This window comes from Lepeophtheirus salmonis, chromosome 5 (assembly GCF_016086655.4).
Source record: "Lepeophtheirus salmonis chromosome 5, UVic_Lsal_1.4, whole genome shotgun sequence".
Classification (NCBI taxonomy): domain Eukaryota; kingdom Metazoa; phylum Arthropoda; class Copepoda; order Siphonostomatoida; family Caligidae; genus Lepeophtheirus; species Lepeophtheirus salmonis.
The window spans coordinates 8,134,023-8,278,201 of record NC_052135.2 but is presented as its reverse complement, the minus strand read 5'-3'; the positions used below and the strand labels follow the sequence as shown (position 1 = coordinate 8,278,201).

General features: G+C 32.0%; 1 protein-coding gene across 2 annotated transcripts; it reads right to left on the bottom strand.

Moving 5' to 3' along the window:
* Positions 1–60,857: 60,857 nt before the first annotated feature.
* LOC121117304 (uncharacterized) lies at positions 60,858–129,209 on the bottom strand. 2 transcript variants are annotated; one of them, XM_071888205.1, is made up of 10 exons: positions 128,462–129,209; positions 127,944–127,978; positions 102,761–102,881; positions 93,729–93,838; positions 79,424–79,565; positions 79,054–79,355; positions 78,333–78,470; positions 75,838–75,936; positions 62,102–62,268; positions 60,858–61,264 (listed from the first exon to the last, which is right to left on the bottom strand). In XM_071888205.1, exons 1-10 carry the CDS (start codon positions 128,718–128,720, stop codon positions 61,096–61,098), a joined length of 1,542 nt encoding a protein of 513 aa, XP_071744306.1. In that variant the 5' UTR covers positions 128,721–129,209; the 3' UTR covers positions 60,858–61,095. The 2 variants fall into 2 exon arrangements, with proteins under 2 accessions (XP_071744306.1, XP_071744307.1); XM_071888206.1 differs by lacking the exons at positions 60,858–61,264; positions 62,102–62,268 and adding an exon at positions 74,913–75,048.
* Positions 129,210–144,179: the final 14,970 nt, after the last annotated feature.

Below are 144,179 nucleotides of genomic sequence, written 5' to 3'. Positions count from 1 at the left end.
AGCACACATTTAAAGTTAAAGTTTTACACAGTTTTGAAAATCAAATCGGATAGTGGACGTCACCGTCTATACACTAAACTATCCCCTAGCCAACAGACCTAGTGGATTTTTTTTTTTTTATCTATGTACTATGTAGGGAAACCCCTATGGCCTATACAATACTGTTTTTTCCAATCAGAAACAAGAACACAGGATATTCCTACTGATTTGAACCAAAAAGTGTCTTTATATGTGGTATTTAAAGATACAGTATTACGTAGACAAATAAGCTAGATACAAGACATCCTGCACTGTTTTTCTACTAGCCACGAATTAGGGTGTCTGTCGAGCCCTCCTTATAAATGGCAAGAGATTAAGTACTTTTTTTCTTCTCAAAGTGTGATTTTTGTGATAACTATAACAATTCCTCAAAAGCAATATTCCAGTGGTTCCTTGTCCCTTTAGTTTCAGCGCCACTGTAAAAGGCCATGTCTCGTGTTAATGTGCTGGACGTGGGCAGGACCGATTTTCATTTTAGCTACTATCCTTGTCAATCAATAGCAGTGTTTTTAAATCGGTTCCGGTACCAAAATTGGTATTGGGATTTCTATACAGGGAGCGGGGATCAGATTGTCGACTACTTTAAACCTTGATAACCTGAAGACGACATTATCAAATAAAAAACCGGTTACCAAATAGGAAAGCTATTCTTGTCATCTGACGATACGTAGTTGAGTTAGCATCATGCCGTCATCATATGAGGAGATAAAGAGCTATAAGTGGAACGAGGAGCTTTCGAGATCCGCCGTAGTCATGGTATTGGTTAATAATGGAGGTGAAATCTCCATTTCAACGATTGCTTCAACCTTAGGAGTGAATTTACGGACTGTTCAACGTATCCGTAAGAAGCTAGTAGACACCTGGGATGTTGATGCCACCATAAAGAGGGCACCCTAGGAGGAGGGCTTAAGTATTATTATAATTTATCTGATATGCATCAATACTTCAAACACTAATTTAGTACATGGATGATATAGCATCATCAAAGCAAGAATAGGCCTAACGCCTACATCCCATTATGCCTTTGCACGTTTAAACGACTGTATTGACGAAGATTATACACTTATTTTGGAACATACACCTAAACATATGTAGGTATATATGTCCTAACAAGACGTCACATCTATTTTTAAATATCTTTTGATAATTCCCTAATTTCCTTTATTGTTTATCACTTTTTATTTATAGAATATTTCTCACATTTCATTCTCTTTACTTGCATATTACATATATACATATTAATTCTGCCTACATATAAGTCAATGAGCCACAAAGGAGGATGGAGGTGCTGTTTAAGTATTGCATTTGAAAATGCATGGGTTAATTGTCAATATTAATTAAAATGAGGAGTAGGTTTGAGAATATACAGAGTGGTCCAGATAAATTGGAAAAATCTTTAAAGGCTTCTGGCGCTGTGTGGCCAAGATTTTCAAGAGAAGCGATTTCCTTATGAATAATTGAATTTCATTAAATGTAGCTTTCAAACAATAAAAAAAAATGGTTTTATGTACCCCATCTAGTTTGTTCATTATAAAGCCTTTAAATATTTTCTCAATTTATCTGGACATCCCTGTACAATGTACACATTAGTAGTTTATTTACTCAAGCTATTATTTTACACGTGTTCCCTCAAGTTTGTTGACAATGATTTATTTTTTATTTTTTCTTCAAGAAAAAAATAATCGGATTATTGATGTCTTACCTCTTATAATCTACAAGCGTTAGATTAATTCACCTGGTGTATTGACCATTGAGTACAACCAAGCGGTGGTGGATTTGCTACGACGATTAATTGACTTTTGATAAATTTAACACTAGTAGCTAATAGTTACAATTAGTGTTCGGTGTAGGACTGAAGACGTCAGTCTCGTCCAGTTCAGTATCGTTCTGGTCCAGCTCAGTCTTGCATATTAGTCCTAAAACTGATAAAGTTCGGTACTTGATGACGTTTTCAACTATATTTCTTTTTTTTTTTAATCAGTTAATGAGTACTGATGGTCTTAAGGACCCAAGGACTGATAGGATTGGTCCTAAGGCTGGGCAGTAGCAAATATATAAGGACTCACACACCACTTGGTACTATACGTAGTGGTACCCCGGTACTGACACATTTAAAACCAGATTGATCTTGAAATTGATGCTAGGACACGTCGTTACATTTATTGTATCACACAACCTTTCCTTCAAAAAGACAGAAAAAGGCTATCATTGTCATATTATTTCTCCACAATCTTTAAAATGAATCACACATAGATTTATATATGTAACAATATTAAACTCCTACATAGCATTTCATTCTGTATTATAATATTGCTTAGTAATATTTTATGAAAAGCGTAGCTATGCATTTGCATTTCTATATGATCGCCAAAGTTTTTAGAAAACAAAATGTCCAATATATATACTAGCAATGAAATACCCAGCTTTGCTCAGGCCTGATTGTTTTTTAAAAATACATTTATCAATTATATATACTGCCGTGGATCAACTTTATATATTCGATTAATAAAAAAGTAATTTATACTACAGGGTCTATGCCACAGGTGGATTATGAGTGGTATGCCCCCTCACTTCTCTGCAATATATATAGTAACGCAAATTTAACCATGCATAGATGCGTTGATGTTTTTTTCAAAATTGTGAACATCTCTCATAGCGTCATATGAAGTTAAATGTGTTACATAAATCATATTTGTATAACTCATACATCAGAATAGGGAAGATGATAGAAAATCGATTTGAGAACAATTGAATTTTGGTCTATGATCTGAGTTCGCGGTTTGGATAGAAATATCGGTCAAAATCGGGTGAAAATTGTTTAAGAGTCAACTTAAAAAAATAAATATGTCATGGACTGATCCTCAGCATTAGTAATCACTTAAAACTTATGGCCTATAAAATTGTTTTATGAAACAAAGCAAGAATGAAAATGAACTGTCATAAGGTCAACAAATATTTTACTATGTCAATCAAGCTTAACGAAATTTTTGTTTTATACTTTTGTCAAAATTATAGAAATCCAAATACCAATTTTGGTACCGGAAACGATTTAAAAATACTGCTATTGATTGACAAGGATAGTAGCTAATATGAAAATCGGTCCTGCCCACGTCCAGCACATTAACAGGAAACACGGCCTTTTATAGTGGCGCTGAAACTAAGGGGAAAAGGAGCCACTGGAATATTTCTTTTGAGGAATTGTTATAGTTATCACAATAATCACACTTTGAGAAGAAAAAAAATCAATTTCCCCTTTTTCTGAAAAATTCAAAATATATTTTGTCTATCTCTTTTTAAAAAAATGTTGTCAAATTTGACATTTGTAAAAACTAACTAAAAACTTCTCAGTTAAAATAGTCAAAAGGTGCGCATCCCTACCCCCAAAAAAAAAAAAAATAATCATACAGACGTCCCTGATGACGTTACCATTATACATTTCCCCCGGTGTCCGGTAATATCGTTGCGTAGTAAAATGATGGTGTACACTATCATTGTGAGACAAAATTGTTATGGGAAATATCATCGTGAAACAGCATCATTGCAAACAATATGATTGTGAGTAATATAATTGCTCTATACTATTATCATGTGCAATTCGAATATATATATTCGGGCAATTAGTCCAAATGAAAGAAAAAGTAAGTAAAAAATGGATTATTTTTGAAGGCAGTCATGAAGAGAAGGAGGAAGGGAAAATTAAATTCCGATGATGTGCTCTGAATTATACATGCTGATACATAAATATATAATATAGAAAATCCAACATTATAATAAAGGAGATTATTTAAAAAGAGAGAGAAAGGCGAATTAATATTCAATCAAAATCAATCTTAATAGTTAATCATTGAATATGATAATGAGATTTTACCCTTCTTTTTTCCATAGAGAAGTAGAAGAAGAGAAAATTATATTCTTTCTTACAATAAAGATTATAAGCATATGTAATTGTAACAACAGGATAAAGGAAGGAAGAATAATTTATAATTTGATTTTTCAAATAAGAGCAAATTCACCGATTTATTTTAAGGGGAAGTTGTATTACCTTTTCATGTACAACGTAGGGATTTAAAATCTGGAACAATTTTAGATCTCAATATCTTGGCAACCCTGAGATTCATGCTGATAAAAGTTTGCTCATCAGATTCAACTGACAAAACTATGCAATAAAAAATATTTAAGATGTCCTCCAAATACCAACGCTGTGTCGACATTATTTTGTGCTGGGTGTACGTGCAAGGATTCAAATAACTCCGTTTACAATGATGCTAGAGAGATTAAAGAATATATAACAGATCCGGTGTAATGTTAAAAATTCCCGTGTAATGTTAATAGATCCGGTGTAATGTTAATAGATCCGGTGTAATGTTAACAGTATATTTAAATATTAATTGTTGAAGTTTGTCCAAATCAAATAATAGGAACCGGATGTATTCCGGAAAACCAACATTGTAAAGAACTTTATGTTTCGGCAAATGAAATGTAGCATCCTGATCTACCAAGATTTGAACCCCTTGGACTACACTTCGTGGGGTTTCTTGGAGAGAAAGTGCACTAAACAGGCACAAAACACCATTGACTACTTGCAGGCTTCCATTTTGAGTTAATGGCAAAATGAGTTTCTCATTAAGGCCTGTACCAGGTTCAGGGACAGGTTGGAGGCTGTGGTCGAAGCTGGAGGTGGTTGGTTTGAGCGATTTACTTCGCTATGGACCCCGTCATGCAAGAGAAAAATATTTGTAAATTACTGAATTAATTTTGAGAAATAAATTTTAATATACATTAAAAGGTTTTTGCAAAGTTCTAATCAATTTTTTCCATTTATATCAGCTGAAGCTGGATCTCTTTGTTAACAAAAAAGTGGTGTAATATTCTTATATGTTAATTATTAATACAAATGGATGCAAATAGGTTAAAGATTACCACATTGGTCTGCACCGGCCTTAGTAACTCTGACATTGTTAAGTATTGCCATATATCCAATAGACTTTTAAGAAGTCTTGTAAAAAATCCTGGTAATTCCGACAGGATGTTGCACCTACAGCACATAGAGTAAAAATGGTTCAAACCTTGATGAGAAAAAACATGAATTTCTGGCCAAAAAGTTCCCTGATCTGAATCTATTGAACTTTTCTGTATCGTGACATATTGAGTCCAAAGCCTGTAAAGTCAATCACAGCAAGAACACTAACCTCTAAGCCTCTGAGGAGTCCCATTAGAGGAGGATACCCAGGACTTAGATTGCTTGAGGCATTAATTGAAGCTTGTTAAAATCAAATTCATCAATAATAATCTTCATAATGTATAAATAAAAAAGTATTTTTTAGATTTTCCTGTAAACCTCATTCTGATCAGTATCGCATGGTTATTTGTGTACATAATCAAAGTGGTCAAAAACTTTTTAAACACTCGGTAGCTATATAACACATAAGGGTATAATCATCATCATACATAGATAAGAATAATATTTAAAAGACAGACAGTAGTTGTTGCACTGTCCGTCCGAGAGACGGTCAAGTCGTTCAGATGATGAGGGTGATTATAAAGCATGTATGTTTCTACACTTTCGGTCAAGGTTAATAACAAAACCAGGCAACATGGAATGGTAGGGGAACAAAAATGGTTAATGAAGAATGAGAAAAGATTTTGAAGAGAGATTGAGACATAAATCATGGGTAGAGTGTTCATGAAATACATAATAATATTGTTATGTGAAGACTAGTAAGGGTCTGAGGAGGGGATAGCTCTTCAAACAGTATGTACATAGGAGAATTAATAGGATAATTGAAGTAGGTATGTAGTCGATAGATATATAGATAAATAGATATGACTACGTATAATTAAATCACAAAAACAGTATGGATGGATGATAAAGAGCCATACTTGTTTTATTAGAGATCCTTGATAGATAAGAATTTGAAAGGTCAATAATCCTTTACATGTGAGTAACGTACTCACATGTACAATATTGAGCCTGTTTTAAAGTCGGTTGAAATTCATTCTGTACAACATATTCACGTATGTTGCTTTTCGGTCTGAAAAGTATTGAATTTAATCGAACGAACTAATTCGGTCTTTAAACCCAAGAGGAATTGATATATTTTTTAAATCCAGTTCAATGTTTTGGGAGTACAAGTTCTAACAAATAACATTTATATAATTTTTTAAATTAAGCATAACTGAGATAATATATAGGAAATATGCCAGTCCTGATATCAGAGAGACATCATATCAGCTGGCGATATTTGAATTTTTGAAGAAGGGGAGCACGGTGTTAGCTCGCTAGCACACTATGTATTTTTTTATCAGTTGTTGATTCCTTCGTCTCACTTGATACGTCATGGCTATTTCATAGTATATTCTTTTAGATAAATAAACGAAGTAATAAGTTAGTATATACTTATAGTCTGAAAGCCTGCCACGGAAGATTTCCCCCCATATGGTACAGAAAGTTTGAGCCCCTGAAATTACTTATATCACCTAGAACATTGATTTTTTTTCATCAATCTGTCCCCTACTGCTGGGTCTGGCCACCAGACACATCTGAAAATACCCTCTGTATCTTCGGGTTTTTTAACCTTAAAGTACATGGACAAAACTTGCATTTGTATATAGGCCCATGTCAGGTCATCATAAATAAGCAAGACTGACAAAAAAATTCGGTCGGAAACTTGAGGTCAGACCCCAACAAAGTCCCTAAAAATCTTAAAATTTAAATTTCCACGATTTTTGGTTCACGGACAAAACTTGCATCAATGTATCTCAGGGCATCATAAAAAACCAAGACTGATAAGAAATTTCCGTCCGGGAAAATTAAGTCTGACAATATGTTGATAATTCATTATTAGTACCTTATAACAATTCCAATCTCAGCGATATATAAACATAACTCAGATGCATGTACCACACTTGGTGATACATTCTGAAAATCACTGTCTAACCTATCATACCGTCACGGGCTGTGACTATACATCATCATTCAATGGAAAGTGGAAAATGGTATGACCAATTAAGCTCCTCTAGAAAACAAAGAAGTACAGTCAGTTTTTAGGCAGCTTGCGTCAGATGGAGTCAGCATCCACTATTGCCCCAGTTGAAAAGTGGTTGAGTGAGAGTTACACCAAGAAGAAATTGATATCTCTAAATGAAGTGCGGTTCCAGTTGTTTTTGGACTAGTACAAACCAAATGAATCACATGTGTACAGAAGTTAAATAGCAGGTATTTACTACCATGTTCAAAATCACTTCTACAAAAGATACGTCACTCTCCTTTACTCGCAAAATGGTGGCTTACTCCAACTAAATCGATCCAAACAGAATTATCTCCAGAAGAGTATGGATGGAAGGATGTAAATGGTTGCTAGTAGGTGGTGTGGTTTGAGGGCGATTCTTCCCCAAAATCATTAGATGTTGTTCGCATTGAGGAAGATCTCTTCCTGTAAGATAGTGCAGAAGGTAAGTTACGAATGGCATGTTTGCCTAATAAAATTTTATGGGTACAACATTTTTCAAGAAAAAACTGTAAGTGTTAGAAACTGAAATAGTGTACAAAATCCCCTCCCCCCCCATAAATGACTAAAAGAAACAAAACTGTTCACATATTGGTTAAAAAGGCTCAATTCAGTTTAAAAAATGAAAATTATCATGCCTGAATTTTGTTCAACTAAATTCCCAACTAATGCCACATACATCAAAATTACATTTTATCTCAATTTTATAACTGGTAAATAGATAAAATTGTTTAGAAAATGATGTTAATGAAATTCTATTTCTTTTGTGTTTTTTCTTTAAGTGCATGTTGGCCAATGTCATTTTCATTTAAATATGTATCTATAAAGTTTATAATACAATGTGTAAATGAACATATGTTGAGATTGGGATAGTTATAATGTCCCAATAAAACATTATCAACATACTTTTTGGGTGTCAAACTTAATTTTCCCAGACGGAAATTTGTTGTCAGTTTGGATTTTTTATGATGTCCTGAGATAGTACTATCTATTGATGCAAGTTTTGTCCATGTATGTAATATATGGCGTGAAATAAACCGTAAATTCAACGTTTTTTAAGGTCACTTTTTTTTGGGGGGGTCTGACCGTACTTTTCCGACGGAATTTTATGTTCATTCTTGGTTTTTTATGATGTTCTTACATATTACCTTATGGGGTAAAAATTTTAAATTTACGGTTTTTGAGGTTTGGTCAGACTGACAAAAAAAACCCAAATAAATTTCTTGTTTATCCCTTGTCATATTAATATACCTATATATTGACCAATTTGTTATTTCTATGAATAAACTTTGTGTATCATATACAAATACAAATTTAAAGCTACTATTTTAATAAAATATTACTAAGCAAGATTATAATACAGTTTCGAATAAAATACTATTTTGGATTTTAATATTATGAAATACATATATATATCTATACATTTAATTCATTTTAAAAACTGTGGTGTGATTAAATGACAATGATAGTATTCGAGGACTTAAGAGATAAATAGCAGTTGATATACTTGTCTTATTTGGCTGACTACCGGATGATTTCGAGTCTTTTTTCTCTCTATTTTTGGTGAAAAGGTTGGGTCATAGAATAATGGTAACGACGTGGGAGGAGTCATCAATTATCATCAAGTTGCTGCAAGAGAGATATTGAGATCGAAGACCCGTCCTGATAGTTGCTCAATACGCTTATTACATTGACAAGGTTATGAATTAATCTGTAAAAATTAAAAAGGACGTAGCTTGATATCTCATTCTTTTCAGATGAGATATCGTGTCTGCCACAAAAAAAAAAGTAGCCATGAATAACGAGTTATATCTTTTAAAATACTCTAAGGAGTTAAAAAAGCTTGAAAATGTTTGACATTCCTTCCACCCAACACGATATTTATGCAATAGTTTAGAAGCAGCGATGTGCAAATATTAAAATATATTTTTTAGGAAGGTAAACTTCGTTAGACCCATCTTCCAAAATAATTATTCAAGAATATTTACTTAGATCAGAGTTCTACTAACGAGACTATGCAGGTTGAAATTCCTTTCACTGATTCAAATATAAATAGATTATCATCAGCCACATGCAAATATCTCAAGTAATTTTAGCAACGCAAATTTTCTTAGATTCGTCAGCTCCCAACACTCCCCAACATAATTACTCTAGAATATTAGATTACAGTTCAAAAATGTCCGTGTAAAATAGAATTGATGTTGAATCAATCTCCTGCATTTTTGGTCAATAATATTTTGGTAATTTTTGGTTATTTTGGTTTCGTAAAGTTCTCCCCGAAATAGTTGTTTAAATTACTATTAAAAGGAATCCGGTTGGTAAACCTGCTACTTTGCAAACAAATAATTACCCTAATTATCAATGGAATAAATCTACAGTATCTAATGATTATATACCATATTTTCAATTATGTAAATACTTTATTCCCAAGCCTCAATGTACTTTTAAAAAGGAATTACCAAAATATCCCTTGATCTCACTCTACAAAATCGTTTAACATGGAAAACTCAATATATGGACGTTAAATTAATTTGTTTCTTCAATCACCACCCCCAACAATCCCTGTTCTATGACAAATCATCGCAGGAAACCCTGTTTTACAGTCAGCTCATCAATAATTATTAAACTTTGTAATTTTTATTTAAAAATATCCTTATCTATTAAAATAAATTATAAATTAAAAACATCATATCTATCAATTGCGAGTTTACTTCTCGGAATATCTTCATTACAAAATAAAATAACTTTTGGCGGTCGAAATAACTCATCGTTACTTTATATTTAGTTGATGAGAACATTCCATTTTTAAGGGATTTCATAAACTTCCATGGCCATTATTCCGCTTTATTAGATCTGAAATATTTCTATATCTGCTTTGATATCATATACTGTCATCAAATCAGCTGATTTTCCTCTTTGACAACATCCAGCATTCTTATGAACAAGCAACTATTTTGCCAAACTACTTTTCCCTTTATTTACATTTTTATCCGCCATAAACAATATCTTTCGGTCATTTTGCCTTTCTAATTTACTTAGCACTTCAGTTAGCCCATCCTGTAGTTGAGTTATGGTTGTTCGTCCGTAGTTGCTCCCATAATGTTGAATTATAATTTTAATTTGTAACTTATATTTTTTTGCTATTTCAGTATAGTTATTTAAAATATATAAACTATCCCAATTCTACGTTAAAAAACCAGAAATAATTACTGCCCAATCATTATCCTTCTTTATTGGTTGTTTCTCCCCCAGTCCTGATAAATTTCTCCTTTACTACACTAATCTCCATTGTCATCATCTGATCCTCTGGTGTCTTCTATATGTGCCCTCCCTACCCGGAACATTTCTCCAGAATCTCAATTTTCCGTTATTGGCCTTCAAAAAGGCCAGTATCAAACGAATATATCCTTGTAAATGATCAATCAAGAGAAAGGTAAGAACCCCCATCGATCAATTAGATATAGAAGGTTGCGTTATCGGTGATCTAAGGAATATCTTACGTCTATTAATAGAATGTTGCTCGAACCACTCATTAATTTGGAACCAAGAGATACACCAGAGAATATTTCATTCTAGCCTAAGGATAATCAAAGGTGGAATCTTTAAATTACATAAGTGCTTCTGGGACAGGATTATTTCTTAGTTCAAGAGATCATTTCAGCTCTGTATCTCAATTTGTTCAAAAATGATAGTCCATATTGTGTTTTGAACTTTTATGTAACTTTGAACTTATATATTGACCTTGGATTTTTTTAACTATATGAAGCATCTTTACTAAGCCTACATAATGAAACCAATTTGAGCCCTGTACCTCAATATGTTCCAAAGTTATGTCTAATAATTTTTTTTTTCTTTTTTTGCACCCTTGATCTCTCAAAATTTTATGGGCTTTTACTGTGTCCATATATAATCTTTGTAACAAGTTATATCAAAACAGATTCGTAACCTTGGCTGTAAATTTCTGAACAGAAGCAAAAACATAACCTTCGTTCAAATATATATGCAAAGGTAAAATTGTCGTTATCAGTGCTTAAAGAGTCGCTGCAGATTTTTGTTTGGGAGGGGGTGGAGGCTGGCTCAGAAATTTTAGGACTTTTTTTATAAAAGAAAATTTTATTTCTCGCTAATTTTTTAAAGTATAATTTTGTTTCTTTAAATTATAAAATAATTAAATGTGATATTTTCCGGCAAAATATGTATATTTTCATAGGAATTTTTTCGTAAATGTAAACAAGAGTGTGTGAAGGTGGTTGGGTCGACGGGGTGTAGCCCCCCCCCCATTTTAAGAATTTCCCCTTTTTTTTTTTACTAAAAAAACTAATATTTGAAATTTAAATTTTATGTCACTGATTTTTTGAAATTTTTCTCCAAAACATTAATATCTGAATTTTTTTTTTACAAAAAATTCATTTTTGGAGGAAACAACTGTGGATCTTTGAGATTTTTTCCCGAAAAATTTAATATTTTTGAATAGCAGTTGATTTTTGAAATTTTTACAAAATAATTTAATATTTAAAATTTATTAAAATTTAATTTAATTTTATCTCCGACACAACCTATTTAAATACGAATGGATATATGCATAGATAATAAATATGTAAAGTTGTCTTTTAAATATCTTGAATTAGCTCTAAAGACACAAAAAGATCAATAAATAAGACGGGATTTAACAAAAATGAGTGTATAGAGAGATAAAAAAAAGAAGGGAAAAAATATGTCAGACTTGAATATACTTATTATTATTAAGTATAAAAATGGGCCGTTAGAATTCTTAATTTAGATTTTGATAACACCATCATCCACTTCCACACCACCCTACTTCATGTTTCATCTGACTTTCTGGTAACGCCCTTTCAAAGAAGATAATATTAAAATAATAATGATACAGGTAGGCATCTTATAATTTTTATTTAAAAAAGTGTGTTAAGAATAGAAAAAAAATGAAGAGATTTGAATAAATGTATGTTTTTATACATACATTAAATACACAGTAGGGTTTCCTTTCCGGAAGGTCGTTTTACCGGGATTTGTTGTGTATTTTACAATTATACAATCCCCAGCTCCTTCAAAAAATTTCCTCCTTACTCATTTACTATTAAGTTTGTTTTGTGTTTGATCGGGTAACGGATTTAAAAAAACGGGACAGTATTACTGATAATACTACACATGAAGAAGATTAGAGTTGAAAATTGCTTAAAATTCATTATTTCTTCTTAAGGTATACAAATAAATACGTATATTTTATTTGAATAATACCATATGTCTCGATCCTGGCCTTCTCCTCACACTAGATATTCATTAGAGATCACTATGTACAGTGCACCTGTTATTTTAATCTCCTGTGGCTGAAAAGTCCCGTGCTTCACACATAGATGGCGTTCTATTTTTTTTTAGCTCACCTCATTTTCAGTGTGTAACAACCTTCAAAAGACAGCTGTCAACATTTCATGACAATCTGTTTGTTTGGTTTGTGAGTTATTGTGCAGAGTGTGACGTTACTTTTATTCTTTCTAAAACAATGGATCAAAAACTATTTTGTATTTCAATTTTACGCTGCTTCTTGATGGGACAAATATTGGTCAAGCTAAGCATTGGCTTGAAAAGTCCCATTGGTACTCTGCTCCATAAAACCAATTAAAAAAAAATAGTAATACATGCATTCAAATAAATTTTGCTTTATTACAAACCGGATAGAGTATTTTATAAAAAAATATATACCGGTATCCTTCTCAACGACGATTTCCCGGGAAATGCGAAGTACTAATACACAGCACACACAAGGCACATTGTGTTTGATATAACCCATTGTTTGTGTAGAAACATCCAGACAATAAGACGGAAGGAATATCATGAAACCAAAAAGTTATGTTGTTGTTCCTACATATATACAATATATAAATGAGTATATATTTAAAACAAATTTGGCAAAAAGTGAAAACATTTCCGTCAAAAGGCAAAGGAATATGTAGAAGTGGAAAGAATTGTAAAATAAACATCTTTAAAAAAGGAGAAAAAAAAGCTACGTAATACATACATATGTATAAGAAATGAGTTAAAAAACCGAAGTTATTCATGAATGCATAAAGTGCTAAAGAAATGCATCATTGACTGAGGTGTATGACGATGCATTCAACACACGTATATATGCATACATGTAAAGGGGGCATATTAACAATATCAAAAACAAAAGTGTCGAATTGTTACCAATGTTACTCATGTACAAAATATGACGGATTCATATACATTAATATAACAAGTGTATGATTTCATTAATTACTTTATTGTTCTTTTTCTTTAAAATTTACATCAAAGCGTAATTTACGGTATACATATTACATACAGTGTACGACGTCAAATTGTGGATTTTTTGATAAGAAACAAATAGATTAAACTTTTGCAAGAATGAAAAGGAGTACAACATCGAGGCTTTATCAAGGTACTTTTTTATTGATGTATCAGTCTATTTTTCAAAAGATTTCCTTTCACTCATACCATGGCCTCCAATCTGGGCTTAAAAGCATGGCAGCACTTCTTAATGAAGATCTTGGACATGGCCACCCAATGCTGTTCAACAGATATCTTGAAGGATAGTCGAGGGGAACAGTCTGGGGAGGAGTGTGGCCAAATCAAAACTAGTAAGAAAGGCCCATCCTGTTTCTAGTGCGTACGCATTTTAACTTACATATTTCTAGAAAAGTTATATTGTCTACAATAAGATACGAAACTTTTCTTATGTGTAGTGATTCCTAACTTTTTCATTATTACGGAACCCTATACGTATTTTTTTAGGGGAATGAAGGGGTTAATTTGGGCTGAATATTGAGTCTTGAATATTCTTAAAACATTTTTTTTTTTTTTTTTTTTTTTTTTTCAGAAAATACATTTCTTGATGACCTTGCTAAAATCGCAGAGCCCTAGACGATACACTGTAGAGTCATGGGTGGTATTTAATGCTTAGTGTGTACAATCAAAAATATGGACTATTAATATTTAGAACCGAATCGGGCTTAACCTCAAAATTTTAGATCCGATACATAGCTAGTACGTAGTGATGTATTAATATCAGTACGAAAAACAAGCTAAATCCTATGCACAAAGCAATCTACATTGTATCTAACAACCTTTCCTATAGAACAGAAAGAAAAAGGGCTCAAAATCAGTTGGTGGTCATTAGCTAATTCTTCCAAGGTATGGAATTATTAATCAATAATTGTCGGAAATTAAAAAGTATTGTGGATAGGCTTTGATTTCCTTCAAAGACTTTTGGAAGGTCAAGACTAGTGATGTCCAAGTTATGTAAATAAGATTTATTTGCATTTTCGGCTTTTATTTAATTATTATTATTTTTTATCATTTTCGACCTTTATTTGCAATTTTAAGTTGAAAATGTGTATTAATAGTATTATCCCTTATTACACCCTCTCTTAGTTTTTCTCTCCGAAAAAAAGAAAACTCTGTCTCTTAGGTTCCTCACCCCCTTTGTTTATTATATCTATCTTGCCGGCAGTGCTATTGAGGGTTTTATAATCCATTTTTCTTATATAAATATTAAGTTCATCCATTTTTCTTTTCATAACCGATATTTAACTCTACTGGAAAACACTTTTTTGGATTTTTATTTGAATATTTAGCTCCATTTTTATGCATTATTTGGACAAGACTAGTCATGATATTCTATTGGTTCAGGAGAGGAATAAAAAATGCCTCCGGGGTGGGTTAGTATTTTTCTAGAAAAAACTAGCAACTTAATAGGTCGTACGATTGAAGAGATGGGAAGTAAAGGCCCAAACTGAATAATTGATAGTTTGAGGGAAATAATGATAGAATAATATGCACCAGTCAAATGTAAGGGAAGGCCTATCTGCCTAGCTAAAACGTTGATTAAGAACAAAAGAGGAAGACACTGGGGAAGTCTAATGAAATGTCAAAATTTAATCCTTGTAAAAGACTTGAGAGGTGAAGAGTTTTGGCGGAGGAAAATAAAAAAAAAGATAATATTGACCTAGAAATTGTTCCGTTTGTTTTATCAGAAGAACGGAAAATAGATATTTGAGTCGGGTTTTGGTGTAAAAGACTAGTAAAACAGTGTTTTTGGACCACGTGTATAGAAAGATTGATAGAGAGGACATGAAAATCACTGCCACACAATTATTTAGGAGTCTTGGGAGTTGTTTGACGGATTTATATATATACTGATCTAAGTACAGGATCATTACCAGCACTCTTTCTCTTGGAAGTATTTACAGTAAGACTTATGAACAGTGAATCTGCTTTTCTGGGCATGGGAACTAGAGACTTCAAAAAAATTTCTATATGAATGCAGAGACTGGGAAAGTATGGGATATGGGAATTAATTAATTTTATAAAGTTAAGATTTCATAAAGAATATTTTTTCAGATATTTTAGTTATAAAAATGAAGAAAATGATTAATGTTTTGTTGGATTCTAATAATAATATGAAGTAAGTGAAATACGTAGGCTGCTATATATATTTCTGGCCTAGGCTACACTATGTATTGCCAGGTCCAATTTGACATTTCGTTCTGTAAGTTTGACATTTTTGTAGGGCAATCGTACTCAGAATGTTTTGACGTACGACAATCATTTGTGTTGTTTACAGTGAGTTGAAAAAATTAATTTGGCAAAAAAATGGAATTTAGCCGTGATCATTTTTCGCATCTTTAGACGTGGATTATCACGACAACAGTGCATTGATATTTGTATGGCGATGAATCACCATCCTATAGCACTGTGAAAAACTGGTTTAATGAATTCAATCGTGGCCGACGCTCGCTCAAAGACGAATTCTGTGAAGGTCCCCCAAAAATGGCTGTTGTGCCAGAGAACATTGATTCTGTGCCTGAAGTGATAATGCAGGATCGTCATGTGACATACCGTGAGATAGAGGGATCGTCGGGCATTTCTTCCACTAGCATACATGCGATATTGCATGTATACCTGGCCGTAAAAAAGATTTGTTCTCGTTGGATCCTGCACAATTTGACAATCGCTCAAAAGAAGGCTCGTGTCAATTGGTGCAAAGAAATGTTGAAAAAATACACTCGCAGTACTTCAAAAGACGCTTATAAGATCGTCACAGGGTATAAATCATGGATATATGCGAATGAGTCCTAAACAAAACAACAATCAACTGTGTGGGTCTTCGAAAACGAGCCAAATCCAACGGAAGTTGTTCTTCGAAGAATTACTTCGAAGCAAATGGTCGCCTGTTTCTTCGGTCAATGTGTCAATGGGTCAACTGGTCATGTGGCAACTGTTCCAAATTGAGCATCGTAGGACGGTCAATTCTGAGTGGTACAGCACAATTTGTTTCCCTGAATTTTCGGAGAAATTTGAAAAACGAACAGGAGAAGATGAATCATTGTTCACCATGACAATGCAAGCTCTCACACAGCGGCTTAAACCAGCGCTTTTTTGACCGGCGAATACGTTGAATTGATGAATATTCGTGCCTACAGCCCTGACTTGGTATCCAATAACTTCTTTTTATTCCTGCACATCAAGAAAAAAATGCTTGGTCAATGATTTTCGTCGCCAGAGGATGCTGTTGAAGCATTTAAAAACCAGATTTTCGTCGCCAGAGGATGCTGTTGAAGCCATTTTTGATGATAAATATTCGCATTTTCATTATTAGGGCAGAAATATATATAGCAGCCTACGTATATACAAAAAAAAAAATGTTTGGGAATTGGTATCATCCTTAACAAAAGCTAATTCGAATTCTATCAATCAACATTCAGACACTGATATGGAGGAACATAGCAAAGACATTAACAGCAGACAGCAAAATATCAATAAGTTTCTTGTTCAACCAATCAATGTTCACGACACCAATAAGGACATCCAGTCTCACCAACATAAAAATTTAAACTGTATTTTGTTGTCTGTAGTTGATATTTCTGCTTTTTTTCTTTGGAATTGCTCTCTATGTTGATTGATTGAATCCGAAATAGCTCTTGTTAAGATTATAATAATTCCCAACAATGACTGAATAATAATTTCATTGTTGGGAAGAATGGTGAATTAAAAAAAGAAATAGCAAATGTAACTAGTACCATCTAATTTTCTTGTCTTTTGCTGTTTCTTTTTTGGAGGAAAGGTCGTGGTATACAATAAAGATAAAGACGTGTTAGAACAGAAGAAAATACAGAGAGCTAATAAACAAAACATAAAAGTTGTTGATTTTATGAGTATACCAATGTGTGAAGACTCAAACACCATTCTACATAGGCATATGATCAAAACCGAATCAATTTACATAAATTAGTACTTTACTTTTACTTATTATGATTTACTAGTCATTCGTATCCCACATCATAAGTTAGGGTTCACTTAAGTATAATTTTATGCATAATTATTAATGCCAGTGAGCCTTCATTCCATTTCTTCTACAAAAATACAAAAAGTATATGTAAATGAAATCTAAAACGATTATATAGTAATAATTCAGATTGAATAATGATAATATTCAATTTACTTTGATTAAGAGGAGAAATATACCACCAATTATTTTTTTCTTTTGAGACCAACACTTAAGTCTCCGCCGATACCGTACTAGAAATTGGATCGTGGTCCTTAATCCCGAGGACCATAACAATATTCATTGTATCTCTACACCTTTTCTCTATAAAGAGATGGAAAACAGCCTAAAGTTATATGGTAGTTTGTTCTAAGGCTCTTACTTCGTAAAACTACAACAACCATTAGATAGGGAAGACTTGATTGGTCCACTATATCTCGGCAGTTGATGACTTAATTAAGTAGAAAGGCCCAATACACAATACTTTGCACAGACCTTAATGGAAAAGTGATCCACCAAGACTCAAGGATTCAAATCCCTTAATATATTTTGCCTGTGCCTCTCTAACGAAAGAGCCGGAATCATATGAGTTTGCTTTTATGTTAAAATATTTACTGATACTTTTTGAATCACCTAATTAGTAATTACAAATGGATTCGAACACAAAAGTAACATAGCCCTACAACTGCTTCTAACAACTATAACTTACATTTATGACTTTGGGCCTTTATAGTTTACTAGCTGTACTTGACAATAATAATGGTAGGGGGGAGGGGTGTAGGGTTCTTGGGGAAAATGGCTTGGGGAATAAAATACAATAGTGCAATAGTATGGAGAGTCCTCTTCCCATGGTATTTAGCCAATGTCCAACTGTTTTTCTATTTCATTGTGAGGATTTGTTTACATATTATTCACTCTCACTAGACACAATGACAATGATAGCAGTTCTGGTTTTGGAGGGAGTAATTGGGGGCACTTGTCCAAGTCCGTACGCCAAATTATTTTCTTTAAAAGAAACTGAGGTAAATAATGAATAATATTATAAATTTTAAATTTATCAAAGGGACTAGTATATTCAATCGTATAATTAACCCTGGATAATGAACTAGTAACAGCAAAGAGATGACAGAAAAGTATAATTGGAATTGAAGTTGTACCGGGTGATCCATTGAAATCTGAATACTTACTAATTCAATAATAAATGAAGGTGGAGTGATTTAAATTAACTCATATATCGATATATTAAAACATAAACAATTAGTTACAAAACAAAATAAATTTGATCTCTCTAGCCTTCATAACAGTCGAGAAAGTGACACTTGAACGTGATCAACGAAAGACAACTAACAAAAAGTGTGTGTAGAGGCAACTTTTGGCACCACCAATAAAAGAAACCCATCTTCTCTATTGCAAGACTCTTTTTAACACTTTTGCCCCCCTACAGCTCTGATGCCTTAACTACACCTTTCGGCTGCATGTCGAGGGGAAGACCTGTAGTGTTCGTCATCAAAACACCGAGGCCCTCAAAGCTACTGTCAGCTAGCACTGGAACGCCATGACAGAGGCTAAGGCAATTACATTAATTATTAGAGAGCTCAGACAACATCTATTTATTGTATTAATTTTGTTGAAATTCTATTGTTAATTAATAAATGATATCTTGTTGAAGTTTAAAATTTAAAAGTGTTTAGATTTTAATGGACCACTTGGTATCATTGACAAATTAGGAGTGAAAAAATTATATTTATTGCCATATGTACCACCTACTATGGGATTATGTTAGTCCCATTGCAATTAATTTTGATACATACAACATAAGTAATATCCCATTCAAATGAATACATAAATAAAAAACAGTTAGTAATATAGTAGAAGAACAGAAGATCATCAAATACCTCTTGCCATAATTGGAGTAGATATTTTTCATTTAAATGAGAATTCCTTCATTTTTGCCTAAGTTCTTGAAGAAGTAATAACGGAAAACAAAAACAGGAAAAAAAGTGAAAATTTCCACCAACAATTCTCATCAAAATGCTAAATATACCTATATATATATTACCTATATCTGCGTTCCACACGTTTGAAAATCTACTGTGAGTATGAATAAATTTCTAGGTCGCTAAGGTCAAGTGAAAAGAACAATAAAGATATATGTATATATTTATAGATAGTTGCCTGACTTTGCAGTAAGTATGATTCTACTTATTGAATTGCGATTCACATAAAAAAAGGTATTTATCCAAAAGAAAGAACGAAATAACAATAATAATAAAAAAACGATCAAAGCCCCTCCCCTCCTCCTTCCCCATTGAGTTGCCCTTAAAAAGCCAACAACATTAGTGTGAGTTTCCAACTTTTTGTTTCTCATCGGAAAATAGTCTACCTAGCCTCTGGCTAAGATTATGTACATACATACATGTATAATAAAATAAGTAAGTAAGCAAAGTTGTAGGTATACAGCCCTCTAATCTCACCCTGTTTGGTATTTAACTACATATATATTGTACATACATAATATCTTGAACAAACAGTTTGGAATGAAACAAAAGAATGCCATAAGTAGGAAATGAGGCCTTTTATTCCATGAATAGTTTATTTCTTCTCAGAGTGGGGACCCAATGCTATACTACGAAAAAAGTCATTCATATGGAATCAAGAAAAAACAACTCAAAACCAATGAGTGATATGTTTAATTACTGCAGTTAGCTATATTTTTATTCACTTTAAAACAGCCTTGATACACCGGCGAATAGATTGACAATTCTTGATATTGAAGGCCGTATCCATAGTGTACCATTCTGTCATGAGGGCAGTCCGGAACAGATCCAAATTGGCATGATATGTGCGAGCTACATTTTTCTCGAAGACACTCTAAACTGCAAAGTCCAGGGAGTTGATGTCAAGGCTAGAGGAGGATCACTTGGAAAAGGAAGCCAGCCATATAATTGTTGCAGAAGTTTTGGTTCTTTTTAGCTCTATGGGGATGTAATTGACTGCTTAATATAGTTGGCAGTCCGGATGGAGATGCCAACGGTCTCTGCAGCCTTCTCTTAGACTGGCGTAAAGTAGAGGGTACACGTGTTGTCATTTTTGTAGTATCTCCAACATTTTTACACTTAGAGACATGTGATCAAAACAAAACTTGTTTGATTCTGTTTCAACTGTCGTTTGGCTATGTAATGACACCTCATTATTAAAAATAATGAGGATATACTTTGGATCCCCACTCTGTATGTACCTAAACTCTACAACTGAATACAATACGTATATATACAGGGAGCGGGGATTAAATTGTCGCCTACTTTAAACCTTGATAACTTGAAGACGACATTATCAAATAAAAAAACCGGTTACCCAATAGGAAAGCTATTCTTGTCAGCTGACGATACGTAGTTCAGTTAGCATCATGCCGTCATCATATGAGGAGATAAAGAGCTATAAGTGGAACGAGGAGCTTTCGAGGTCCGTCGTAGTCATGGCATTGGTTAATAGTGGAGGTGAAATCTCCAATTCAACGATTGCTTCAACCTTAGGAGTGAATTTACGGACTGTTCAGCGTATCCGTAAGAAGCTAGAGGACACCTGGGATGTTGATGCCACCATAAAGAGGGCACCCAAGGAGGAGGGAGCCGACAGGAAGGTCAGGGACACCGACTTTGTCGACAAGGTGAAAAAGATGGTTGAGGATGACCCTACCAGGCCCATGAAGGCCGGAGACAGGCCCTGGGTGTGGCAACAGGACTCAGCACCCTGCCATGTGTCCAAAATCTCCATGCAGTGGTTAACCGAGAACTGTTATGACGTCGTAACCAAGGATTTATGGCCTCCTAACTCTCCCGACCTTAATCCTTTGGACTATTTTGTCTGGGGCTATGTCGTGAGACATACCAACAGACATCCCCATAGCACCAAGGCCAGCCTGATGGACTCCATCAAGGAGGTATTCGGCAACATGGACAATGAGATGGTCAGAAGAGCCTGCGGCCGGTTCAGAGGCCGTATTGAGGCCGCTATTGATGCCAACGTGATTATATCGAATGAATGGCTACTCTATACCTATATGCTCGTCATAATTTTGATTTTTAATAAAAAAGTTAAAAAATGTACATTTTGTGTTGTTTTTTGTAGAAAAGTATTTTGGCGACAATTTGATCCCCGCTCCCTTTATATATATTTATATATTGCTTAGAAAATAAAGGTGGCAAATTTTATTTTTTTCTCTTTGAAGGTCAATCCAACAGATGTCTGAGCCCTAGAGGCTCACTAAATATATTTGAGAATATTTATATATAAATAGGTTAAAATTCCTTTCGTCCGTCCATGTTTTTACATATTATCTAGTTTTCAAGTCGTCACATGCAAAGATATTTAGCTGCACAAATGATTTTAAATTTATATACTAACTAACTTTTCCCATTCCTAGCCTTAATAATAATAAAAAACTGATATTTTCAAAATTTAACGTAGAATGCGTTCGAGTCTTGTGGCAATTGTAACGTGAACAGTGCTTTATAATTTTCAAAGTTGTTTTTTGTTTCTTAAGTACTGTAAGTAGAACATTTAAGTAAAATGTTTTTCATTAAAAGCGCTTCAACTGTTTTTAATAAATAAAACACAAACGGTTAAAGATTTTGCTAAATTAATTTTTTTACTACAAATTATAAACATATACATTTACATTAATATACAAAAATCGATTTCTCTAGCATGACCACCACGAGCATATGAGACTATGAGTGCAATTTTGGTGCTGCATAACAAGGGAATTTTCCCCTTATGATTTAAAATTTACAACATTTATGACATCCAGAAAAAAGTACAATTTGTAGGTCGGAAAATTCGGACACAAGGAATTTCTACCCTTTTCAAAATTTACACAATTCTAAATTCTTTTAAAAGTGGTCCCCTTTTTGCAACTACAAACAAACTACCGCAAATTAAAAATACCTCAGGGTTTAACCAGAAGGAAGTTTCTTAGCAATGTGTCTCCCTTTAAAGTCAAAGATAGGGAGATATGGAAGCTGAAAGATGGAGAAATGAATATAGGTATAGTAATTCTCAAAGAAGGCAAGACCCAAAAGAAGATCCTTGGGTCAAAGCAATCACCCCGATTGCTTTGACCCTGCATTTGATTGTAAATATAGGAGACTCGTACATTATATATTTTTTAAATAGAATTATTGTAAAGAAAAAGTCATCATTCGTTTCCTAAGAAAAAACAAATATTTAACAAAGAAAGACAATGGTTCCGTACATTTGCTGCAGACCCCGTTTTAGATCAAACTGGTCTTCCCAGGAGACAATGAACAAACAGGAAAAAATTGGTGTAATTTGTATAGACTCACTGCATTTTGAAGAATATTGTCAACAGGATCCGTATCTTTAAAATTTATTTTAAAAACTTATTCAGATGTATGGCATTTTCATCAATAGCAAAAAAGTTTCACTCCTGGTTATTTATAATAGCATTAACTCTTGTTTTCTTCAATGGAACAGGATGTTCCATTAAGGGAATGAGTACATTTCAGTATGTAATTATGTGATACAATTGGAGTATTCAGGTAGTTTATGCATTTTGACTAAATTGAGGGGAATATATGTCCTTTTGCAAAAAATCTTGCTAATTGTCGCGAAAAAGTCTTCAAAAAGGAACAATAATAAAACTTAAGCGTCATCTAGCGAATAAAAAAAGTATATTCTTGAATAAAATATATCATGCTCATATACATATTTTTGATCTTTGAAACAGCGATGCATTAATATATTTTGAAGGGGTTTTGCATGTAGTGCTCCCTGATTTATATAATATACATATTTTTGATCAAAAAAATATTAATATAGTCATATTAATGAAATATTGTCGACGTTTTGCATGTAGCATTGAGCGTGTGTTGCTACGACTCAGCCAGGTAGCATTCTAGAGACTAACGTACTCCTTGGCTCATCAGTCATAAGGTCATATTAACTTTTTTTTGTTTTCAACTATTATTATTCCTTCATTCTTGAGGAAAAAACATCTAAGTATAGAGTAACTACGCATGAGTCTACACATAAAACACGATGAGTAACACCAATGATTTGTTGGATATTTTTTTTAAATTTTTTTTATCAAAGTTTGTCTGTTAGACGACGCCTAATAACTCTGGCAATGGTAGGATACAACTGTATTTTTAAATACATTTATTTACTCACATGTGATTTTTAGCATAATCATGAATTACATTTGATTACAAAGTTATCAAATATATTTCATTTTGAAGGAAGTAACTGACATAATTCCATTAAAAAAATGAAACCATAAACTATGTATATGGAATGTCAAATAAACTTTATCATACATGACAGACAAAGATTTAGAATGTTCTCAAAGTCATCAAAAGTGAGTTCAACAATGATTTTCACTTCCACAAGAGGGATGAGAAATTCCAAATTACATACTGTTTATTTACAGTAGTCATGCTCTAATTTAAAGAAGAAGAGAAACCATGATTTCTCGAGAAAGGTCGGGATGTCTTCCTGACCTTTGGTTTCATATCCGCAATCGAAAATATAGTATCTAAAACAATTATACATCAGTGTATGAAAATGAGTTCAAATCAAGTGAATAATGATTTCAAAACTGCGGAAACAAAGAGAGTTGTGTAGTAAAACATGTACTTCGGAGGTTGCTTAAGAAATACTTGAATAATTTGCTATTTTCAAACATAACAAATCTTTTTTTTTTGTATCAAAACTTGTGTAGAAGGGGGCTTTGTAGACTTGGTCACTTAATATGCCCACCTTCAGCATCAACCACAGCCTTTCCACTTCCCAGAAGGCCTTACAGTAGTTGATGACAAACTCCTCAGATAAGCTGTCCCACGTAGTCACTATGGAGGCCTTCAGAGAGCCCATAATTGGGGTTGGAGTTTCGTTGATATCCGTCTCGAAAGTGCGCCACACAGCAAATTCTTCCTTGATATTTTCCAAGCTAGACAAGAACTCCAAATCCCTCTTTAAATGGTGTCCTCCTCTACTAAATGTCTTCTCTATCATTTTCCATCTTGTCCAACTCGAAAATCAGGCTCCCGGAGGACTTTAAAATGTCCATAATCCTCATCACCTCAACTTCAACATCAATGAGAGGTGCTGCCTTTTTTCATTTTACTCAGTCATGATGAGGAAAAAATAATCACTAAACTTTTCTATAGTAATGAGGAAATTAAAATTTATTAACAATCCACGTTTTTCTGCCCAAGCCTCTTCGTAGCATAGTAGATGAAAATTAATCTTTGAATAATGTTATATTCATTAACAAAGATTTGCTTTTAAAAGCATCTCTTTAGAATCGATAAGAAATGCATTTCATCGATTTGCAAAATAAAAAACAATTATAGTAATAATCAACAACAACAACTATAACAAAAATATAAAGAAACACAATATTGTGCAGGTAAGAAAAAGAAATTTTTTTTTATCAAGGAATGAAATATTTAGTTTTTCTTCTTCATTTTTTTTTTTTTTTACTCCTTCTGACTATTTTTGTTTCTTCTATTTTGTGAAGCCACACTAATGAATAATTTTTACATTTGCAAATATATTATACGTACATATTAATACTGTATTTTAAAAGAAATACAATTTATCTACGTGTTGAAATGTGAAGGCCTTATTTAGAAAATCGTCAACACATTTAGTTGGGTATATAAAAAAAAGTATCACGTTCATCTAATTTAATTTAATGAAGCCCTTTGATTGTTGTTTGCAAAAAGTTTTTGTGGAATTTTTAGATTTTTTCTTTCAAATCAAACGATGTTTTTGCTTTTAGTGATGAACCCCTTTTTTTTCTTTTTGGATAACCAAAGAGAAAGGGAATCCTGTTGAGTTAAGACATTGATTTTTTATGAAGTATCAGATAAAATAAAATAATAATATATTAAATACCAAAATAAAATGAGTGAAACAAAGAAAATATTAGCTAAATCCTACGCGATAAAATATACAAATTCATCCAAAATGTGGTAATCTTTCTCTCGTCTATTCGTACACATGGCCATTCTGCTCCTCCCACGTCATACAACACTCACTTAAACCGTATATTATATAGAATATAGGCACTCACATATCTACACATCCTCTTCAAATACTCTCCTGATATCTTTGTCTGATTACATTCCAAAAATATTTAATTACTAACTTGGAACAATCAAAAACTTATAGATACATATATTATGTATACATCAAGGATATCTAAATAAGTATTTAACTGTTGTAGGTCGAGACACAGAGTTGGACTTACTTAATTTAATTTATACGACGACATCTTTGAGATAACGATCATTCTCTGTTCGTACGTCAGGGTAGAAATACCCATATTATTCATCTAGGGATGTGATCCTTATTGTATTGTCCGATTTTACTAAGGAAGAAGGTGTGAGAGGCCCAAAATCAGTTGATAGTTTGTCAATCCTTCCCTACTATGACGCTATTCCTCATTTAATGGTTGGAAGCTGTGAACAGATTAACAAAAGGTAATTAGAATTCCACCAATTCATAAATATACAAGAATAAGCGCTCAGTAGATCGTAAAAACTCACCCTAAAATCAAACTAAGTTATCTATCTCAATTTTTTCCAAATTAAAGGTCAATTATGCATTTTTTACATTTTGTATCTAAATCGATCCGTCCCGGTCATAATCCTAGTGACTAACAAATAAACGGGGTAAAAACATAACCTTCATTCAACGTCGTTGGCGGAGGTAATATATATGTCGATTATTTTACTAGTTGTAAAGAGGTAATTAATACTTTAGACATGTTAAATTTATCAGAATAGTAATATGTTTCATGTCCAATGTATTTGATTAGTATTTATTGATTAAATGTAAGGAACCTAATTGACTTATTTATGTTTGATTTTTCAACTTTTCTTGCCTCTAAAATATTCATTACGGCTTACCATTAGTCAATCAATTGACTTAATTATATTTAATTTAGAAAAAAATTTTAAGCAACCTTATATTACTTATTTATTAAATATTCTATTCTTAAATTAAAAGGACAAAAAAAAAAATTAGTCGTGAATTTGTAATATTATGTGAGACATTTTGTGACCATGGGATACAATTTGAATATTCAGTAAATTGATACAATTTGACTGAATTGAGTGAAATATCTGTTCTTTTACAAAAAATCTTGCTAATTGTTGTAAAAAAACCTTTAAAAAGTAACATTTATTCTTCTTAAGAGCCATCTAGGGCGTAAAAAATAATGGATGAATGTCTGTATGTAAAGAAGTCATATGATGGTGCACTGTATATAGTGATCTCAGATATATATCATATACCATTTAAGTATAAAGAAAAGAGAGAGTGTAATAATATACAGGGAGCAGCACGGTATGAAATGAATTAAAAGTCGTAAGCGTTTAGTTCTACACATATTAAAAGAGGGAAGTACATTATATAAAATGTGACTCATGATTCCCAAAGAGCTAAAGTGCTCCTTGGGTCATCATATCATATTATAATTGTTTCTGAAGGTGTTATTATTTTTATTCTGTAAGAGAGAACGTGTATGGTAAGTATTACGTGTGAGCCTGCTTAAGGAAAAAGGAGAGTAACTCGAAAGATTTGGCTGGGAGTTATCTCCTATATTATTAAAGCAAAATTTGTTGTTGGTCTACCCCTAATAACTCCGGGAAATGCAGAATTAAATGATTTAATGTGAGATTTCCAGAGAATACTTTTTATTGGGGAATTATTATTAAGTTAATTTTTAATTAATCGGAAATTTATTCGTCGATTGTCTACAAACTTATTGAAAGATAGGTTTTGTGAATCAAGATTCCGTATGTCAAGATTCGATCCAATTAAAAACAAAACAAAGAAGAACGAGTAAAATGGAGTAACAAAGGAGTAAAATTTTGAAGCTTCTTCTACGAAGCATGTTCCTCATGTCCATATCTAAGGAGTTTGGATGCAGCTTCCGTAAGACATGTCTTTATAACAAAAATCCAGGTGGAATCATGGTCTTGGGCGTTGTCGGGCGAAGTCTGCCCTCCCAATTTGTGTATAGTGAGATGCAGCTGAGTACAGATACTTATATCAAACTTCTGGATAATTTAAATGCTGCCTTGGGCAAGAGAAAATTTCAGGTACAACTTTATTTTCACTCATGAGGGAGCTCTTTGTCATCGCGTATCTGAGGTCCAGGCCTTCCTAATGGACAACTTTCATGACTTTTGGGCCCTTAACATGCGGCCACCCTCCTCCTTTAGATGTAAGCCTACTCTATCTAGTCGTGAGAGGTTGTGTGCTACTCATCACAGGAGTGTCCAGTCTAAAAGCTTCCATTTAGAAGAAGAAGTCTGACTACATAGTCGAGGCCTGCAAGAGATTGAGGTCTCGAATTGAGACAATTATTCGAGCTGTGGGCTCACATACGGAATAAAAGTTGTACAGAGCACTATTGTCAAATGATTTTGTAAAATAAATGTCCTCATAATAAAAGTTATCGTTTAAATTATACTCTTGAAAATAATAAAATGTGAACCACTAGATAAGATCTAGTATTTATGAGCTTCATTTAACTAGGGAAAGCACTACAGCATTAAGATGTAGCCTAGAGGTTTTTTATCAATGATTTATGAATAAATTTGTAAAATATGAGAAGATTGACTTCCCCCCCAGGATTGATTATTATCAAAACATTAGCAATCATTTTCACAAAACAAAAAATAAATGTGGGGAAAAAATCACGAAGAAATCTGAAATTTTTGCAAATCATCATTAGATATGAAATATAATTATTTTGTATAATTGTAATAATAATAATAAAACCTTTGAAACTCCGTCAGATCTTTATCCACAAAAAGATCTAAGAATAGAAAAAATAGGAATGTTTACAAAAGGATAAAAGAGAGGGAATCTCTAGAAGAGGAATGAGGAAACAATGAAGGAAGATAATAATCGTCTTGACTACATATGTACTATCCTGTGTGCGTACAAGCTAAACATAACATAAAACTATGTACGCCAAATTTTATTTTGGCTCCAAGCAGCCCTTAAAAAAACCCGTTTAGTCTTCTTCAACTCACTTGACCGTAATAACAAATAACTAATTGCCTTCAACAGAGGGACCTTTGTGCAGTAGATAGTACTTTTCATAGTATAATAAATTAAACTTTTAAAAGATGTTTTAACATGCACCATCCATTTACGACACTTCCAAGATCTACATAATACATATGATGTACAGTTCTGTAAGATGGCTCCTATAAAATAAGAGGAGCACTGTCTGAGACAACAGTACATTAACCCAACCAACATAAACATTATGTATATAATATATAAAAGTGTTGGGCTTTGGCCTGAGACCGTTAATTTATTCATTTAAACAAGTTCGGTCAAGGCCAATATTATAGATACAATTATTTTTTAATTTCCAAATTTGGAAAATCGGTACAATGACGTCAAATGAAGTTAAACATATTTAATATATGTAAACAGAGTCGGTTTCGGGGTAGGGAAACTTGCTTCAGGCCCCACGCTATATATAATTTTTTTTTTAAATTCAAAATATATAAATTAAGAAGAAATTAAGATAATTATAGATAAAGATTGGAACTTATAAAAAAGGTTATTTTAAAAATAGAAAACAAAAATTACTTTTGAAAAAACGCCATTCAATAAAAGATAAACACAAAAGGTCATAAAAAGGTTTGGCCTTCTCTAAAAAAAAGTATTTCTATAAATAAAATCAAGTATACTTAAAAAAATAATAAAAAAGGTCTTAAAATAAAGCCTATCCAAAAATCGTTTAAAATAATCGAATTTCAAACTAGTTAAGGAAGAAAAGGGCCCAGCACTTGCATATATCTCAGACCCAAGCTCTGCTTCCTTAAACCGTCCCTGTGTTTATAGCTTGTAAAACCAGTACCATTTCAATATGATTAAATTCTGTCCAGAGACTGTTACTTCGGTCTGGATCGAATATCGGTCCAAATCAATTCATAGGGGCGTCTGCAGCGAGGGGGAGGGGTAAATTTTGTATTTATAATGGAAAAATAATCGCTTTATCAAAAAAAAATTGGATTTTTTTTTCCTTAAAGGTTATTTAACTTTAAATTTTTTATTAAAAATTACTACGGACTTCCCTGGTGTACAAAATAATTACTTAAGAGGGGGGGGGGAATTTAAAAAATACAACCTCGGACCGAGTTTCAACACAATATTATATATATTGAATTGTATGTATAATTTCTTCAGAATGTCATCCATCACTTTTAACAAGCTGAATTTACCCAGTGTCACTCATGTCCAATGGCAATGATGAAGCTATTAACACCCTCTTTTTCCCTCCAACTTATTATTATTGTCTTGTTATTTAAATACACACACGTGAAGAAAACAACATAAACAATTGTCAAAGTGCCACTCTGTCTACCCTACTCAATATGACAGATAAGTATTTGAGTGCATCTATAAATATATTTTTACTACTTCGTTTCTTGAAGGTCAAGAAGCGTACGCTGTACACTTTAAAGACACAACTCCCAAAAATAATTATCAATTCAACGATATTGTGTATTTAAAAAAATCCTACGCATTGGATAAAAATATTAGTAATTAAATATGAACTCTAATAATAGGGTAATTAGAGTTCATTTAAACCCCAACCTCATGGGATGATTTAATTAATTAACAACCATAGCGCTCTCTACCTACATACATGGAAATCCCCCCCCCAAAACTGATATTAGGAGTATAGACCGGGTTGTAACTATGATTTTTGTTTGTTATTAAGGACATTTCATTTTTTCTCCATTTATTAAATATACAGAGAGGGTACCCAAAACTTGAAGTAGCATTTAATTATCCTTTTATAACCTTTATTTTTAATTAATAGGTTTCATTACACAGCCAAACGACAGCTGGAACAAAAATAAAAAAGTTTTGTTTTTGTCCTATGACTCTAAGTGTAAAAATGTTGGACCAACAACAAAAAAAGGCAACGCGTGTTCGATCCCCTCCTTCCGGTTTCAATGACGTGAAGTCTTCAAAGACTGTTGCTATCTCCATCTGTGCAACATACAACCAGGAATTCCATTACATCCTCATGCAGACAAAAAGAACCAAAACTTGTGCAGCAGCAACCATATGACCCTCCTGCAGCCCGGATCTCAACCCCCTGTAGTTTGGCTGTATTGGAGAAAAATGCTTACTACACCTCTCATCCCAATTGGAATTCACTCTGAGCTACCATCATGATAGCGTGTTACGCCATGGACATGATCTACATCGTCAAGAGCTGCCAATCTGTTTGAAGGCGTGTGTAGGCGGGTATTCCTTGTGGATATTGAAAAAAAATATTTAGAAATATCACAGATTAAGTGCTTGGTAATTTAGTCCTAAATTATTTTGCCTCAGGATATTTCACCTTAATATATAAATAAACGAGGTTAATGCTTTTTTATTGTTTATTTTTGGTGGAAATTGATGTTTCCTTTGTATTTTCTAAATTAAAATATGTACTCTTTATTAATATAAAATGTTTTTAATGTTTTTTTCTGTTGGAATAATGATGGAGTTATACTATAGCCTCATATTATGCTTGCTCGCCAATCTATGAGTCTTTTCTATTATGAATTATCCATAATGTCTAATGATAATTACTAATAGAAAAGTGATTAACAATTCTTCTATTCTAATGGTAACCGTGTTTATATACATATATTTTCTTTTCTTATTATAATAATTTCATTACTTACTTTGTTTCTGGTTCAAATTCAGTACAAATTGAAATTTTGTTGGTGTATGCATTACAATTTTGAGCGTGATTCCATTATTTTTCTAACGGAAAACAAACATTCAGTACGTTTTATGATAATATAAATTACATATTTTGATTAAAAAATTCGAAAAGAACATCAATTTTAAGCAAAAATAACAAGATGAACTATAATTCTAATTTATTTGTATTTTAAGCCGAAATATGGTTTTTAATGGGAAATATAGTTTTTAAGGCAAAATGTTCTAAAGCAAAATGGTTTAAGGAAAAATTACCTTGTGCCCACAAATTGGTTTTGGGTTGTCTTTTCTTGATTGCATAGACATCACGTTTTTGTAATCTATTCCGGTTTGTCTAAGGAGAATTCGGGAATAGGATAACACTCAATGGAACGACGTAGCTCAATTTACACCCTGCTTTGGATAATTTATTCTCTTGAACTCAATGTGCGCCGCAGTCACTCCTAGAGAAGGAAATATACATAAAAGGGGAACAATTAGGGAAGGGGGGGGGGGATTGCACAAATGAATTGAAGACAATAATCAAAGTTATCTATGAGTGCAGATTCCAAAACTGATCTCTGTTTTTCTTTCAGTCATCTGAATTCTGAAATATCAGGGATTATAGTAATTCGAGAGACATTTCACCCTAAATTCCTAGATCAGATGGAATACTTATACTGAATCAGTGCAACGCCATCTGACCAATTAAAGGAACATTAAAAAAAATTGTGTAACATTCTAGAGAGAAAACAATTGCATGTGCAACTTTCTACTCATTTAGTACTAGCTACGAACTGCAACTTTAATTATATTCATTAATCTCAATGAATAATAATTAATTGATGAGTAAGTAAATTGATTATGCTAATTGAAAAACCAATCAAATGAATAAATTAATGCTTTGAATTTAATTGAAACTGACTCCATTAACACAGTTTAATATTACTCATTAATTATATGTAATGCAAATATCATATGTATTGTTTAGGTACATATCCCATCTCAAACGTGTTTAAAATGACTGTTGACGTATAATATTTTGTAAAGTCATGTTATTGTATAGTTATTAATAAAGTATTAAAACAATTTTTGCAAAGAAAGTTACCCAATGCGTCCTGTAATTATATTTATTTTAATACCCTGGTGTTTTTTTCTCTAGATACATAAATATAAATTGATACATATGCTAAAGGCTCAAGGCTAAGTCTTTTCTCTCTCTAATGTCTTAATCGTTGTCCAGAAACTAAAATTATAAATGATTATTAGTAACCACTTTTTTAGAGACGTTTCCAAAAAGGAGATCAAGGAGATCCCATCTAACTAATAGGTTGAATAAGGGACCCTTATATTACTCCACAATTTAGGCTTGGACTAAGGTGTGAGCAGGGCCTGGAGAAAAGTTGAAGGGGCAGTGCCCTGTTTTTTTCTTTGAAAATGAAAAAAAATATATATATATTCTCATTTAAAAAAAAATAAAATGATGTATCATTTTCTTTTTTTGCAAAAAAATAAATAAATATGTTCAATTTTATTTTAAATTACCTTTTTTTAGAAAAGGTTATGCGTCCTTTGGACTTTTTAATGTTCATATTTCACTACCTTTGCAAAAAAGTTGAACAAAGCTTATGTTTTGTCTCTGTTTGTTTTTTTATTTCTAGGATTATGGCAAAAGTTACAAATCAATTTATATCAAACTTAGTTTCGAAGATGATATATGGTAACAGTAAAAGACGATTAAATTTCTGAGAGGTCAAGGTAACTCAAAACGTAACTTTGGAACAAATCGAGATACATTTCTATTTTAGGGGTAGCTCTAACGAGAGCGCATTCTAGTTTGTTTATGTTTTTATTGGAAAATTTCTTTTTATTTTAAGACAACCTTTCTTATAAAAAGAAGTCAATCCCATTTTTATTTTGTTTTTAGTTTTTTTTGTTTCACATGGGCTGAAAAGTACCGGGATTAACAAATAAAACGCGTTTATTTTTCGCTCAAAATTGGCTTTTTTAATATGATTATTATATATTTTTTTATTCGCTTTATGAGCAGAGTCACTCTAACACTTTTCAAGACATTGTTTAGCTTGAACGATATTTTTTCCCATCAAGAAGTATGTAGTGTATAAAAACATGAAATGGGTTTTGATATCTTGTTTTGGAAATAAAAAAAGTAGAGTCACACTTAACAGAATAACTCACAAACTAAAGAACAGATTGTTATCAAATATTGACTGCCATCTTTTGAAGGTTGATGCTAACTGAAAATGAGGTGAAAAACAAAAAAAAAAACACCATTCTATGTATGAAGCCCGGGACTTTTCAACCCATATGTTATGTTTACATAATCACTCTCTTTTTTCTTTTAAAAGGTCATCTTGCCAACATTACTAAACTGGAATCAAATTGATAACACAAATATTTTTTGTTCAAATAAATTTGTCTCTCACAAATCAGCCTTTTCGATCAAGTAAGGCATTAACCAACAAAATAAATATTTTATCCTTAGGATTGAATCGAAACAAAGCAAATGTGACTTGTGTTGTGTCAGTCCTTACATATTTAGTCCAGTACAGCCCTTTCATGGGAACAGTTCAATCAGTCCTTGGGAACGGTCCTTAAGACCGTCGGTTCTACGTACTATAATTACTAGAACTTGAAATACAAGCTTGAAATCTAAAAATTCCAATGGCGTTATTAAATTAAAAAGTATTGACTCTTTTAGATGTAAAAAGTTAATCACTTAAGCCCTGAAATTTTTTTCTAACAGCCCCCCTGTACCTATGTAGTAGATAGCATTTGATATAACTTTATTCCAACTATTTTAATTCCTTGGAATTATTATGTACGATATACAATATGTACAATAGTACATTATGATATCCTTTTCAACAGGTGGAATTATATCATTAAGATACAGGGGGAGTTGAAGAGCCAAAGATTCTTTGTGTTTTGAAGTGTATTTTTCTCATATATAATTTTTTGGTTTTTTGCCAGAAGTTAATGTACTCCACAAAAGTTTTTGCGTATCTGATAAATAGCTATTGGTCTTGTGATTTGTCCCAAGAAGGACTTTTTTCGGACACTGTCTCAAATTAAAATTGTACTGGGAAATGTTCTTATAAAAAAATGTCACACATAAAAATGACGTGGGACGTGGATCAAGATGGATTATTTTTATTGTTAACTAAATTATACCACGAGACTCCTTCAAACCAAATATAGACTCAATTAGTTAAGATTCTAGGGGACTGGTCGTAGATTTTCGGGCCGAACCCCAACACTAATAGCTACATAATTGAAAAGTTGGAGAGAGATATAGGTATACATACGTTGTGGCATGAATGATTTTGGTAGGGGATTTTAATATGTGAGATATACGTACATAATATGTGCACTCAGTTTTTCTTTGTCTACATTTGATTGATAGTGTGAAAAAAGGTAGAGCAGACAACAACTATGGAATGCATTGGATTTCTATCAAAATATATCCCAAGTGTACAACTATTGCTGTAGACTTGTGGTATGTATTTGACATTACAGCTGGTTGGATAGTATTAAGATAAAGCAAAAAACAACACACGCACAAAAACATTAAACAAGCCAAGAAGAAGGAAGTTGTCTCCATAAAATGAATCACGAGATAATTCAGGACTTTCTAACTGGATGTGGTAATGTGAGTACTATATATGTTATACGTACGTATATTTACCATCATAATTACTCAGACCTCTATCTCCTCCCCCCCTAAAAAATATTCAGATGTACTCACTGAAACAATAGACCATGAGTAAACTAAAAAGAAATGGTTGTCCAGTACTATTCCCTTAAACAATTTTGCCTCAAGACATTTTTGCTTAAACCATTTCCTTCAAGGACATTTTGCTTTAAATGATAAGTAAATAAAGTTTATACTTCGTTATTGTTTATTTTTGCTTGAAATTGATGCTACCCTCCAATTTTTAATCAAAATATTAGGTTGCAAAATAAGTCATTTCATATTTTTTGCTTTATTCCAATGCTTTAGAAAAAGTGTTGCAATAATCGGATTTAAGCCAAATATACCTTCTTCTGCTAACAGGAATCCAACTTCATAATGCCCTTTTCGTAGAAGTTCTTGTCCTAATTGGCAAAAAAACTCGGAGAACCAATATTCACATGCCTCTATTGAGGACAAATTTGCCCCCCTCCGCGAGTGCGTTGGCCATAGACAGAAACAGGGGGTAGTGACTATGTGCCAAGTTTGGACTGTAGGATGGATGCATAAGAACATCCGATCCTAGCTCCTGGAGCTTCTGGGGCGTCATCAAAGATGTGTGCAGCCTCGTGTGGTCCTGATGATGTCTTGTTGTCTCTTATTAACCAACACTGGCCGCTTCGGTTCAATCTCCAGCTTCAAACGGTCGAATTGTTCACTGTAGAGGGTAGAAGTGAGATAAAAAAAATTGCTCGAACCAAAAGTCTATCGGCTCGTATTTATCGCAAATTTTCTTGGTCACTTTTGATATGTTTTTCCTTTTCAGTTAATAAAATGTAAAATATGGCGTATTTCTTCCTTTAAGAACTCCGTTCTTGATGCACAATAATTCACAACTGAACTGGCCAAACACAATACGATGTGACTAAAAAGAACAAGATATACTTAGTTAAATAAAAGAGGTAGGGAATCGAAATTATATTTGGATCTTGCATCGGCGCCCCTTCAGAAGCCCCTAGGACACGGATAATTTTCTTGGAACATCTTTATTATTTAGAAAAGAATTTATTCTTGTTTATTTTTATACGATACATTTAACTTCTACTTTTATCCATTTTATATATTAATAGCAGGGGAGGGACATGGTTCTTGTGCACCCACTTGCCATCTTGCTTCTGGCAGAATGATCTGAATGCCCCGCTCTTTTTATTCATCATGTTTAGTGAGATATTGAGTCTTTTGTGCAATAAGGTTAGGGAACTATATTGATATAAAAGTTTAAAAAAAACAAACAGAGTGAATGGAAAGAACACGTGATTAAAGCCACTTAAAACTTTATAATTAGGATTTATTTATCAATCATGACACTTTTAAATCAAAATATCATTTTTCCTTTCCCCACATTTTTTCTTTTCTTGGCCTGATATCAGTGCAACTTTAGGTTTCACTTATTTCATAGCTAAGTATCGTCTTCTTATATTGTTATACCTCTCACCTCCATGCTTTCAATGACTCTAGTGTACATATCTTGGTCAATCTTATTCCCTATAACATTTACAGATAGTCAAAGTATCCTATTCCTAGACATATATAACGTGTGTGAGATACCCTCCGTGCCGGTGTCAGTGCCAAGAAGGCTGACCGTTGGCATGCCCATCCGAAATGCCTTTAACATCAAGAAGTCCATTACAACCAAGAGGAATCAAAAATTATGCAGCAACAATATAGCTGACTTCTGCCCTACCTTAATGTGCCCCTCTTCCAGCCATGACCTCAAACCCCCCCCCCTGGATATAATATAAAACTCAGTTTATTATTTAAACATATCACAAATTGCTTTGGACTTTTTTTTTTGTGATTACATAAAAATCACGTTTTTGTAATTAAGTCATGCCACTTCATGTTTTGAGTACGACTGATGTTTGACTTCCACCACGCTTTTTAATATTGATGTCATAGTGTATGAGTGTTTGCATGTTTTGTCAAAATCTGTTTTTCTTGCAGAGCAGTTAGTACGATACTTTAAATTGAAAATCCTAGTAATAATGACGTCATAGACTATGAAGGCTTGCGTGTTTTGTCAAAATCTGGCTATCTTGCCGAGGAGCTGGTACGATGCATCAAATTGAAAATTCTAACAAGCTCGATTAATTGATCGTCTAACCTTGTATTTCTCTTAACCTTGCAACGTCATTGCATTTTTTAACAATGTTTCAAAAGAACCTTTTTCTCTCTCTTGGAAACAAGGAGGATTTCCATTTTCCATTCATACAATTTTTAAATTCATTATTAATATGATTTAAACACTTACAAGTCATTTTCTAATAACATAATATTCAAGTATTTGTGCAGTTGTAGTAGCTAGTAGTTTGCTCTCTTCTAACTGAAACAAAAAAACATAATTTAATTGAAAAATTGGAATTTGATTTGATCACCACAACAATAATCATATCATAATAGTAATAATAATAATAAGTGAGTAAGTTTTGTTTTATTCCCGCCCCCTTCGTTAACATACTATTATGTACATAAATACATATATGGGTACGATATATGTATATACATAGATTAGGGTTGTTTGTTTCCCAACTTTTTTCGAATTTCGATCACGACAACATTTGCGGAAAAGTTGGCATGTTGGGTATAAAATAACCTATGCTAGACATGCTTCTAACTCACAACAAATATATATAGAGTTTTTTTGTCTCTAAAAGTCATTCAAGGAGGGAAAAGGGAGAATAACGAAAGGATATTTTGAGCATATAAGTTATAGTAACAAGAAATCCATTGTTTTTACTTGAAATTGAAGGCTTTATTTAGCATAGTTAAAATGATCCGATTTAAGTCAAATATGCACTGTTTTGTTGGATAATTTGTTGTCATTTCGAAGGTAATTACATTATTCTTCCTTAAAATTATTCCTTATCTTGCACATCTCCAAAGTTCTTGAAGCTTCTGGGGAGCCACTGTCGATGTAAAACTTCGGACTGAGAAAATGATTACACGTCCAATCATTTCAATTTGTAGCAAATAATATTTACACATTTTATCTTTTTAAAGTTTGTGTAACACGAATGGGAATCAGTCTTGCATGGGATTGCAGCATGAATCATATTCAAATATATTTATTATTATTTTTATCGACAATGTGTCAATTCGGCAACGTGTCCGTTCGGCAAAAGGGCTTTCGGAAAAGTGAAATTCTGAAAATACAAAGAAAATAAGGATAAACGCTGGGGCGGTTACTATTTTTTTGAAGATTTAGCAATTGAAGCCCTTTAATTTTGAGGAACAATTATTTGTAAATGTCATAATGGATGTATATTTTTTTAAGCATATGAAAAAACTTTTTCACTTTCCCGAGATTTTAAAATTCTTTTTTGATAACACTCATTTCATTTTCCTTTACTTAGAACAAGGATTTTCTAAGGCAGTCTGGTTGGTGTTAGTTGACTCAGCTGACGTAGTGACGTCACTGTTGCGACAGTTCAGATGATTTCATTGAAGTGAAGTGCACTAATTTGAATCTGTTAAGCAAAAATGCCCTCATCTCGAGGTTCAAAGCGTGCCATGCCCTGCTGTCCCAATCCACGGGATGCCCAGTATTTTGCATTTCCTCAGGAAAATTTGATACTCCAGCGTCAATTTGGATCTCAGTCTGCAGGAGAAAAGATCCAATTAATATTAGGAATACGAAGATTTGTGATAGGCATTTTTCATCCAATGATTTTGAGCGGAATCTTCAGGCTGAGTTTCTAGGCTTAAAGGCCAGGAATAAATTAAAAAGTGATGCAGTCCACTAACTCCATATTCCCTTTGCTTCTCTCAGTTCAGATGAAACCAAATCCTCCAGAGATATTCGTAAGGAAACTCGTTAAAGGAAATAGCTTGTGAAACAACTAGGGGAAGTAAGTAAGGTCCAGGAAACCAGTATGGACTCCGAAATAGAGACTGATAATGAAGGGCTCATGGAAATTTGTAGCAGGATCACTGATTCCCAACAAGAGCCTTTGACCAAGATACAATGCATTCAGATTTACGTTTACAAATTCGAAAAAGGAGTCCAGTGTGAGGAAGCAAATGGGCCTTTGTTTTGGGAGGGCAAATGCAAAAAATTGCAAAAAGAACTTTCTTTGACAAAAAGGGAATTGTGTCGGTACAAAACCAAGTGCAAACTCAGAGAAGTTTAAACAAAATTTAATAAAGACCACCCTAGAAAAGAGCCACTCCAAAATCCTAGTAAGACGAATTATAAATCCTTTAAAGAATTTCAATCGAGGATACTCAAAAGAGGATGTAACCCTGCCCTCATCATCCGAAGCATTAGTTCTCGATCCTTTGAATATTTACGTTTCAGGAAACTTCTTCCATTGCCCAGTCGCCAGACTCAACAAATCTTTTTACATGATTTTAAGTGTGAACCTGGCTTCCTCTCTGAAAAAATATACAGGTGAATATCAAGAGCGTTTGGTGGTTCTTTGTTTCGATGAGATGGGAGTTAGAAGGACGTTTGAAATTTCTTCTAAGCTTAAGCCAATATTTGGACCTTGGAAAAAATTGCAGGTTGCAATGGTGAGAGGGCCTTTTCATGCACAGAAGCAACCAATATTTGTGAAATTCGATATTTGTTGTTATCCATCATTGAAATGTATTATTCAAAGTATCAAGGATAATGGAATGAAATTCATTTTAACCACTCATCTAAATCAAGATTGTTTCGAGAATGTATTCTCACAGATTTGTACCATTACAGGAAACAATAATCATCCAACCCCAGTAGAATCCCTTAGAAGACTAAAAGTAATTTTAATCGGAAAAAATCATGAACTTGTCTTCCAAAATCCAGCTCTTGAAGAGGAGTTAAATGATGAGGAATTTGGCGAAATTTTTTGTCAAATATACAAAAAAAAAAAATGAGCATGATGAAGATGCAATTGAATCATAGGAAACTTTCTAAGATTCTTGGCTTCTTGAAGCTCTTGAAGCCGAAAAAGTAATTACAGTAGATACAAAAGAATCATCTCAAGTTTCCAACGATTGTTCAGATCAGGGTCTGGCTTATATTGTAAGATTTTTGGCAAAATAATTTAAAGACATTTATCCAAATCTAAGGAAAAAGTCATATGGCTTCGGATTTCATGAAGAAACGTCTAGCCTTTGTATTGAATTGGTCTCTAAAGGAAGCCTTACAATCCCCTCGTGTGAGTTTTTAAAATTTTGTTCTTTTTTGGAAAAACATTTCAATGTTTTTCATTGTAACTATGAAGACGTAATTGACAAAAATCCAAACGTATTTTAAAGGTTGTATAATCCTCTAAATGAATTATATCCTAACTGGCCTAAAGAAGTCATCATATCCTTTGTGAAAACAAGAATGAATTAAAGTAAATAACCTTAATAAAAAGCTCAGACTGAAGAACGCAAGTGCTAATCTGAGAAAAATTAGACAGATTGGTCAATTTACAAATTAATATTTATTATTCATACATGTATGTAAAAAAATATGTATGCTATAATTTTTACTTATTGATATTCTTTTATTCACCACTCTTATATTATGTAATAAAATGGGAAATTAGATAATATACATAAAGCATATTAATATAATCTTACATAGAGATAGTTCATTATTATTAATATGCAAGAAGTCTTTTTAAATAGTTAGTTCTGAAATAGATTTTGTTATTCTATAAAGTATCAAGCAGAGATATCGTCAAGTTTCATAACAATCGAAATAAGTATTAGAAAAGATTTACTTTTATAGATATCAATATAAGTCAAATATTTTTGCTTTTTATACTTTTTGTACAATAAATGAATTTTAATTATATTTATTTACTTAATTTGATTTGTCTTATAATGAATTAAGTATGGATTTTAAAATTATTACTTTCAATTATATAGAACAGAGTGCATTGCCTCAACAGTGACGTCATTAAATTTTGCTTCTTCTCTTGGGTAATGAAAAAAACAGAAACGTAGAATTTCCTTGCTGCCTCGCCTTTATTTACAGTCACCTTGTATAATTTAGTATAATTAAACAGCTTTATTCTTTAATGGAAGTCAGTATACCGTTTTAATATCTTTGTAAAGTGTGTATTTATCAAAAAAATATAATTAGTTTTGCGCAATCCATGGAAAATTTCTAAAAATTTTATTCGTCAATTTGGAAAAAAGTCTTCCTCCTTTTTTGTATCCAAAAAGGGACCTTAATATTACATGGACTTTCAAATCTTGGTTTGTCCCAACAAAGTTTCAAATTTTGAAACTTTATTTTTTAAATCAACATTGAAAAGAAACAACAGGATGGAACCAAAATTATGACTAAAAATAAATAATTGTTTTGAAATGAAATTCTTGATTTCTCTCTGTCTAGGGCTCTTATTCGGGAATAAACTCAACCTTTTTATTGACTGTTGTCTTAAGAACAAAAAAAAAAAATTCAATAATCACTATTTCCATAATTCAATGTTAGCCACATAAATTGAGAATGAAAATGCTTAGAAGATTAAGAATTCTGCCAGAGGAAGAAATTTCCTTATGTTATTATCCATTTTTACTACGTAGAAGAACTTAAAAATAACCTGTATTTATATTTTTGCATGTCTATCAAAGTTGTGTTATAAAAATGTTTAAGTAATATGTCTGTTTTTAATCTTAATTGACGGAATAAATTATTTTTTTTTTCAAACTTTATCGAGATGTACTAACTAAAAGTGACAATCTATAACAATCAAATTATGTATAGCTGGTATTTTTTTTTACAATGTGACAACTTTTCCAGCCCTGTCTGTAATCAAAATATGAAAAAAGTTGAAGCACAACCCACCCTAACGTACTCGTATAAGAGGACAATTGAAGAATATGAAAAATAATCATTCTCATATATTATTTTATATTATGAATTAAGTTTGATTTAACAAAGATTTTTTGGATCCTCATAAGTATGATTATAATATATTATTTAAGAATGAAGGAGACGATTAATATTTTCTTCCTCCTCTTCTTCTTCAAATGAGTCATATAATATTATGTACTTAAATAATACGCTATAATATTATAACGCTAATCCCTTCTGTAAATATGTAAGATATTCCTTTCTGTCGTGTTGTTGCCAATGTAGTTGTAAGTACGTACTTACTTAAAAGTTGAGGCCCTTAAATCTTTCGATATAGATATAGTATGTACATGTTATATATGTATATCTCCAGGGGGCGCAAGCTATATATAGCGCAACTTTGGCGCTCTCCTTGACAAAAGCACGCACTTAGGCAGCTAACTTTTTTTGTCGTATAGCTTGTTCAGGCCTGCACCAGTTGGAAACATTGAATCAATTGATGAATTTGTTATCTCAAATATTTAGAAAAAGCAAGGGACCCTCTTGAAATGACTCAAAGACAATTTTGACGACTTCATATCTCCAGACTTTTTATCCAGATATGAATCCGATAGATATTTTTGTATGGGACACTATCGAACGACATACTTACAAAATCCACTACAAACCCGAAGACAAATTTAACAGTCGGATCAAGAATGAATTCCAGGATTTGCAAAGGGACCAAGTGGGGAAGGTCAGCTCACTCTTGTCGCTTCGTAAAGAAGCTGTAATTCATACTGGAGACAATTTTATTAAATAAATCAAGCTCTCATAATCTGGTTTTATTTTTATAATCTGATAACTAGTTAGAGAGAAAATTGCGTTTGAAAATAATCGTTTTTGCGGCATAAATAGCTTGCACACCCTGTATAGAATAAACCCATTACACTCATGCATTAAAAACAAAACAAAACATGAGTCATGATTATTATATAGCCATTTATATTTGAAAGATAGAGAGAGAGAGAGAGAAAGAGCAATGTCGTTATGGGTTACAAAACATAAATTCACATATGTCGGCTGTCAATACAAAAACAGGCTAGAATGTTTTTCTCAAAGTTAAGTCTGCATTAGAGGTGGAGCAAAATATGAGAATCTATACAAAAAAAAAAGTTATTCTAATACATCCTCATAAGAGCTAAATATATTTAAACATCACTATGTAATAACTAATAAATGGAGTCAAATACCACACAATCAAATTTCATAATAAGGCATTAATTTTGAAGCTTGTCATATTGATCAACTTATTTCCATGTTATTTTGATCTTACAAACACACCTATTTTTCAATTTCTAATATTGGAGATTGGTTGATTATGCATTTTAGGTGGTTAATCTATGTCAGTACGCTAACATTAATAAAAATACGATGAAGATGGACAAATGTGGCTGGTATTGACAAATATATCCTAGAAAGTTGAAAAATTAGAGGAAATCTTGTTATTCCTTCGTATAGCCACCACTGTAGAGGATTTTAAGTGGTTGGCTGTTGTGGAATATCGAAGTAATCTTTAATATCAATTTTGGGATGAGAGGATTTTGAAATTTGTTCTCCCTCCTAGAAGTTAATTTCTCCGTCAAAACAAGCTCACAACCTCCAAGATTCATATGAATTATTTGAGACAGGGATTTTTTTTTTTTGTAATTTGGAAACTTTATTTTCATACAGTTTGATCAATTCTGAACTTCATTCTTCCACAGCTCTTCGTCCCGAATAATTTGTCTTCAAACCTTGGATTAAGGAGAATGTAAATAGCTAAAACATTTAAGTATTATTCACTTATTATTCATAAGCTGTCAAATCAAGGATAACGTCATCGAATAGTTGTAAATAAATTATTTTATGTTAGAAATAAATGTGGGGCTTGAAATTTCGGGCCACGGGATTTTTGGGCTTGGCAAAGTTAGGTTTGGACGGCTAGCGTTCGAGCTCGAGACTAGACCAAACCCAGTTCTGTTTGGATTACATTTATACTCTTCAACGAATTATCCTCCATTTCTATCGGCCAAGTACATATTATTATTATTACTATTTTATAAACGTTCTTTGATTAAAAAATGGAGTTACACTGATTAAGTATAAGTAAATATTATAGTATTACATTTACTCCATATGACCTAGAAATATGCCTTTGAAGTCCAAATACATGAAATTTTTTTCATCCTCTAGGAACGACCGGGCGCGAACCTACGCACATTAGGTTCAAGAGAATAATTTCTCTAAACTTTGAAAATCATGACTTATTGAACAAAAAATAATAAAAATGTCTATAACTCATTTAGATATAGGATTATGATTACAATTTTGATAAATTTAGAACTCTGAAACTAATTAAATTCAATAAAAAGAAACATATTCTATGGACATTTTTTAGAAACTATTTCTGCTTAAAAAGTACTATGAGTACAAATACTCTAGCCTGAACTCTTGAGTTACTATAAAATTTATATACATAATCAACATTGCACAGTAGGAAGATGCCAAGGTTTGAGAAATTACATTTTATAATTTTTTTATTATAATTATGAAAATAAAACCTAAATTATTTGTCTGGGCAGACCTTGGATGTTCTTGAAGTTATTATTTTATTCTTGCATTAAATTAATGATTATAAATTAGTATACTTTAAAAAATCCTGAAGGTGACATGTTTTGAAATTATCTTAGGCATAAGACACAAAAGATGTAAGGATGAAAGGGGAAAGAAAACTTAGAAATAACTGTCAAGGATTAAATAGCATTAAAAAAATTGTTTTCGTTAAATTTAAAAGATTGATTTTGTTTTTAGGGGAAAATATATTGCTAACAATCGGCGAGTAATGGCCAAAATTAATAGGGATTTAACTGAATTTTTCTATATGTAGATCGTTTTTTTAATTTCGGTCTCATGAGATTTTTTCAATGCGGGTTTTGACAGATATTACGGTCCAAACTGTGATTTGAGACCGTAGACGAAAATTTAATTGTTTTCAAATTGTAAACAAATTTTTTAGGTATCAATCAATGGACCAAATCTCTACCAGTATGAGAGTACAAATATAATTTCAGAAATACATGTAATTTAATACTAACAATTATGTTAATGTACCAATGTTTACAAATTTTAAAACGCAAATGACGTAATCAGTAATTCATCTATAGAATCGGTCAAAGGCAAGTTTTAAGTCACACCAAAAAAAAATTGAGATCTATCTAGACAAAAAAAATCAGTCCGGAGCGAACTTCTTTAAATGAACGAATTATTTCAATCCACTAAAAATCATAACCTTGTCAGACCGGTCCAGGATTTTTAGAGGGAACCCCAAAACTAATTTAAATATACATTGTATGTATTACTCACATTCATTTTTTTAAATTATTTATAATTTACTTCCATTTTTTTTCTTTTTTAATATGAGTTGAACTAAACGCCTGAGAGATTTTATTCATTTTAAACATTGCTCCCTGTATATTATACTCCTTTTTTATCTTTATAGTGTATTGGTAAATGTTATACATCAGGGAGGACTATACACAGTGCACCCTGTGACTATTGTTGTATTGGTTTAATTTGTCCAGTTCAGTCCTAGGACCATTGGTCCTTGGGACCGATCCTTGGAATTTCCCTAAAACAGTCAATGGATTATAAAACCAAATAAGATACATTTTAAGATCATTGCACAATGCAAATATCTTACAAAAAATATTCCTATTTTCACTATAATGTGATATGAAACGACATAATATATTATATCATTGATATAAAATTAAAAAAACGGAAAAACAGCCTCAATGACATCATGAGAGAACGATTTTACCTTCTTCAAGGACAGACAAGGGGGAATTGACTGAATTAAAGCATTGAAATAAAGTAACCAAAGGTGATTGTTAGCTAGAGGAAATAGAATGGTGCAGTATTATAATATTTTTTCGCAAAATGTCGCTTTTCCTATAACGACACTCAGTTATTTTTGTCACTGACATAGATCATTCATTATTAATTTATTCTTATAAAACTATTTCTTTGTAACCTGAATAAAAAGTGGATTTTACCCGGATTTAGATATTGCCTACGCAATTTACATTTAAGAGTTTTACATCTTGTACTTAGTATACAGATTCTTCATGCGGATTATCTCTGATAGCGATGATAATATCTTCTCATAATGAATGACTGATACAGCAATACAGTATGTTCTAAGTTTGTCTTCAGTAAGGCATAAGACTAATAATAAGTATGAGAAAGTTCATCAATCTCAAAATATAAGAAAAGCTAAAGAGTAATTTTTTTTTTTTTGATACAGTGAAGCTCATTTTTACCACGAAACGCTAAATTTTTTGAGGTATACTTCAACTTAAGCTACTTAAAAATTAAGTTAAGAGTTCTCATTCATCTCATAGAGTCCAAATTACGTTTGCATTTCCGTCTTCCTGACCTCGAATCAGCATCTTCTAAAAAGTAAAATATATTGGATGACATCATAACTCCTAATTATCTCTCCAAATAGTTACTAAACAGTGCCTATAGCGTACAAAAAAATAAGTTTATGTGCAACAAATCATTTTTCAGCTATTCCTCAAGTGGGTCCTCACTACATGTGATTGTTTTTAGATATACAGATTAACTTCGCTTTATTAATAAAGATATAATGACAGAAAAAATGACTCTTCTGAGAAAGAGAAAAATACCGTCCATATTCCAAGTATTTAGAGTTCCATGGCAAAGCAAATAGCAAAATTTAACTCTATCGAGGAATTTCAGAAACAATTATTCCATGTTTGTTATCTATAACTAGGAATAAAAACATACAGGGATATTAAGAGTAAAAAGGCGAAGGATAATAGCTCATAAAATATAGATGGATAGATAGATATTATAAGTACCAAAATACAAACCATAAACACAAGGCATCCCCCTCTCTTCCTCTATCGTTTATCTATTCATCTTTAGGATTCTTAATAATAATCAATAGATTTACGAAGGAAAAAAACAATAATAATTATAGATCCTATATATATATATATTTATTTATAATTACCGTTCACCCCCTTCGGGACTCCGTGCAGTTCTTCTCAACCCCCTTTTTCCAATGGAAAATAGTATTATTATTTATAATAATGGATAGTGATGAAACGCAGAGTGTTTGAGACACATCTCTTCGTCAGTTAATAGGAAGAGTGAAACTGAATTTTTTTATTAGTGGCGATGAAAAAGTACATTTTTTTTATTCGTTCTTTAAAAAAAATCATCTATGAAAATTTAAAAAGTTTCGTAAGATTTTTTTTTTTTTTGTAAAAGAAAGAAGGCTGGCGTTTTAGTCCGCGGGGGTCACAACAATATCTGAACATACTCTCAATCAACAACAAGACGAAACGACTTGAAGATAAAGATAACATTGAGGGCAAATTTTGAAGTGGTAGACCAACCAAACTCACTCCAAAAGCTGACCGAGAGGCCTTTGAAGCCAATCCATGAATGAAAAGGACTAAGCTGGCCATGAAAAAACCTATTATTTAGCCGTTAATAAAGCTGGTGGGAAGCTTTAGAAGCAACCTATACTTAGTCAGATAAAAAAAATAAAAAAAAACAGTCACTAGCGCTTTAAACGCATCCAGAATGATATTAAACATCATGAAAACAGGGTCATTTCTTCACAGATGATAAAATATTCACTGTTGATCCTGTTATGAACAGGCAAAATGATAGATATAAAACTCGTAAGAAATCCTGGGAAAACGGAATCCAGAGAGAGAAACCTGTTTCCTGACCCTCCAGACCATCTGATTGTTGACTAAGAGTATATTAAATTTAATTTAAACGGCAACTTCCTTTCTTCTATTTTCCACTGAAGAGTATTTAATCTTACCTTAACAAACTTACTCCCTTCTAAAACTATTGAGCAAAAAATTTGAACCGGGTTTGAACACCCGTTATAGTACGTAGCCAACTAAATTTAGACAAAAATTGAGCATGTGGTTGTAGTTTCTCTACTTGATTTTAGCTTTGGTCCTGGAATAAAAGATGTATTTGGAGAACAATAAAAAAAAAACGAAAAAAAAGAAGGTTTTTGCCCTTTAATCGTTCAATTTTATCACGTTCGGGCACTTAAAATTGAACGGAGAGCATCATTTTCCGTTCTTCTCCCAGCTTCATCTTTTTCTATCATCAATCTTACTTTAGACAAATGACATAATATTATAAAATACACTTACGTGCAAAAATACACGTTGATCTCTTCTTACCAACCCATTTACACGAGTATTTTATTCATTTTTTTTTTTTTTTAGCATTAAGAAAAAATACGAGTTTTAATGGTAAACAAACCAAAAAAGGAAAAATAAAATGCAGTTTTGATTTGTAGACGAGATATAATAATGCATTATCTACTCCTAGAGAGAGAAAGAGAGATATTTTAATTGCCTTATTACGAAGATAATACCCTAACTAAAGAATAGTCAAAATCCTTTTTTTTCCATTGATCCATCAACTCTCACTCCAATTAATTGCCTACAAGAAACCATTTTGAGGGTTTTTACATTGCATCCTCCAGGACTTGTTTCCCATGTACTCTTCCTTCCCATTAATATTAAAGATATGAATATATATGTATATATGTAAGTATAATTATTTGAAAGAACGCTTTAGGTTATGCCTTGTTATTTTTAGTATTGATTAACATTCCCTTAATGTTTCTAGTGTTTCATTTTAGTCATGGAATTTGAGTCCCATGAACTATTTTTTCTCTTTAATTATTTATTGTTGATTTTGAATGGTTTTGTTTGCCTGGATGCTCTCATTAAGATGAGGGAATCTATTCCTTTTATTGTTCAAATGATATTGAATTCAACCAATATTATGTACATATGTATACAAGACTGCAAATTAGGGAATAAAAAGAGAAAGCGCGGATTTATTTTTAGCATTTTTACATACTAAAACATGTATTTTAATAGTTAAGGATATCAATTATCATAACTTTATTCATTTATAAAAGTGTTAAAATAACAAACTTTATTAGAAAAGTCTTTAAGCCGAGATCCTTTTGAAAAGTCTACATATTATTATGGACTTTTTATGTAGGGTTGATAGTATCAAGTGGTACACATTTGATTATCTCTAATTTTTCAAGAGTAAAATTTAAACGAGAGGTTTTGTGAGGACATTTATTTAACAAAATCAAATCTGAAAATTTTTTTCGTCACACATTTTATTCCAAATTTTAGCACTTAGCCATAGTAATTGCCAAAATGCATGCTTTAAATCCGTTGCAGGCATTATTGATTATGTGGGCAGAATATAGCATGGTCAACTTATTCTTGCTGGAGGCCTTTAGGGAACAGGGGTTAAATTAGGGGTAAAATTGGGTAATTTAGAATGCTACTTCCTACTAACATTACATTAATTAAAAAAGTGGACATAATGCCACTACTTTGGAGTAAGTTAATTTTACTACAAGTTTTTTTAGGGTAACGCTAAAAAAATTACCCGACCCCTGCTCTAGAGACTTCTGTGAGGAGTAGCACACACCCTCTCCTCCAGATACGTCTAGACATAGTAGTCAAAGGGGCTTGTATCTGGAGGGGAGGGCATTCCCATATTGAGGTCCCAAAAATATCTGGAATGGTGTATTTTAGGAAGGCCTGGGTTAAAACCCAGCACGATGACACTGAGCTCCGGCTTGAGTGAAAAAACAATTGTACCCAAACTTTTCTCTTACCCACTGTAGCAATTTCTTATGCATAATTTTAATATAATCATCTGGATTGAGCCGCTCCTTCCTTTCTACATATGTAAATGAGAGGGCAGACTTCGTCTATGATGGACACAACGCAAAATAACCATGGTTACGCTGAATAAGTCCTTGGCACAATAAAAAGTGCTACGGCTGCACCTGATATCCTTGGATATGGCCATGGAGTACATGCTGCGTGAGAGAAGCTTGACAATTTCACCACTTTCTTGCTCCATTTTATTCCTTCTCGTTTGTTTTGTTTTTAATTGAGTCGAAACTTTACATCTCATTTTTTGGATGCAACTGGTACAAAATCCATATTTAAATACCCCATATACTTCCAACCTACCTTGTTCATTATAAAAAAATTACTAGACAATAACGACAGCGGAATCCAGAAGGATATTATGTAGATATAATCACTTTTAATTTCAATATACATACTCCGGGTAGATGTCTGTCATGGAGGAACGTATTATATATATTATTCAGAATGGTTGTTACTTTTGCCTTAAGAACATAATAATTATTATTTTCCGTTAACAGAGACTTTAATTACATATATACCTACATAATATGTATATATAGGGTTGTAAATCTTGAGCATTTTTAAGCATGCGATTTTTTGTTGTTGGCATTCTGAACAATGTTGTTTTAGTTCCAAAAATAGTTATCATTATTATTTCATTCTTAGGGAGAGAACAAATAAGTGAAAAGTGTAACAACGAGTATTTGGCCTCATGAATGACGCAGACTAACCAGGGGTATCAGAAGGATCATATTTATATATATATATATTTTTTTTTTTTTTTGGGGGGCTTTTGGAAGTTTTTGAAAAAATTTCAAAAACTAAAAATAATGCTCTGCAGCATAGTTTGCCTGAATGACATTTAAAAAATCCATAAAAAAAGTTCTTCGCTCCTGTTTTCATTTAAAAAATTTTCAGCCTACCAAATAATTTTTTTTAAATAAAACAAAAATTAACTCGTTTAAGAGGTGGAGGGCCTACTTTCACTCCAGCTCCCCCCTCCCCAGCAAACACTGAGGATTTTCTTTAAAAGTATAAGTGTAAGTCATTGTGGGACTTGGAGTAGACTTCAGGATGAATATCAGAATAATTACTGCTAATGTCATTGCTAGATTCGGAGTTGGACTTGTGTTTATTTTCTAGATTTCAATGCTACTCATATATCATCTAATAAAACCTGATACCAAATAAGCTTCTCTCCTCTAAAACATTATTCAAGTGGTCAGGTTTACCATGTTGACTTTAGTTTTTTTTATTATTCTATGCATGTCCAAAATGCTCACAATTTACAGTTCTAGTTATAAGTCTAAGTCCCTTTTGGACTCTGGGTAGAAGTGAGGATCAAAAACTGAGTAGTTACTCTCCTAGAGTGGTACTTGTATTTATTTCATTTATTTTACAGGTGCTCAGAGCTAATTTAATGAAACGTCATGAAACCGAGACTTTTTGTAGTTGCAACCTGAAAAGGGTTTTTTATCTTATAAAGCTGTTATCACTATAGCTTAATTCATAAGGATGAATCATTTATCATAAAGTGAGTGAGACATGGATAATGAAGAGTAACACTGAGGATTTGTTGGAGAGTTAAAGGGTTAGTCCTCGTTGGAATAACTAAGAGTAGAATTGAGGAGATACATAGGAGTAATCCTTGCCTATGGTTCTTGCTAGATACAGAGTCTGCTCCCAGCTAATTAAATAAAACCTCATGACAGCTAAGCCAAAACAATCTTCAAATTGTGAGTGTTACCTTGACATTTTTCGGTTTCTTTTATTTTTTCATACTAACAGTATACAATTTATACATCACTGGTTATTATGTACATACGTTTATGGACTTCAAAGAAAATTCTTACTTCAGATGGAGTAATTGTAATACTATAATGTATAATTATATTCAATCAGTGCAACTTCATCTGACCAATTAAACGAAATTAAAAAGATAAAAAAATTGTAAACACATTTACTAAGGAACTTCTTTTTATTATTTCCATCTTGCATTAAGATATATAAATCCTTTTTAATATCAACAAAAGTAAAACTGACATGATTTATATATATATATATATATGAAGCTCTAAGCGTTGTTCTTTCCTACATCAAGTAGTCACACTTCCTTTTCTACTACATACAACACATCATTGATGAATACGAAACTATATTGAACATTTGCTTGCGCTCATAAAAGAGGAAGAGTAACCTTGAGGATTTGTTGTGGAGTCATAATTGTTGGACTCCGACAAGAATCGAGGATCGAAACAGTTTTTACCAATGTTCTTATTTATTTATTTATTCGCCGCCTCCTCCCTTGTCACAGCTGATTGCAGCTGATGTAACAAACGGCCGAACAAATCAGTCTGAAATTTAAAAAGTAAATATACAATCAAAAATGTTTCAATGATACTTTTTTGGGCCTCCCATGTCATTAAGATCCAGTTTTGAGCGATATTTCTATTCTCTTTTTATATCTCTCCTTTTTTCTGTTTCTTTTCTTCTACCTTCATTATTTGTTTCTATTTATTTATATGATTAATTATATAACGTTGATTGACAACACTATTTATGTATATATATAATGAGTATGATGTTATGTATTCGTAACACATTACGTCAAACTTATATCTTCAATGCAGTATTCGGTAGGTTTATACTGTACATATACTCATAAAGATATCAATAACTTGAATGACTGGGAATGACGTGTAAAATACATTGTGTACAAGCCATTGATAAGAATATTTACATGGTAATAAAGTAATATGGACCTTTGACATATTCATATTAGTTATAAATAGTGTGCTAATTAATTATTTCTGCAAAAATATGTACATACACATGATAAGAAAGTTTAAACATTCGACTTTTGAGTTGTTATCAAAATGCTCCAGCTCCCATCATTATATATGTATGTGTGTGTCAACAAATTGTACCGCGCCAATTAGAGGTCTATAGATAGTAATGAAGATTGTGGTTATTTTGGCCATGTTAAAATAGAAAACGAAACGAAAATCAACATGGTAAACTCTGACAAGGGAAGAGAGAGAGAGAAAATAAAATAAAAAAGGACATTTGCAAGAATTACTCCAATATCGATCCCCAATTCTACTCTGAGTCCAACACGGACTTGCAATTATAACTCCGCAACAAATCATCAAGGTTACTCCTGTCTTTTATGAGGGCTCACCAATGCTCAGTTAGGTTTAGAATATAATTGAATGAAGTAGGAAAGGAAGTTCACTACTCAGGAGTTAAATAATAATGACAACTGTGAAGGAAAAGAAAATTATCTCTTCAGTTTGACAACTCCAAAAAAACGGGCGATCTAGAATTTTTTTTAAATTTATCATCTTTCATACACTGTATTATTGGTTGCAAATCGTCAACAAAGAGCGACAATAGAGACAACAAGGCAAGGAATTGCAGATCTTCTCCGCGCCCATTACTCTGTAAAGGAGGTCACATACATTGAGAATTGCTCGGTTGAGCTTGTCTGTTAGGTCAACAGGCTCATTAACAGCGGCGAGAGAGCCTCTCCATGAACACAAGAAGTGGAAGATACAGAAAGATTATAATTGAAGACTTCTTAGCCAGTGTAGCCTTTGAAATTGAAGTACCAAGAGTACCAGGATGTTGTGTAAATCCTGGTTTGATCCAACCATCCTGGAAGGGAATACTGTTATCAAAAAATACAGAATGTGGTCATAAGGCCTGCAAAGCTGAAGTTTTGTGCAATGAAATCTCAAAATTTCAGACCCGGACTGGAGCTAATGGTAACTGTAGAAGGAGAGCATTTTGATAAATAATTGTTGATGTTATAAAGCATAATTATAATGAATAAATACATGTTGTTCTTAATGAATCTTACTTTAAACAAACGGTACGATTTTCTTATGCGCAATTTATATAAATAAAATGATGACATGCTCATTAGTTGAGAGTGAAAGTTTGAATGTAGGTATCTACTCGTATTTGCTTCCCAAATGCACTTCGATCCATCACACTTGATGTCACAATAATATGAGGGAAATATTCCATCCGCATACACTATTGTATGTATATGTACCATACGATCCATTTTACTTTGGTATTTATCTAACATTGGTTCATGGTATACAAAGATATATGTATAAAAGATGATAATTTGCAATTTTCAATAGGGCATGAGCAAATAACAAAATGTATATTATCCGCTAGATGGTGTCGGCGCCTTGTTGTTCAAATTAATTAATATTGAGAGGAATCTTTGCAGCGCCCTCTATGTGAGTAATGTTTATCTATATTTATATTAAAACATATTATCATTCAAAGAGTTGTGTTATTTTACCACAAGATGTCGGCACTCTATGTCGCTTTCTTTGGAAACTAATACACATTTGTAAAATGAATAAAAGAAAATTTGTATTGAGAATAAAATATAAATATACATTAAAAATAATTTGCTCTTTAGACCTCTAAAATCTTACAGATATAACAATTATACAAAAGAAAAAAAACACACCCCAACAGAAATCAGAAAAAAAAGTACCTAACATAAACAATAATAAAATGACAGTTAAAAGGCCTCATAGTTAGACAAAATATTAAAACAACAAATCTCAACTTGTCAGCCTTCAATGTTCTTACAGTGTCTGTTGTAAACATTGTTAAGAACCATCATCTTTTAATATATCATTGAAGATGATAGCTAATATTTTAAAAATCCGAAGCGTTATTCCAGGAAGTTCATGCAGCTGAGGAATCTTCAAAGAAAAAATTGCATATCTAGCAGCAGCATAAATTAATATAGCCCTCAATCATTTTATCCTCAGTTATAGGTTGAGCTTTGAAAGCTCTACAGTTTCCAAAAGCAGCACTGATGGTTTTTTCTCCTTCCGACCGACGCGACGTGTGAGCAAGAATACCAAACAGAAAAAGAGCCTTTGCAAAGTTTTCTTGTTTCTTGTAAGAGTGTTGGCGAATAATGTCTACAGTACTATTAGAGTCAAACAAAGGTATTTTAGTCCATATTATTTTATGAGCAGCTGCCCATTCACTATAAAAAATCATAATTGCATCATTTGATAGACCTGAACCGAATAATAAAAATTTTATAAACAAGAGACCTAGTAATTACATTCCTCCATTCTAAAAGTGATTCAGCCACCATGATCAAGCAACAGCTTCAACCATGTTTCCTCTTCCCTTAACACTTTTTCAGCTATAGAAAGGATGGTTGTATAATTTCGTATTATATTCCATTATACTGAAAATATGAATATATTTTGCAAAATATGTAGAATCCTCTTAATACATATCTCATATATCTTATTTGTCTTAATAACCCATAAGAAATATTCAAAGCACCGAGAGTTAAGAAGCGTCCCAAGGAATCTTCCGGTCACCATTTATGACTCATATGTATGTTTTCTAGTAGACTTTAATAAACTCTGAATTCTAATAGACGACGTCTACCTAGATGTACTTCTACAAATGATTTGCCAAATTCTACAAGTAAAAATATGTCTGACCTAGAAATTCTATTCAATTGAAATTAAATACATGTTAATAGCATTTTCTGTACTATTAAACACGGGGTCATTTCTATTCAAATTACTTTTTGACCTCAAGTAATTGGATTATTATTTTTGCTCTATTGTTGTAATGTTTTATTGGTGGGAAGACGTTTTTGCAAATTATTTCCTGGAATTTGAAGGTTCTAAAAATATCTTTATATGTATTTAAAGGACCATATATGTAAATGAGTGAAGGACAGATTAAGTTGTTAACAATAAGATGTAGATTATGGTGCTTAATGGATCAGTCATTTAGCATCATGTTTCCCTTTTTGGACGTGAGGCTTAATTAAATACAACATTAAAACTTATACTATATATAGGTTGAACATGCTTAGAAGGAAGTAATTAAGGCCATTATTCTTTATTTTCTAAGACACATCAAATCAAACTCATTATTCATGGGCCATGAACTGCATTATATAAAAGAACTGTTATCATCATCAATACGCGTCATGAAAAGAGTTAAAGAAGACGCAAAGGAGAAGAATGGAGAATAATTGGACAATATAATATGTAAATGGAATCACTCGTCTCTATTCAGGATATCATCACCGTCTTCCTAATCAAGGTCTAACATCCTAAGCAAACATAAAGGTGCGTTAAAAGTAAGGTATCAACATTTTAACATCCCGTCGGAATTAGACACAAAAAAAATAAGAAGTATATCTGTTAAATGACGTGATCATATATATCAGCCAGTTACGTCATCATTCATCCATGTAAAGTGCTGTATAAAACATGTCCTAGAAAGCGCGTGCAGCTGTTTCTTGATGAAAATCTGAATATAATTTGTTATTTACCAAAGCTGTTGTCATTATTACTGAATAATGAACATCTAAGTATAAAGTAATTATGAAGGTTTGCTCCTTGGGAGTTATAAGTGTAAGACTTTCTTGAACTCGGAGTAGAATTGAGGATCGACATCAAAGTAATTCCACACTGTGTTTTCTTACTTCTTGCTATTTATGGAAAAAGATCTTAGAGATAAAGTAAATGAAGTGAGGAAGTAGGTATGTTACAAAGTCTAAAAAAAGTCAATATATGAATTTGAAAAGGAGCTCTTACGTTGTGTATGGAGTGTCTCTTCCCATAAATACCACAATTATTAACATCTATTGGCTATTCACGGAGAAATCCAGAGATTTTTGGTCGAAAATTAAATCCGTATTCTCTTTGAATCGAAAATACAAAGAACTGGTTTCTTAAGACTGGCGTATTAAATATGACGCACGGAGCTTGTTATTATTATCTCACTCAAATTATGTCCTTCTATATTTAGGACTGTTGTTGTTTAAATCACGAAACCTACAGTTTCCTAGATGTAAATTTTTCGAGGTTAAGTGACTGGAAAGGAATGAGTATAACACAAACATGGCCCTACTCTCATAATTTATTAGCAACTACAAACTATTTCATCTAATAAAAACTGATTCTCTATATCAATTTTTCCCTAATGAATAGAAAATTTTCGAAGCTTCTTTACGTTTAAAAAAAAGGTCTATTAATTAGAAGTATCATTTTTGGACCATAACGTCGAAGCCAATTTAAAGATAAATAAATAGTCCTATTAATTATTAGTGACAACAAACTTCTTAATCTCATAAAAACCATCAATTCGTTTTTATATTTTCTTCACCAATGAATAGAAAAAGATTCCATCTTCCATAGATGTTTTTAAATTTCAACTGAAGGTGGTGATTTTTGGCCTCAAATTAAGATACAAATCTGCAGTTCATTAATCCTCTATTCATTGGCAACTACAAACTATTTCATCTCATAAAAACTGATTCCCTGAATCAATTTATATATTTTTTTCACAAATGAATAGAAATATGTTTTAGTTTCCTTATTAAAAAAAAAAAATTCTATTAATTAAAATGGTCATCATTGGTCCAAAACGTCGAAACCAATTTGGAGATCATTTTAAGTTATTCAACAAAGCTGTATATTGTGACTTTTTTTAATTTTTGCAATGCCAATGTAGTTTAAACCCTCTAGAACATTATTGGTGTAAATTTTTTGTAATGGCTTATATAAAAAGTTATCAAATTTATGATTTAAAAGATGTACACATTTATGGCGTTCTATGCGTCACGAAACTTCTTATCGATCAGCTGTTTGAGCAACTTAATAGGTGTGGGGGGAGAAATCACTCCCCCTTTTGTAGCATACATAGATGATGGGAAATAGTAGACACCGTCAAAAAAGAGGAAACAGGAGATCAAAACATTGTAATTGTAATAGTTTGGTATGTTAAAAACATAGATGACGCTTCTAATACTTTTATTTTTTTAATACTTATCGTAATAAAAATAATGTATTAGCATAATTATATAAATTTAGAGATAGCAATAGGTTAATAAAGTATTTTTGAACAGATTATTTCATAAAGTATACTAAATTTTATTACAATTTTAAAATTTAAATATAATTATGTTTAGCCTTTGAAACAAAGGCTGATAATGAAGGGCTTATGGAAATTTGTAGTAGGGTCATTGAGTCTTAAAAAGAGCCTTTGATCAAGACACAAAGCCCTCAGATTCCCGTTTACAAATTCAATAAAGGAGTCCAGTCTGAGGAAGCAAATGGGCCTCTGTTGAAAGGCTGCATAATCATCTAATTGAATTGTATCCTAACTGGCCTAAAGAAGTCATTATATCCTTTGTGAAAACAAGAACAAGAATTAAAGTAAATAACCTTAATAAAAAGCTCAAATTGAAGAACGCAAGTGGTAATCTGAGAAAAATTAGACAGATTGGTCAATTTATAAATTGTTCATGTATGTATGTGAAAAAATGTGTATGCTATAATTTTTACTTATTGCTATTCTTTTATTCACCACTCTTATATTATGTAATAAAATGGGAAATTAGATAATATACATAAAGCATATTAATATAAGCTTACATACAGATTTTTTTGCTTTTTAAACTTTTTGGTATGGTCCTAAGTTTACCATTTTGTACTGTAAATGAATTTTAAGTATATTTATTTACTTAATTTGATTTGCCCTATAATTAATTAAGTCTGGATTTTAAAATTATTACTTGCAATTATATAGAACAGAGTGCTATGTGCCTCAACAGTGACGTCATTAAATTTTGCTTATTCTCTTGATAATGAAAAAAACACAAGCGCAGAGTTTCTTTGCTGCCTCACCTTTATATGTAGTCACCTTGCTCCCAAGGTTTCTGTCATGCCTGAAGAGAACCGTGACTGCTGATCCATCCTGGACAATACTGGCTAGGAGGAAGGGTTTGGCTCGCACCACCATCCAAAAAGCAGTGGGGGAGCTTGGTATGCCCTCCTAGAAGTTATCTGTGGGCCATCTGTTGGCTGAGAAACAAAAGGAGGGCAGGTTGACCACTGCAAGACTCTTCTCTGTAGTCTCAAGAAGGTCAATGCAAGTCACGCCATCATTTTCTCAGATGAGAAAATATTCACTAAGGAACGCAAAAGGAACTCTCAAAATGACAGATGCCTCATTTTCATCCAAGGTCATTGTCCCCTATACTTACAAGTCCAAGAAATCCAGCTCCATCATGGTCTTGGCATCATCACCAGCACAGGGAAGATCATGGCACCATTCTTCTTCAAGAAGGGAGAAAAGATCAATTCTACTGTTTATGTGGAGTGCTGGAGATCCGGACCAACTTTTATAATTTATGGCCCCCAAGACAAGGCCCTCCAACTCTCCCGATTGCAATCCGTTGGATTATTTCTTCTAGGGAAAGTTGGAGAGGGAGGTCTGTTCAAAGCACCACAACAGTGTGTACAATCTGAAGGTAACCAAAAAAAAAGAGTTGGTGAGAATCTCGGATGCATATATGGAGAATGCTTGCAACAGCTTCAGGGCCAGGATCGAGAAAGTGATTGGCGCTGATGGGAGTCACATTGAATAAAATAATACATTTCCTATTGAATTTAAACACTTCAATCCAAAAAGTTATCTACAAAATATAAATTATAAGTACTATTTATTAAACATATATATGTTTAATAAATAAACTTCTTGGGGATGTGTAAAATATAATGAACGCTTAAGTACTAAAGTACTCTCTAAATAGGACGTAGAATTGGACCGACTTTAAGCTATATATTAAGGGGTGTTATATACATTGTTGAAATTCTAACATGATTTTTATTGATGTAAATCGTGTGTAAATTTTTGCTGGCCCCCTTTTTTTAATTCAATATATGAATAATAATTTTTTTCCTTAGCAGTTGTCATTATTATTTAACTCCTGAGTAGTTAACTTCCTTTCCTATATTCAAAAATTGATTGAACCATTTGTGGTTATAAAAGACGAAGAAGAACCACCCCGAGAAATTGTTGCAGAGTTATAATTGTACGTTCTTGTTGGACTCAGAATAGGAATGACGATCGACTTCTGAGTAATTCTTGCCAATGTCTTTCTTTTTTCCTTCTCTCATCCTACTTCGTTGCAGTAGATTGTAGTGCCTCTAATTAAACGTAATGGCAGCTAACATGCTCCCCTCCAAAACATTCTTTAAATTGTTAGGATTACCATATTAATTTTTGTTTTTTCTTTTTTTGACGTAGTTAAAATACACAAAATTTTAAAAACTAATAAATCTCCAAAAGCAGTGGTGCTAAAACTGTTTCACGTTTAGCTTTGAGTTCAAAGGGAGAATTTTAATGTAAAAATAGTCATCTAAAAATATGGTTTCAACAATGAAAAAAGTCAGCAAAATATATTCCCTCAAACTTTTAAATTTATTAAATAATGGTGGTAATGTATGTAGGTCTCGATATTTTCCCAAGTGGACCACAATGTAAAACGTTTGAGTAATCAGCCCTAGGGAAATCATTAATAACAATTTATTATACTATATTTGTAAAGAAGTGCAGTAAACAAGAGGGTCAAACCATAAATCTTCATTTCACGCATCATATCCTTGAAGCACCACTAAATAATACTCGTACATACCCCAGACAGATTGTAAATAGAAGACAGGTTTTGGTAAGGAGGACAGTTGGTCATCCTAACGTAATACCTAACTGTTAAGACTTGATTCAACATATTATTTTTTCCCCACTTTGGTCTTAAAATTATTTTTTCTAGATTGATTTGGACATGACGTCATCAACAATTTATCTATGGAATCGGTGATGACCGAATTTTGAATGAAGCCGATCTAGAGTTACTTTTTGTAGACCCGATCCAGTCTAATTTTTTCTACTGACTGAACTTCTTTAAATGACCGAGTAGGATTGTTGCACTAAAAATCATAATGGTCTCAGACAGAAACTCAGCATTATTACTAACATGATTGAGTGTTGTTTATTTATATATGTTTGTTTGGAAACAAAGCGATTGAGAGTGGCAACGTCTTGACATAACATACTACAACTCCATTAATGATAATATTATTTAATATAAGAATGGGCACTCGGCAGAGTGCAAAACCTCCCCTTAAAATCAAATTGAGTTATGTATCTCAATTTGTTCCAAAATTATAATAAACTATGTATTTATTACGTTTTGTGTTACCTTGACCTCTCAAAATTTAATGACATCTTACTGTGACCATATAAATATAATCTTCGTACTTAGTTTGATCAATATTGATACGTAATTTTTGCCGTAATCCTGGTGACTATCAGACAAACAAAGACAGAAACATAACCTCCGTTCAACTTTGTTAGCGGAAGTTATAAAAAAAGTTGTATTTTAATTACACAGAGGGCGCTCTGAGAATTCTTCTTAGCATGCCCCATTTTTTGAAATAATAAGCTACAGACTGTCTCAAAACCTTGTAGAAAATAAATTTCTCTTGTTTTGCTCATGCCTTATTCGTAACACTCTAAAAGAATAAAAACAGTCATATTTAAAAACTAACTCATAAAACTTTATTTTGAATGGTAATAGATATTTATAATTGTATAGGTATAGTACATAAAATATAATAAAAAAGAATAAAGAAAGAAAGGTATTGTGTCTTTTTGATGAACATGTTTGGATAAAAAATATGTAATGCAAAAAAATATCTTCCATAAAAATCTAATTAATTCATAGTAAAAAAAAAAAATAATAATAATAATGATTGATTAAACGTAATTTATTTTTAGTAAAGCTCTTCTTTTCCAGAATAATTTGGACTAAGATTTAGATAAAATGACTTTGACATTTCAACCCTCCTTGCGGTTTGCTGTGTCCGTATCACTTGGAGAACCATTTCGCGGCAGTCCGTACAAATTAATAATTTGGAGTGCTTTTTCAATTGATTTGCTCGTCTGGAAATTATTAATAAAAAATAATATATTAATACTTTGGATAAATATATTGCTTCGTGGAGCAGCTATTAAATAGTTTGATATCAGCTGATGTAGGGGGAATTTTTTGATATAGATATGCAATGTATATATAAACATAAAAACCTGACAATATTACAAAAGTTGAAAAAAAAGCTATAGTATACGTTCACCCAGCAACAGATGATTTAATGTAGTACAATATCAGCCCCACTTCATATATGTATTATCTATGGTCAATACGTACAAAAGAGTTAATCTAAAATAAACTGACATTTCATACATCCCTTGATATACAAGGGTGGTCTTAAAAGTTTCCGACTGATGAAAGATGCAAGACATTTTTTCTGAATTTCTAGCATTTTTTTTCCAACAAGGCTCCTTGTAACTCTCCCAGGGATGCTTCCACCTCTCTAACCCGTCCAAATAGTACTTGCAGTTTTATATTCTGTAAAATAATTCTTCAAACATTTTTTTTTTTTTTTGGCCCAATACCTTCGAGTTGGATTGACTTAGACGCGTCAAATTTTAACATATCAAGTCTTTATATATGTCTTTTATTGTTTGAATCTATTTAAAGGTTACACTTTTAACCCTCGCTTAAAAACTTTACAATATTAAAAGAGTTAAAAAAAAAAAAGATATAGCATACATTCGTTCAGCAGCAGATGACATGAAATCATGGAATAACAGCCCCACTTTATATATTATCAATGATCAATACATACAAAGGCGTTGATGTACAATAAACTGGCATTTCATACATCCCTTGATAACCAACCATTGATATCTAACACAATATAGAAATATGATACTTACAAAATCGAGGAAGTTAAACTGGAGGATGACTTGGAATATTCGTATTCTTCATCAGAAGAGCACCCTCCTGGAGAAGCCTTATTGTTATTAGTGGTATTATTTTTTCTACTGGAGGAGGAGTTTGAAGAGTGTGGGGAATAGGAAAAATGCTCTAATGGGATATTCATCTGGAAAGATAAAAGGCGATTAGGAGTAGTCTTAATATGGTTTTAAAAAAGAACATTCTGATGATAAACAATCAATGCAAAGTATTTTAATAATGTCAATCTTGAAAAGAATAATATCTGCCTATGAAAAATCCAGACATACCCCCCACTACAAATAATAATAATAATTACACTTCATCATCTGTATAGAATCATTTTAACTGCATCGGAGTGGAAAACTATGTTAATTGCTTTTTTCTTTATTCTAATTCTTCTCTTTACAGAGCTGAACAAGAAAATGCAATCGTCGTCCAAACCTAGATACAAATCAATCTGTTATGGATAGAAATGCGCCATCCTGACCTCAAAATTCCGTGGAAACAGTGATAATTTATATCGTTCTCCATCAAACATATGAGTAGTTCAAAATTTCACATACCTACAGTCTATATGTATTTTGCTGGTAAAAAAGAAGCCATGGATGAACAAAGGTCATATTACTTGCGGGGCATTTTTAAAGGGAGCCCCAAAGTTTTTTAAACTTTTTCAACCATTAAAGTAGTGAATAATTTAGTCATGTACATAAAGGCTGGTTTGCTTTTCGACTTTTTTCGAATTTCGATTAAGTTGGGATTTGGTAAGGAAATAATCTATGCCAAATGTCATTTTTCTACGATATTATCTTTAGGAAGCACATCTAGTTCAAAGTCTGAAAGGAGACAAAAGTTCTTTATTCCGTCAATTAAGATTAAAATAGTGAATTAATCATTATTTTACATTAATTAATGATGGGGGACATTGTTCTAACCTATAAAAAATATTAATGTAGGGTTTTTTTTTCTAAAGCTACCCTATGGAGTAAAAAGAGAGAATACCTTAGAAAAATTTGATCTTTCCTTTCTGAAAATGTAAAAAAAGGATGCACAATATACCCGGATCATCGAACTTTTTTGTATTTTTTTTTCTCAATAAGACAATTTAAGAAGAAAACTTTAATGATACTTTTTATAGGTTAGAAAAATATCTATCAAAACCATTTGATGCAAAATAACTAAAAATCGTATTTTTAGTAAAATGTATTGAGTAATTTTGAATTATAATGCAAAATTCTGTTTTAATTTTGCATTATAATTATAATCCAACTGAGAGTTGTGATCTCGATTGGTTTTGAAATTAAGTACATGCTATGATTAGTGTTGTGGTGATCCTTATTTAGTAATAAAGACTGCAGTCCACCCTCACCCAGTTTAATCTCAGTTCGATACAATTCAGCCCTTAATCTGATAAAATTCGGTCTTTCATGACGTCAGTCAACTTTTTTCTTAATTTTTAAATCAGTTCTTGTACTGACAGGACCGACGTCACAAGGATTAGTCCTAAGACTGAGCTGGACCAAATAAATAAGGCCTTAAACAACGCTAGTTATCATCCCTCTATTAAAGACCAATTTAATATCCAGGCAGAATATTTAGGAGAGTGAGCAAGCATGTCGGTCAGCCCATTCATAATAAAGTTCGGTTGAATCAACAGTTTTTTAAATAATTTTGCCCTCTCTAAATCTTTATATTGTTTTGATCAGAATCTCACCCCTCAATTCTTAGTCTTGGGTGAAGCCGCTATCACTGGAACTAACTATTTGAGTAATTATGGTGTTAATAATATGTAACGTCATGTTTATCAAACTGACCCCACTTATGAATTGGTTCACACGCGCCTCAGGGTGAGGTGATTTAGAAAAAATAGATCATAATTGTTTATCAGATGCAAAGTTCATTAAAGAATGAACTATTAAGTAATGGATCAGAGCCTGTTTGTTGAAAGAGCTTTAAGCACCTATATACATTTCATAGTCATACTTATATAGTTATATACCTATAAGACTTTGAAGGCCTTATACACATTTTTTGCTTGCTCAATGGGGCTGGAAAGCGCAATGACACTGCTGCTCTATAAAAAAATATTTTATTTCTTCTTTGTCTACACAACAATATGTAGTTACTGATGTTTGTGTGTTTAACTCCTACAGCTACCTCCACCTTTTCCCAAGGAGAGATGATATCAGATCTGTGAATCATGACCTTGTGTTCCTCAATGCAACTTTTTATAATAAACATTTAACATACATTAATAAAAAAAGTTCATACAATTTATAGGTTGACTCTCTACATATATAGTAGATAAAAATAAAAGAAACTGGACATAAATATTACGTACATAGATACTAGTCTTGGGTTTCGGTCCGTAAATCATAGACCAGTCTGAGAGAGACTCTTATAATTATAAGTAATTCGGTACAACTTGGGTTTGGACCAAAATATCCGCCCTGATTGCTCTAGAAAACTCATATAACATCAGACAGGGGAGTCTTGACACTGGTACCACCTACACTCATACGAGTGTATGCTTGTAATTCCTAAGCATTTTCTAGAGTGTTCGTTTTTTGTTTTTGGGAGCTGGAACATTATTTATTAAATTTTCTAAGCACTTCTCATTATATCGATTCTGTGCACTCATGAATGACTGAGAGTAATATTGAGGATTTGTTGGGGAGTATTAAGTACTGATTCATAATTAGGCATGTGAGAATTGTCCAAATCCTTGTGAGCATACACCTAAAAAAACTATAAGTTGATAATATGCAAGATATTAGTGGGTCATTTTCTCCACATGTACGTAAGATAAAGAGCTCAGATTTGTTTTATTTTGTAACTAATTGTTTATGCTTTAATATATCAAAATATGAATTAATGTCAATCACTCGACCTTCATTAATCATTGAATAAGTAAGTCTTCAGATTTCAATAGACAACCTGGTATGGTTGATCGCTCCACTTGAGTGTTTTTTGAAATAAATAAAAAACTGCTCAAATCGAGAATTCAAAGTACCATGTACCAAATATGATATGTCATGGAAAGTAATCTATGGACAGTGATGCTACACAGAAGCATTTTTGGTATTTTAACAAAAAGAAACTGAAAATCAACATGGTACCCCTGAAAATTTGAAAAATGTTTTGAAAGAGAGCAGCTTATCTCTCATGATGTTTTATTGGATTAGCTTCAATTACCTTTGACAATGGAGAAGGGAGAAAAGGAAATAAACAAGGACATGCCCAGAATCACTCCGATATCGATCCTCAATTCTACTCTGAGTACAGCAAGGACTTACAATTATAACTCTACAATAAATCTTCAGGATTACTCTCCGTCTTTTATGAGAAGACATAAATGTTCAATCCGCTTTCGTATACATCAAAATTATGATGTATTTTACTCTTCTGTTTGCCAACTCCAAAAAACGGGCAAGATAAAAAAATACAGCCAATTTTCATCATTAGTTATAAGAGTAAGTCCTTCTTGGAGTAGAAGAGAAGATCGAAAACGGAGTAATTCTAGAATAATCATTACTAGATACGGATTGGGTCTGTGTATATTTCATTCCTCTCGCAAATGATTACAGCTGATCTAATGAAACGTTATGACAGCTAAATTGCTCTCCTCTCTAAAGTACCGGGCCGTGCAAAATTATTTACCGATGATGTAAATATACTTTTTAAGAGGTTTGGCGGCAACCAATCTGATTGTTTCGTATTGTTACTGTTAAAATAAACATAAATCCTTCCTGTGAGAGCGTAACAACTTCCACACGTGAGACCATGTCCAATCAGGAAACAAAGAGGATCGAAATTGCAGCCCTCTTCCGAGCGGGAGTGCCTCATAACAACATTAAGAAACAGGGTGTGGGCCTCTTTGAAGATAATTTACAACGTTTCCAAGCCCTTGGAGGCTGGGGGTGATCTCAAGCATTCCCCTGGGGCTGGCAGGAAGCCCACTGTCTCAACAAGGCAAGTAAAGGCAGTGTTCAAGAGGACTCCCAACAGGTCCATTGCCGACATGGCCAGAAAGATGGGAACGTCGAGATCAACTGTTTCAAGGGCATTGAAAAGGGCTGGAGGAAAGTCCCCGAGGCGTACTGAACGCCCTCTGCTAACTGAACGTCAGTGAGAAGTCAGACTTGAGCGTGCCAAGAAATTCTTAAAATTGGGAAGATTACCATGTTCATTTTGGGTCTCTTATTTGATATAATAAAAATGCCTAAGATTTAAATCCCTACTCATATGCTCCCTCCTCTATTAACCAGAGTCCCTCTCCTCTTTTTCTGAATGCATCATCATTCGTAGGTATTTATGGGATCACCGTGATCTAAGTAATTTATATTTTTAATTGAAAAGAGAAAGAAAGAAAGAAAAGAGGTACAACAGAGTTCAATTAGACATTAATATTATACAAGATATGAATTTACATTTCAGACCCAAGGGCATCCGTGATCTAATAAATGCATTGATGCAAATCATCCATTTTTTTTATTCTTTTATAATATATATTATGTACATACTTTAATATATGGGCACACAATTTATTCTTTGAGCTCCTATGTACACATTTTTAAATAAAGAATGGAAAAAAAAAATGGCTTGCAAGAATTACTTCATCACAGAAAAGAGACATACTTGACATTGAAAAAGGTTTTTTTAATCTTTTTTCTTTTTGGATTGCCTTCGCTTCTTTATCGATAACTCACGATTCTGCGACTAAATGAATGCTCGAGCTATAAGAAAAGAGTCAAAGAAGATGGAACTCCCTTTTAAGATTGCAAATATACGTACACTTATTGTGAATAATTAAATATAATATATTTAATTTTGTCAACTCCCTGCAGATGTCATCCTCTGATAAGGGAGTACAATTTGACAAAATGCCCTTCTACATAGAGGAAATCATCCATCCAAGGTTTCTTAAGAGTGCATAGATAGTGTTGTGTTCCAGAAGGATTACCTTATGTAAGGACAAGACTTTGAAAGATCGAGACAATGTCGGTTTCTTTTCATTCTGTACAAATAGTGTTGTGTGGGTCTTTATTTAGAACTGAAAACTGAAGTCCCGTCTAGTTCAGTCTCGGTCTGGTTCAGTTCAGTACTGTATATCAGTCCTAAAACTTATAAAGTTCGATTCTTGAGGATATCACTCAACTTTTTATATTTTTTAATCATTTCCAGTACTAACAGTCTGAAGGACCGGTCCTAAAAGTAGACTGGACCGAATAAATAAAGAAACTAGGTGCAAGAAATAATCAAATTTAAAGTCAAACTTGGGTTTAAACATGTGATGGCATTGTTTCCCTTATTTAAGATTCGGGTAATTTCGGTTCTTTAAAAATATATATTTAGGTAATTTACATAATTTTGTGTCTCTGGGTGCTTGAACCGGGAAAATTCATGTTTTTATTAATATTCGCGGTTATATTCTAAGGTCTCTTAACAAATTGACTCATGTCAAAGATTAATAAAATAACTAGGACTAAATTTGAGGGTCTTTTATATAATGATAGATTTCGAATCCTAATCATAGATTCAGGTAATTTTGGTCCTTTTTTGAAATTATTTGAGCAATTTGTTAATTTTTCAATTCTCAGTGACAAAATCGAACATTGTAAAACCGAGAAAAATAGTTTTTTTTTTTTTTTTAAATTTTCGGTTATATTCCTGTGTCCTCTTTTCAAATTTACTTGTGTAAAAGATAAAACCATTGACTAAAATTAAACTTGACGTTGTTTTTTTATGACTCACCTTGGAAACTTCACATTGACTCTAGACTCGATACAGTGTTTTGATTTTTTTTAAATACGGTTGTTACATTTTTTCGGATTTAGATCAGATTATATCTGGTATTTCGTATCTAAATGACAGTTCTGAACCGAAGTTTTAGTCTTTTTACAGATATTCTTAATTATGTAGGACCAGAACCAATTTTCTAATTCTCCTGTATACCCCAGATAATATTATGTACATTGGTGGATCCTAAATTAATTTTCTACAAAAATAATAATAATAATAAATAGGTGCAATTTACTATTTTTTAACATTTTAAACACATGGTGTTTACATTTTTGCTTTTTACTTGTCTATAGTAACACCCCCTAAGTCCCTGCACACACACATAAAAACAGGTCCTGTAGTCAAGATTGAACAAAGACTAAAAGAGAAAAAAATGTTTTTGTTTTTTAAAAGGAAAATTATAATCTTGCTGCTTTGGACTTGACAAAGAGATCTGGACTATAAAGGGGTTGAGACTAACTAGACACTCTAGTACCATATTTTGATAACAAAAAAGAAGACACGCGGTCCAATGGGGCATGAGCGTTTTTACATATATTAGTTTGTAAAGAACGACAGAGAGTGGCGCCATCTTGTGGCAAAGTAATACAACTCCCTGAATAATAATATCATTTAATATAAAATAATGTGAATGTTACTCACATGTCTAACATTCTTCTCAGCATGCGCCATTTAAAAAAAAAAAAAAAAAAAACTACTAACTGTCACACTATCTTGCAAATGATATATTCCTTTCAGTTTGATTATGTAATATTATTGTTGGCTTTCGCAATTAATAAATTGTGATTTTTTTCTTTTTACAAAAACATTTTGATATTGGTGGAAGTCAATGTTCTACTTTTGTTCTACAAAAAAACTGAACATTTCATTAATATATATTTTTAAAATTCTTGGACCCGTCTATAACTTGTAAAAAAAAAAGGTAGGTTCGGATGAAAGGAGTGCAATTTGTCCCCCTCACAATACCTACATATAAATAATATATAATAATATGGGTGACCATATATATTTTGAGTTTTAAATACCGCATGTTGGGCGTCAAAATTGTCAAAAAAAAAAAAAAAGTTTTGCAACGGAGAATATGGGTTCCTTTCATTGCTGGTGTCAAAAGTGGTCTCTCCACCTTCACAAGGCTCTTTCCCCCACTTTTTTATAGCTCTCTGTACAATCCGGTGTGAAACTCCGAGATCTCTTTCGTGGGCCCTCATAGACTTGAGGAGATTAGCTGGGCTGTTTTATTTAACTCCCCCCGGCTCAGTTCGCCCTTCTTACAGAGATCTTCCTTCTATGCAATGTTCCTGATTTGCTGCCGGCGTAGACGGTGGTCCTGGAGACGTCCAACTGTTTTGAGTGCACCAATGGAAATTCGTCAATTACGTTCATGTGTCATTTTTCAACTTGTAGATTAGCTAGAGACCTCAGATTTGTTTTGCCTTGTAACTAATTGTTCATGCTTTAATATATCGAAGTATGAATTAATTTTAACCTTCAACCTTAATTAATTATTGCATTAGTAAGTGTTCAGAATTTAATTAACTACCGGGTAAGAGGACATAGAAAAGGACAGCTGTTTGAGACGGATCCAAAGTACCCAGGTACGATATAAATCAACTTTGTATTACACATAAAGATCCCAAATATAAACCAGCATCGGGTTTACGATCTTTTACGGATTATTTTAAAAGATCCGAGAGATCTCATATGGGGGATTGTAAATCATTTCAAATTAATAAAATATGAATACAATTACATATATGTATTCTTGTTGATTGCTTAAACTTTACGTCAGTTCTAGAACTGATTTAAAAAAGACGAAATAACGTGAGTGACGTCATCAAGGATCGAACTGTATAAGGTTTTAGGACTGATATGGAGGACTGAACTGAACTGGACCAAGAGTGAACTGGACGGGCGGCATTCCTAAACTAGGACTGATACAACACTACACATGCCTATGTAATATGAGGCTTTCTGGAGAGCAGGACCTGCAAAGTCCCACACCGCAATGTTGGAGAGGTGATATGTCAAATATTACATCATCAACGTGTTCAAGGTTTCAGGCCTAGACTGGAGGCCATGGTGGCTTCAGAATGAGGACATTTTGAGAAATAATTGGTGATATCATAAGGTATAATTACAATACAAAAAACTCCATATACTAAGTAAATGTTGTTCTTGACGAAGTTGATCTAAATCTGACTATCAAAATCGATGAATTCATGCCTCATGAGTGTGATCATCCCAATTCTCAAGTGTTTGTCATTGCCTTCTTTTTCATTTCCCCCTCCTCCTTCTTCTTCTCTAATTTCAGACGCAAAATACATTTACTTAATCAAGAGATCTTGATTAAAAAGGAAGATAAACAAGTCAGGTTCTTTTTTTTCTTTCTGTCTTATTGTTATTCGTGGGAATATAACTTTTTAAAAGCATGGATTTCAAAAGGAAAATTAAGTAAATACATACATAGCTTTAAAGTATATATGTATGTAATCACAGAATTATGTCTATTCTTTGTATATCTATTTATGTATGCTTATATTTATATATATATATTCAACCCCTCTTTGATGAAATGTTAATAAAACAAAAGCCAAACACTCTTTGAAGAAGAAAAGGGGAAGACGAAACGAAGTGGGGGGAAGGAACACATCTCAAATTTCAAAATCAATTATACACACTCCACTAAAAGCTTTGAATAATGAGGTTGAAGAGAGAGAAAAAGTCGAAACCTAGGAAAATGAATTATGTAGGTACATATTGTTGAATAGTATGAACAATGCATTTGTATTCCAAGCAACAAAAAATAGCATGTTCTACATATTGTAAAATGTTCCTACATAAATAACAAACAAAATGAATGAATGTCGATCTACCTATCTACTTAGGTATTTAAATAATAGTGATGGGTGGGTTTGAGTCTGAAAATAATAGACACCGCTGGGAGACAATTTAATTTATGTAAGACCACAAATATTCAGTCCAACTTTGGTCTGGACCGTTCTCGTAGTGACTGAATCATTTTTTATTCGGATGAGAAACAATGACTGTCGACAGATCCCATTATATGGTACTTTAAAACTAAGTTTTCGAGCAGCATCATGACCCTCATTCTCTTTTTACAAGGTCCACAAGACTAAAAATTTGTTGAAAGAAGAGAAGGTATCATTCCTCGATATGAATCCCATGGATTACTTCTTAGATAGAGAGGAAAGGCCTCTTCCAATTCATATAACAACATCCACTACTTGAAAGCCTCCATCATCAATTACTGAGCAAAGTCTCCCCCGCGGAAGTGGTAAAGGCCTCGTATCGAGCGAATGATTGGAGAAAATGGGGAACACACAAAAGTATTTTTTTCTTTTTGTATAACTAGAACTTGTAAATAAAATTTGAAACATCTACTTCCTTCCCTTATTAATCAGGATACATTAAAAAGTAATCTGGATTTATCTTAACAACCCTGTACTAGTCCCGGCTGAGACACAATATAATTTGTGTAAGACCAAACACATTGGGTCCAAGTTTGGTCAGGACGTATCTCGCATTAAAATTCGCTATTGACGGGCCTCGTAGTAAAGTACGGCCTACTCAAAAAATTGATATTGATTGCAACAAGGCCGATTTTAGGGCGGTACAGGAGGGGAATCTGTAAGGGCGGAGCTGGAGGGGCTCAAGTACCCTCCCAAGTCAAGGGAGTTTTGTTGTTAAGAACTAGAAATAATCCCTTTGTGGGGAAAAATTAAAATGGCGAAACGGCCAAAAAACATAATTGAAGTTTCCTTTTCTAACAAGAAAAAAAAAAAAAAAAATGGTCAAATTCAGACCTCACAAAAAAAAATATATATTTATAAAAAATAAATTACTTTAAACTTTATAGAACTCAATGGAAAATGCGCTCAGGGGACATTATTCTCTTTTTAACTAAATGTGTGTAGGTTTGCGTCTCAGTCGTTCCTAGAGCAGAAAATATACTTTATATAAATGGATTTCACCAAAAGATTCATTGGTTACATGGAGTAAATGGAATGCTATAATGTTTACTTATACTTAATGAGTGTAGCTTTATCTGGCCAATTAAAGGAACATTAAAAAAACAGTGTTGGGTGGCCTTGTATATGAAAATACACTTATAATTTTTGTAAGACCAAACACATTCAGAATAAGTTTAGTCTAGAGGGTCCGCTAGTAAAATGTGCACTGTTTCGTACACTTTTCGGTCTAAATACACCGATGGCGGAAAAAATTTGAAAGCGAGGGGTAAACAGATCTTCTACCGCACGACAAGGAAAAAAAAATTGAATAAATAAACACAGACACTCGAATTTGTATTTCTTCCCTAGAGTAGAAGATGTCTTTGGTTAGGGGGGCCTAACTTATATAATAGTGACGTCATTAGGGCTGTGCGCATATATATATACAATACAGATTCCCCACAAGGGCCAATGACATTTATAGCTCCGGGACCACTGTCCAGATAATTATTGAAAAAAATCCCTTAAGACCGAACCGGAAAATACTTCGGACTCAGACCGAGTCTAAACACCTGAATAAATAAACTCACTTTGATCACAAATATCCAATACTTATATTGTACATAAATCATTATTTAATGAATACATCAGATATTAAAAATACTTAAAAGAAACAATTCACATTGTCTTTTGGAAGTTTAAAGCGTGAACAACACTCGGCAGAGACACACGTATAATACATTTGGAACGGAATGAAAGGAAAAACCTTAATAATCTCCATTCTCACATCGATCCTTCTTTCTCTTCCTCCCATTCAGGGATCAGAATTGATTGACCTAGCCGACACCCTCATAAGGTATTTAGACAATATCCCAAATGAAGAGATTGGAAGGGGATTTGTGGACTTCATCGAGGAATTCCTGGATAATGAGTCGGATGGTTGCGCAATGATAGCTTCCACATTTCTGAAGGGATTTCAAGATTATACAGACCCACGTTTCTTTAGAGAAGTCCCTAAAAAAGAGCCAGAAGCCTGGATTAAACTACAAAAGTTCTCCCTCAAGTCCTTTGAAAAACTTCCGAAAACGATTTACTGTAATGAAGCCAGTGAGGTTTTCATGCATTATAGATCTGAAAATATAGATACGGCCATCTTTAAAGCAGGACTGTCCTACTTGGACCGATTGGTCAAGGATCCATGTACTTCCGCTTTTAGAACCTTTTTGAGCACTATGGCGGATCATAATGAGATCTATGATGCTTTGCATATGGCTATTTTAACCTATACTGCAGAAGAAAAGTTGATATTTAATCCTGATAGCTGTAAAGGGCCTGTGGACAATTTCATACAGAAGCATGGAAAGGAATTGAGGAATATCTTCGGAAGGAATGAGTTATAAGTATTGATGTTCCTACATACATACACGTATTTATCAAAATCTGTTTGGATCATAATTGCCCATAAATCTTTATAGAATTTTCCCTTTTCCATGATTGTTTATTGCGGAGTAAGTATGCTCTTACATCTTTCCCTCCTCTCTAGATATTATACCAATGTATGGATGTTTCTTTTCCTTTTTGATTGTAAATTTGTGTATAATTACAGACCACGATTTTGGAGAAAATATATGTATAACGTATACAAAAAAAAAAGAGATAAAGTTACTCACAGATAATCAGTTTTCTTCTTTTTAATATTGGGTGTATTTTACACAAGCAATAAATATAATAATCATTATAATAATGATGATAATACGAGATGAATGATGGGAGTAAGAGGAAGGAATGAGGATAGAAAGTATGGAGCTTCAAAGAGTCACCAGACCTACTATTGTATGTAGACACCAATGATAGGGACTACAGACTCTTTTCTTCCTCTCTATGATAAAAATTGGTTTTGTAGTAGCAGTAAGAACGTATATGATTATAAAAATTGTATGTGATGTGTCAACATCAAAGTAATCTTGAAGAAAGATAAAAAATCCCAATTTACTTATTTTTTACTTCATAAACACCCCAATATTTCATTGACAATATTCATTTAATTATGTTTGATAAAACCTTTCCATCATTTTCTTTAAATGTAACCCATTATTTTTGCAACCATTTAATACAATTATCAAAAGGAATTATCATCATATTATATTAATAGTAATAGAAGATAATCACTTTTAGTTGAAGGATACAAATGTACAATTTTGATGAGAAAAATAATACCAGTTTGTTTCTGTGCAGCTGGGCATATTTCAAGTAGCTACGTAAAAAACACGAAGAAGTTGAATGAAGTCCTTTCGAAGAAGTATTTGATTCATAATTATCTTCCAATTGTTCTACAAAAACACACCAGTAGAACTGATTGTTAGCTATCTGTAAACATCATAATTGTTTGATTTCCCCTAAAAATGTAGGAATAATACGAAAAACGAATTGGGATTTATGCAAGGCTTCGCACTGGATGGCCTAGCATTCTAGGCTCCCCACGAGAATAATCAGTAGATGGTGGACGAAAATTATTTAGTCCTGAAGCTAGACTCTTTCAGCATATCTTAAGGCCAGTCCCAGGAGATCTTTAAGATAAACTTCAGATTAACTCAGAAAACTTAGATTCAGGACAAAATAACTAGTCTCACCATAAGAACAATGATTAGATGGTAGCAAGAATTATTTAGTTCTGAGACTAGGCTTTCTGAGCTTATCTAAACGTCGTCCTGGGATGGGCCTTAAGATACAAAAGCCTAGTTTCAAGACAAATTGACTATAGACACCATTTACTGCACTTTTCAAGCTACATGGCGTAAGAGGCTTGTGAAAAGTCTCACAACAATTTGGACGGCCTTAGAAATTATTTCGCAAAAGTGGGGAAGACCAATGGCCCATATGGTTAGAGCACCACTGATCCCATGTACATTCAAAAAGCAAAAGCTTCCTACTTTGTTTGCCACATAGTAGGTATGTTACAAAATGCCGATTTTCGGAGAGGTAAAATTTTGCAGGAGGGGTGCACGGAAGTCTAGAGGTGTTTTTTCTCTGAAGCAATTTTTATTACTTAAATTGGGGAAATCAATTTGACATCATTTAAATTTAATGTAGATAAATTCTTAAACTTTCACCGAGTTTTTTTTTCAATCCGTTGCTTCGTTTAATCAAACCATTCGCTGGAAAATAAATAATCTGAAGATAGGCTTTAGAATCAGTAATAAAACGTAATGGACCAAATAAAAGTTATAAAAGACTTTCAAACATTTATTTATCTAGTATTTTGTAGCGTTTTCAAAAAATCTGTTTATGCGACATACATCAATTTCAACCCCACATCAGGACTTTCAATCTTTATTACTGCACAATATGAAAGTACTTTATCTTAATTTTTAACCTCTCCCTTTTTTCAATAACTATCATTAATTGTGTGCAGAGCGTGGGAAGATATTCATATACTCAAATTTCATATCATATAATTCAATTGCAGGTATTTAAAAAAATCATCTTTTTTATGTAATTCATGAAAATTTCATTTAATTCTCTTAATGTTTAAGAAAGTTTTTTTTATATATTAAAATATCATATTTTATTAGATCACATATTTTGATGTAAGTTAAAACATAAACACTATGAAAAAAAGGTATAAAATTTCGATGATAAATGGGTCATAATTTCCTTAATATTGAAACTAGAGAAATGAGTTTAGTATCAAAATGTATTTTTACTATTATTTATTAGATAAAACCGGTTAAAAAGGATTTTTTTTGTAACATACCTACACATAGGTTACAATGGTGGTAACATTGACTTAAATGTGCTTTCCATAATATCAAAGTTGATATTAATTATTATAGAAAATATTTTCATATATAAATATTCAATTCTTTGACCTTCATTTATTGTTACTTTGACTTAAAAATCTTACAATAATTAAGCAACACTATGTATGTATATGTATATATTACCTTTGAAGAGCACTTGTTACATACAAATTGTTGACACATTTGACACTTATGACTCCATGTAAAGATACCAAAGCGGGTTCGCATACATAGGAAGCATACCTACATTAAGTATAAATAGTTATTAATTAAATAAGCTAATAAAGTAGAGCTGTAAAAAATAAAAGAAATTGAAAAATGAGATTATAATCCTTACAATTACAAGAATGTTTCGTAGAAAAACATTTTAGATGTCATGACGTTAAATTAGATTAGAATTCGAACCTCAATTATACTCTCTGAGCCCAACAGGGACTTACAATTAGTGCTGTGTGGGTCCTTATTTATTTGGTTCAAGTAGTCCTTGTTTCCAGTTATTGGATTTCTTCTTAAAAATGTCAATGGTTATTTCAGCAAAATATGAGATATATATATATTAAAAGTATAGCTCATATCTTGCAAAAATTATTCATGTTTTCGTTATAATGAATTTTAAAAAACATGTTATATCAGGGGCGCCCACAGGGGAGGGCTGGAGGGACTGTAGCCCCCCCCCAAATTAAGGAATTTTATATTCTGACTAGAAAATTTAATATTTGATATTTATTTTCAAAAAATTAATATTTGAAATTTAATGAACTTTTTCAATTTTGTTTACAAAAAATTTAATTGTCTCTAAACATCTCTGGATTTTTGAAATTTTTGCTCCAAAAATTTCAAATATTAAATTAAATTTTTTAAAATAGCAATAGATTTTGAAATTTTTTTCCACAAAATCTATTTTTTGTGAATAACTGTGGATATTTTAATTTTTTTTACCAAAAAAATAATGTTCGAAATTTTTTTACAAAAAATTTAATTTTTCTATTTTTTTTCAAAAAGTTGTAACTTTAGGATTTTTTTTTTTTTTTAATTCCAAAAACCAAAATACAAAATACATACTACACAAAATATAATCTTACAGATGGTCCTGTTTATTTTTACATCGTTATATAATTTATGCTACTATATAACATAATAATTAAAAGATGAAAAAAACACCCTCAAAGACTTCATGAGGGATCAATTTTTCCTTCTTTAAGGACCCACAAGTGGGACTGGAATGCTGTGCTATATAAGAACCGATACAACACTATTTACACTAATGATTGCCCAACAAATCATCAGTGTTACTTTCCGTCTTTCATGAGCACACCCACTACTTAACTAGATGTTCTCTCTTCAAAAACGACACTCTTCAGGTTGACAACAATAATAATAAAAGCCTCCCATATTAAAAAATACTTTGGATTTACAGCCCTACCAATAGCTATAGTTTGAATTTATAAAAGAGGACAATTATAGAATAAAGCATTAATTTTAAGAAAATATAATTTGAATATAGTTTTTTTAATATTAATTTTGCCTTTCCTTATTTTGATTATTACTTTAATTTTAAGTCGTTTTTTAATAAGTGCTAATGATCTTATATTACGTCGTTACTTTTACTGCATCATGGAACCTTTCCTCTAAAAAGACACTTGAAAGAGGGCCGAAATCATCTGATAGTTAGCCAAATAAGTCATTCATACCAACTGCTATTTATTTCTTGCGCACTCTAAAACTATCCTTGTCATATTATTAATCCAACATTTTAAAATGAATTATTTAAATGATAATTTACTTTTTATAATATTAAAATCATATATCCTACTTTATTCGATACTGTACTATAATATTACTTAATAATATTGTATTAAAAGCATATACCTTTGTATTGCAATATAATTGCCAAAATTTCTTCATAGAAGTAATGAGATGGCCAATATATTTGAGTATACCTATACGTATACGAGAAGCGATCAACAAGGAATTCATGTCCTTTTGGAAACGAAGCATAAAGTTAAAACAACTTACTACTTACGGGGGGGTGTCAACAGTATTATATATATATATATTTTTTTTTGGGGGGTGAAAAAATAAAAAAATTAGATATTGTGGGGAAAAAATTGGAAACTTCTTAGCTATTCACAAGATTTTTTTTTTTTTTGAGATCAGATTCCAAAAATTAATTTTCAAATATTAAATTTTATATAAAGAATTTCAAAAATCCATAGGTATTCACAAAGAAATTAAATTTTTTTGTAAAAAAATTCAAATATTACATTTTTTTGGTCTGCTATATAATTTGCCTGATTGACGAAAATAATTTATAGTAAAAAGTCATTAATTTGAGGGTGGACTATACATTTCTCGTCTGCCCACCCCCTACAAACATCCCTGACTTCATTTATTTGTCAAAAATAATAAATTATGAAATAGCCATGACGACGTATCAAGTGAGATGAGTGAATCGACAGCTGATAATAAAAAATACATTGTGTATTTTTGTGTTAGCAAGGTAAGGCCGAGATATAAAACCAAACTATTCATGAATTTTATAAATTCTTCGGGCAAGATGCAAAAGGAATTGAGCAGGTTTGGGTCACCCTATACAGTATAAAGAGTATTTCTGATCCGGTCTTGGATCATAGTTTTACCTTTCCTTTTTCGACATCCTCTTTAAAAGTTCCATCCAAGGGTAGTCCCTCCATCTCGGCTTTGGTTAAAACGGATCGGATATGTACGACCTCCTCAAATGATAGATGAAGAGTTTGCAAGGCAGTTTCCCATTGTTCCTGGAAAATTAAGAGGTGATGGAATGTTAGGAATGACATTAGGTGGTGAGGAAAGATGATGTCTCTAGGGACGGATCAAAGAATTGACCAAATGTCCGTAGGTACAAAAAAACATTGATACTCAAAAAAAAAAAAAAAGTACGTTAGAATATATTATATTATGTGTTTTGTAGGTATATAATATTTGAAATTCATCCTCAACCCTAGGGCTCTATTATTACTTCTTATTCTTCTTATTATTAATAACCTTGACTAAGGTAAAAATTACATATATAATATGTAGTTAAAGTGTCCCTTCTTTTCTAAGGATATTTTTTTATTGCTAGATTCCCCCCTATTAAATGTTTGGTATTTTTTTTAACAAAAAAATTGTATAATTTGTTTTCAAAATTGTTTCCAAAGTAAGAGAGAGAGAGAGAGAGAGCAAACATGGATGCCATCATCCATTTTCTATGTCCGACTCTTATTCTTCAAATATACTTACACACTCCATACGTCATATATAAATTTACACTGAAGAATAAACTTGAATATGACCGGCATGGGGTACATATACTCAAGTGATCAATACACATTTACTTACAGAGCTAAGAAACTCGGATTGAAGGCTTGCATGCATTTGAGAGGTATTCAGAGAGCACTCAATGGAGTCATCAAAATCAAAAGAACCTGAATCAAAATTCGGACTTCCCGGAAGGGACTCTGCCTCTGGAGTACTTATTGGACTAGATGATGTATCTGTGAGTGCAGAAAAATGTGTATCAATGAATAGTTTGCGTCGAGGACGAGATCTGGATCTTTTATTCTTATAAGTGGAGTTCCCACAAAAGGACTGGGTCCGGCGACAAGGATTGTTTTTGACAATGGAGGCCAGGTTTAGGGAATCTAAGTGGGAGGAGAAATAATGATGATTTTTAGATGGATTAGATGTACATATGTATTAAAATACTTACTCTCCACCATGGATCGTCGATTGTTCTTCTTGGTGTTCTTCACATCATCATCTTCAAAATTCAATATCTCGGATTTTAAGCTCTCGTCCACTTTGATTACCTTTTTTTTGACTATCTCCATCAGGGGATTGATTTGATAATTCTGTAAAATATTTCTCTGTCATTATGTAAATAAGTATTGTATAAATAATGGAATTAACAAATGAAATGAGTAAAATCTTTTAACTTGGAGTCCACCTACAAAATATGGGACTACGATATAAATGGTTCTATGTAATTTTTCCGCAAAAATTTTCATCGCTGGTGAATTTGCCTCGGGGAGATTTTTCTGCATGATGTATTCGCTCTCTTTTTATGTTCTTATATTTCCAGTTCAAACTTTAATGTTCTATCTTGATCAGATTAAAACTAGGAAAATTCTATCAATATAATTAACTTATCATTTATCAACTATTGATTAATGAATTTTATAGTCAACCTTGTTCTTCTTTTATTTTGATCAGTCTATTCATTTTCCCCCCCCAATATTATCCCAAAGTGGAAGAGTTGCTTAAAATACCACGTGATGTTCATATAAAATTACAACTACGACAAATACTATAGGTTTATAAAAATTGTACAAAATTCATATGAGTTAACCAACAGGAATTTATCATCGGAAAGGGATGTTTTTCACCAATAAAGGTTCCATGATTGGAGTTTGATCTCTTCAAATAGTATTAGAACTCATTAATATTATTATTTCATCATTATTGTCCTTTTTTCTTCTTCCACCAAATATATAATTAATCTCATCGAGATACAACATTTAAGTTCGAACCAATGATATAAAAACATCAAATGCGGTGAATATGTCATGCAGCAAAATGACCGGTCACGGATATAAATATGTAAAACGTACATTCATATGAGGCAATTGAGCAAGAATGTAAAGTAGAGGTTAAAACAAAATGACGTGTATATCATTTTATTTATAGTATATGAAATTTAAGACAGTCTTTTTTTTTTTTTTGCAAATACAAGGCATAATCTCCTTAGAATAATATTATACAATAAGGATATTAAAAAAACTATCTTTTATAGGGCTTCGTTTTTTTTTTGTTTTAAATAATATAACGTAGTAGATGTGTATAATATATATATAAAAAAAAATTGGGCCACTTATCCTTTGACAATGAAGTTCTACAGTTTCACTTGCATTTTAGGAGGGGGAGGGGGGGAGAGGCAATGTAAGGGTGAATACATTGAGATAAGACTTAGTTCTTCAGTTTTGTTAGAGTATATAGATTTTCCTCAAGTGTACTATACATAGTAGGAAATAATTGATTTATTCCACAGACGTAGTTAGATAATAATTAATGTGTGCAAATAATTAGTGATATACCCCCTGAAAACCCAGATATCTAAAGTTTGTATTATAACCAACTATACTTTTTTTTAAACCCTTGAAAAACCAGGTGTGGCCAAGATGTCCAATATTTGAAAGTTCTTTCATTAAATCCTTTTGACCCTGGCAATCAATATAATCTTACATACATATATATATATGACATCATTTTGGACAGTTTGAACATTTATTGTCAAAATACTAAAAACTTTCATCAAATCCAAGCCATGGCCACGCTAGCAATTATGATTTAAAATAGAAATACCTTAGTGCCAGGAAGAAGCATTGTTAGTCTCCTTTTTTTTTGGGTAGGGGGGGAGTGAAGAGGGGTCTTAAGCCACACTAAAGTTTTTGAAGCCCCTCATTTAAAAAAAAGTTGTATCGTATAACACATGGGATGAAAAGTCCACGGATGAACAAAGAAAAAAACGTTTTTTTCGTTCAAAATTGATTTAAAAAAAATATTATCAGCCCTATAGATTGGAGTATTCACTTTTCAAGCCATTAAAAAGTGGCATTGAACCCTACTTTTCCCCGTCAAGAAACAATGTAAAATTAAAACACACTTAGCACAATAATTCACAAACTAAAGAACAGATTCTCTTAAAATTTTGAACACATTAATTTGAAGGTTAGTACTTACTGGAAATGAGGTGAATAAAAAATAATGTCATCTATATGGGAAGCAGGGGACTTTTCAGCCCATACCTTATACGTAAAATAAACCCATTTATAAAAGTAATTATACAACGGGGTTGATAATTTTTGCAGCTAACCTTCCCCTAAAAAAATGAAAGCTACTGATGCCCCTGGTGCCAGGGCGGGGTTTATCATAAGAAGGCTTTGTGCAAATACAAATGCAATATTTTTTGATAGAAATTAATTTCGAATCCTTGGTTTAAAAAAACAATTAATTTATGAATAATCTACACTTTTGTGGCTTTATCTTTTATATTTCCATGTACAGTGCTGAGACAAATGAATTCAATACCTCTCTCCCTTAAAATCCGCATTATTGTTCTATACAACAATTAACCTACAGTTTAAATATTATTTAAAGCATATCTTGAGAAATTAGCTTCTGATGATGATGACAATTATAATGACATACAATGGTTGCACACTACATACTTGCTCCGTTCTATTATGTTTACTGAGTTTTCAAGAATTAAGTTCGAATAAAAAAAAAAAAAAAGAAGAGAGTTATAAGTTTCAAGTTTTTGAATAATTGGTGTCGCTCCCAAAAATGCCTATCTTTCCCAATACACAACCTTATTAAGTAAAATTTGAATTAAAATGTATTGATGATTATAAATAGATACACACAATTAATTAATTATGATTTCCATACGAAAAATGGTAGCAGATCATTATTTAGAGAGAGAGAAGAGGGGGAGAACATTAACTAAGATAATTAAGATGACAATTCATTATTATTATTATTATGTACATAAAATACGTCAGGAGGCACATACAGAACAAACTTGATCCAAGAAGAGGTAGGTGTATGACGTATGCAGATAAGGTGGTCAAAGTTTTATATTATCGGCAGGGGCGGGTTGAAGCCACCTTCCCCAAATATCAAATAAAATTAATTTTTCATTTTTTTTGCAAAAAATGTAATTTTCTGTGAATAGCTATATAATCTTGCAGACTCCTCTGATCAAACTCAATAAACAACCACGCAACCTTTCGTTTTGTGACCAATTTAATTTCTCATTTTCTGTTCGTATTTTTCTATTCTTAGCAGGGGTTGACTGAGGGGCTGTAGCCTCCCCCCAAATATACTTATTTCCCCAAAAAATAATTCTTCAGTTGTTGTTTTTTTTAAATTAATATTTGATTCTTTTTTTTAATTTAGTATTTATAATTTAATATTTGAAACTTTTTGTGAGAAGGTATGGATTTTTTAAGTTTTACTTATATTCTGTCCGGGATGTTGTTTGTGCTCTTTTCAATTTAAGTTTGTACATTTGTTTCAATAATGCTACATTATTCATCGTTACATTGAAAAATGCATCACCGATTTTGGGCACAAATAAAGAAAAACAATGACTAATTGAATTGTAAATCGTGCCACTGGACCGAGTTTTTAAGCTATCAAAGGATAAGTCTTATAAAGGAAACTCTAGCAAACTTAGTTAAGAGGAGGATCCACGTCTTGGACGCCTCGTTAATGAAAATGTTATCTAGAGAAATGGTTCCACTAAAGGATGGTGATCTCTTTATTTTTTAACAATAAATTTATGAAAGAGATGAAAACTTGCTCCTTCTGTGGCTTGGAGGAAGAAACCTCTTCTCATTGATATTTTATAAAATTAAGCCACGTGTTAAACATGCCTGTGATCCTCTTGGAGGCTTTGTTTCAAGCATGGATCTCCAAGACTGATTGGCTGGTGAACTAATTATTACTAAAGTACAACTTGTTCTCCTTTCGCATGTTAAAATAAGTCCAGGATTCAATAGGCCTCAATAAATGGGTTAGGAAATAACTTAATCTTTTGGAGAGGTTTTGGAGAAAGGGAATCTTTGTTTTGTTTACATACTGCATAGTCCTCACTCCTGCTTAGGGTCGGATTTATCAGCTAGTTTTTATAAATTATCTACAGCTAGTCAAGTTAACATTTACATATATATAGATATATATATATTTAAAGAAACGATGATTAGTCGTGTTTTCGTTATGTTCAAGGATATGCCATTTTAGAAGTGTTGAAATAAGTAATTATCGATTTAAAAAAAAAACAATGGCTAGATTTGCAAGTCCTGGATAATATTTCAAAGGACAGGGCATAGAAATATAATCTAAAGATATACCTAAAAAATTTTGAGGGAAGGATGGACTTGATAACAAATATGTCTAGAGATTGTTTTGTTTTACAAACTGCTTAAGCAAGCAGACAAGATGAACTGAATCATAAGCATACATGCAGTGGCATGCAGTTGTAAAATCAAACCAGGGGTGGTCAGCAATGGATTTTGATTATTGGGGGTTCGGAGGACATCCTCTAATAACTCTACTCTCCTACAACTTGATTACTGGGTACATGAGGCCTCTTCTAGTAATAATATAAATGGTTAGAAATTCAAGGAAGGTAAATCCAATTTCTTCAGTTACTCATGCATCCAGAGGAACTCCAGCCAAGAGCAAGATAGAAATAATGTTGAATCTATCTCCCCCCACCCTTGGTTAGAGAAAATTCCCTGCATATTCCTCAAGTACCCACTACGCACAATGTAGACACAAGATAATACATATGTCCATATTATCTTGAAGGAAGATCAAAATACCCTCATTAGATGATAAGAAGCCAATCATCATCATCATTTATGGATAGAAAACTTTCATTTTCTTATGTGGAATTAACTCCTCTCTCCACCTCGAAAGAAGGGGTCCATCATATTATGATAATTAAATATCCATAGATATAAATAACTAGGCTCTCTAATTTGCTTCATCCTAATAAGAGATTTGAATTAAAGGTAGGTAGAGGAATTGAGGGAGGAATAAAGTAAGTGCCCTCATATGTATGAAGGTATTAGACGATCCTTATCTACCGGGTAATATACCTACTCATAAGGGGGTTGCCCTTCCTTACCCATAAAGTGTTTCGTATACTTACATGTAGTGCGTTATATTATTTATACATAACTTGCGTGATCATCATCCATGAAAAGTGATGAAAACAAAACGTAATAAATAACTGCTAGACAAATATAATTATTCATAATAATTCATGTAGCTATGTTTGAATCAACCCGGCTTTGGGGATGGATAAGTATATACGTTAATGTACATATTTAACCATTTTATATACAGCCGGCACTGTTTATTGCCACCCCCATAATTATTTTCAAAATAATCCTTTGGGCCCTAGTCTAAACAAAAAGTTATATGTATGTAAATCAGTGGTTCTTAACCTTTATACCCCCAATAACTAATTTCGGAATCTCAATATAGAAATTATGTTTACCTTTTTTATAGAAAATATATTAATATTAGTGTTGAGAATCTGTACAAGATATTTTTTTTTTGTTTCCGTCATTAGGGATTTTTTCTAGATCTATTTAAACATATATTTCGGTCCAGAGCACGATCTTAGACCGTAGAATGAAATTTACTGGATGCTACCTTGAAATCTGAATAATCAATACTTAAAACTTTAATGAAAAATATTTCAGTACCCACTGGACATGTACAAAAAATATATGTAGATGTGCTGTAACACTATATTTTCTCCTAAGATCTTTTTCTCTTGCGTCCACAATAAGCCAAAGACGCCTCATAAAGGATTGGAGCGTCTTTCTTATATATTCTTTGTACATATCGGCTAGTGGAAAACCTCTGGAGTAACACTGAGGGATTCGTTCCAAAGTTATTATTGGATTATAAGTAGAATTGATGATCAAAATCGGAGTAATTCCTGCCTACAATTTCATTGCTAGATACGGAGTGGAGTGTTTTGTTTATTTCCTTCATCTCATAGGTGCGGAGCTGATCTAATGAAACGTCATGACACCTAAGCTACTCTCCTCGCAAACATTCTGCAAATTGTCTGGATTACCATGTTGGATTCTCGGTTACATTGTTTTAATTCAGGATCCGACAATTAAGGACTGGCCCCAAGGACTGTCTGTCCTAAGGACAGATAAGACCGGTCTTAAGACCCACACAACACTAATGACAGCTAATCTGCAACAGCATTGCGTGATATGTGCAATAATACATATATCTTATTTGGCTTTACAAACCATTGACATTTTTTGCAAAAATTTGAATGACAGAATGTTAAGGACCGGTCTTAAAACTGACAAGTTCTGAGGACCTGTCTTTGGAGTGGTCCTAAGATTTGACTGGACCAAATAAATAAGGACCGACACAATAATGGTGACAACTCAGCTGCTATACTCTAAAATATTCTTCAAATTGTTAGGGTTTCCTTGTTGATTTTCGGTTTCTATATTTACTGACAGGACATATTTTGTACAAATCTAGTCAGACATACTATGTATGTATGCAAGACAGAAAAAGTTGAAAAAGAGGACAACTCATCATTTTAGGGATTAATTATAGGTACACTCTACCCATCTACAACTCTCTTCATTAACATTTTAAATGCATAATGTAAAAAAATTAAAAATAAAACCGAGAGGAGACGGCAATAACTGAAAGAGGCTTTTATTTTTCAGACAACTTCTGCAATAACAATAAAAAAAGAGTTAAAATAATAGTACTTCTACTCTACGAATAGGAATTGAAAATCAAACATCCATGGACTTGACCTACAAACCATTAAAGTAAAACAATAAAAATAAAAACTTCATCTCTAATTCACTTCAATATACCAACATGAGTACTCTGCCTCCTCCCCCCTCCAATTTGTAAGCTACTACTAGAGACCGTCTGTACTCCTATGCAGTCCCTACTCTCATTTTCAACTTTTTAAATATTTAATTAGGGAACGAAAAGTATTCCACCAAAATAAATCGTTAAATAAGGTCATTTATTAACGATTTCCAGTCATGGTCTGTTCTTAAAGACATGGAATTCCTCTCCTACCTACATATACCTATATGAATCTACTACATACCTATGGCTTGAACAGCATGATAGTTACCTATAAAGTAGAAACACTCATACAATGACCTAACAAATATACATTTAAATAATAAATATATGTTACTTTTTGACATATTTTTCATCAAATAAATGGTAAATGTCTCAAATCCAATTTAATAAGGAGTCCTATTCCCTATAACATATATTATTATAGAGAACTGATTCTCTTCACACTTGTCCTATGTGGTATGCTGTACTAATGACAGACCGTAACAAAACGATTTGACAGACATCAATCCGGGTATTTCATTTCCCTCAACACCTCCCTTCAATTTCCTGTTGTTTTCTTCGCGATAACAGCTCCAAGGAACAGAAAATATACAAATATATATATATATGTTTGTTAACAATGGGTAATAACTATTTGTCGAAAATAGGGAGTCAAAAGTAAAGGGAATAAACAAAACAGTATTCGACTACAACACCCCAGTAATAGCCAGCTAGTCACCATGCAAAAAAACTATAAAAAAAAAAAAGAATAACGTGCAATGAACTCACTTGAGTGTTTTTTATCAGCTGAATTAAATAAACAAGGAGATTGGGGTTCTTTTGGTCCATTGGTTTTCCGAAGAGACTTTCTTACATCCGTATTTCGTATGGACTCCATAAGGAGCTCTGCTGGAGTAGATTCCCTTCGACAGGGCGGGAGAGTTCTTCGACTCGCAGGTTTGAGTGGAGGTCGACTTCGAATAAACTCCAATATTATTTCATGGGCATCCTGCTTTGCTGTCAGTGAGAGGGAACTCGTGCGAGGAGGTGGAACTTTATTTAATTTATAGTTCTTCGATCGAATATCATCCATTAGGATTTCATAGGGAGTTAACTCAAACTCGATTGGAGTCTTGGTGTAACTTATCTTTTTCAATTTAACTCCAAGTCTCATATCCCTCATGATTTGACACCAGAGTCGTGCCTAAAAAATGAAAATAATCATAATGAGTGGCATACACAATTATTATTAGTAGTAGTACAAACCCAGTCTGTGAGTCCAAGTGCTTGAAGTTCTTCTTGTGTTTCAGTTTCTTTTAGCGTAATTTTATTAAGGAATTCAGATATTTCTAGGGACTCTGAGACGAGAGCCCGACAAACAGCCTTATAATGGACATCCGCTTCGCTCCCTAGCGCTAAGTGAGACGCACATACCTAAGAAGTGTTGTATTGGAATTAAAGCATAGTAATAGTACTGGGTTTGAGTCCCAATTTATTAAGACTCATCAGCATCAACAACAATAAAAATAATAACACATTTAATTTATAGGTAAAAGGAAGGAACGAAGGTACTAATCAGTACGTTAACATCTCTTTTCATTCTCCTTTTTTCCCAATACAAGTAGGTATGTACAATCAAAGCAAGTAACCAACATGACTGTAATTACATACATACAACATACACACAGAGGGAGGAAAGGAGAAAGACAGATAATTTTGCACAAGTAATCATTAAAAAGTAATCATAGCCTATAGAGTTGCCAATTATTTTTATTATTACTATTCCAAATAAAAATATGTATTGAAAATGTCAAAATAAGAATTTTCCATCAATTAGTGTTGAGAAAGAGTCCAAAATTAGTGTTGTGTCAGTCCTTATATATTCGGTCTAGTACAGTCCAGTCTTAGGACATATCAGTACTAGAACTGATTTAAAAAAAGGAGAAATATAGTTGAGTGATGTCATCAAGGGTCGAACTCGAAGTTTTTAGGACTGATACGTAGGACTGAAGTGAGCCGAACCAAGACTGAACTTCAGTCTTCATTCCTAAATAAGGACTTACACAACACTATCCGAAATTGAGTTTTTATCCGTTTAGGTCTACAGTGATTTTTTCTAGACCAATCTGCACAGATATTTGTACCAATTTGTTTCTCTTTTAAAATATGTACCAATCCCCCCCCACTACCAACGTACCACTCGATCCACCCACTTCCCGTCCCAATATACCATTTGTACAATAGGTTGATGTGTTTATCAAGTTTCTTCGAATTTCGATTACAGCTAGTTTAGAAAAAGTTGGGATGTGGTAAGAAAAGTGCCAAAGCCAAATTTCATTTTCCTACGATGTCATCTATAGTTAGCAGATGTATTTTAGTTTGAAAGGAGACAAAAGTTATTTTTTTCGTCCATTAAGTTTAAAGTACAGCATTAATCATTACTTTGCATTATTTTAGCCTATAAAAAACATAAATAAAGTGTTTTTTCTAAAGCTACCTTGTGCCAAATTTGGGTACATTTGGAAAATTACTTATCAGTCAAATAACTGTGGATGCATTTGTTAGAAACTTATCATACCGGTTAAGTACACGTTTACAACAACACTGATACTATGCATTGCGCTAAAACACGCAAGGTATTTCAGTTACATCTACAAATTAATAGGCGTTTATATATTTTGATTGCTCCTCAACCGCTCTAACAATTTTGTGCTATGAATCTCATGAGCTATGGCACCTCATGTAATTATTATTTTAAGTATTATCAACTAATAAATACTTTACATGACATTTTGGATTTGTATGCCCAATGTGACATATTTGACCATATCATTATTATACATGTCTGTGTACTCGATGTACCAAATTTGGAACACATCAATTAAATACAGGTCTATTTAAAAATATTTTATTATTATACTACATATGTGTTAGTTATACAGAATATACTTCATATATTTTTTAAGAAAAATTTAAAAATCTAATTCAAACATAATTTGGGCCATTAAGGGTTAATATAAATGTATATAATGCTCGTAGCATGCATTGGATTGAAGGCTTTCCAGATCCCAGATAATTTCAAAATAAAGTTGAAATAAATAGTATGATTGAATTTTTGGTTGTATGATTGTTAAAAGATATAATGTTTCGAATTTTTATGACATCATACCACAGCAAGTATAGGAATAAGTTTTAAATATATCATTATCCGGGTACTACTTTAGTATTTTACTGGTAAACCGTGCTGACATATTTGGTAAAGTTGACATGACCAAACACCCTCCTGAAGTCATTCTTTCAAGAACCTCAGACTTACAATTACTTAATAGTATTACTATAAATAAAACTATTAATAGATTCACATGTGCAGAAACTATGAATAAAATAAATGATTTGCTTTTAAAGCACATTCATGGCTTCAGACAAACACTGCTTGCTTCATAATATATACATACTTATGAATGAATTATAATATTCATCATCTTGATAAATAGAAAGACATTGTAGAATTAATGTATATATTTTAAATACATATTATGTAGATTGTAGATATATTAAATGCTATTAATAGATTTGAATAGGATTTATGTACAATGTATATGTGGCCTCTCAACATAAAAACAGCCAGCTAGAAAGATTTTTCTCATATTACATTTGCTTTCTTTGAAGAATAATTACTGCCTATTTCTATCAACAGTTTACAGGAGTGTCCACAAAGAGTGGGCCGGAAGGGCTGAGCTCCTTTTTACTAGAAAATTTAAAATTTAATTTTTTTTTTTTTTTTCCAAAAATATTCATTTTCTATGAATAGATATGGATTTTGGAAATCTTTCCACGAAAAATTTAATATTTTGATGATAACAGTGGATTTTTGTAATGTTTTTCCAAATAAATTAACTTTTTGAGAATAACTGTGAATTCTTGAAATTTTTTTCCAAAAAATTTAATAATTTAAATATTATTTTTCCTAAAAATTTAATTTGTGGGAACCTATGAGAGTAAATAAGAAGATTTGGGCTGTGGACCCAGTGTTTAACAGTCTAAATGATCGATATATTACATTGGGGGATGTTCCTAAGAGTTTTGACATCATTTCAACATTAGACTAATAAAGTACATAGTTTTTGATTAATTTTCGGGTTCTTGATGGGGAAATATTTTGATACAGCCGGTACATAGCAAGTTACAAAAGGTGGGAGTTCTTTAGGAGAAACTAAGGAAATCACACCATTATAATTGGATTAGAAGTACTTGTGTATGTTTTTGTATATAGTGGTGGGCCTACCCGAGTTTTTGAAGTACATACATAAGTAAATAAAGATGGGTGAGCTTAAGTTGAGCATTTAAGGTACCAAATATGGAAAACTTACCAAATATATGTATGTATAGTATAGGTATATAGTACGTATAATATCTTTTTGAAAGTGTATTACATATTATTTTCAAATACATACATAGTTCAAATGATGGATAATAATAAGAATATAAATATTATTATTTGGGGAATTGGTATTATTTTCTTTTTGGTTCTTGTTATTAGACATTTTTTAACGTATTTTTCCTCATCTTCTTTTGTTTATACATACAACATAGATAAATCTACCATTTTCTATTTCTTTCTTTCTTTTGTGAATAAATTATGTACACGAATTCATTTGTTTTGTTGTTTAAAGTATTTAGCAAATATTTGATTCATTTCTATTTTCTACTTTTTATGAGAAGGGGTTTTTAATTATAATTAGGATCTGAAGGCCTTACTATAGGAACTGTCAGGGACAACTTGTCTGCAGATGCACGGTGCTAGTATCGCGGTCAAACTCAGTAGGATATAAACGAGTGAAAACATAATGTAATGTGAAAAATCCAATCTCAAAGCAAAGTTTACATCAGGAGTAGCTGATGTCACGGAGTAAGTTGAATTTTTTGACAGATATTACACTTCCTCTTAGTGTTTACTAATTAGAGATCCTGCGAGTGTATGATTCAATAGAGGGAACCATAGTGGCTATTCTTGTAGATAAAACAGTCTCTATAATGAATTTGTAACTAATTATATGTATAGTTGAAAAGATGAACATCATATTTGAAGATGCATATTTATTTTTGGACAAGTAATCTGAATTTTGTATAAATATATGTACAAAATATTTGTCGTTGTTGTTTGCAGTCTTACTTTCCTAGCATACAAATTTGCAGATTAGAGAATGGGAACCCAAAACTTGCAATAGTATATAATTACAATTCTATCGAAGGTGTTTTTAATTACTTCAAGTTTGGGGTTCTCACTCCTTAGATCCTTGGGCTTAATGCTTTGCCGAACAGTGAAGCAAGTCCATTACAAACTAAAACTTTTGTAGCGACGATATGGCTGACTTATAGCCTACCTCCATGTTGCCCTCCTCCACCCTGGAACTCAGCCTCAGGACCCAGTTTGACGCGTATTGGAGAATAATGTCGGCCACACTTTTTATCCAAATTTGGATTCGTTTCAGACTTCACTATCAATTACTGCGAACCTTTAAAAGGAAAGCGGTGCCCTTAGGCTTCTCCAGTTAATGCACTAATCTCTTTGAGAACCCCTCCTCTACTATGAACATTCTAAATTAGAGTAGCAAAGTCTGGGGCAACACCTCAAGAGGGCTAATGCCCTCCTCTGCATATAATATCATGTACTAGATATTTGTATTTTTTCACACGTGGCTTCACTTTGAATTTCCCATAAGAAGATTTAATCGCTATTATTATTTTCTTTTTGCTTTAATAATATTTCTTTTACTCACTCACTAGGAGTGGAATCCAGGCAGAAGGAATGCTTCACCATACTTTTGACGCGTCATGTACTTGGCAAAGGGTTTTGAATGAGAAACATCATTACATATTATGATATTATATGTATAGATAAAATATGATTCATTATGTGGTAGATATGTGTGCTATGAGTAGATGATATCAATGTTCAATAAGGGACATAATACTTATCATTATAATAATAAAAAGCAAAGCAACAACCGTCTCACTCACTCAGATGAAAAAAGTACCATACAAAAATTTCACTTTTGAAAAAATATCCAAACATTTTTCATGTCATCAAAATTGACACACTTTCGATTAATTTAAAAAAAACAACCCTAGACTCTGCTAAAAAAAATAGGAAGAAGAATGATATACAATTCAAACAAGACACATTCTACATAAGAGAGTAACTAAAAGCTAGTGTTGTCGCGATGCTAATTTTTTTGTACGGGTTCGGATATAAAGATAGGTATCCGTAGTTTGGCACTTTTAAATGTTTTTTCAACTAAAAATATAAAATATCATTCAGGACAATTTACATGCAATTACAGGAACGGTCCCTGGATTTTTGTTTGGGTTGGAGGCTAGCACAGAAAATTGTGGACTTTTTTTTATAAAGAAAATTTTTATTATTTGGAAAGTGGCTCGGAAATTTGAGGGGGCACCTCATCGATGGCTCACTTTTTATAACGTAGGGGAGTTGAAAGTACCAGTTTCAATGCAAGGTACAGCAACATCACTTATTTTTTTAATAATTTCTTCATAATGAGGGGTAGATGTAGTATGTAGCTATCATACATTGGAGGAGTGAGGAACGTGTGTTTACCGTTGAAAATAAATATTGCCAAAAAATGGCTTGAAAGAATATTTTACCAAATTAAACTAATTACAATTTAGAGCCGGAATTTTCATTCGTGCTATTTATGAAAATCAGTTAATTGCTTCAATTTCTAATATTAAAAAAAAATGCTATTCATTTTAATTTTTGAATGCAAATAACTCCATAGATCAACATGCTAATGACTTAAAATTTATGTTATAAGATTTGGAGTCATACTTGAATTTTAAATTGGGTCAGTTTGTTCAAATAATGTAATTGGAACTGGATCTATTTTTGAAAAACCAAGATTTTTAAAACCTTTGCAAAAATTACCCATATCTATAAGATATGTTGACAATTAAATTTTGCATTTTGTATGAATTAACTGTCTCTTTAAGACTTCTCAATAAAAAGTTATTTAAAGAGATACGAGAGAAATGAAAAAACCACCGGATATTTCAATACTCAAGTTTTGTTTATTCAGGGTATGGACAATAGAAGACATCTAGTGTCTAATACGATTTCAAAAAAATGTAACTTTAAATGTGTACTATTATAAGATATGAAGCAAAAAAAACAAAAAACTTTTCTGATTTATAAAATTTCGTTTTATCGCCTTTTAGAAAAAGGATGTTACGTTTCCTCGACGATTTACAATGTCTTCGATGCATGAAGGCATTGTAAATTGTCTTCTTTGAGGTCCCTTGTCTGCTCCCCGAGGGGCGATAATTTCAAGCGGAGGAGCGGTGCTATATCAATACTCTTCTGGTATTGTGTGCTAGGACAATTTTTTTCTTAGCAACCGACAGATAATTATGTGTGTTACAACATTATTTAAAAGATAATTTAAAAACTAAATAATAACAGTTGATCCGGTGTATGCAGTACCGTTTTATATATGTCAGTATCCCGGTACCATTACCATATTACCGGTATATCAATCAACAGTACTAGAAGTAAAATAAAAACCACTCACTGATAAAATGTTTTTGGATATTTCATTAAATGACTCCAGTTCCTCATGATCATCCTCATCCCTTTCAATCCCTTCATCATCACACTTATGCTCATCCTCTTCGTTGATATCTACAAATGAAAAAAAAAAACAAAGGAGAAAGAGATTAATAAAAACACACATCATAATTAAAGGGAGTTACATCATAATGTATGAGAAATCAACTCAAAAACAATAGACACACATCCAGAGATGAATGATAAATTTTCCCCTTTATTTTTAATTTTAAAATATGAATCTTTATTCGTCAAAAATAAAAAAATATCTGTATGAAAAAGAACTCTTTCTCCATTCTTATGTAATAGTAAACATCTCATTAAGGATATGTATGTATATAAATATATATATAGTTACCTAATTGTAATCATTTAAAAAGGAGTTGTCACATTTTCATTTTGCAATATTAACTCCCATACTCTCAAGGCCTTTCTCACTTTTATTTTCCTTCTTTATATAGACAGATGTACTGTATATACAATGAAGAATAGGGTGGTTTGTTTGTCAACTTTTTTCGAATTTCGATTAGGGTTAGTTCGAAAAAAGTTTTGTTCAATGTTTGAAAGGAGACAAAAGTACTTCATTCCCTTCAATTAATATTAAAATACAGCAGTAATCATTATTTCACATTAATTAATTATAATAGATATTATTCGAACATTTTTAAAGTTTTTTTCTAATGCTACTCTAAAGAAATTTTTTATTTTTCCTTTCTGAAAATGTAACAAAAGGATGCGCGCCAAACGCAGATCATCACATTTTCGTAAATTTTCTCTTGTTTTTTTTTGGTTCCATAAGATAATTTTAAAAATAAACGTGTGAAACACTTTTTGAAGATTAAAAAAATTATTTTATGCAAAATCACTAAAAATGTCTTCTGGGTATCTTTTTTTTTTAATAAGTAAAGAGTGTTTGCCTTTCTTCATAACTTCTTGATCGAGATGTGTGATATGAAGAAGAACTTCCAGTAGAATGCAATTTTGCATTGGTTATTTTCATATCATATGAAAACTTTTCCCAACTAGCTTTAATCAAAATTTGAAAAAAGTTGATAATCAAACCGCTCTAATAGACAAGCATGATGTAAAGGCATTAAAAAGATAATCGATTAAGAATGCCCATTCTATGTGTGGTTGTTAATATGGAGCCATAATGGTACACCATATATAAAGAAAGGACGTGTAACTGAGCGTTCTATATATTGTATATAGGTACATACAATATATAATATGTCTTTATTTATAAAATGCATTGCAAATTCTTTTAAAAAATACTTCTAGATGATTTGTAAAATTTGAAGATGATAATTTATTGCAGCCCTTCAATAAACCTACTTATTGCGTTGGAGATTCTAGTTAATACATATATTGTACCTATAAACTACTAGTGCTATGAGCACTGAGTGGGCACCTATGATGTACTCGTAATATATAAGTCCTTTTGTTGTAGTCTGAGTATGTATGCTCTCAAATGAAATCATAATATTATGATAAAGATTTCACTTTTTAATGTATGTATGTAAGCCATTAAGTCCTCGATAAGTGATTTCAAGGGTTGTACACCACAACCATGTACATAGAATCATTTGATGAATATGATTTAATCATAATATACATAGGTAGGTATATAAAAAATAATAATGAAAATCCGTGATTTTCCTTTACCTTTATTCAAAAGATTATTCAGGGGTAACACCCAAAAAAACAACCAAAACAAAAGCCCCTCCAACAATCCTCCTTTTATTGCACCACTAAAAGAATCAAAAATTATCTTAGTATTATTTTTATTATTCACGAAGAAGAGAAATTTTTTCAAGAAGTTTTTTTTTCTTCAAAGAAATTATAAGGCTCATAATTTAATCATCATCAAAAATCACTATCATTTTATAAAAAAAATTATGATTAAGGCAATAAAAATGAGAATTTAATGGAAATTTCTTTTCGTTCTCCCTCCTTTTATCTCTCTCTCTCTCTCTCTCTTTATCTACATAATCAGACTCAAACAAATGATGATGATGTACCCATCAGTGATCCCACCAGACAATTGAGCCCTTCCTTCCTCATACACCATCATCAAACATAATGAAGATGTATCGACCATGAGAGAGAACAAGATATCACTGTGAGCCTTCCTCACAATTCATCACCATTCCCAATTATTATATCATCTATGTATTTTCATTGTTAGTGGGCTGTTATTAGAGCAACTTTGAGCAAGGCATATTCATTCTAACTGTACATAATTTGACATACAGAATGGGGGCCAAAAACTTACAGTAGCACAACTAAATTTTTTTTTTAAACCGGGATTTTTATAGAATCAAGAAAATACCACTCAAAAGCAATTTTTGATATGTTTAAATACTACATTTAAATATACTTTTTTATTTAGTATGTCCTTCTTCACGAGTAATAATAGGGATTACAAATTGGAGATCCAGGCAGGTTTTGATTCAGTGTAGGGCGCTCTAGTGGCTATTCTTGTACATCAAACAGTCCTTATATTCAGTAGTTTTTGCTCAGGGTTTTAACACTAGAAAATATCTATTAATAATGTTGTAATAGTCCTTATTTATTCGTTCTAGTTCAGTCCAGTCTTAGAACTGGTCCGTAAGACTGCCGGGGTTGGCAAAAAAATCTTAACACTTCGTTTTTGCTACATAAATCAAGGTTTTTGTGAATGCAATAAAATTGTTCTAGTCAAATACTAAAAAAAAAACCCAAGATCTTCCTAAGTGTCTTAGAAGCCGAGAAAATGTCATCTGAACGTGACCAACGAATTTCGGTTCGGGCAATTTTGGACCCTCGTAAGAAATCAATGGAAATTGCAAAGCAGTTGGACCCAAATCGAGGTATTAATAAGCTAGCTGCTGTCAAATCTGAGTATATCTTAGCATTTTCCAATGAACTTTTAACGAGCATTATGAATATGAACGTTAAAAATCAAGAGTCAACGTACTTTGAGAAGATTATACGTCATATTATTATTGTTTTGTTTATATTTATTCAAGAATGTCATGTACATACCTATATGACAATGCAGTCAGGCACAGATATACATAATACAATTGTAGGTATGTTTATTCACCTTATTCGTCTTTTCGTGATTTTGTCATTTACATAATGATAATAAAAATGAAATAATACTAATAAACAAACAGGATCAACCTCCCAAGAATTCCGGACATAAAGAAGATAAAGTTGGATGGCCAATCATCCACTTTCAGGGAAATTCCAAAGATCATATTTATGTTGCCTCTCTCTCTCATTCTCTTCTAGTGACTTATGTATGTACATAAATAGTCATGTTTATTTACTTAGAAACTTGGAACATGAACATAATTACCTATCCATCTACGTATGCACTATGCATGTACTGTACTTGAAAGTAGGTAATAAGGACATGTATTTGAAAATGCAACAAAAACAATTATCAATAAAACAACAAGGAATCAACATTTTGTTTATGGGCCAGACAGAATATTAGTGATTGATTTAAAGTCAAGACCACGATTTTACCTCGCACACTGTAGATCTGGTTACGGCACTGAGTCTTTATACATATATACTCTCTTCTCGACTACACCCCAAATGGTATAGTCCAGGGGTAACAGTCTTGAGAGGAGGGTGGACAAACCGACGTTAATGCTTTAACTAAGTCAACTATTTCTGCCTTCTCTTGACCCGGTTGGCCTTGGTTGCTCTTGAAAGCAGTTGCCGATGTTGTCGTATATAAGAGTCCTTCCCCTCACAGCCCAATCACCGGCATTGATATTTTTTTCCTCCATGATCCCATCCGCTGTCAGGGGACATCTCAAGGCTCTGACCTGAAGCTACCATGATTTTAATCTTTGCATCCTTCCTGATCTCCTCGACACTCACTTGGGTGTGAAGCAAATAAGACACCCTTTGCCTTTTCGCCTCCATTTTAACAACTGTTGATTTTTTATAGTTTGCCTGGAATAGTCCCTAATTTTATAGACGAAATTTATTAGTTTAAAATATTCACTCTAAAGTAATCCTGATTGATTTAAAGTCAAGTATATGATCTTATCTTGTACACTGTAGATTTGGTTACAGGATATAGTCTACATAAGTATAAATTATGTTTGATGGTAATTAAGGGCTCATAGAATATTATTTATTTCTCACTTTGAAATCAGGAGGGAAATACCTTCCTACCTCTAGTACCTACCTATATATCATTAAGTTATTAAGAATTGTTTATTAGGTATTGAGTAATTTCTACTTCCATTTACCTATACATGTTTTCATTTTCTCTCTTTTTAAACACTAAAAAACTAAAAACACACAGAGGTGTTATAAAAAAGAAACGCCCAAAATGGTTTGTACTTTGTAGTAATCAATAATAAGAATAATAAAATGGTGTACAACTTATATATATATATAACCATTGGGTCATGTGGCAACTTTACGGTTAATAATACTAGGGATGCTCAGATTAATCCGCATCTAATCACTATTCGATAAATGCCTCTAATTAACTTTGAAGCAAAAAAAAAAAAAAAAAAAATGCTATCCATTTACAAATCTAGTGATTAATATTCAAATAGTTTTATTTTAATTTCGGATCCTGCTAGTAAATAATAAACACTATGTAATTGAAGTACTTATTACATAGATTTTAAGCAGAAACAATGAATTTTAAGATATGGATTTACATATTCTCAATTCTCATATTCTTCATTTTATCAGAACGACTTTTAGTGCGTGGGTTATTTTCCCCTCTTTGTTACGATTAACTATGCATATACCACACCATTTGCAAAACATACAGAGCGTGACACAAAGCTTGCAGTAACAAGCACTGTTTTTAGCCAAGATTAATAGAAATACAAGGTTATACCATAACCAGTGACGAAAATCCGGTGCACTTTTTAGCTGGCCTGTTTTTTTGGAATTGGTAATCAAAAGAATGAATTTTCTTTTCCTTAGCAGTTCTCATTAATATTTTATTCCTGAATTGTGAATATTCTTTCCTAAGAAGATTCAATAATATTAAAACCTGATAGAACATTCGTGTGCGTACAAAGCGTAACCCTGAGGATTTGTTTCGGAATTATAATTGTAAGTCCTTATTGGACTCAGATTAGAATTGAAGATTGACATCTGAGTAATTTCAGCAAATGCCCTTATTGATATCCTTGTATCCTTCCTCCTATGGCAGAGCTGATTGTAGCTGATCTAATGAAACGTCATGAATATTATTCTTTCTCTCCTCCATCAAAACATTCTTCAAATTGTTAGGGTACCCATGTTTATTTTCGGTTTCTTTTTTTAACATACCCATTCTACAATGGATTTTCATCACTGACCAAAAACGTTTTTCGGAATGACAAATAATTTCAGCCATGTTTTTTAATTGTGACGTCAAAGAGTATATACTGTTATCAAGATGAGCTATATATAACCTTCCTTGAATATATCTGTTACATACGGCTGCTATACTCTATGACGTCAAAATCTTTCTGTCTTTACAGTAGTCGATACAGTACATCAAATTGAAAATTATGACAAGCCTGATTACATGATGGCATAACCTTGTATTTCTATAAGCCTGGGTATTTAGCTATATTTTTGATTCAATATGCCTTCGTTTACAATAAATAATAACTTCAACTCGGTGGCTTACAGATTGAAGGCTCCTGGCGATGAAGGCCGTGTCCTTAGCTTACCACACGACATACATTATCTTCTAAGACACCCTGAACTGCAAAGACGAGGGGTAAAACAATGCTACAAAAATCCATAGCTATTCACAAAAAACATAAAATTAAATTTTTTGCTCTGCTACATAATTTGCCCGAATGACCAAAAAATTTATATTAAAAAACAAAAATTCCTTTTTTTTTTGGTTGGAGGGGGGCTACAGCCGCTCCAGCGTACCCTCTGCGGACATCCTGACATTGTATTTACATAAGTACACATATAAAAGATTAAGTCATTTGCCTTTATGATAAGAAAAATGCTTACAGAGAGAGAGGGAAATTCTATTTTTATTATAAGCAAAACAATAAAAATAAACCGCACCAACCCCCAATGGAAACCTCCACCACCGTAACCATCACGTAAACTAAACCACCCAAGTTGTAAAAAAAAAGTAAAATCAATTAAATAAGATAACAAAAAAAAAAAAAAAAATACAAGGAGGGGTTAGTCTGAAAGGAAATTGTATTTACAATCTCATACCTTTACATAGATTCAACCTAATATAATGGTTCTTGGAAAAAGAAGAAAAAGAGAGTCAAAGCACAATTTGGGTTAATTTTCTTATTTTATAACTCTCTAATTTATTTTCAACTTTACATATATGTACACATAGCGGCAGAGTAATGAATTAATAGATACTCTGATCACCCTTTGGAATTCTTCCTTGAGCCTTTTCATCACACGGAATGAACATAATTCCTCCATGTCATTTGATTTGTATTACTACTATATAGCCGTACTAAAAACATCTTAATGACGATTACAAGAAACAATATCATTAATATAATTTTAGTGTATACAAGTGTGGTGAGAGAAAATGCCTACATCATTTTGATTAGTTGTATCTGTATAGTTTTTATTTTAGCGCATTTTTGTATGATATCAAGGTGTTAAGTAGTTCAAACTAGACAATTTTGATTCTTTAACAGTTTCCCTATCTACACCTCAAATCAAGATGGAGTCCAAGAGGCAGCTCGTGTCAGAGATTCTTGACGCACAATTGAATATATTTGTCATATCAGGAAGCTTATGGCTACTGTCAAGAGGCTTAAGGAAGGTGAAGAAGACTATAACAGGCAGCTTAGTAGTGGTGGGCACAACAAAATACGCATATATGAGTTCCTAAACGGTTTATTAGCGAAAATCGAAGCCACACCCGAGAGAAGCATTGCTAAGGAGGTCCATGTTGATACTAAGACGATCCAATTGGGTGTAATGGATATTGGGATAGTCAAATATGAAAGGACACTTATTTTAATTGAATTGGAAATGTGTTCCCTTCATCACTAATACTTTGCTTCTCGAATATGACGGGCAAGGCGAAGTTGAGAGGAAGGACTGTGCGACACCTCAACAAATGTAGCAGATTTTAAAGTTACAGTTGAGAAGGAATGTAAAGGCAATGTTGGTTACAGAGAGGGCCATTTCGAAAAATAAACTTTGCATATACAGTTAATTTCTTGCAAAAATAATTATTGACCTCACTTTTTTGATGTATGAAAATCAACGTGTCAATGTTAATAGGGATAAATGTTTCCAATTTGGTTCTGATACCTAAAGGCCCGCTTGCACCAAAGCTATCAATACTAAGTGTGCAAAACGATTATCATTTTTTCCCCCAATTTCATTATGTTAGACGACAACTTTTATTCCACTAGGAGTGTTGAGAGTGTCACGAATATATCTATAACTAACAACGAAACCTCAAGTAATTAATACTTTTAGTTAAATTTGCAAGGCAAATTCTACGAAAGGAAGAAATTATTGCATACGTCACGAAGGGAAATGATAAGGTGATCTATGGTATCTCAAAAATGACAGCTTGCGAGGGAAACCGTTTCACATAGCCAAGGAAATCTCCTTGAGCTAACAAGCTTATTTCGCCACTTTGGGTTATACCAACTCGACTTATGACTTCACTATATTTAAGCTGATTTAAATAATTAAAGTTGATATGGTGCAACTGGAATTAGTGCTCATTATTTGTAATGGGAATCATTTCCTATTAACTCAATAAACATTAAATGTTCTTCATTTCCCAGAAGAGGCTCCGATATTTATTACCTTTTTGACACAATAATAGGTGTGTTGCTTATTTTCATTTAAAAACAACAGCATTATATTTAAACAAACTACATAATGTATATAGCATATACATACATATGTAAAACCCAGTGTGAGAAACTATTGACATGAACTCCATTAGACCCTCTCCTGGCACTCAGTAATGATGATAAGATGTGTTATGCATAGGTTTAAGTGCTCAATAATGAACATGATAAAATTAACTTTCTTATAAAATATTTTTTTCCCTAGTCAAAGATATTGAAACCTAAGTGAACTAACATCATGTCACTGACATCTCACCATTTACTTAAAAGCTTCAACAAACTCAAAGGGGTTGATCAAACCCCAAATTGATAAATATATACCGTGACCCTTTATTTTGCTGCGAACAATTTTGGCTCCCATGGATCAAATACATCGTTGTCAATTCTCCCTGGGTTTTCCAATAAGATGGAGCACCTGCCCACACTGCAAAGAAAACTCAAGAGTGGCTCCAGGCCAACATGAACTTATGGGCAAAGGACTTTTGACCCTGTAGAGTTCAGACATCAACCCCCTAGAGTATCCTATCTAGGCGCACGTGTAGTCCAAGCAGGAGACGCCACAATAGCAATGCACTCTGAAGACCTCTATCAACAAGGCCTCTGCCTTCATGAACGAAGAGTACATAAAGATGGTCTGAGGAAGCTTCCGCAACTACCTGGAGCTCACCATCAATTTTGAGGGGCGGATACATGTACCAAAACATGGTCTTTGGGTTTCAATTAATAATTAATAACTAACTCGTACAGGAGTCTGCCATGGACTTGAATATTTTATGTGTTCAAATGGGTAAATACTAACGGTCCGGTACTAGTGAAGGAGTAAGTTTAAATGATGGTTCTTGTAATAAAAAAAATTAAAGGATTAAAAATTATAACTGTCGAGCCCCCTCTAATTAATGGTAATTAATCAAAGGGGAAAAAATAAAGAAAATAATCTTTTTAATTCAACACTTTCATTTTCAATTAAACTCCTCTTCTTTATTCATACCACTTCAAAAAAAAATGTAGGGGAATCAGAGGAGACCACCCAAAAGGGATAAAGACTCTCTAGTGGGAGTGAAATCAACCCTCCCCCCTCTGCTCGGCGCCCCATTGTTTATTAATGATTGACCCACATTCATTCAAATTATAATTATTCAATAGAGCACAGACTTACTTTCAGCCGAATTGATGAGATTGAATAAATCCTCCAATTCCCGAGAAAAGCTTCTTTCCTCCTCATCTTTGAGCCCAAAATCCAAGGCAGAAAATAGGATGAGTCCAAGTTCCAAGAGACACTGAAAAATACAATGAGATTTTTAGAGGATGTACAAGCTTGAGATTTCATGTCATAGAGTCATATTATATAATAAAAGGCAGATCCACTCTATAAAATCGATAATAAAATACGCCACATTTGATCTATAAAGGTAATTTATGTTAACCAATAAATTGGGCATTGAGTTTCACAATATCTCATCAACAAAAATCAATTCTTCAAGAGTATATTTTTACGTTGCAGAGTAATTAAAAGTTATACATTCTTCGTCTTATATCAAAATACAGTCTAATCTGATTGAAAGTAACAGCTATTTGTCAAATAAAAAGTTGACCGGATTTTTCATTTATCTAAAGAATATTTAAAAGAAACACATTTTTTGGATACTTATGTAAATTAGTCATTTTGAAACTCAATATTTCTGAGGAAACCAGTGTTTTATTAGCACAAATGCTCCGTATCCGTATTTTGTACAAGTTGCAATAAAAAAATGAGATGAATAATTTTAAAAGAAGGATTTAATATATTTAGGATTAGGATAATATAATAATTGAATATTTTATGTATGATTAATAAATTATTGGTATAGTTTTTGACTATTTTATTTGTACAAATGACTAAAATATGAGTATTATAAGGCACATTGTAAAGCTCTAATGCCCACAGTTATATTACTCAAAAAACATATTAACCATGTAATTTTAATAGATCAAAATGAAATGATTGAATCAATTTATAGTTGGTAGTTCGAATGATCAATGTTGTAATTAAATAATGCATTTTAAGACGAAAAATTGCCATTTGTGCTTATGATAGATGCAACTTGTACGCTACATCCGTATTAATTAAAAAACAATGTGAATTGAATTTAAAAAGAACTATACAGTAAAAAATGTTGGTGCTATCTTACGATTTCTACCTAAAAATAAGTAAAATCCTCTTCAAAATTTGTCAATATTTACGAGCAAATTAGAGTCATTAGAGTTATAATATGTATAAATAAAAATATTATAACATCAATGACTTATATCATAAATTAAAGGCCATGCTTCATTAGTGTGACCCACAAGATAAAGTGTTCATCTCATTTTTACTAACACACAAACAAAAAAAAAACAAAAAAAAAACTGTTAAGAATCCTCGCTCTAAATAATAATTAAAGAGTTGGCAACAAGAAAAATACAGAAGACTTGCTACCATATGTATGTTTTTTTGAATTTTTTCATTTCGCTTTTGACAGCCGAGCTTGAGAGTTGATAAGTAATTGATCAATGTTATTAGAAAAATATGATTTTGTACAATATCACTCCCCTGTCAATTTACCAGCATCAGATAATCTAGGTGAAGTCAGACGCATATTGTTAGAACAAGGTTAGGCAAACACAGCAGATCTATTAAGTAACCCTCCCTCTTTTTATCTTCGGGGATGTCATTGGGTGCTTTTGTTTGGATAATTTTTTTTGCTCCATCGTTTCATTATTTATTAATGCTATATTTAGATTTTTTTTTCAATTATTCCCTATCGTTATATTCCTACATTTGGGGTCCTATGACGTCATTCGATTTGCTAGTAAATTTTGAGTGAGAAATAAGTGAGTGCCCACTAACTTTGTGATAATAATATTAGTCGTAAACATCAAAGTTGCACACGGGCTTACCTCGCTGACACAAAAATACCCTATATATTTTGTTGTCAGCTGTCTATTCCCTCCTTTCTTTTTTCCCTCTTTCCAAGAGGACAGAAGTACAATGAATGGGGCAAGTGCGTTGTTTACTTAAATACCTATGTAAACACACCACCAGTGAGTAGCTCTACATTGCGGAAAAATAATAAACCTCCATGAATAATAATTATGAATATCCGGCCAAAGAATACTAGCTAGAGAAAGAGTTCAGACGAAGTTGAGTCACCTGTTGACAAAAGTCCTTTAATTTTATTACTCATTGTTATTACTTATTTGAGAATTTATTAAAGGGTTTTTAATGTTTATTAAGTGATAATTAAATTGAAAGTATTCTTGACTCAAAGTGGTTTTGCAAAGATGAGCTGAACAACCCAAGAAGTTAATTTACAGAATCTATTATTTTCAAGAAATAAGACAAGTATGAGGTCCTTTTTGCTAATAGTCCTTGAATTATAATTTGGATTTAAATCCATTAAAACTAATCCATCTATTAGTCAATGTTACTATTACAAGGTTAGGTATCAAGAAAATGGAATTTTTTTTCTTCGGAAATAGTTTTCCCATTACTTATGTAGATGAGCTTATATGTACTTAAACAGTGTACAGTGTAGTCAAATTTCCTCCATGAAGTGAAAATGAACCTACTAGGTAGACACTTCCCTTCCTTATCTAAGAATTCATTGGCATAAATTATAATAAAGAATAATAACTATCTTATAACTTACAGATACCACAATATTGCAATTTGTAATGTTGATATATTATTAAAATAGCTAAAAAATACCCAGACAACAGTTGACGTAATCTTAAAAAATTGTCTTTAGCAATCCAGCCTGATATTAGGCCAAGCTACAGTAACACTCCTGGGCGGATAGTGTATATTTTTTCGTTTGTTTGTGCCCTATTGTTAATCCCACGTCGTATAGTTATACATATAGCCATCTCATTATATCTCTGAAGAAATTTTGGCTTTGATATAGAAATAGAAATCTATAGCTACACTTTTAATGGAATATTACTAAGCAAATCAGTCTCGAATAAAATACTATATAGGATTTTAATATTATGAATATACAAACATGTGTAGTTCATTTTAAAAATTGTGGAGAAATATTATGACAATGATAGTCTGGGGCTATTTAAGAGATGAATAGCAGTTGGCATGATTGACTTATTTTCCAAACTACCAGATGTTTCCAGGCCTTTTTTTCTGTTTCTTTTTGTAAAAAAAGGTTGCGTGATAACATTAAGATAACGACGTATGCAATGTTGCTATAATAATATACGGAACAAATACTCAAGCACCCCTCTCTCTCTAAATCTCCCTTTCTAACCCATATATTTAATGATCTCATTTTATAAGGCCCTCATTTGAATACACATTATGTATGTACAATGTGTGTACATAAATGGATAAATGAGCCAACATGCCTGTGGTCCTCCTCCAGTGAACTCACAGCATAATTTATGAGGGTCTCAAAAAGACATACTGAGTTCTATCGTATTTTATACAAACGCAGGCATTTATATATTATATAAAAAATTAAATTAAAAGATACGCATCTGGGTCTAAAAAATAAGAAGAAAAAAAATCTCAAGAGAGAAAGATGAAATTAAAAACCACTACTCAAAGATACCGAATGAATAGAACATGCATTATCAATCAATAATCATATTTGAGAGACTTTTTTTTTCTTCTTCTTTTTGCTCAATATGAGGTCATTTAAGTTGTATTTTTTTTCAAAACAAACTTCTCGCTCATGAAAAAACACTCATAATACTGTAGACTAAACAATAATAACAATCCCCGTTGCCAAAAAAAGAAAGATCTTCTACCGACCAACGATGTATTATTCCTCATTTCTCTCTGCCTAGTTCCTCTTAATGATTGAATATATGTATTCCAAATTGATTTTTCTTAGTAATAAAAAATTGTTGAGAGAAATTTCGAATATTTTTATACGTTTGATGGAGCATGTAAATTAAACCAGTTATTAAGTAAAAAAAAATAGAAGGAAATTAAAGTTGATTATTTTTTTTTGATACTATTTACTTTATATGTACACAAAAAAGTAAAATTATTTTCTATTAACAAAGTCATTCTTGATGACAAACTTTAATATGTGTAGATGTTATATTAGTGATGTATCGAATAAATTTATTTGCATTCACATATTAGAAATATTCGTATCTATATGGACACTACCCAATTTCGATATTTGCATTCGAACCTGCATTCGCAAATATCACCTTTATTCCTTTACAAAGTGGGGCACAAAACTTGTATTTTTCCCCGGTATTTTTAATTATGAGGTTTCATTGCGCAGCCAAGCGACAGCTGAAAGATAAATAAACAAGTTGTGGTTTTATCCTATATCGGAGCAACAACAAAAAAGGCAACGGTTATGCAATCTTCTCCGCAACGGAGTCAGTGCCAAGAAGACTCTAGAAACCGTTGGCATCTCTATTCGAACTACCTACAATATCAAAAATCCCATTATAATCCCATACAGCCCAGGAGAACCAAAACTTTGTGTTTATAATAAATACAGCTACAAGTGGAAAGTTGAAACTCTATCATTCATTGCAACCTCTTAATAATAGGCGAAGGGATTTATAATAAATTATTAGATTTCCACTTTGTAAGAAGCCAGAGGAGATGACGAGGAGGCTGAAAATAATGATGTTAACATGATTTATGGTCGATATAAGAAGAAATCGTAGCACCTTACACAATGAGATGTGATATCCTCCGCCCTCATCACTCAGTCTACTGTTTGAAAACGATCACAATGGCAATGATTAATATATAATTCGCTTATTTGTAGAATAAAAAGGTTATAATAATTGAATTTCAACTTTACGCTTGTGTTGTATCCCATTTCTAGATAGAAACAGAAAATATCCCTTGAGCAAACTTGTAAACCATAACAAAAATTTTATTTTATTTTTCAAAATTTGGATATTTTGAAACTTTTGGAGAAAATAAATCAAGAATTCAACTTATAAGGATTTGTAACAACCAATAAAAATGGGAAAAGAACATAAACAAAATATTTATAATACAGAATTCAATTTTGGTATGCTTCTTTGATCAGTATTACAATCTTTCTTATCTGAGTTTTTCCACTCATTACACTCCCGAACATGATCCCTCTTTTCTTTTTCCTAGCGATGATATTTGCTTTGTTACGGAAATTATGGCCAGATCTGCATTTTTCTTTGATACAAGGTATATTTATTGAGTCTTCCACTAAATAGTGACAGACGCTAATATAGATGTATTGCTTTCTGAATTTATAATTAACTTTCAGGGAATAGGTTTTTTCATAATGTCTTCATAGAAATTACTTACTAATTAAAAACTACTATATATTTGATTTCTGATGATGTAGAATATGTATTACGTATTTTAGGGAATTCAACATAGGAAGATTCTTGGTATTTCTAAGATTCTAAGGATTAGTCTAACCGGACTTAATTTTTTTGATAGCTTTTAATAATTTCTCTCTCATTCACATTCTAATAGAATTTATATGAACATAATATATTCTTCGTTTTTCATAACCCAGATTTTTTTTAATTACAGCCATATGGGATTCTCATAAAAATTAAAATTTAATGTTTTATACATTTTAAGAGAGAAATAGCTCTCAAAAATAATGTATTAATATATCCATTCAAAGTACACTCAAGGGATCAAGTAATAATTATTAATGACGAAAATCGTGTGTATTTTGGACATGTTAAAAAAAAAAAAAGAAACTAAAAATCAACATGGTAACCCTGACAAGTTGATGAGTATTTGAAGGAAAGCAGCATTAGATAAGCTACAAGCAGCTGTGATGAGGGAGGAGGGGGAGATAGAGAGAAAAAAAAAGACGACAACAAGAAATACTCCGATGTCGATCTTCAATTCTACTCTAAGCTCAACAAAGTTTAACAATTTTACTCCGCAACAAATCCTTTATGTTATTCTCCATCTTTTATAAGCATATACGAATGTTCCCTCAGGTGTTGAATACGGACCTCTAATTAACAGTCGACAGGATGTTTTAAATGGACTTTTGCCTAAAATAATCATCCGATTTAAAAAAAAAACAATGCCCCTTGAAAGCTGAATAAAAAAATATTATTAATATTCAATGTAATCGCTTTTGCGCCAATGCCGGCATTGACTCGATTTCAGGAACGAGAGCAGGTCTTGATGACAGTCTCTTTTTGCAGATTCCGGAATTCTTCACACAGAAAGAAGTCAATAGGGTTGAGGTCCAGTGAGCTTAGAGGCAAAACACAGGGTTCAACAAAGTCAAATAAAAGATTCCGACAACCAAGTCAATGTTTTCTTTGCAGTGTGGCATAGAGCAGAGTCTTGCTGTCACCTCCAGATTATTTCAGTTCCTTTCTGACTCTCCAGACAAAGGATCTGTCCGGATTTAAATAGTTAGCAATCTCAACATTGTCCCTTGTTTTTACTTAGTGTACACAGTCTATGTATTTAATTTCTATGTTCAGACCACTAATAGCTAAGGGGAAAAGAAAAATCGACAGCTGATAATAAAATACAATTTCATGAAATGTTTTTTGTTAGTCATGTAAGGATGTGGAAATGCTTTTAAAGGTATCTTAATGCTTCTTCTTGCAGGCAACATTATAATTTTATTTGGAGAAGAGTATGGTTTCATTTATTTAAAGACTTACTAAGTAATGATGATAATGTGATAGATATCCAATTCTAAGTATTTACTTTTAAGTATCTATATATTATTCAATCTCTTTCCATCTCGTTTAAGTAAGACTTCTTCTTCCCGCCCCCCCCCCTCTCTTTTTGTAAAGTTAATCCCTTAATGTGAGCTTCCTTATTTGATTTTAATCTCTTTTCATTGTAAATTATGTATACATACGAGAGTACATATTGGTTAAGTATAAGAACAAAGTTGATTTTTGTTTTGTTTCGTGTACACACACTTAAACCCTGATAGTATGTAAATGACGTTGTCGAAATTATAGGAATATTTGCGTGTATTGCCATCTGATGGAATATTCTATAGAGTTCATAGTCATGGATAGGAATAAGGGGAAATATTATTAGGTGTGCTTTACATTAGTCGTCACATCCTTCCCTTCTTTTTTTCTATAACTAGGGATGGGATTTGTGTAAAAGCACAAGAAGAAGGCGAAAGCGAGACACATAGTATCACTGAATTAAAAGCCTTGTTAATATGAGTTGCCTGTAATATAATTTAAGGGGGAGAAATCGATCACGATTGCTCGAATAAGTTTCCAAGTAGGATTAGACAAATATTTGAGTTTGTACTCTATATTTATGGATATGTATGTTTATAGTAATTTTCTGCTTCAAAAATAAATGGAATTGATGACATAGAAGTTCCTATTACGTTTATCCTGTAATTTTACTGTAATGGTTCATGGTAGATACAAAAAAAAACGTCGCTTATTTACTTAATGAGATGTGATCTCCTCGGATTTCATCCATTAGTACATGGATCGACTCCGAGTCCCCCTGTCGCGGAACACTTAATAAAGTACAACTTCTTCAGCATAATGGTACCTTTCATTTACGTTCATGATCCTCCAAAGTGCTAATTGTCCGAATATCTCGAAAAGTTGGGATCCCTCTCCTCCTAATTCAATAATACATTTTTTGCCTTGACAAGTTATTTCTTAATTATTAAAACGTTGCAATATTTAAATTTCAACTATTAGCTGTATCTGTTGAATTCGAATTAGCTCTTGCTATGTTGTTAAACAATTCCTAACAATAATTCCAAGGTCGGAAAGAATTAGCTATCAACTGATAGCATTGACTTGAGGATACTCTTTTTTGTTTCTTTTTCGAGGAAAGGTTGCGAGGTAAATTGAAGAAAACAAGTTGTTCCCTTCTTTTTCTTTTCTATAAATTATGATAGTAAAAAATGAGCTACTCACTAAATCTCGCTGTCTGCTCTCCAAGGATCGCAATATTTACAGATATTATGCATAGTTAACTGACATTTGCTACTAAAACTACTAGGTGCCCATCCACCACCCTGAGAAGCTCCGTTACATATAACTTTTTGATAAAGGAATACACTCATAAAATACTACATAATAATAATTATACAATATTTTAACACTATTCAGTGATAAATTTGACACTTCCATTAGATGTTATCTATCTAGGCTCTTATTTCCGATGATATACCCCGATTTAAATAGCCTCACTTAAGTCTACTTATTTTATAGTGATGTACATATGTATATGACATGTAATTAGTGGGTAGGTAAGGTAAGAGGAAACCTGTTCCTCTGAAGAAGTAGTCGTAATGGAATTCACTATAATATGTACGTATGTAAAAAACCCAATACACACATTAACATAACAGTCTCTATTATATACAGGGCCTACCAATTGGCAAGCGTAATGAAGAAGGAAGTTTCCTTAGACTAGTATTAAAAGCAAAAATGTAAAAATGAACAATTAATGAATTAGTGTTCACAGTTCACTATTACAAACTATTTTACCATGTGTGATTTATTAAGCAATTAACAACTAATTTCAATGATGAGTGAGTTAAAAAATATATTCAAAGCACTCATGGTTATAGATAAAAATAACTATAACCTATTTTATAATACAGGGGATGTCTGAAAAGCTTCCGACCTAACAAAGATGCAAGACATTTTTTCTGAGTTTTCATTTTTCATTTTGTAACTCTACAAACTTCTCCCAGCGATGTTCCCATATCTGAATCCCGTCCAAATAGTACTCATCCTTTTTCTCTGCAAAATAATTGTTCACGCAGGTGATTGCGACTTCATTTGACGAAAATCTTTGCAGTCCACTGTTTGGAATGTACTTTTGTTTTGGATGTATAATGATGCATCCAAGTTTCATCTACAGTAATCAATCAGCGCTAAAACTTGGATTCATTTTGCCTAAACTGCACCAACAGTTCGAAAGTCGATTTTGTCCAATTTTACAAAAATACACACAGCAACTCACTCAAACGACTCTGACATAACAACTGACGTCCAAGATGGCTGAAACTTTGGTGAGTGACTGTCAACAGATGCTAGATAGATGTGACTAGCTTTTATTTACGAGTGCTGGCATCTTTACATTGAGGTCGGAAGCTTTTCAGACTACCCTCGTAGACCCTAATCATAGATATATTAGTATAAAATAAAAACTTTCGGCTTGTAAAAATAAAAAACCTGAAAATGAACGTAGTAATCCTGACAATTTAGAGAATTTTTGGAGGGAAAGTGTCTTAGCTGGCATGATGTTTTATTGGATGGGCTAAAAGCAGTCGGGAGAGGACACGGCGTAACCTAACTAACAAAAAATATTCATTTTACCTCGCTGTCAGCGTTTGATGTTTTTTTTTTATATTCCGCCTATCAGTGTTCTTGAACGTTGATTCGAATTTGCCTTGCAAAGCTGTGAAGAATTCCCCAGAATTGGCCAACGAGCAACTAATTTTGGGCATTTGTAACTATTTCTTTTCTACTGAAAGGTAGTGTGATATAATAAAGGATATAAAGGACGTGAGGAAGGTAACAAACACAAGTACATATCCGTATATAGCAAAGACATATAGGCCGAACAACACGTCCAACAAGAACTTACACTTATTTCTCCCGAGCAAAACATCATTGTTACTCTCTGTCTTTCATGAGCAGACAGTGATCATTACTCTATATGTATATGTTTTCTCTTCAAGAATTTCATGATAACAGCTTTGGAAAATAAAAAAACACTTTTTAGATTTATCAACAAACGTTAAAATCATATTTTATACAGCTTTTATAAGTAGTTTTAATGTTGGAGATGGGAGGGGCTAGGCTTGTAAATCATAAATATATATAGGGTGCGAGTTTGTTTTATTTGTCAAAGCTTGTATTATTATTCTCGAGGAGATAATATATAATTATAAAGTAACCAAAAGTGTATATTCTCATAAAAGACGGAAAATAATACTGAGTATTAGTAGAGTAGTTATAAGTTTAAGTCCCTGTTGGACTCAGAGTTTAATTGAGGATCGAAAACGGAGTAATTTCTACCCATTTTCTTACGGAGTAGGACTTGTGTTTATTTTCTTCATCTCGCGACTAATTTAATGAGACGCCATGAGAGCTAAGACAGTTTTTTAACACACTGCAAAGAACTGATCCTATATCAGCACAAAAAAAAAAATCAAAATCATACTCTGGTTCCGTATTAACTTGTCTGCAGATGCACGGCACCAGTTTAGCAGAAAAACTCATAAGGATTTTAAACGATAATTATGATGGAAAACATATTGAAATGTGAAAAATCCAAGCTCGAAGCAAAGTTAATATTAAAAAAAAATGATCCCTGTGAGTAATTTGATTTTTTCGACAGAAATTGGACTACCTCTTGGAGTTTAAAATTTGAGCTCCTGTCAATATTTGACTGGATAGAGGGCGCCCTAGTAGCAATTCTTGTATATCAAACAGTCCAAATTGGTAAAGTTTGAAATAATCAATAAGTATCGAATCATGCTTTTAAAAAAGCAGTATTTGTGGTAAAAACCTCCTTACATTGAAAATTAAAACTATAAAGACTTGGAGAATCATAAACTCAAATTTATAGGGAAATTCAGTCAAAACAATTGTACCGTATATGTCACGAATAATGCAACAACTATATTAGATATATTTAGTCCAATCAAATCCGATATATATGTATATAATTTCTCTGAAATCGCATCCATATTATATTTCAAAATCAGGTTCGATACCCTTAATTAAATGCTGATGCTATTCGATTTTTCCCCTTTGTGAAGTAAAAAGAGACACTATCAATCTTCAAAACAAATTTTAAAGCCTTCAACTTAATTACATAAATATCAAATGCAAAAAATAAGAATAATAATAAACCACACAAACAAATTGGGTATGTATTTAAACAAATAAGAAGCTCATACATGAAATAAAAATACCTATTATGCTGTAATTATCCTTTGACTGTTGAAAATAATTAGTTGAACTAAAAAAATACCAGGCAATTAAAGGATGGAGTGCGTAAAGATATCGTTGAGTCGTGACGTGTCATCGACTAATTAGTAATTAACAACGCGTTTATAGTAACTCAATGCCTAAAAAAATACTCAAGGCGGAAAAAGTTAAATATATTTCGAACATCTTTAGAATAAAAATATCCCAAGTAGATTTTAAGGTCTTTTGAAGTGTATACATTTTTTGAAAAACAATTTAAAATCATTTGTAAGCTTCTTCTTCCTATTAGTCAAGCCCCTTCATAAATACAAACATACATGGGTTGCATACACCAATAAGACCTCTAATAGAAATATATTATTTACTTAACAAAAAAGAGATACAATTGACATTAATTAAAATAGAGGGAGGTAGGGAGTCATAATTTAGCATGACAAAGACTTTTTTTATATATAAATAAATACTTTCTGCTTACAAGACCAGGTGAGTGGTCTATAAAATGTCATCTCTATGAATATTTATGATAACATTTCCTCATAAATATTATTTTATTTTACATGCAAACATTCATATAGGTTGAGTGAATTGAAGTAACACAAATGTTGCGACATTTAATTTACAAGTGAACATATTATCAGACGAATTATTTATTTGAAATGTAATTAATATGTATTAGGCACAAGATTGAAGGATATACATTTATGTGATTACTCTTTATTAGCGGCAGTATATTATAACCACACTATTAAAACTGTGTAAACAAGTACACACAGACATACACTATTAAAAATACATATACACTGTCTGAAGATGTAATATAATACCAAATACATAGTTCGTTTTACGTCATAATCGGAAAAAATGTACATAAATATGTTTCTTTTAAAGATTTAGCTAAAAAATAATTTGAATTTTATAGAGGGGGGTATTCGATGGAAAGGGCCAATGGGTAGTTGAAATGTTTTACTTAGAAATACAACATTTTAGACAATCATATGTGGCTTTTTCTTCAGTCTGGAATTGAGAACACGTGAAAAGGCCATCTAAAATTATATTAAATATATTTTCTAAATAAAAAAAACCGTCAATTACATATAATCATTTTTTTAAAATATATGTTAAAAAAAGTAACTAAATTAATGAATTATTATTAATAAAGATAATTAAATTTATGAACAACAAATCTGTAAGGAAACTAGCCATAATGAGATTATAAAATTAGAAAATGAAAGTAAAAAGGTTAAGAATCACTTCATTGAATAATATTTCTCCATAAAACGAACTTAATTGATGTGTTAATCTTTTTTTGTGAAGATGTTCATAATTGATGATATAATGGATTTCAAATGGTTAATTAAGTCGTTGAATATATGGACTATTTCATTAGGAAAATGAGACTCATATCACCTCCCAGATCATTAATTTTTTGAATTAAAATCATACATTTTTTTTGTAACCTAATTAGATTATAGCTTGAGAGGTGAAATGGAATGAATAAAGGGAATATTTTTTCCTTGAATCTCTTTTTTGGAAAATGAATTAAATGAAACTCACTCTAAATTCTAAAATATCTACGATTCACCCCAAGCTTAAAAAAAGCTTTTTATTTTGATCACATTCAAGATTCTACTTAAATACTATACACAAAACATATGGATGTTGGTTCTTATTTAGGACTGAAGACTACATTCCTCTCCAGTTCAGTCTCAGTCAGGTCCTATTCAGTCCTAAAACAAATAACTTTCAGCTCTCACAGGTGGAAGGATTAGACTAGACTGAATAAAAAAGGACTTGCGAAACAATACATGTAGATACTTACGTAGTAACTGACAATTTAGTCAAGTAGCAATGATAAAGAACTGATTAATCCTTAAGATCCCACTGGGTCCATTCGACATATTTTTGAAATAGGATTGCCTGTTCTACCTCCTTTATTAGTCTCAGCCAACCATAATTTTGTGATTTGGTTTGTACCTCTAAATATTATATAACACGAGTCTTTTTTTATTCATGTCTATTATTATATATTACATATACAAAAACATTGTATATAGCCTGCTCGAAAAGTCTTGGAATGCTATTAAAATTAAATTTTAAGGTGTTTCGTACCCCATTTTTTTTTTACATCCGTTTCAAACTTTATGGCGCGACTTTTTTAGATAGTGATGCGCCACGAGGTGAATTTTGCTGAATGAGTATTTTCGATTTTCTAAAAAACACTCGAGGAATTACGAGCTTGAATCGTTACTCGCTTGAATAATCGTGTATTGTTTGAATACTCGCTTGAATACTCCCTAGCACTTTTTTCTTGCTAAATAACTCGCCAATAAAAAAAAACAATCATATCTTTAAAAAAATTGTTGAAACTTGTGATTCAAAAATTGTTTTGGTAATTTATGTTCCACAGATTAAACTAAAAAGTAGTAATTCAACAATTTATATAGTGAACACATCAATATTTTACTATAGTTTGGTTATAACTTACAAATGTTATGTTTTTAGTGGGACTTATGCACATTAATATAAATTCATATTTATGAGAATATGTTGAGTAATAAAAGATTTTAGACGGCTTAGTTATTCCAATTTCCAAGCAATGTCAATTTCTCCCCCTGTACTTTAAAAAAGCTAACCAATATTTATTTTAAAGCGAAATGGGATTAGGAGTACACATTGCAGAAAAATTAACATACAAATTTTCACATGTTGGAAAATATAACTTCTAAATTTCACAGACAAAGAAAGTCAGCTAAGAAGATTTACATGCTATGCTCGGAAAAGAAGAGCAAAGAGTTCCGAGATTTTGACGAATTTTGAGCTTTTGATGAGTTCCGAGTAACACTCGGCTTTTTGTTCCCTGGAACCGAGTTTTTTGTGTTTTAGAAATGAGGTGAGGTTTATAGGTCAAATTAAATATTCTAAAATATAAAATAGAGTCAAAAAGAGAAGAGATTACCGTTTTAGACCGCACCACCAACAGCAACATTTAGACAGTCTGGAGCAGTGGTCCGAAAACAGGGGTAAATTACCCCAAATAGGGTAATGTAGAAAATTTTTGGGGTAATGGGAGTGGATGTGAAAAAAAAAAAAATATCATGAGGAAACATGAGAGAATTTTTTTTTATTAGGATTTATTTTTCTAAAAAAAAAGCTCATTGGGTAGAATTATGCTTTCAAAAAACCAAGGCCCCCTCCACTAGTTTGTAGTAAATTAATTTTACTACAAGTTCTTTTGGGATAATGCTAAAAAAAGTTACCCGACCCCTTGTCTAGAGGATCAGGAAACGACTAGAAGCTCAGGATACCATTGAACACAAACTTTGAAGTGGTCGACCAATCAAACTTACTCTATAAGCTGGCAAAGAGGTCCTTGAAGCCAATCCAAGAATTTAAAAAACTCGTCATCAAGGCTGTAAAAGCATCCTGAATTATCTTAAACATAATAAAAACGGGGTCATATTTTTTTTTTTTTTCAGTGTTGAAAAAACCTTAACTGGTGATCCTTTTTTATTTTTTAATGAACACCTTAAGGGTACGTCGACGAGATAGCCATCTCCCCCTAAAGGCACAGAAACCACAATAAAATACGGCAACCCCTGTAACACATACACCTAAGACTGGCATATATTTTCAATTAATAAAATCCCAATTCTTACAAATTAATTTATAAAACCAAAGCCAGACCCTATAAGAATAACAGCACCGATTGAAAAAACGTCATTGAAATAGCCAGTCTTCTCAATGGCTTTAATGAATTGAGACATTTCTTTTATATTCAACCGAATACTCCATATTTCCCTCCTTATACTCACCAGGGCATCACACTCTGTTCATAAGTGATGGGAATTCCGGCTCTTTTTGGAGAACAGGCTCTTTTATTTTGGCTCACCAAAAAGAGCCGGCTCTTTCGGCTCCCAAACGGCTCCTCATTTTTTTTGTCTTTAGAAAATTCGAATGACTTATTTTTTTAGAAAAGAAATCCACTAAAAAAAATCTTCCTTTTTTCGCTTGAAAATTTATAACAAAAAGGTAAGAAATCCATCATTTGGTATGAGGCAGCTCCTGATTGGTGGGAAACAGCCTCCCGTCGTTCACTTCAAAGAGCCGGTTCCTTGAGCCGTTATGTTTGCGAACAACACATCACTACTACTGATTTATATGCTTCCTTAAGGGAATATACCCTATAATGATCCAATTATAATTCTTATAGGTGTTCTCCTGTTCATAAAAAGTTTCCATGCCGAACTAGGCCTTTCCAAAATAAAATTGCTAGTCGACACGTTGTGTCTTCCTTATTTATTCAAATAATACTGCAGTTTTGGGAACTTTCACTTTTGTCATTATTGGTAAGCGCATAAGCATATTCATTTTCTGTTGATCCTGTTATTATCAGGCAAACTGATAGATTAAAAACCCTTAATAATTCCCGTGAAAACAAGATCCTGCGAGAGAAACGCAATTTCTTGACCCTCCGGAATATCTGGTTGTTGACTGAGAGCATGTTCATGATGTAGGTGCTGGCGTGACTGGCGTGGAGTAGAACCACAACTTCCTTTCTTTTGGGTGTCATTTTTTACATAAAAGTATATAATCTGGCCTAAAAGGATGACCTCACTTCTCAAACTAAAATGTTCGAACCGAATACTTACAAAAGAAATGAGTACGAAATTTCCTATTTTTAAGACATTCCAAGACTCCTCGAACATCTGACAATACCAATGAGTTCAATGGACACAGGAAAAAACTTTTACACTTGATTTACAAAACTTAAAATCTATCATCAAATAAGTAGAGTAATAAAAGTTGCCACAATTACAAAGAATAAAGACGAGCAAATTCAAACTTTTGTCCCAATAAGCTCCAAAAACTAATTACTAACAGGGAAAATCCATTGTGACTCAATTTCTTTCTTCTTTCAAATATGAATAAGTATATAATTCATTTTTTTTTGTAAATTATGATATGGAAAACACCTCGTAATAAATCCCATATTATATAAAAAGATGTAGAAGAGTAAATATGGTTCGCATGGACCCAGTTAGTTTTATGTATGTAGTTAATTGTCTGGTATTTGAAGGGCTAATCCCTTCCTCTGAGTTATAATTTAATAAAATCAGGAAATACATACAGGGATAGTATCATAAATTGTATAAAAATACAAGACAATTTACTCGATTAAAATTCATGGCTATTAACTCTTTATAAAACAGTTATTTCCATTGTTCAGTTAATGAGAATATTCCATATCATGTTCACAATCAACAACTATCTTTGTCTGACATATATACTTCAATACCATCTTATGATGGGTTATTTTAAGAATCTTACCCTTCCGTTAAAATTGTGCATAAATACAGGGTGATGATTATAAATCCAGAACAAGTTTAGATCTCAGTATCTTGACAACTCTTTGATCTGTTTGTAAAAGTGTGCTTATCAGATTTAGCGTACTAAAGCTGGATAATAAACAATGCAAAACCTTTGAGATGCACTCCGAATACGAACACAGTGTGGCCATTATTGTGTGCATCCGAGCCGGGCGTACGCCCAATGATATTATTGACTTTACAAAGCTCCCAAAATCAACTGTTTTTGATGATGTTATGGATTTCAAGGATTCTGATGGGACGGGAACACCTACAAGGAAACCCCATGTTCGTTTTGAGAGCAAAACACGTACTCCAGACTCCCTGAATGTTTTGAGCAAATAAAATTTGGTCTTCTAGCTACTCAGAACTGAACCCATTGGACCATAATGTGTAAGGTATCTTGGAGAGAGAGTCTAGTTAAAGTCCCCATAGCCCTGTTGATTCCTTGAGGTCTTCCATTCTCGAGGCAGTGTCCAAAATGGACAGAGAGTTCCTCATCAAGGCTTGTGCTAGATTCAGGGCTAGGTTGGAGGTTGTGAACCAAGCTGCAGGTTCTTGTTTTGAGTGATTCACTTCACTATGGATCTTTACATGTAAGAGCAAAACATTTGTGAATTGCTGAATTAATTTTGGGAAATAAATTGTAATTTATATTATCCTTAGATTTTCCAGATTCAAAATCCCCACACTGTATATACACGCTTGTGTTTCCGTAGTCAATATTGATATCTTTTTTATTTATTTTTGACAGTTATTTGACAATTTTCACATATTTTTTTATAATGACTTTTTTTTTAGGACAAACCAAATTACGGGGCTCTTTCCTTTCTTTAGATTTTTAAAATTTGATTGTTCAAAAATATTTGGTAATTCTTATTACGAACTATAAACTGATACTATCGTTTATTTTTGATCTATTCAAATGACATGGTTATTATATATTTATAAGTAATATGACCCTTGGCGTTTGAACTTTATAACGTGATAAAGAAAACTTATGTTTCAGTAATTTGTATTAAAATACAATATATCATCCATGTACTATTCAAGGACTGCATTACCCCAAGTAAATCCTTCAATTAAAATTATTCCACTCATTTTTAGATGGCAACTTGTACAATTTGCTTGTGAATTAGGGTGACCAATTGTCCATATCCCCCTACTTTACCTCTTTTTACATTCTGTACGGGTTTCTATAAATTTATGAAATGTCCGGTTTTATTTATATGAAATAACAGATACAATTAATTTAGAGGGTTGATTAATATTTTTTTTCAAATTTTTCTACAGATTTCCCATTTTTTACGATTCTCACATGAGATAACTCTTTTTCGGTTTAATAAAAAATGGGCTCTGTTTCATATTATCAAAAAGAATAAGAGGTCTCTTTTTATAAAAAATGTTCTTAATATTTGACTTTTTTAGATAAAAGGCCAAGCCTTTTTGAGGCCATCTTTCTTAACTGAGTTTTTAAAAAGTAATATTTGTATCATTTTTTAAATTAAGTTTCATCCTGGATATAATAAAGGTATATCTTATTTTTTCAAAAGGGCCCACCATATTTGTTTTCAAAAAAATTCAAGTCATTGTATAAATAACCAAACTTTCCAACTCAAATCCCATATTTGCAATGAATCAAAATATGTATGGGATCACCTTGTCATATCTCTTCTAAGTCATGAAATTTTTAAAGAAGAAAAATATGTTTCCCTTGAGTGACTATGAATAGATATGTTTTTTTTTAAAATAAATACACTCAGCTATAAAATCATTGTTATTAAATCTATTACCATAACATACAATTTTATACAATTTTGTACTTGAAATATACTATTCTGAAAATAAAAGAAACCGTTATTTCTAATTCCTAATTCGGTTCCCTTTTGATTCTCAAATATATTTTTTTTTATGTTGGTACACATGTCCACAACGTATGTAGACAATATCACCCATTTTGCACTGTTCATTTATTTTTTGAAAGGTAAAAAATTTAGACATCTTTTAGTGTGATCCGCTATTTTCTACTATTCAAAAATAAAGAAAATAATTAATTCATTTGAGGGATTGTATATTCTTCTAAAATAGTTATTTCATACAGATTACTAATTTTTGAAGCATAAAGGTAACCTTTTTATCTGCCAAAAAACAAACTAACATTTCAAAATGACTGATATTGTTAACATACATTGTGAAGACGTGTACCAACATAATAAAACAAAATGATTGAGAATTGAATTTGAAATTACAGGTTATTTTGGATTAGAGCAGTATTTATTTTTATACAAGGTCATGCAAGTATGTAAATCCGGAACATATTTAACTACATCCTGAAGAATAAGAAAAGCTTTTTATTTTAAAGTGAAGCATTTACGATGGAGGAGACCCGAAGAAATACCATATTCGAATTGGCTAAAAACACACTTATAGATTCTTCATAGGCCTGAAACGGTCTGCGAATGCATTTCCTGGGAATCCAATAAACGTTATTGCCTAAAAGATCGAAAAAAGCCGTGCAACATTCTCCAGACCTATAAACACTGACCTGAGGATGAAATCATACTGCATCTACGAAAAACATATCCTTAAAGACAAAATGAACACCAACCGAGCAGCCCACGGAAGAAATTTACTGAGTTAAGTTAAATATGATTGGTAACCGAATCATATTTTATTCGGATGAGAAACAATGGGCTGTCAACAGATCCCACAATATCCAAAACGACAGATGGTTGACCACAGAGTGAGCTAATGACCTCCACGTCTTTAAAACCAAGTTTTCGCCCAGCATGATAACCCTAGGGGTTATTGAGATCAACGGCAGTGACATGCCCCCATCTTCCTTAACACAAAGAGAGTGTGGGTACACACAGGTAGTGTGAACTCCTGTCTGACAAAGCGATACCTTAGATTATAGCTGAGGTCAATGGTGTTGAGTTCCTGTTTCAACGAGACTCACCCTTCCTTCTCGCAAGGCCCGCAAGACCCAAAACTTGAAAGGAGCAAAGGTGCCATTTTGGAATCCCCAGATCTGGTATTTCACAAAATGCTTAATTTTAAAGAATAAACAATTTTCAAAAGTTTTTAAAGATTTTATCCTGACATTAAATCTTTTTAACCTATTGCAACTCACTATGATACGAGGACAGTCGCAAAAGCAGTTGTACTCAAATATAAAATCGATGTATTCATGTATTTTTAGCATTTTAATTGATATTTTTAATTGAAAAAGGGATGAAATAGTTAAGAAATTGAAACAAAATTTTAAATATGTATTTATTACAATCGTTCAACTATATATCCTATATTTAAATACGTTTTATTTTAGGGTTTCTTTTTTACCCAGTTCACTATCCGCGTTATAAAATATAATTTTCTTTAAAAAAGGTTTAATAATTGTGAAGCAGTGTCCTCTCTTGCAACTTGTCTATCTATCTGGCCCATAAAGACCGTCTTACTAGTCTTTTACACCAAAACGAGTCTAAAACTGCTATTTTCCATTCTTCTGATAAAACGAGAGTAACAGTTTCAAAGTGCATATTCTGTTTTCTTATTATTAATAATATTTTCCTCTGCCAAAACTCTCTTCCTCGGGAATCTTTTATTAAGATTAAAATATAGAATACAAATTCAAATTTTGATTCATTTGGGGGGAAAATTAAAAAACCTTATTAAGTATTTAATACATTTACGAGTATACCGTGGAAATTTAGAACAAAGATTCGAATTTGTGGTCAAGGAAAGAAGAAAGTATTTACAACGTGTTATTTCAAAAAACCCACTTCTCCCCAAACACACTAACAGGTAATTTTAATGAGATAATTACCTTAACCTTTACATAGTGAAAAATTAAAACAAATTTTATATTCAAGATCTATTTCAGGGATTCTCAACTTTATTTCAGTGAGATAGCACTTGTAAAATATATCTTCAGTCAAGTATACCCTAACCAGCGCAAAGCATTTCTACTTGAAAAAGAAAAGATGTGAAACACTGTTTATTAAGATAATATTGATTTTACTCTTTCTTATTCCTTATTTTAAATCTCTTTTTCCCAATAAATGGCAGAAGAGTCAGATCATAGATCTGTGGATAGTTACTTATCTTGGACCAGATTCCACGTACTTAGGTATGGTTTAATTAAAATTGTATTGTCTATGCCAATGGTTCTCTACCTTACAAATATAGCGACTCATTTTAGAATAAGCAATTAGGAAACGACCCCAATTCTTAAAGTATCTTTTATATGCATTCAATTTTTTTTGTACAAAAAAATGCCATATATTCCAATGATCAATTATATAATATTTATTCGTGAAGTAACTATACATTCCATAAATTATTCATCAGAGAAGAAAATGGCTTGGTCGAAATGATGTTTAAGGTCATTAATACCACTTCCACAACGTCTCCTGTGGAATTGTTACTGCTTTTGAGTCAAGAATGGTCTCTTTACAAACCTCTTTGAATGCCTCCCAACAGGGTTAACCACCATTGATACGGCATATTTACTAATTATACAAAAAATCAAATAACATAATGAAAAAAGAGGTACTAAAATTTAGCTAAATCTAGCCAGATATTGGCTAATTTCGCAATGTTGGTGGGAGTGGCAACATCAGTAGCGTAGGGGGGAAAAAACAGAATAAAACATGGTCAATACCGGCTCAGACGCTGTGTTGAGTAACTTAGGGAATTATTATATTTAGTTTCATAATATGGATTTATAAAACTATCTAAATATGTTTTTTTCAGTGTTTCGGTTGAAAATAAATTAACGAACCATAGGTTGGGAAAAACTCAATTCATGATTAATTCTTCTCTTTTACAATTGTTATTTAAGGGAATAATTATTTATTTGCATGGTTCTATTAACGAGATTGCACGTACGGTGTTTATCCAGATTTAATCTATCCCCAACCCAAGTTTCCCTTTGATTTAGAAATAAAAATAGGGTTACTCTACCAAAAAATAGACCAATTCAATGAGGGGCATGAGATGTAAACAACGTGATTCAAAATCATCCATGAGATGGCGTTGTATGTTAGGACCTTCGAATATAGAATACATATATAATATCAAAAAAGAGTAATTACTATTAAATTAGTAATTATTAATTGATCTTAGTTATAAAAATCCAAATCGGTTATCAATATCTTAAACAGCAAGGTTTGAATCTTAAAAGTAGCCAAAAATAAAATAAAAACTTAATAATCCTTTTCTGAAGGCTCTGAGGGTGATAAAGAATAAGTAAGGCCATATTTTGAATCAAAGGTTCAAACTTAACTACTTCGATCCTTTGACATTTTGGCTGTTGAACAGAGTTAGCACTTACTGCCTATGTAAATCTCATTCACTGTAATTTTTCTTTTTTTCATTTATATGAAGAGGGCCGAAAGTGGTTTCGCCATCTAGTGTTTTAATTGTAATTGTTCAGAATAAAAAAAGACTTAGTACCTGAATTGAATACTACGAAATGCCATTGACAATTGAACTTAATTATAATACTGTCCAAAAATTGTAAGATTTGTAACAATTTTCTTAATTTATGTATTTTCTTTAAATCAATTTGGGACGTAAAAAGTCGAATAATTAGAGAAAAATGTCTTATTTTTTTCATTGTAATAGTTAGTTTTCATTTACAACACGGAAATAAGATTGTAAAACGATCTAATAACATATATTCAATATATATGTACATATAACAAAACTAGGGAATCGAGGGATATCATTATATATAGACAGTAAGGTTTAAGTCCTTTTATTTGTTGGTCCCAGTTTGACATCCGATAGCTGAGTATACATATTCCTTAAGATCAATCAAAAAAGGGTTTGTAATGTTATAAAACTTGGTTGTTTAGCCCATCAAAACGGCCGACATCAACAATATAGCTCACATGTCAGTCATAACGTCACTTTCAATTATGAATTTATGACGTCAGTGAAAATACATGTGGTATAGCAATTCAGAAGAGGAAAAAAACTTCATAAATAATACGTAATCATAAGAATTCATATCATGGGTTTTTTTTTGTTTTTTTTTTTATAATAATGTCTTGATAATGGAGAAACATTCAGCAAAAGCATATATACTTATACTTGTTTGAATATCTTGCCTTAGTCAGACATAGTAAACTACTTGATATAAAAAAAACTTGATTTTCTCGAAATTTAAAGTTGTTTTAAAGTTTAATGTCCGATCCCAAGATCTTTTCAGATCTTGCAAATCATTACAAAACAACAAAGCTATCTAATACACACATTTCTATAAATTAAGGTGTAACAAAAAATATTATACACTTTTCAGTCTATGTATAATAGCCGTAGGAAGATCAGTCAATCATTGTTTGTGTTCCTTCATTTGGTTTTGATCTAAAATTCCATTGACCATCTATTTAAATATTAGACTTCTACCGCTGTTCTTTTTTGTTTATAGTAGGTGTACAGTACCGATACAGTGAAAGGTTATTCAGCTATTATGAGAAAAGGTCCAGTTAGACAAGTTCCAATGTCTGCATTGCTACAGAAATCTTTCACCAGGATGTTATTTAACTGTAGTTTATCCTTCTTGGGACTTGGAGTAAACCTACAACACTAAGAAGGTTCAGATTTGGACTACAAGCCAGCTGAAAAGCCTTGTTCTAGGTGTATAAAATGAGTACCTAAAAATATGTTTCTCTCCCCTATCTACAGGGTCTATAAGCTATGTCTAAAAATGATTTTTTATCAAACACAATTTTCTATCCAACCAGATATCAAATTTAAAAAAAAATTAGATTCTGAAAGCTTGATTCTGATTTATTTTATTTATTAAAATCATTTTGAGCCTCAATGCCAGGCCGAAATAGATTTATCATAAAAATGGGGGGGGGGACTCAGACACACTCAAAAAGACGCTAGCGGTCAACTGGTGACGTCATCAGACACCCGTATATTTTTTTAAGGAAGAACCATTGGTTTTTTTTACGATTTTGACTGATCATTTTTTTTACTTTTTTATAAATATCAAATTTGACAAATAATATTCAATAGAATAAAGAAAAACTTATTTTTTTTAAATTTTAGAGTTAAAATTTTTTAGATAGACTAAATTTGAAGGAATATCAATTTTAAAAATCGAGAGGAATTTTTCATTTTTGGTGCCCAAATGAGCAAAAACACCGCTTAAATTTTTGAAACATGAGCACCCAAAATATCAAAATTAATCAATTTGTATTTAATGAAAAATACAGTTTTATAAGGATAATTTAAATTAATTAATGTTTTTCTTATAAATTTTACTATATTTTATCGACAAAACAAGGTTTTAGAAAGAGTTTTTTCCTTTAATTTTTGCCTTCACTCGGTATGGTTAGTTTTAAACATACTAAAAGACCGTTCAACTTCCATACTAGCAGTTTGAACAAATTTGAAGGTGATTAAAAGTCTTGTGAGAAAGAAGCATCTCGTTATCCCCACCACTGATTATACCCATAACCTTTTGCATAAATAGAATATCAGGATTTCTCCATTTGGCCCACAGTATTTCTCTCTTGTTGCAAGATACAAAAGAGATTATTCAACAGTCCGTTTTGGGCCAAATTTCCCCTCACTCTAATAGTTTTACCTCCAGAAAGAGAACTTAATAAAGGAAGCTTTTGGACGTGGATTTCCCCCGAAAAATACCATCAAAGTTTTCTTTAATTTAAATAAATGAACCAAATGAGCAACTTTTCTCAAAGAAGGTCAAATGGAGCATTTTTTTGAGAAATCGCCACACAAATCCTAGATCTAGTGATAACTATAAAAATTCTGCAAAGTTGGGGTAAGGCAATGACCCCTCGGCCCCTATGGTTCAGGTAACACTGTAATGGGTGTAAGAGGGACTCCAAAAGAGCAATTACATGCATGCATGTCCCTTTTTATTCAAAATTTTCCGACCGACATCCCACTTTTTCCGACTCAAATAGCCCATGCATTCAACACCTTCCAGTAGCGAGGGTTCTCTTTGCATGTGCATAAAAATGGTTATGAATAAAGTATATGGAAGAGAAAGAAAGAGGAAATGCAAGATCAATAATAATCTTATCTTAAAAGTCCCTTTTTTAAACTGTAAATTCATCATAATATTATTGATGCAGAGCTATTAACATCCATACCCTATATACAAATAACCAAAGGAAGAATATTTATTCATATGGTGTGAGTCTATTCTTGGAAACAATAGTCACGAACAGGAAATAAATACATACTCATTACTTTTATACATAGGTACAAGATTGGGTATGAACAAAACTAGTTTGCTTCACTCAGAAGTTATAAAAGGTTGCGTGTCATACCGCCATGGTTTTAAAATGTTCCGAAAATTTTAACAGTTTATTTTATATTACACATATTATAAGTTAATATGTAAATATCTCTTTAGCTATATAACAATTTACCAGTGCATTTTGTGAATACAAATCCATAAAGTAAGATAAGGCTTTTATAAAACACATATAACTATAAGTAAAATACCTCTTTAAGATGATGACTCATCGACAAGGTATTTTTTTGCAATTATTTATTAGTCATATTGTTACTATACATATACAATAGAATACAAAGGTTTTTTTTTTCCCGGCTCATTTTGTATTTTAATTACATGTACAAAAATTTCCTCATTTTCCAAAAATTATGGATTTTCAAATTCTTCTTCTTTGATTTCAAGGTATGAAGAGATCATTTTTATTAAGAAAAAGAGTTTAAAAATGATGTCACTTTAATCAAGAGTCGAGTATGAGTAGAACCAGGTGATGTTAATCTTTGTATTTTGACAATACGTATTTCGTCAACTATTTTGTTTTGTTTTTTAAATACAGCGTACGAGAAGGTATCACATCATAGATCAAGTTTGTACTAGGTAGAAGCTCCGTTAGAGTATGCTCATGCATTCGATGTACCCCTTTTAGCAACAATTCACAATCAAAACAATGCATTTAAAAGCCTATATGACACCTACGCCTTTTTGAAAAAGCACAGTGCCCATAAATACAAATATTTTAATTAAATAATAGAAGATCCTACCTTATTTTTACTCATTAATAGATCTCTCTTATAACCTGGAATAAGAAAGAAAAAGTGTTACAAACTGAAAGACATTTATAAGTAAGTACCATATGACGTAATGACGTAAAAATAGTCTATAACCAACCACAAAAAATATCCCTTAACCTTCAAAAAAATCTTGCTTAACAAGTGTGAAACAGAGACTTTGACCTTCAAATAAATTTTAATTACTATTTCAAAAATGTATACAAAAGTGGAATAGAAATTCATGAAATGAAATTTGCAATCCAAGTAATTATTAACTTATATTTGAAATCAAATGAAGCGATTTGCTACGTCTTTATTCAATTTGGAAAGTAATTTCCTTGTATTTCCATGCATCTCAGTCCTGATTTTCACTCTTAGACACAGCATTTGTGCAATATAGAGAGAGAGAAGTCATTCTGAATACTTTTACGAGGCATCACGAACAATTTAGAATGATTACATGCAGCTTGATGCACAGTTAATCATCATTACTAAGGAAAACGACCAACCTAAAGGATTACTAAAAGTAGCCTGATGAATGTGTCCATCTTCTCGAATATAAATATGTTTACACTCATTAGGAATGAAATAGGGAGCCGCTCCAGAATGTGTTGTAGGAAATGGAAGGCCTCTTAGACCTACAACAAACTGGTATGTAAGGGCCCAGGCATGCTCTTCTTTTAGAGGTGCACTGAAAGAACTAAGAATTTGATGAACCGTTAATGACGCACGTCCATCAAGTTTAGATGGAACAAAATCGTTTGACATGTTAGCGACGACGGGACTTTATCCTCGAAATAATTTGATAATTTCCACATCCAAGATATGAATTGTAAATAAAGTTGAAGGGTTGTGTCAGAAGAAGGAAAGGGCTTTGTGTGAAGTATGTGACACATGAAATCAAATCACATATGGATCATGACATAGGTATGTAGTTGTGTACTAAATATACGAATAATGAAGTTTAAACACACAATTTGAAAAATAAAAATGACACTATAATATTCCAGGGGCACAGACACTTGCACACACACAAACACTTTGTCACGAACGCACCACTCCTCTGAGTACCTTCCAGTCTTATTTTCAACTACTAAGACTTTTCAACTTGTGTGGAATCAACCTCTTCTCTTTTTTGCGTACGTACGCATGTTTTATTCTACTTGTTTGCGTGCGTTGACGCTAAATATGATGAAAAAGAGTTTCGTGAGTTGATTCCCTCTAGGCCTAGCTTCGAAGATGAAGAAGGAACAAGTCGTTTTACAAAAGATCTTCCGCGCTAGAAGAGTAAACAGGGTTTTTTTTATCTTCCCGGGCGTGCTATGGATAGGTCGCAGCAACGCTGTAGTAAATTAATAGAGAATGAAGACGAGAACAACAACCACAAAAACGTGGGCGTTGAAACATAATTCTTAGATTCATTTACCCAAAGCATTTACATTTACCTAACTCAAGAATGCAGAATCATTACATGCAAATTGACAGCTTAGAGGAGAGTCGCGGCAACGTACGTATTTATGTATAATGATCGAGAGAGCTACTCATCAACCTTTGCAAAAATAAAAAGCAACAACAACAAATACAATTGAACAAGAAAGTTAATAGTTTTTTTTTTCTTTTTGTTAAGTTTGTTTATTTATTATCAAATGACTCGAGTTGACAGGTAGTAAAATAAATAAATAATACCCTATGGTCTGCCTCCTTTTATATATGGATTTTCTTATTGCTAAAAATACATAAATGATTCGCTAACAACCTGAGATGACTTGTGCATAGTACTAAAGAAATAATCTCATATTATTTATCCATATAATCAGACATCTAAGAGAGAGGATTTTATCATATGTCTAGCTGTTACAGTTAATGTTGTGTTAGTCCTAATTTATTTAATACAGTCTTAAGACCGGTCCTATCACAGGGAGGTCCACAGGTTTAAAAAAAAAAATATATCCAAAATATTTAATTCTTCAAAAAATATTACCAAACAATTTAAGTTTTAATATTTGAAATTTTATATTCAAATTTCATTTAAAATTTTTTTTTTTTTTATTTAATTTTCTGTAAATGGCATTGGAATTTTGAAATTTTTTCCAAATAATTTAGATACTTTTTTCTAAAGAATTAAATATTTGAAATTTAATTTTCAAAAAATTAATATTTGATATTAAATTTTTTGTAAATAGTTGTAGATTTTTGAAAAAAAAAAAATTTATATTGGAAATTTTATTTCAAAATATTTAATATTTAAAATTTGATTTTTGAAATTTTTTCCAACAAATACAAGTTTTCAATTTTTTTTTCCAACAAATTTAATTTACTGTGAATGGTTATGGAATTTTGAAATTTTTTCAAAAAATTAAATTTTGATATTTTTTTCAAGAACTATATATTTTATATATATTTTTTTAATAAATCTAATATATGATATTTAAAAAAAAAAATTAATATTTGATATTATATTTTTGAATTTTTTGTGAACAACTGTGAATTTTTGAAAAATTTTGGGAATAGCTATCGACTTAAAAATAAAAATAAAAAAATATAGAAATTGAAGTTTTATTTAAAAAGATTTGATATTTAAAATTTTATTTTTGTATTTTTTTCCCCAAAAATTCCAATACCCAAGTCCTCCCCCACCCCTTCCAAAAAAAAAAAAAAAACTGCTCTTGTATCAGTCCTTAGCACCCTTAAGACTGTCGATCCTTCGGACTGTTCGTACTAGAACTAATTAAATAATGAAGAATGATAGTTGATTGATGTCATCAAGGACAGAGCTTCATAATTTTTTAGGACTGGTATGAAGGACTGAACTGCACTGTACAGACAATGAACTGGACGGGACTGCAGTCTTTAGTCTTAAATAAGAACTGACATATCACCAGTAAAGGCGGGTTACCAAATCTATCGAGATTTGTAAATATACGTGTATAAGTTTGGTTCGGACCAATAGACGAAAAAAAAAAATTTGGAAGCATATGAGTAACTAAAGTGCTTCCAAAATTTATTTTTTGTGGCATTTTCTCTTCTCCAAGCAACATTCATTTTAAATCACAAAACCTCTTGATTTTGAAATGAAGAATTTTTGAAGTTTAAAGATTATAATATACATAGAATGTCATAAAAAATATCTCGTCCATTCCAAACTTATACACGTATACTTGGAAAATTTCGATAGATGTGATAACCCAGCTTTGCAAAGTATGGAGACTTTAAAATACAAATGGAATGATATTGAAAAATATTTTTGAAGACATAGATTCTGAACACTTTGTCCTAGCTCTCTTCAAGGCTTAAATACTAATCTATTAATAACAAGTACCTAACATTTCTTCACGGATTTGCAATACATTCCAAAGTGGTTCACTCTATCAATAAAAACAATATTAAACGATAGAACTAATAACATTTTATAGACCTTTAAAGTATTAATGATAAAAGTCAGTCGTTATAATATAAATTGTTTAATCAAAGGATTCGGAGACATATATATATATACATAAGAAATAGTAAACTCTCTCATTTCAAATTTATGTTGCTGTACCTAGGTTTGAGTTATGCCAATTATTTGACCTTTTTTAATGCCATGAGATGATCTACAAAAGATCGTTTAATAAATACCTTGTTTGACCTATTGAAAGGAGGGGTTTAATGAGGAAATCACCTGCTCAAAAATTAAATAATCGTGCTAATAATCAAAAGTCTCATTATAATTTCATATCATTTTGAATTTGATAATCTTATTATTAGGTTATTTTTCAAGCAGAATCAAAAATTTGTTGGACTCTAATCTACATTAAGAGACACAGAAAGATTGAACTATTTCGTCATTTGTTTTTATTGATGAATATTTGAATGAAGACTTAACCATATTAAACTATATTGATGCCCCCCCCACAAAAAAAAAACAAGTGACCCGATTAATGACGGTTTTAGGATAGGATTTGGAGGAGCGGTTAATATTTGACATAAATGACCTTTAATAATATCTAAAATATTACTGAATTTTCCTTTTTGTATTTTCTTATTTTCAGCTGAATGAAAATGGACTTATCCAACAAAACCAGGTTATATGATGAATTTATATATTTTTTTAAAGTCCCGATGCGCTCTAGACAGGATGTAAAAAGAGGATATGTCCGAGAATAAGAGTACAAGCAAACGTTGTCCGATTTCTGCTAAATTTCCCAGAGTATCGATCTCACTTTCCATGACTTTTTCTATATGTATTGGAATAGGAACCTGATGGCATCTGGAAGAAATGATTTATTTGTGCTTATAAATGATTCTACTTTGAAAGCATTTGGAGAATGAGGACTGTTTCCAATGACACAGCTGACTTCTGTTATCCTTGCTTTCAAGCTTTTTTCTACTTTTAAACTAGAGAGTTGTAAAACTGGCGTTATTTTTGGATAGTGATAGTGCCGAAGTTTCAATATTGCTTTGATAGACAGAGCAAGTTTTGCTTCTTTTTTCAGTGCACGACTTGTTAGTGAAAAGGGATTCGATAACTCAGCCAATTCCACTTTGTTGTAGTAAATGGATTTCGAAAAATAATGTTCGCGCTGACTGTTTTTTGGAGAGACCTAGTCTAGTGAACCGAGTATAATTTACAATCACAGTCGCTTATTTTTTTCCTTTTTACTACAATACTCTTCCACATTTAAAAAAAAATTATTGTTGCTCTCTCTGATGATTTTTTTGTAAAATTAAATAAGAAACTTGGTAACAAGGCTTCCTGTCTCTACTTTTTGTATTCTTTCACCGCTGTTATTTGGTGTACTTTATAGAACTCGTCACCAGTTTGGAGCCTGTGATTGAAAATCAATGTTCCATTTTTAGCACTTTAAGAGCTGGTTTTTCTCATTATTTTGCCATCCTTTTCCAATAGAAGCTGATATCCTCTGTGATTTAAAATATCTATGTTAGACCCTTGAAAATACTTGCATGGAAACTAATTTTGAGTGTAGGTATTGAACGTAAATATTCTGTTTTGATGTCAGGAAGGTCAAAAGATCGGAAAGAAGGCATAATAACATTATTGGGGTGGAAGCAAAGAGCCCTTTGGCCCCTATTTCGATAATCCAGTTAATCGAATTCATTGATATTATCAAAGAACATTCTGCTGATTAATAATTATTATAATATGATAGTTAAATAGAATGATAAAAATTGATAAAGTGACCGGAAGAACAGACGAAAAACTAATATGATCCCTTGTTTGCAATGTGCTACTTTAAAATGTATCACATATCCATAGTAACTATTGCAAGGACAGGTGTATTCCTTTCAGTTAGCCTACACGATCGCAAAAAGTCATCGACATGATGGATCCATTCTAATAAGGGTGTGATGCTCCTTTAATTTGAATTACCAAATTAGAATCTAGACATGGGATCTTAACGATCAAAATAAATTTGATCAAATTCTCCTTTCTGATGAAGGTAATCTTTAACGAATTTGGAACAAGAGAATTGATTACTACATATGTACATAATATTTATGATAAGACTTAATTAGATTATGAAATAAACCATTTTGCACAAAAAGGCGATACCTTGAAACTTATGACCATTTCTAAATATCAAATGAAATCCTTTAGTGAACTTAATTTATTTACATTCTTTTATGATGCATTTATGATAAAAAAATTGGATTTATTCCATCCTACATAAAAGTATATTACAAAGGCAATACGTAGTCTTATCTATTCCATAGTGTGCGAGGCTAAATATTAGATGTTTTGATAATGAACAAATAGGGTAAACTTTTACAAGCATAAAATGAAGTACAACCTTAAGGGTTTATCACGGATGTCTTTCTATTTTTCAAAATGACTTACTTCGGCCTCTACAATGTACTCCAACTTAGGCCTAAAGGCTTCTTGATGAAGGGATCGGAAATGGCCACCGACTGCTGCTCAACGGTGTTTTTCTCTCACTGTTGTTAAGCGACGAAGATAAATTTCGATGAATGATAGCTCAGGCTCAACTACGTCCAAAATGGAAGGGAGTAACAGTCTGTGAACAGACACCAACTTTTGAACTATTAAGCTGTTAACAAGGCAATAATTTATTGGACTCTTGACCCATTTTGACTTGGCTACTTTTGAAAGCCGTTGCTGATGTCGTCGAACCTAAGAGTCCTTCTCCAAATCCTTCACATACCTCTTCACAGTTCAATTGAGAGCCTTGGCATGCTGCCGCCTCTTCAACTTGGGTGGAATTATGGTGATCACAGTGTCCACGACCTTCATGATACCGATTTTGAAGCGTCTACCCCTTCCAAATGATCTCTTAAAGCTTTGACCCGAAGCCACCATGATTTTAATAGTGTAAGTAAGACTCCCGGAGGACCCTACGACCTTCATAACCTCTTTGACACTCACTTAGGATATCCTTTGCTTTTTGCGTCCAAAAAATTTTGGAAGTTATTTTTTTTTTTTTTTTTTTTTTTTTCCACATTAAAAATTATTACAAAGTATATAGTTATAGTATATAGTTTGCCCCACCAAACAATATTTCATTATAAGGTAAAAAGACAAAAAAGACAAAAAAACAAAAAACAACAACAACAACAACACGAGTACGACCTTCATAACCTCTTTGACACTCACTTAGGCGACGAGTAAATCAGACATCCTTTGCTTTTTGCGTCCATGCTGACAACTGTTAATTTTGGAAGTTAATTATTATATATTTTTTACCAAAATAGTCCTTACTTTTAATAACATGACTCAGTTTTTTAAATATTTCCTTGAATTAATCCAGATTGGTTTAAAGTAAAGTCAACGGTTTTACCTCGCACACTGTATATTATATACAAAAGATTGGGTTCACACTCTTTAACTGCAATAAAAGAAGTTGAATGCCCTGAATATTTTCTAGTGAGGTGTGAATGTTTGTTTGTCTATTTTATGATAATTATATATACATACAAGACTAACTTTTTATAGCTTTAGTAACAAATGATTAACACCCTTGATTGTCGAAGGGAATGTGCCATTTTCATATTTTTTATGTACATATGCTAGATATCAGTATTTACTCAGGCAATTAGTAACTACGTTTTCCGGTTGAGTACCATTGAGTAAGTATATATGTAGCGTACTGCCTAATAGGAGATTGTTCATTTAACTCCGAATGGCACATTGGTAAGTGTTTTACAGTTAATTCAAACACAGGATTATTCACTTGATTACCACACTCTTTAATTAGCTATCATTAAACTCCAAGACATGTAATGTCATGGTTATTTTCCTACATGATATTTCTTTCAAATTGATATAAAGATAGCCATCCATATCATTAGAATAAGATGGATGAAACCTGTTATGACACAAATTAGCACTTATTTTTAAAAGTAAAGAAATGCAAAAATCCAGGAAATGTGTCGTTCTCTCTAATTACTATCAACTTTTATTTGCAGTAACTCAAGTTTCATAAGCATTGATGCTCATCGAGAGCATTTTGGGCGTGTTAAAAGACAACAACCGATAATGAACATGAAAACCCCGGCAATTTGAAGAATGTTTTGGAGGAGAGCAACTTAGTTGTCATGACGTTTCCTTAAATTAGCTACAAGCAGCTGTGACGAGGGGGGAGGGGATGAAGAAATAAAAAATAAAGAATTATTATAACCTTGAGCCTCAATTTTGCTTTGAGTGAATGGCCCCTATGGTTCTGGTACCACTGCTCTGAGTCCAACAAAGATTTACAATTATAACTCTGCAACAAATTCTCGGGGTTACTCTCCGTTTTTTATGAGGTCATGCAAATGTTCTATCCGGTTTCGTATCCATCAATTGAGCCTCCCCCCCCCCCAAAAAAAAAAAAAATCCTTCGAAAAAATTTAATTTTTGAAATATATTTCCAAAAAATTTAAAATTTTTATGAACAGCTGTAGATTTTTGAAATTTTGTCCACAAAATTTAAAAAAAATTTAATTACTGGATTTTTTCCAAAAAAATTTAATTACTGGATTTTTTTCAAAAAAATTCCAAAAACCTAGCCCCCCCCCCCCAAAAAAAAATATATATATTATTATAATATAATCCTGACGCCCCTGATGTTGTATGTAGTAGAAAAGGAAGTTCACTCTACAGAAATTAAATAATAATGACAATAACTGAGAAAAAGAAAATTTACACTTCAGTTTACCAACTCCAAAAGAAAACAGACCAGCTAAAAAATACACCCAATTTTCATCACTATTCATAAGTGTTGTTCTTGCTATTAGTGGATATCCAAAATAACTTTAGGGAACTGTTTTTTCAATTTTAGCATATTCAATAAATAAATTAAATTCCTTCCCAAATTTGATAAATCATTAGAATCTTGATTTGAAAATTATAGATTTAATGAGTAATATATTATGTAATAAAAATAAATTATATATTTTATGACTCAACAATATGGATGACCGTAATTTTCCCTCATGTATATTTACAACCAATTTTAAGTCAACACACTGAATATTTGCAGAATTTTAATTGTATCATGCAGCCTCTCATCCGAAAAGAAACCGGAAAAAGGACCAAAATCCGTTAGTAGTTAGTCAATATTTCTTAACGATTGAATTTTTATTCAACAATTGTTGGGAACTGTTCACGATTTTACAAAAGCTAATTCGAATTCAACCAATCAACGTTCAGAACACTGATTAGGAAAAAAGAAGCATAATAATCAACAGCTAACATCCAAATGTATGCTATATTTTTGTGTTAGCAACGTAAGGCTGTATTTGATGTCCACTATTTTCTTCGTTTGTCAAGAAGAATCCACTTATACGACTCCTTGTAAAAGTTTTCTTGCTTCTTCGGAAAGAGATCATAGGTTAATTTTGACAGGTTGTTATCCTTATTTAAATGGCAATCTCAACGAAGTTTAACCCTCGAAGTCTCTCTCTTTAGTTGACCAAAGACTGATTCACGCAAATATGGAAGAGCTCATTTCGTTTTGGATCATGATTGTCTTTCAAAAGAATATGAATATTGAATATACATAGTCCATTCATGAATTAATCCTTGACACATAGTGACGAATGATTATATTAAATAGTGTTCTTTGCACAATAGTTATTTCAAGGAGCTTGAAAGAAAGAGACCAGCTGCACTTTTTTAACCAGGCATGTTATTTTTTCAGATTATGTTCGAAGCATCCGGGATTTTTGATGAATTGATGAAACGTTTTAAATAGAAAATATAATTTATATTATTGATTGATACAAAAATCAGTAGTACTGTACTTTATAAAATATATATATTAATTTGAAAATTGTATCACCCAACCGTCTAAGCCAAGTGTCCTCTTTCTTTTTGGAAATCAAAATATGATCAACCTAATATACTTACATACAATTTACATAAATTAACTATCGTCATTCGGAATACAGCTTCACACTAAGTAGAATGAAACAGTAAAACCACATTGAGGTAAAAAATTATTTTGTGTGTTGAGATATCCACCGTTATGCAGTATATACATGGTTTGTTTGTGAACGAAAGTTTCATTATAAAGCTACGGTTGATCTTTTATGATAATAATAATAAAAATTAACTGAAGACGGTTGATTCATGATAGTATAATAATATATGTATCGGCCCCAAAATTTTGATGTTATTCCCGTTTTAAGTCCTAAGGATTTTAATACATGGTGTAATCATTAATCAATCTTGCCCATCAAGGATCCAATGTTTTAAGAATAATAAATACTTCAATTAGGTCTAAATACAGCATAATGGCAAACTATTCTCGTGCACAAAAGATACTTAATGTTGTACTAAACTATTTCAATTGAGTATGAGCGTTGTTTAATTATATTAGTTTGTTAAACAAAGCGGTAGATAGTGACGCCGTCTTGTAGCAGAACAATACAACTACTTGAATGATAATATTATTTATTATAAAACATTGAGCGTCTTCACCTGACGTCGGTATTGTTGATGTCGGCCATTTTGGGGGTCCAAACAACCAAGTTTTATAATGATAAAACCCTTTTTTGATAAATCTTAAGAAAAATACTCAGCTATCGGATGTCAAACTGTGACTAACAAAGAAAAGGACTTTAACCTTACTGCCTAGTTTTATTTTTTTTATATTTGACTCTAATATGTATTGAAAGTATGTTATTACGATTACGTTACACCATCTTATTTCCATGTTGTAGATGAAAATTAACTATTACAAGGAAAAGAATAAGATATTTTTCGCTAATTATTCTACTTTTTACGCCCATAACCAATCAATCAATCAAACAATAAATAATTTATACAAATCCAGCCATTTTTGAGATTTTTAATACATATCACATTCATTTAATTCTAATATCAGCATTAATTATTGGTATTTAATAGTATTCAATGCAGGTATTAATTCTTTTTTATTCTTAAATCCATATCGTAAAGATTTATTGAAAATTTTCCATTTTATGTATTAAAAATATCGAATTTGAACCCTTAAAATGACGTTTTCTTCAATTATAATGGAATTTATGACGTTAAAGCACTCTATAGGTATATACAGTTGAGCCCAAGACTATTCGTAATATTTTAAAAATTCCAAGAAATAATAATTAGATGTTCCTGTGGATCTACAAACTCATTTAGAATATCCCTAGTCAATAAAAAAACTACTCTTAACTAAAAAAGTTATAATAATTTATTTATTTTTTGGAGTAAATTAACAAAATATCATTCTTAGCGTTTCATAAGTATTCATACTCAAATACCAAAGTGACTTAATACTTTGTTACATGTCGTCTGACTTTCTTAAATTATTGAATAAGCTTTGGATAAGTCATTACCAAATTGAGGCAAACACTGGATTTTGGCCCACTCTTCTTGTCAAGATGTCCAAAGGTCATTGAAATTTGTTGGATGCATTTTCCACACTCCTTTTTTCAATGTACTCCATAGATTTTCAATAGGGTTAAGGTCAGGATTCTGGGTTGACCAGTCTACGAACCTAAGCTTATGCTTATTAAGCCATTATTGAACTTTTTTGTATGTTTGCTCTGGGTCATTGTCCTGCTGGAATCACCAAGGTATTCCAAGATTAAGCATCTTTGCTGATTGATGCAGATGCATTTAATGAATCTCGATGTAGACTTCCTTTTTCATGGTGTCATCAATTTTGTCCATTTCCATTGGCAGCAATACCAGTCTGAATCATGATGCTTCCACCACTGTGTTTCATTGTTGGAATCGTGTTTATGGGGTTGAAGGTTTGACCCTTCTATTGCCAAATGTGCCAATGCTGGTTGTTGCCAAATAATAACCCCTATGTCTCATCTGACAACAGCACAGTGCGCCAGAAGTTAAGGTCATAATTCTTCGCAATCATTGGCATATACCTACTCTTGAGGAGTGGAGTCTTTCTTGGTGCACAACCCCAGAACCAAGTCTTGTGCAAAACCCTATGTACAGTTGATCGTCCACCCAGAGTTTCTGTTGCTTTCAACCCCTCCTGGATAGATTTGAGAGTTGTTAACCTCTCGGACTGCAAATCTCACTATTGTTGAGCTCTGCTTGGACTTCCTACCATATCAAGGAAGATTGTTGGCAGGGCCAGTTCTTTTGAATTTGGTGATGATGCATTGGACAGAAGATTTTGGAAAGTAAAACTTGATGCAAATGTCTATATATATAATGTCTTTATTATAGCAATTGACTACAAGACGGCGGATGTCCTCACCTGTCCTCATTGGGCATGTTGAGTGTTGAATAAGACTGAAGCAAGAAATTGGCTCATCACACTTTTATCCTTCAGAAGATAGTTCAAAGAAATTCTTGATCTCTCAAGTACTTTATAAAAGTCTCTTAATCTTACCTGGATAAATAAAAAAATGTATTTGTTATTTTTACCTTTTTGATGGTGTATGAATACTTTTGAAACAAGCAAAAATTGTTTTCGAGGCATAAAAAATATTTTACATAAGAAGTTGATATTTTTAGTCAATAAATAGTAATTATTATGAAAAACATTACAAAAAAGAAAATTAAAAACAATTTTTAAAGATTTCATATAAATACAAAATTAAATTTTTGAATCTTCCTCCTCCTCTGTTTTTTTTTTTTCCTGCCTAGCAACAGTTTTTGTTTTCATCTCATGTTAGTATTAAAAATAAGAAGGGAAGGGGAGATTGCATTAATCAGTTATTTTGTCTTGGATGTTCACTTATGAGAATTCAATCTGTTAAATAATTTTTTTAACTTTTTTATCTTTTATGGTAACTATTACAGTTGAAAGGACGTAGTCTTTTCAGCTGTTGAAGTTTAATCATAACCTCTTTCATAGAGGAAAAGTAAGAGATTTGTGGCTGGAATATAGAACGATGCAAGCAGTGAACGTCCGAAAGAGGCAGTAACTGACAAAAACATTAAAAAAGTGACAAAATATTTTTGAATGATCGTAAAATGAAGTTGATTGACATCTAGAGACTCTACATATATCAAAAGAACGTGTTGAACATACTTGTATACTGATTTAAATTGATAAAATATAGCTTTTTACCACGATTTCATCACTACTAAGTGTATAGTTCTAATTAAATATTTACTTACCTATTCAATATTTAGAGCATAAAGTCAGCCATTTTTTCAATAAACCTTCTGTGGAGATAGACCGTTTAGTTTAGTATTAACAAAAGCATGAAAGTAATGGAGTTTTATAACAAAATTGTGAGGAAATGTCAAAGTGGATTTTTTACATACCTATAAGAGATGAGTGAAAGTTATGTTTTCTTTCTTAAGGGTGATGAAACCATTGAGGATCTACCACACATTGAGAAGTCATTTTAATTCTTTATAGATAGAGATTTTATAGAAGAACTAGAAAACGGTTATCCGGTGTTTCTCGGACCAAGGAGGGAGCAGGAAATCACATTTTTCTTTCCAATGGTTTCACCCTTTCCAATGGTTTCACCCTTTTTCCCTAGTGTGAACGCAGCTAAAGTTATAATAAATAGCACCTGTATATTATATGAAATGAATTATTATGAATTTAAAAAAAAAATATGTCAAATGACATACAAACACAAAAATACATGAAAAAATTTGTTGAGATGAGAAGTCCATCTTGTATTCTTGTCAAAAAATTGGCAAATTGAAATTCGAAAAAAAAAACCAGTTTTGCACTTATTTTGCAAAAAAATAGATAATAACATTTATTAGGATAGTAAAGAGGATAAAAAACCTACCAAGACTTTTTCCGTACTTGCAAAAAAAAGTTATGGATAATAATGTCGTCGAAAAAAATGAACACTCTATTACTCGTTCATTTTTGCAAATATTGCAAAAGTTTTAAATAAAGTATTCTGGAAATTGAAAATACTATATTTTACTAGTAAGGGTTGAATATTTATGTCCAAAAGGCATTTTTATGGTCCATTTGTTTTTAAAAATTGAAAATTGACGTTTGATGAAAAAAATATATATATATTTAGAAAATGAGAGATATTTCAGTTAAATATTAATTTATATGTGTCAAGTTTATTTGTAAACAAATTTCTACAAACTTTATTTTATCTACGAATCCAATAATTCATTGGAAATCATTCTTTTGCACCTGAAAAAAATGAAAGTGTAATTTTCACAGATTTCTGATATTGTTTATAAATTTTTTTATTATGAATAAGCTTAGAAAACGTTCTTATTGGTAAAGTTGTATTTTTAGACACAAGTCACTTTTTGATTTATACTTCATCCCCCTATTTAGTCTCCCCTTAAATGCCCCCCAAAAAAAAAAAAAATCTTATTTTTGCCTGACCTGGTTAAAAAAAGCCCTGATGCAAAGTTTCAACTCCTAGAGCCAACCGTGTGGTTCCCCATAAAAGGCACACAAAAACACATCATATAATAATTTCATTAGCCATTTTAAAATCAATTTGCATAGGGATGTATGTTGTGTGTACTTGTTGGTTCGTCAGTTGTTTTTTTGGAATTGGTAATCTGAAGATTGAATTTTCTTTTTTCTTAATTCCTGAGTAGTGAACTTCCTTTCCTAAATAGATTCAATTATATTCAAAACCTAAATGAACATTCGTGCATGCTCATAAAGACGGAGAGTAACTCTAAGGATTTATTTGCGTAGTCATAATCCTTGTTGCACTCAGAGTATGATTTGACATTGGGGTAATTTTGACCAAGGTCCTTGTTTATTTCCTTATCTCCTCTAAAACATTCTTTAAATTCTTAGGGTTAGTATGTTGATTTTCATTTTTTTAACGTGTTCATTATATACTTGTTGTAGAGGCCGTTCTAATATATGAGACGTTTTTGATGGATTGATAACTGGGACGTAAAACAAAACCGATTTATTAGTTCTATAGATTGTTGATTTTCTTTTTTTTAACATTTCCATTATACACTTGTTGTAGAGGGCCAATATGAGAAGTTTCTGAAGGATTGATAACTGGGACGTAGGACAAAACCGATTTATTAGTTCTATATTGATTACCGATGATACAATCCTAATTTCAATTCTAAGGTACGGAAATTTTTCATTATAAATTTTTTTGATGTAAAAAGAGAAAGAGATTTGATGACAATTATTCCTTGTTTAGACTTGTAACTCTGTTACATACATATGTTGTGCATAAAACATATAACTTTTCTCATTATATAAAAGCAAATAATCCTAATTTGGTGATATAGAATGTGGTCAATAATAGAACTAAATACACAATTTGAGTACGACTTATCCAGACAATCAAATTAAAAAACTATATAAATAGTGCACAATCTATCTGTGCCTCCAAAATGTGTTTTTTTTCTTTCAAAAGCAATTTTCTCTCCAGACAGTTATCAGATTTAAAAAAAAAGAGTCTAATTATGTATGTAGCTTGATGAATTCTGATTTATTTTTTCAATAAAATCACATCTAGCCACAATTACAGTCTCTAGAAATGACCAAAAGAGCGAGCAACCCTTCGCCACCTGCCCCTTTGCAAATTCTAGAATTCCTACTTGATCCGACTGATAAGTTCGTCTTTGGTGTTGCATTGAGATCGGTGGGTTTTAAAAAAATCAATCGTCTTCAGAACCATCTAGTTATCTGGCCAAAAGTCCGGCAAGATGAAGTTGTCAAAATTGTCTTGAAGCATTTGAGATTTCTTCGAAATTTTTGGCCTCAAAACCACCTTTCTAGGCCTCGAATTCCATCCTAATCTTGCGATTGGACATTTGACTTAGTCCCAGAGAGAGGGCTTTGTTCCTTTTCCAAACAGGTCTTCTTGATGTAGGCCTAATCCATTTACTAGTAGGTTACAATGATGGAAAACTTGTTTAGATATCGGATAAGCACACAGGTCGATGATCTGTGATATAATATAAAATATTTACGTTTGTCCATAGATAGGTATGTATATGTACTAATATATTCCTTATAGTTGTTGATTTTTTTTTCTTATAAGAAGAGCTACGACATACCTACATAGAGCTACAACCTGAAGAAAGAATCAATTGAGTCAATGGTTGCTAACCTATTTACTAACGACTGTTCTCCCCATTTGAAGTGGATCAATAAAATCCATACATTAGGTAGATGTATTTCATATTTCATGGTTTAAAACTTTGCTAACATAACAATAGGGTCAATAGCTGACTATTTTATGACTTCATTGTTTCATAATGGATTGTGGAACTGCATGCAGTCATAAATCATAGCACTAAATTACATTTTTTATTGAGAAAAAAAAACCAATTAGATTCTACATACATGTGTAAATACATGCAGAAAATAAGAATATCCATAGACCATAACATAACTCAATAAATGGCGTTTCAATTTCAAAATAGTGTCCATTATAACTATTACCGAAAATAATTAAATTTTATTATGATTCAATGTTATATTATATTATGTACTGTATGTATCTATTTACTACTCTGGGCATATAATAAGGGAAGCTTACTACAGAATTTGACTGCACTCAATCTATCTACGATAGTGGATCTAGAACGGATGTTAGGTGTCGATGTTTATTTCTATTCAGTCATCCATTTCATCAATCCTCCTCATTTACTCCATGTTTCGGACATTAGGAATCCATTTTGAGCTAATAAAGTGAAGGACATTCGTTCCTTGGGTGAGGTAACAGGGACGTCCGCAGGGGATTGATTTTTTTGTTTTGGACTATAAAATATTATCGCTGTGGATAAAAAAATGAAAATGAGAAAACAAGGGTTAAAAAAATTAAATTATGCAATGAAGCGAAAATAAATTTAATATT

What these genes read in the sequence shown, in the direction of transcription:
- LOC121117304 (XM_071888205.1), bottom strand. Translation starts at nt 128,720, where the DNA reads ATGTCAAACGATTTTGTTCCATCTAAACTTGATGGACGTGCGTCATTA. An exon ending in TACTTTTAGTAATCCTTTAG is followed by an intron (nt 127,979 to 128,461) that starts GTTGGTCGTTTT and finishes TTCTTATTCCAG; the next exon opens with GTTATAAGAGAGATCTATTA. An exon ending in AGGATGTCGAAAAAGGAAAG is followed by an intron (nt 75,937 to 78,332) that starts GTAAAACTATGA and finishes TACTTAATGTAG; the next exon opens with GTATGCTTCCTATGTATGCG.